The 144,179-nt window shown below is 44.5% G+C and overlaps 3 protein-coding genes, 1 long non-coding RNA gene and 1 pseudogene across 5 annotated transcripts; 3 read left to right on the top strand and 2 right to left on the bottom strand.

Moving 5' to 3' along the window:
• Positions 1-47,193: 47,193 nt before the first annotated feature.
• LOC142912328 (uncharacterized) lies at positions 47,194-66,709 on the bottom strand. Its single transcript, XM_076060493.1, has 9 exons — positions 66,625-66,709; positions 65,803-65,868; positions 59,719-60,061; positions 57,030-57,080; positions 53,568-53,718; positions 53,273-53,394; positions 50,175-52,708; positions 49,561-49,674; positions 47,194-48,693 (listed from the first exon to the last, which is right to left on the bottom strand). The coding sequence occupies exons 2-7, from the start codon at positions 65,824-65,826 to the stop codon at positions 52,611-52,613; spliced, it is 789 nt and encodes a 262-aa protein (XP_075916608.1). The 5' UTR covers positions 65,827-65,868; positions 66,625-66,709; the 3' UTR covers positions 47,194-48,693; positions 49,561-49,674; positions 50,175-52,610.
• Positions 66,710-70,464: 3,755 nt separating this feature from the next.
• LOC142912327 (protein cordon-bleu-like) lies at positions 70,465-89,912 on the bottom strand. 2 transcript variants are annotated; one of them, XM_076060490.1, is made up of 5 exons: positions 89,524-89,912; positions 87,203-87,243; positions 81,316-81,490; positions 76,426-76,642; positions 70,465-71,342 (listed from the first exon to the last, which is right to left on the bottom strand). In XM_076060490.1, exons 3-5 carry the CDS (start codon positions 81,477-81,479, stop codon positions 71,082-71,084), a joined length of 642 nt encoding a protein of 213 aa, XP_075916605.1. In that variant the 5' UTR covers positions 81,480-81,490; positions 87,203-87,243; positions 89,524-89,912; the 3' UTR covers positions 70,465-71,081. The 2 variants fall into 2 exon arrangements, with proteins under 2 accessions (XP_075916605.1, XP_075916606.1); XM_076060491.1 differs by lacking the exon at positions 87,203-87,243.
• An 11,240-nt stretch (positions 89,913-101,152) lies between these two features.
• Positions 101,153-105,032, top strand: LOC142912326 (uncharacterized). Its single transcript, XR_012934044.1, has 4 exons — positions 101,153-101,221; positions 101,527-101,592; positions 102,206-102,305; positions 102,668-105,032. It is a non-coding gene; the product is annotated as an uncharacterized LOC142912326 (long non-coding RNA).
• A 4,155-nt stretch (positions 105,033-109,187) lies between these two features.
• Positions 109,188-114,119, top strand: LOC142912350 (uncharacterized; annotated as a pseudogene).
• Positions 114,120-122,341: 8,222 nt separating this feature from the next.
• LOC142912349 (uncharacterized) lies at positions 122,342-124,499 on the top strand. The gene is made up of 2 exons (XM_076060519.1): positions 122,342-122,661; positions 122,830-124,499. The coding sequence occupies exons 1-2, from the start codon at positions 122,342-122,344 to the stop codon at positions 123,968-123,970; spliced, it is 1,461 nt and encodes a 486-aa protein (XP_075916634.1). The 3' UTR covers positions 123,971-124,499.
• Positions 124,500-144,179: the final 19,680 nt, after the last annotated feature.

Here is a 144,179-nt window from a genome sequence, read left to right as displayed (position 1 = left end):
ATTGAATTACTGCAGCGAAATTGACTGCATCACGTTACATCGTATTAACAAGAAGTTATTTTACAAATACGCACCGTCTACTTAACAGTGTATGTACAACGTACTATTGTTGCGTCATTCAAAACGAGTAGGCCGTTGCATGCTGGCGTCTGGGTCAAAATGTAGCAAATTTAAACCATTACGCTACAAATAGATCACGGCGTTTCTATGGCAACACAAGCAATCGTCATCAGGTGGGACAAGCACAGCAGCAATAAGAGGAAACTGCTGGAGTAGGCGCCTACTACTTCAGCAGTTCCTCTTGCTGTGGTTGTCCCACCTGATGACGATTGCTTGTGTTGTGATCTAAACGCCGTGACCTGTTATGTTTCTACCCACGTGGTGACTTTACCGAAAGAACTCAAGAGTGTGGATTCCTGCAGTCACGAAAGCTTCGAATCAAGATTGCCTACAAACTACACAATTGAGATGACGCATCAATCATGGCCCCCTACTGACAGGCTCTTGTCCACATGCAGGCCGGTGCAGGGCCACCACCCTGTGCCACACAGGGGCAGCTGCTACTTGGGGATGCTCTTCGAGTGTTTCAAGCGAGATACGACACGAAACTCCGAGTTGCTGAGGCGGTTAAGCAAGCACCGTGTAAATGCAATTATTATAACATAGTGAATGCTTGGGGGCTTATTGTCTCTCACTCCTGGTTAAAGATCTACTCAACCCACGGGCCCACAAAGACTGGCCGCCCTTACTCTGCAGGTTGAACCTAGGAATTGAGTGTCCAACTTCACATTCTTGTCATTAAAGGCCTGTGACAAAGGTGCATCTATTGTAGCGACATCGTCTCAAGCTTACACATCTACCGGGTCTCCACTTGACTTTGTATTCTCTCGGAGGAAGTCCACCCACACCTCCACTTCCACAAACTGCTGGGAGTTGCCTCGCTCTGCCTCACAGTCAGAATTCTCCTCCTGCTTCACGTTGTCTCCATCAATGTGAAGGTCCCATTTTGGAGTTGAATCTTCATCTTCACATTTCACCTTCACTTCTTTGTTCTTCACCATCACTTCTTCCCTCTTTACCATCACCTCTTCACATTTCACCTCGATACCTTTAAAAGTGTCCAAGCTGGGATTTTCTTCCAGTTCGTGTTTCATGAGGGATGGGCTTATTGCGGCACTTTGACTTTCACAAGCTGATTTCAGACTCCACTCCTTGTGGATCTTCTGATGCTTTTGTGTTCTCTGGTGTACTTGAAGATGTTGTTGCTGTGAAAACGCCTTACCGCACGGAGTGCACCTGAAGGGTTTCTCTCCCGTGTGTGTTCTCTGGTGTACTTGAAGATTTGATGAATTTGCAAATGCCTTCCCGCACACACTGCACTTGAAGGGTTTCTCTCCCATGTGTGTTCTCTGGTGTGTTTTAAGAGCAGATGACTTTGAAAATGCCTTCCCACACACACTGCACTTGAAGGGTTTCTCTCCCGTGTGTGTTCTCTGGTGTTTTTTAAGAGCAGATGACCGTGAAAATGCCTTCCCACACACAGTGCACTTGAAGGGTTTCTCTCCCGTGTGTGTTCTCTGGTGTGTTTTAAGAGCAGATGACTGTGAAAATGCCTTCCCACACACACTGCACTTGAAGGGTTTCTCTCCCGTATGTGTTCTCTGGTGTTTTTTAAGAGCAGATGACTGTGAAAATGCCTTCCTACAAACACTGCACTTGAAGGGTTTCTCTCCCGTGTGTGTTCTCTGGTGTCTTTGAAGATTGAATGAATCTGGAAATGCCTTCCCACACACAGTGCACTTGAAGGGTTTGTCTCTAGTGTGTGTTCTCTGGTGTTGTTTAAGAGCAGATGAATCTGAAAACGTCTTCCCACACACACTGCACCTGAAGGGTTTCTCTCCCGTGTGTGTTCTCTGGTGTGTTTTAAGACGAGATGACCGTGAAAATTCATTCCCACACACACTGCACTTGAAGGGTTTCTCTCCCGTGTGTGTTCTCTGGTGTTTTTTAAGAGCAGATGACCGTGAAAATGCCTTCCCACACACAGTGCACTTGAAGGGTTTCTCTCCCGTCTGTGTTCTCTGGTGTGTTTTAAGAGCAAATGAACCTGAAAATGTCTTCCCACACACACTGCACTTGAAGGGTTTCTCTCCCGTGTGTGTTCTCTGGTGTTTTTTAAGAGTAGATAAATCTGAAAATGTCTTCCCACACACACTGCACCTGAAGGGTTTCTCACCCGTATGTGTTCTCTGGTGTGTTTTAAGAGCAGATGACCATGAAAATGTCTTCCCACACACACTGCACCTGAAGGGTTTCTCTCCCGTGTGTGTTCTCTGGTGTATTTTAAGAGGACATGACCATGAAAATGCCTTCCCACAAACACTGCACTTGAAGGGTTTCTCTCCCGTGTGTGTTCTCTGGTGTTTTTTAAGAGTAGATGAATCTGAAAATGTCTTCCCACACACAGTGCACTTGAAGGGTTTCTCTCCCGTGTGTGTTCTCTGGTGTGTTTTAAGAGCAGATGACTGTGAAAATGCCTTCACACACACACTGCATCTGAAGGGTTTCTCTCCCGTGTGTGTTCTCTGGTGTGTTTTAAGAGCAGATGACCGTGAAAATGCCTTCACACACACACTGCACTTGAAGGGCTTCTCTCCCGTATGTGTTCTCTGGTGTGTTTTAAGAGCTGATGACCATGAAAATGCCGTCCCACCCACACTGCACTTGAAGGGTTTCTCTTCCGTGTGTGTTCTCTGGTGTGTTTTAAGAGCAAATGAATCTGAAAATGTCTTCCCACACACACTGCACTTGAAAGGTTTCTCTCCCGTGTGTTTTCTCTGGTGAATTTTAAGAGCAGATGACTGTGAAAATGACTTCCCACACACAGTGCACTTGAAGGGTTTCTCTCCTGTGTGTGTTGTCTGGTGGGTCTCAAGAACTGATGGCCATGTAAATGCCTTGTCACACACAGTGCACTTGAAGGGTTTCTCTCCTGTGCGAGTTCTCTGGTGCTGTGTCAAATTTCCAGTCCGATCCGTGCTGTATGCACGCTGGTCGCATTGTTGACTTGTCGTACCGAGCTGGTGTGCTGAGGGCCTTTGCTCCATCAGACCAGCATCAGCTGCAGACAGAAAATAAGAATATCCACACCATCTACACGTCAGTATCGAGCCATGGAGGAATTAATATATAGTCACACGTGACTTACACGTCTATATTCATTCATGTATTCATGACTACCTGTACTACCCGGCTTCGCCCGGGACTTTGATCCACCACGTCCGGCCGCCTTTGTCTCCCCAGTGGTGATGTTCACACCACAACAGTTACTCGTTTTAGGCTGAGTCGACCTAGGGAGGCCCAGAAGCGGTTCAAACAATCGTCACCGGTGGTGGCTGTGACCGGGAATCGAACTCGGGTCGCTGGGTTTGTAGCGTAGCGTAGCGCTAACCGCTACACTACAATGCGTTACGCTTACACACACAGACACACACAGACACACACACACAACGCTAACCACTACACTACAATGCATTACTCTTCCACATGCGAGGGTCACGTGACAGATTTGACGTCACAGCTCACTTGCCGTGCAAAAAATCTATACATTATTGAGCTCCCCTCCCCCCCCCAATAAAACACAAAAGTGTATTTGTATATTGTTTGCACGGTGTACAGTCTGGAAAGTACCCACATGGCAAGTTTCCAGTTTGTTGCATGTCGGGAAGTATGCTAAACATTTTGAACAGACACACACAATCACAACTTTGCCTTTTTTATATATATTTGGAGATGCAGTGAAAAACTTTCCCAAATTCATCACGCGGTTTCAGTTTTTTGATTTTCAGTTTGATTTATTTTGGTTATAGTCCCGTGAGCCATTCGGCTCTTGAATCGGGTGCAACCACAGCAAGCAAAAAAACAAAAACACGACCAAGAAAAACATCTTACAGTGACTGTGTGACTGTGCAAACAGCACTGTCATGGCACGCAATGAGAGGGCAAATGTCATAAATATTCCTGTAAGCACTCACATCTTCAACATTAATGTTGAACAGACCTGTCGAGACGACAGAGCTACAATGAACACTGCTAAGATTCGCAGCGTCTTTTAAGCTGGTTGAGAGAAGTGAGGCACCTTGACAAAGGGGTTTACATATCAAACAGGATAATTTAGCATAGACTTTACTGCAAACACAAACTTGACACTCTCACACACTGGCACGGGTCAAGAGGCGGTGGCATGTCCAGAATCATGCCTGGCCACCTTCATCTGCTCAGCATTAATGCTTCCTCACTCCACCAAGTAATTAATTGAGGATCAACGAACATAGCCGAGGCTAACTGGAGTTTGCGTGTCTCTCTCCGTGGTGAGATGTTAACTACCTCACCTGGTACACAGGAAGTCATGGGTTCGATCCCGACCCAGACGCCTGCTGTATATTTGGAGTTTGCGAGTCTCTCCGTTTATCGTCTTTGACCGATAGACATTGATACACGTACTTGATGAGACCTCCTTTGCCAGTAAAAAAATATAGTAATAGGTTTTACCCTTTTAACTGGCACAAAAACTGACACCTTTATTCAAGGCATCATGTTTGCAATAACCACAACACAAGCAGTCAAAATGCAAACAAAAGGGTAAAACCTATTTCTATATCTTGTTACTGGTAAAGGAGGTCTCATAATGTAAATGCTCACCCAGAGCCCTCAATACTCTGATAGTGCGCTGTTTTTGAGTTGTACGCCTTTTGGCGTCTTCTGGTTCAACACCAGTGGAGACTAGGCTCTAAGAAAAGCCGTCTCGGGTGTGGACCAATCAAATTCAAGGACAGTGCATATTATTATCAGAGTTGTCTCTTTTGTTTGCATTTTGACTGCTTGTGTTGTGGTTATTGCAAACATGATGCCTTGAATAAAGGTGTCGGTTTTTGTGCCAGTTAAAAGGGTAAAACCTATTTCTATTGACACGCATTCTTGGTTCTTTCGGTAAAGTTACGTAGATAGGAAATAACAATAACAGATAATACAATCAAATTAAATAAAGACCACTTGTGTTGCAATCAAAACGTGCGGTTTTTTGGTTTATTTACTATTTTTTATTTTTATTTTCTATCTACGTGACTTTACCGATAGAACCAAGAATATTAATTCCTGCAGTCACCAAAGTTTTAAGTCAAAACATTCACACACGTTGACAAAGCCTCACCTTGTGTTGTTGTGGGCAGGTCGCTTCTGATAAGAGCGGTATAGCAGCTCAAGCGGGCTTGGCCTGATGAAAAAGAAAATAAAAACTGCGTGAATATTGACAATAAAACAAAGTTACAAAGTGGCGAGCCGGGTGAAGACAAATTAAACTTAAGCGAGATAATTAAAGTGAATGCAATCAGGCGAGGTCAGGAGGCAAGGCCCCGCGTGGCTAGGCCCCGCGTTGTAAAGTTCCAACCTGGACATCGATTCCAATGCTCGCTGCTACTCAACTGACATCCCTACGAGAGAGAGGCTCTACCTTGGTAAACAACAACAACCACCACCACAACCACCACCACAACGATGAGAATTTCTCACCTCGGATTTCAGTGCAAGCGCGCACACGGCAGCTTCCTGTTACCTAGCGACAGCAGGAAGTAGTATGACGTCACTTCCCTCCCACCAACGGCTCTCCAACTGAATAAATTATGTTAATGACGCCGGCCCATATGTCGAGGGATGGGGGCGTGGGCGCTGAACCCGTCGAAATAAACTCGCGACGGCTTTAACGGACACATTATGTTAATGAGCCACCAGTCACTGGGCGTAGCTTTGCCCAAATAAGGATTGCCACTGGACCGATATCGGCAGACCCAAGCGGAGGTGACGTCACGCTCAAGAGCGCGGGGGACGGCGGAGGGGTGAATACCTTGGTGACATTACGTCAGTAGCGAGGTACACCTCCCCCTGGCGTTTCACGCCGATGAGGTAATGCAGAGTGGTGACGTCACAGAGTTGGAGTTTAAGTTGATTTAGATTCATTTTCCATTGCTCCTTCCCTTGGGTGTGTGAGCTCAGCTACAACAACGTGGACATTATTGAGTATACACTGTGTGTGTGTACACTGTGTGTATGTACACTATGTCACTGTGTGTCGCTGTGTGTCACTGTGTGTGTCACTGTGTGTGTGTACACTGTATATATACACTGTGTTCCCTGTGTGTGTACACTGTGTATACTGTATGTATAGTGTGTGTGTACACTGTGTGTGTACAATGTGTACATTGTGTGTGTACACTGTATGTACACTGTGTGTACAGTGTGTATACACTGTGTGTACAGTGTGTGTACATTGTGTGTGTACACTGTGTGTGCACACTGTGTGTGTACACTGTATGTGTCCGCATTGAACCGAACCCCCGGCAAGGCCATCTACTTAATGACGAGAGAAAATTCACGCGAAATGTCCTTTTCAATGAAGTCTTCCAGATGAAAATTGATACAAGCTTTTAATGAAGAAATAAAATCATCTAATTCAAAACACAACACAATTCAAAGATGTTTCATTTTAAAACTTCAAAACGGAGCAAGGGGTGCTTGTGTGAATTCGTCCTTTGTGTGCAAATGTTGTGACTTTCCTGGCATGAAGGCCGTCAATGTGTTGGACCCTTATTGGTGCACAGCGTCTCAACAACAGCAGTGGGGTTTGCTTCAACCGATAGGTAACGAACATCCAGACGTCAATCAGCAGGGTGCATTTATAGTCCCAGTTAGACAAAATCTACATCAACACGTAAGACAAAACTACAATTCGTGTTGTAGAGAATGTACCTCCTCCTATACGTGTAACTTTCAAGTGGTATGCCTTGTAACTGATGAATGATCCGAGCGTGCTACCTATTTCAAAGACAATGAGTTGCTCCAGATGCTTCGTGGAACACAAAAACACCGTTTGACCTGTATCACAAGAACAACGGGTCCCACCTGAGTTCTCTGTACAGGTTACTTTCAAATACACACACACACTTTGTCCTAACATCACTTATTCAATGTTTGACCCTTACAGATCAAATGTTACAAGTATGCACAAAACCAGACAAGTATACATTCTAAATTATTGACAGGCATATTAACAAAATTGGATTACTGCAGTGAAATATACTGCATCACGTTACATCGTATTAACAAACTTTTAAAAAAATGCACAGTCTGCTTCACAGTGTATGTAAAACATACTATTGTGTCATTCAAAACGAGTAGGCCATTGCATGCTGGCGTCTGAGTGAAAATGTAGCAAATTCTAAACATTACCTACAAAGTACACAACTGAGATGACACATCAATCATCACCCCTTACTGACAGGCTCCTGTCCACATGCAGGCCGGTGCAGGGCCACCACCCTGTGCCACACAGGGGCAGCTGCTACTTGGGGATGCTCTTCGAGTGTTTCAGACGAGGTACAACACAAAACTCCGAGTTGCTGAGGTGGTTAAGCAAGCACCATGAATGCTTGGGAGCTTATTGGCTCTTGCTCCTGGTTAGAGATCTACCCAACCCACGGGCCCACAAAGACTGGCCGCCCTTACTCTGCAGGATGAACCTAAGAAATGAGTGTTCAACTTCACGTTCTAATCATTAAAGGCCTGTGACAAAGGTGCATCTATTGTAGCGACATCGTCTTTGGCTTACACATCTACCGGGTCTCCACTTGACTTTGTATTGTCTAGGAGCAAGTCCACCCACACCTCCACTTCCACAAACTGCTGGGAGTTGCCTCGCTCTGCCTCAGTCAGAATTCTCCTCCTGCTTCACGATGTGAAGGTCCCATTTTGGAGTTGAATCTTCATCTTCACATTTTACCTTCACTTCTTCGCTCATCACTTCTTCACATTTCACCATCACCTCTTCATATTTCACCTTCACCTCTTCATATTTCACCTTTATACCTTAAAAGTGTCTAAGCTGGGATTTTCGTCCGGTTCTTGTTTCATGAGGGATGGGCTCATTGCGGCACTTTGACTTTCACAAGCTGATTTCAGACTCAACTCCTTGTGGATCTTCTGATGCTTCTGTGTTCTCTGGTGTACTTGAAGATTTGATGAATGTGCAAATGCCTTCCCGCACACACTGCACTTGAAGGGTTTCTCTCCCGTGTGTGTTCTCTGGTGTACTTTAAGATGTGGTGACTGTGCAAACGCTTTCCCGCACAGAGTGCACTTGAAGGGTTTCTCTCCCGTGTGTGTTCTCTGGTGTATTACAAGATTACATGAATCTGAAAATGTCTTCCCACACACACTGCACTTGAAGGGTTTCTCTCCCGTGTGTGTTCTCTGGTGTTTTTTAAGAGATGACCGTGAAAATGCCTTCCCACACACACTGCACTGGAAGGGTTTCTCTCCCGTGTGCGTTCTCTGGTGTAATACGAGATTATATGACTGTGTAAACGCCATCCCACACACACTGCACCTGAAGGGTTTCTCTCCCGTGTGTGTTCTCTGGTGTGTTTTAAGAGCAGATGAATCTGAAAATGTCCTCCCACACACATTGCACTTGAAGGGTTTCTCTCCCGTGTGTGTTCTCTGGTGTACTTTAAGATGTGGTGACTGTGCAAACGCCTTCCCGCACAGAGTGCACCGGAAGGGTTTCTCTCCCGTGTGTGTTCTCTGGTGGGTCTGAAGAACTGATGGCCATGCAAATGCCTTGTTACACACAGTACATTTGAAGGGTTTCTCTCCTGTGCGAGTTCTCTGGTGCCGTGTCAAATTTCCAGTCCGGTCCGTGCTGTATGCACGCTGGTCGCATTGCTGACTTGTCGTACCGAGCTGCGCTGACTGCCTTTGCTCCATCAGAACAATTCTGCAGAGGAAGCGTCAGCTGCAGACAGAAAAAAATAATATCCACACCATCTACACGTCAGGTACAGAGGAATGCACACGTGACTTACACGTCTATACTTATTAATATATGCATGATGTAGTGAAAAAGTTTCCCAAATTAATCAGATTTGATGAATCTGCAAACGCCTTCCCGCACAGAGTGCACCTGAAGGGTTTCTCTCCACGGGCTGCTATGGCACACAATGATAGGGCAAATGTCATTAATATGCCTGGAAGCCCTCGTATCTTCAAAATGAATATTAACCCAAAACTCTAAGCACACAATTTCGGCTGACTATAAAAGGAATATTTACGAAAGCTAAATTCAGCTGACATAGCAAAGGGTGTTGAAAACAATACTATTTCTATTCTTAGTTTTTTCGGTAACCATAACTCAAACGGTCGTTTGAGTTATGGTCTCAAACGGTCGTTTGAGTTATGGTCGAAACGTCGTGAGAATTTTTTGTTTTATATATATTTTATTATTTTGTTGTTTCCCTTCAACGTGACTTTACCGAAAAAACTAAGAATATGAATTACTGCAGTCACGAAAGCTTTAAATCAAAATTTAATACTATTTCTGTTATGCAGAAATGCATTAATAAATTTTCGATTTAAAGCTTTCGTGACTGCAATGATTCATCTTCTTTGGTTCTTTCGGTAAAGTCACGTAGAATGATAATAAAATAATAAATTGATAAAATAAAATAACACAATAATATTCTCACGACGTTTCGGCCACAACACAAGCGGCCTTCATCAGGTGAAGGGGGCGAGACTGTCTGGTAGGACAGCGCTGGAGTGAAAGAGCCACGTTCAGATACGGCCTTTAAGCTGTGTGAGAGGAACAAAGCTGAAATTTGAGGGCGCTTTGTTCCTCTCACACAGCTTAAAGGCCGTATCTGAACGTGGCTCTTTCACTCCAGCGCTGTCCTACCAGACAGTCTCGCCCCCTTCACCTGATGAAGGCCGCTTGTGTTGTGGCCGAAACGTCGTGAGAATATTATTGTGTTATTTTATTTTATCAATTTATTATTTTATTATCATTCTACGTGACTTTACCGAAAGAACCAAAGAAGCATTAATTAATGTTCAATCGCAACTTAGAGGTGTGAATCCAGGCTCAGATGTCCTTGAATGCTGGGTTGAACAGTTCTGACTTCAGCTGAATGTGTGTGCTGTGTTCACCTCCTGTTTCCATTCTTATAAATAGTTCCAGAGGAAAACTAAATAAACTATTGCTTTGATATAACCTCCGTGTGCAATAGAGTTAATAGACTTTACTGCAAACACAAACTTGACACTGTCACACACTGCCATGAGTAAACAGGTGGTGGTGTGACCAGCACCATGCCTGGCCACCTTCATCTGCTCAGCATTAATTCTTCCTCACTCCACCAAGTAATGAATCGAGGATCAATCAACATAGCCGAGGCTATCCGTGTCTCTGTCTCTCTCTCCCCGTGGTGAAGGTGTTCCCCTCCACACATTCAGAGTCAACAGCGGCACGCGCTTAGCGTCTTTGACCGATAGATACATTGACACACGTATTGTTGGTTCTTTCAGTAAAGTCACGTAGATAGAAAATAAAAATAACAGACTAAATTTAATAAGATAAAGACCACTTGTGTTGCGATCGAAACCTCGTGGGTTTTTTGCTTTATTTTCAATTTTTAATTTAATTTTATTGTTATTTTTATTTTATTTTCTATCTACGTGACTTTACGGAAAGAACCAAGAATATTAATTCCTGCAGTCACCAAAGTTTTAAGTCAAAACATTCACACACGTTGACAAAGCCTCACCTTGTGTTGTTGTGGGCAGGTCGCTTCTGATAACAAGAGCGGTATAGCAGCTCAAGCGGGCTTGGCCTGCTAACAAAAGAAAATAAAAACTGCGTGAATATTTACAATAAAACAAAGTTACAAAGTGGCGAGCCGGGTGAAGACAAATTAAACTTAAGCGAGATAATTAAAGTGAATGCAATCAGGCGAGGGCAGGAGGCAAGGCCCCGCGTGGCTAGGCCCCGCGTTGTAAAGTTCCAACCTGGACATCGATTCCCATGCTCGCTGCTACTCAACTGACATCCCTACGAGAGAGAGGCTCTACCTTGGTAAACAACCAGAACCACCACCACAACAACCACAATCGCAATGAGAATTTCTCACCTCGGATTCCGGTGCAGGAAGCTATCGCTTCCTGTTACCTCGTGACGTCACGCGGCAACAGGTGACGTGACGTCACTTCCGGGGAACGAGACACGCTCCTCCCACAATGAGCGGCTCCGTAAATAAATAAATTAGAGAATGAATAAATTATGTTAATGTGCCTCCCATATGTGGTGGGCAATGAACCCGTCGCAATAAACTCTCGACGGCTTTAACGAAGACATTATGTTAATGAGGCACTGGACCGCAATCGGCAGTGACCCAAGCGGAGGTGACGTCACGCTCAAGAGCGCGGTGGAATACCTTGGTGACATGACGTCACTAGCGAGGTACACCTCCCCTTGGCGTTTCACGCCGATGAAGTAATGTTGAGTGGTGACGTCACAGAGCGGGATTGGAGTTTAAGTTGATTTAGATTAATTTTACATTGCTCCATCTCTTGGGTGCGTGGGCTCAGCTACAACAACGTGGACATTATTGTGTATACACTGTATGTATACACTGTGTGTGTACACTGTGTGTACACACTGTGTGTGTGTATACACTGTGTGTGTATACACTGTGTGTGTATACACTGTGTGTACACTATGTGTGTGTGTATATACTGTGTATGTACACTGTGTGTGTGTACACTGTGTGTGTACACTGTGTGTGTATGTGTACACTGTGTGTGTGTGTACACTGTGTATACACTGTGTGTGTATATACTGTGTGTGTGTACACTGTGTGTATGTGTGTGTACACTGTGTGTGTGTACACTGTGTGTGTGTACACTGTGTGTATGTGTGTGTACACTGTGTGTGTGTACACACTGTGTCTGTGTGTACACTGTGTGTGTGTGTACTCTGTGTGTATACACTGTTTGTGTGTACACTGTGTGTGTACACAATGTGTGTACACTGTGTGTGTGTACAATGTGTGTGTACACTGTGTGTGTACACTGTGTGTGTGTATACACTGTGGGGGGTACAGTCATCTCAGTCGACCAATGGGCATCTTTTCATCAATGTATTATTTCTCCAATTTTCTTGTTTTTGTTATTTTCTATCTACGTGACTTTACCGAAAGAAGCAAGACCATAAATGTTAACGAGCTGCACCACGCTGTGTGGGAGCTGCCTGGCCTGTCGCTCCGCACGAAGCTGCGTGGAGCCTCTGCGTGGAAGTTCTGCGCCGGTGAGAAACTCTCTCAGGCTGACCCCCACCCCCACGCCTCCATGCAGATTGAGGCGAGCCGAGTGGTGGCACATTCTATTTTGACTCAAAACGTTCGCGACCGCAGGAATTAACGTTCTTGTTTTTTTTCGTCAAGTCACGTAAATTAAAATGTTACATTAAAGAAAAAAAAAAATTGACGATTTAAATAATAAAAATAAACGCTTTATTTTTATTTTCTATTTATGTGACTTTACCGAAAGAACCAAGAATGTTGTAGCACATTCTCTATTTATTGCAGAGGTTCAAGGTTAAAATCCGACAGGCACACCTGGCTACCCCAGTATCATTCACCACAATATGCGCAGTCTGCTAAACGGCAGATGTAAAATATAACGTTGTGTCATTCACAACGCACAGGACATTGCATGTTGGTGTCACGGTCAAAATTGGGGCAATTCCAAACATTACACAGAAACTCCACAACGGAGAAACGCACCCCCTGTACCAACGACGGAGGCGCAGGGACAGACGCTCGATTACGTTGGAATCGATCTGCAGACGGCCAGCAGCTCCGTGTCGCCTTATCTCGATCCCGCGATCCCCTACCAGGTGAAAGTCCGCATTGAACCGAACCCCCGGCAAGGCCGTCTACTTAACGACGAGAGAAAATTCACACGAAATGTCCTTCTCAACGAAGCCTTCCGGATGTAAAATGAAATAAGCTTTTAATGAAGAAATAACAATCATCTAATTCAAAACACAACACGATTCAAAGATGTTTCATTTTAAAACTTCAAAACGGAGCACGGGGCGCTTGCGTGAATGCGTCCTTTGTGTGCAAATGTTGTGACTTTCCTGGCCGAAGGCCGTCAATGTGTTGCACCCTTATTGGTGCACAGCGTCTCAACAACAGCAGTGGGGTTTGCTTCAAGCGATAGGTACGAACATCCAAACGTGAATCAGCAAGGTGCATTTCTAGTCCTAGCTAGACAAAATCTACCTCAACACGTAAGACAAAACTACAATTCGTGTTGTAGAGAATGTACCTCCTCCTATACGTGTAAATTTCAAGTGGTATGCCTTGTAACTGATGAATGATCCAAGCGTGCTCCCTATTTCAAAGACAATGAGTTGCTTCAGAGGCCGACGCTTCGTGAAATACAAAAGTACCCTTTGACCCCGATCACAAGAACAATGGGTCTCACCCGAGTTCTCTGTACAGGTCACTTCCAAACAGACACACTTTGTTCTAACATCACTTATTCAATGTTTACCCTCAGACAAAATGTTACATGCACACGCACAATCAGACAAGTATTCATTCTAAATTATTGACAGGCATTTTAACAAAATTGAATTACCGCAGTGAAATAGACCGCATCAGGTTACATCGTATTAACAAAAAGCTATTTAAAAAAATATATGCACCGTCTACTTAACAGTGTATGTACAACGTACTATTGCATTTGCATGCTGGCATCTCGGTCAAAATTGATAAAATTCTAAACATTACCTACAAAGTAACGTAGAAGGGAAATAATAAACCAATAAAATAAAATTCTCACGACGTTCGCAAGCAGCCGAAACGTCGTGAGAATTTTATTTTATTATGTTTTATTTTTATTATCTTATTATTTCCCTTCTACGTGACTTTACCGAAAGAACCAAGAAGATGAATCCCTGCAGTCACGAAAGCTTTAAATCGAAAAATTACCTACAACCTCCACAACTAAGATGCCTCATCAACCAACGCCCCCTACTGACAGGCTCTTGTTCACATGCAGGCCGGTGCAGGGCCACCACCTTGTGCCACACAAGGGAAGCTGCTACTTGGGGATGCTCTTCGAGTGTCTGAAACGAGATACAAAACTTCGAGTTGCTGAGACAATCTTGATTTGAAGTTTGTGACTGCAGGGACCCATACTCCTTGGTTCTTTCGGTAAAGTCACGTAGAGGCGATTAAGCAGGCACCATATAAATGCAATTGATAAAATAGTGAATGCTTGGGACCTTATTGGCTCTCGCTCCTGGTTAGAGATCAACCCAACCCACAGGTCCACAAAGACTGGCCGCTCTAACTCTGCAGGTTGAACCTAGGAATTGAGTGTTTAACTTCACATTATTGTCATTAAAGGCCTGTGACAAAGGTGCATCTATTGTAGCGACATCGTCTCTGGCTTACACATCTACCGGGTCTCCACTTGACTTTGTATTGTCTAGGAGGAAGTCCACCAACACCTCCACTTCCACAAACTGCTGGGAGTTGCCTCGCTCTGCCTCACAGTCAGAATTCTCCTCCTGCTTCACGTTTCCTCCATCGATGTGAAGGTCCCATTTAGAAGTTGAATCTTCATCTTCACATTTCACCTTCACTTCTTCACTCTTCACCATCACTTCTTCACTCTTCACCATCACCTCTTCATATTTCACCTCGATAACTTTAAAAGTGTCCAAGCTGGGATTTTCTTCCGGTTCTTGTTTCATGAGGGATGGGCTCATTGTGGCACTTTGACCTTCACAAGCTGATTTCAGACTCCACTCCTTGCAGATCTTCTGATGCTTTTGTGTTCTCTGGTGTACTTGAAGATGTCGTTGCTGTGCAAACGCTATCCCGCACAGAGTGCACTTGAAGGGTTTCTCTCCCGTGTGTGTTCTCTGGTGTGCTACAAGAGTAGATGATTGTGTAAACGCCTTCCTACACACACTGCACATGAAGGGTTTCTCTCCCGTGTGTGTTCTCTGGTGCATTACAAGAGCAGATGACTGTGTAAACGCCTTCCTACACACACTGCACCTGAAGGGTTTCTCTCCGGTGTGTGTTCTCTGGTGTACTTGAAGATGTGATGACTGTGAAAATGCCTTCCCACACACACTGCACTTGAAGGGTTTCTCTGCTGTGTGAGTTATCTGGTGCCGTGTCAAATTTCCAGTACGATCCGTGCTGTATGCACACCGGTCGCATTGTTGACTTGGAGTACCGAGCTGCGCTGAGTGCCTTTGCTCCATCAGACCAATTCTGTGGAGGAAGCGTCAGAGGAAGCGTCAGCGGCAGACAGAAAAAAATTATATCCACACCATCTACACGTCAGTATCGAGACACAGAGGAATACATATATAGTCACATGTGACTTACACGTCTATACTTGGTTTAACATGTAGGCTTTCGCGACCAATATTATTCATAATAAAGGTTTTTGGGTTATATGCGTTATTTATAAATGTGTCTTAACCCTCCACCACCCGACATGGCCAATCAGCAAATAAAGTGTCACGTTGACAAAAGACAAATAGTTCACTACTTTAGCCCACCGGTGTGTTGAAGAGTGAATCTACAACATTTACAGTTTGAGTACGACGTTTCGCTGGTAATTACATCCAGCATCATGATGTAGTGAAAAAGTGTCCCAAATTCATCACAGGGCTGTGATGGCACACAATGAGAGGGCAAATGGTCATAAACATGCCTAGAAGCCCTCGTATCTTCAAAATGAATGTTCACCCAAAACTCCGAGCACACAATTTCAGCTGTCTGGCTACAAAAGGAATATTTATGAGAGCTAAATTCAGCTGACATAGCAAAGGGTGTTGAAAACAATACTATTTGTGTTAGGCAGAAATGCATAAATCAACGTTCAATCGCAACTTAGGGGTGTGAATCCAGGCTCAGATGTCCGTGAATGCTGGGATGAACAGTTCCGACTTCAGCTGAATGTGTGTGCTGTGTTAACTTCCTGTTTCCATTCTTATAAAGAGTTCCAGAGGAAAACAAAAGTAAACTATTGTTACGCTATAACCTCCGTGTTCAACAGAGTTAATAGACGTTACTGCAAACACAAACTGTACACTGTCACTGAGTAAACAGGCGGTGGCGTGTCTAGAATCACGCCTGGCCACCTTCATCTGCCTGGCATGAATGCTTCCTCACTCCACCAAGTAATTAATTGAGGATCAACGAACATATCCGAGGCTAACTGGAGTTTGCGTGTCTCTCTCCGTGGTGAGATGTTAACTACCTCACCTGGTATACAGGAAGTCGTGGGTTCGATCCCGAACCTGACACCTGCTGTATATTTGGAGTTTGCGCGTCTCGCCGCTGAGCGTCTTTGACCGATAGACATTGACACACGTATTCTTGTTGATTTCGGTAAAGTTACGTAGATAGAAAATAACAATAACAGATAATACAATTACATTATATAAAGACCACTTGTGTTGCGATCAAAACGACTTGAGTTTTTTTGCTTTATTTACAATTTTTTTAATAGTTATTTTTATTTAATTTTCTATCTACGTGACTTTACCGAAAGAACCAAGAATATTAATTCCTGCAGTCACCAAAATTTTAAGTCAAAACATTCACACACGTTGACAAAGCCTCACCTTGTGTTGTTGTGGGCAGGTCGCTTCTGATAACAAGAGCGGTATAGCAGCTCAAGCGGGCTTGGCCTGCTAACAAAAGAAAATAAAAACTGCGTGAATATTTACAATAAAACAAAGTTACAAAGTGGCGAGCCGGGTGAAGACAAATCAAACTTAAGCGAGATAATTAAAGTGAACGCAATCAGACGAGGGCAGGAGGCAAGGCCCTGCGTGGCTAGGCCCTGCGTTGTAAAGTTCCAACCTGGACATCGATTCCCGTGCTCGCTGCTACTCAACTGACATCCCTACGAGAGAGAGAGGTTCTACCTTGGTAAACAACAACTACCACGACCACCACAACCACCACCACAACGATGAGAATTTCTCACCTCGGATTTCAGTGCAAGCGGGCACACGGCAGCTTCCTGTTGCCTCGCGACAGCAGGAAGTAGTATGACGTCACTTCCCTCCCTCAAGCGGCTCTCCAACTGAATAAATTATATTATATTCTTAGTTTTTTCGGTAAAGTCACGTTGAAGAGAAACAACAAAATAACAAAATATATATAAAACAATAAAAAATTCTCACGACGTTTCGACCATAACTCAAACGGTCATCATCAGGTGTGTCGGTTTGCATAAATTTATTCTGAAAACGGCATATTTATTTATTTATATAAAAAATAACGTTTGCGTCACGCGCAACGATTGGCAGTTTGCCCAGGACTAGTCCATCTATTTTTTGAAAAGAGGAGGGGGGAGACGAAATTTGTTTTTATGTATGCTGTCTGAAAGCCACTGTAAGCGTGAACAATCAATCAAGAACTGAAATGATTTATCAAATCTTTCCAATGATTGCTAAGATAGAATCCATCTTCTCGGTTGAAATTGTCTCTGTGCTTGTATATGTGGATAGCCTCATGAACGAATCTCTCATGGAAGCCAGATGGCTTACAAAGAACCTCCGTCTTGGAAAAGTCAATGGCATGTGAGCCTACTGAATTAGAACAATGATCTGCTACGGCCGAGGTGTTGGTCCTACCGTGTTTAAGGTCTGCTTTATGTTCACGAATGCGGTCCGAGATATGGCGTTTGGTTTCTCCAATGTAACTACTACCACAGAGGCAACTTAGTTTGTAGACACCAGGGTATTGTATGTCCGGAATCACATCTTTTACAGACGGAACCAGATCACGGATTTTATGTAATGTGTTGAAACGGACCTGGATCTTGTGTTTATTCAAGATTTTGGAGATCTTTTTTGTGATCCCAGCAATGTAGGGTAAAGTGATGGTTTTGAAAGGCTCCTCAAGAGGGTTCTTCTTCATGGTTTGAGTGATAGCTTTGCGGATTGTATAGTCAGAGTAACCATTAGCCCTAAGAGCTTGGTGTACGTGCTTGAGTTCACTGCTTATGTGTTCCTGGTCGGATATGCATTGGGCTCTATGATACAGAGTCTTGATGAGAGAATTCTTCTGTGATGGATGGTGGTGGGAATCCGGTTTCAGATAAGCATCCGTATGGGTAGCTTTCCTGCAGACAGAGTGGCTCATTGAACCATCAGGTCTCTTTTTAATTAGGACATCCAAAAAAGGTATCTTGCCATCTATTTCGACTTCCATGGTAAATCTGATGGCTGGGTGTATGGAATTGATGTGGTCGAAGAATTGGTCTAGAGCAGGCCGGCCATGTGGCCAGATGACAAAAGTGTCATCCACGTACCTCTTCCATAAGGTTGGGCGCAGAGTGGCAGTCTGGATGGCGTCAGTCTCAAATTTCTCCATGAAAATGTTAGCTATAACTGGAGAAAGGGGGGAGCCCATTGGGGTGCCCTCAGTTTGTTTGTAGAAAGTTCCATTCCAAGTGAAGTATGTATTGGTTAAACAGTGTCTCACCAGGGGGGGTACCTCAGTGTTTAGTCCTTGATGAACCAAGTCTTCAATGATTGCAATGGTGTCAGGTACAGGAACCTTGGTGAATAAGGAAACTACATCAAAACTGACAAGCAGGTCGTCTGGGGACAGGGAAATACCCTTGATTGTTGATACCAGGTGAGTAGAATTTTGTACCGCAGAGGTGGTCTTTCCAGTAAAAGGACGCAGGATTTCAGACAAAAAACGAGCTAGTTTGTAGGTGGGGGAGCTGATAGTAGAGACTATGGGACGAAGAGGTGTATCAACTTTATGTATTTTTGGTAAGCCGTATAATCTTGGTGGCCTGGCAGCAGAAGGTTTCAACGAAAACTGTTTAGATTGATCAATTAATGCGGTTGAATCAGAAATTATTTTGTTGGTTTGTGTGACGAGGCTGTTGGTGGGATCTCTTTTTATTTTTGTATAACTACCATCGTCGAGTAATTCTTTAATTTTGTTGTTGTATTCTATTTTATCCATGATGACAGTAGCATTGCCTTTGTCAGCTGAGAGAACTACAATATCATTCCTCTTTTTTAATTTATATAATTCAAAACGCTCATCTTTGCTGAGGTTGCTAGCTGGCATCTTAGCGTTTTTGAGGGTTGCAGCGATTTCAGATCTTGCTACGTCTGCAGCGATGTGACCCAGGCCCCTGAGAGCAACGTCTACTTGGGCAATTATATCATTAACTGGTATGTGTTTAGGTGTGACTGCAAAGTTTAGACCTTTAGCTAAAACGGATTTCAGACCATCGGAAATAGAACTGTTACTGCGATTAATTACGACTTTATTAACGTCTAACTTTTTGGTGTGTGGGTCCGGTCTTTTGTTGAAGAGGAGGTTAAATTTGGAAATCAGGTTTTCCTTACATTTGGTCGACATAGTAGCAGCTGAAGAGGCAGTCATATTGTCTACATGTTCCCAATCCGATGTGGACATTATTGGGCGCTGAACCCGTCGAAATAAACTCGCGACGGCTTTAACGGATACATTATGTTAATGAGCCACCAGTCACTGGGCGTAGCTTTGCCCAAATAAGGATTGCCACTGGACCGATATCGGCAGTGACCCAAGCGGAGGTGACGTCACGCTCAAGAGCACGGGGGACGGGGGAGGGGTGAATACCTTGGGGACATGACGTCACTAGCGAGGTACACCTCCCCCTAGCGTTTCACGCTGAGGTAATGTAGAGTGGTGACGTCACAGAGTTGGAGTTTAAGTTGATTTAGATTCATTTTCCATTGCTCCTTCCCTTGGGTGTGTGAGCTCAGCAACAACAACGTGGACATTATTGTGTATACACTGTGTGTGTGTACACTGTGTGTGTGTACACTATGTGTATACACTGTGTGTCGCTGTGTGTCACTGTGTGTTCCCTGTGTGTGTACACTGTGTGTATACTGTATGTATAGTGTGTGTACACTGTGTGTGTACAATGTGTACATTGTGTGTGTACACTGTATGTACACTGTGTGTATACACTGTGTGTACACTGTGTGTGTACACTGTGTGTGTGTGTACACTGTGTGTGTGTACACTATGTGTGTACACTCTGTGTATACTGTGTGTGTACACTGTACACTGTGTGCACACTGTGTGTGTACACACGCACACAGTGTACACTGTGTGTGTGTGTACACTGTGTGTACACTGTGTGTACAGTGTGTGTGTACAGTTTGTGTCCGCATTGAACCGAACCCCAGGCAAGGCCATCTACTTAATGACGAGAGAAAATTCACATGAAATGTCCTTTTCAATGAGGTCTTCCAGATGAAAATTGATACAAGCTTTTAATGAAGAAATAAAATCATCTAATTCAAAACACAACACAATTCAAAGATGTTTCATTTTAAAACGGAGCACGGGGTACTTGCGTGAATGCGTCCTTCGTGTGCAAATGTTGTGACTTTCCTGGCCTGAAGGCCGTCAATGTGTTGGACCCTTATTGGTGCCCAGCATCTCAACAACAGCAGTGGGGTTTACTTCAACCGATGGTTACGAACATCCAGACGTCAATCAGCAAGGAGCATTTCTAGTCCTAGTTAGACAAAATCTACGTCAACACGTAAGACAAAACTACAATTCGTGTTGTAGAGAATGTACCTCCTCCTATACGTGTAACTTTCAAGTGGTATGCCTTGTAACTGATGAATGATCCGAGTGTGCTACCTATTTCAAAGACAATGAGTTGCTCCAGAGGCAGACGCTTCGTGGAACACAAAAACACCGTTTGACCTGTATCACAAGAACAACGGGTCTCACCTGAGTTCTCTGTACAGGTTACTTTCAAACACACACACACTTTGTCCTAACATCACTTATTCAATGTTTGACCCTTACAGATCAAATGTTACAAGTATGCACAAAACCAGACAAGTATACATTCTAAATTATTGACAGGCATATTAACAAAATTGGATTAATGCAGTGAAATATACTGCATCACGTTACATCGTATTAACAAGAAGCTTTTACAAAAAAGTTGCAGTCTGCTTCACAGTGTATGTAAAACATACTATTGTGTCATTCAAAACGAGTAGGCCATTGCATGCTGGCGTCTGAGTGAAAATGTAGCAAATTCTAAACATTACCTACAAACTACACAACTGAGATGACGCATCAATCATCGCCCCCTACTAACAGGCTCTTGTCCACACGCAGGCCGATGCAGGGCCACCATCTTGTGCCACACAGGGGCAGCTGCTACTTGGGGATGCTCTTCGAGCGTTTGAGATGAGATACGAAACTCCGAGTTGCTGAGGCGATTAACCAAGCTCCATGTAAAATAAATTATTATAACATAGTGAATGCTTGGGAGCTTATTGGCTCTTGCTCCTGGTTAGAGATCTACCCAACCCACGGGCCCACACAGTGTTCAACTTCACATTCTAGTCATTAAAGGCCTGTGACAAAGGTGCATCTATTGTAGCGACATCGTCTCTGGCTTACACATCTACCGGGTCTCCACTTGACTTTGTGTTGTCTAGGAGCAAGTCCACCCACACCTCCACTTCCACAAACTGCTGGGAGTTGGCTCACTCTGACTCACAGTCAGAATTCTCCTCCTGCTTCACATTGCCTTCATCAATGTGAAGGTCCCATTCTGGAAATGAATCTTCATCTTCACATTTCACCATCACCTCTTCATATTTCACCTTCATACCTTTAAAAGTGTCCAAGCTGGGATTTTCTTCCGGTTCGTGTTTCATGAGGGATGGGCTCATTGTGGCACTTTGACTTTCACAAGCTGATTTCAGACTCCACTCCTTGTGGATCTTCTGATGCTTCTGTGTTCTCTGGTGTACTTGAAGATTTGATGAATGTGCAAATGCCTTCCCACACACACTGCACTTGAAGGGTTTCTCTCCCGTGTGTGTTCTCTGGTGTACTTTAAGATGTGGTGACTGTGCAAACGCTTTCCCGCACAGAGTGCACTTGAAGGGTTTCTCTCCCGTGTGTGTTCTCTGGTGTTTTACAAGAGCATATGACTGTGCAAACGCCTTCACGCACACACTGCACTTGAAGGGTTTCTCTCTCGTGTGTGTTCTCTGGTGTACTTCAAGAGTTGATGAACGTGCAAACGCCTTCCCGCACAGAGTGCACCTGAAAGGTTTCTCTCCCGTGTGTGTTCTCTGGTGTTTTTTAAGAGCAGATGACCGTGAAAATGCCTTTCCACAAACACTGCACTTGAAGGGTTTCTCTCCCGTGTGTGTTCTCTGGTGTTTTACAAGATCAGATGACTGTGCAAATGCCTTCACACACACACTGCACTTGTAGGGTTTCTCTCCCGTGTGTGTTCTCTGGTGTGTTACAAGATTACATGACTGTGTAAACGCAATCCCGCACATCGTGCACCTGAAGGGTTTCTCTCCCGTGTGTGTTCTCTGGTGGTTCTGAAAAACCGATGGCCATGCAAATGCCTTGTTACACACAGTACATTTGAAGGGTTTCTCTCCCGTGTGAGTTCTCTGGTGCCGTGTCAGATTTCCAGTCCGATCCGTGCTGTATGCACGCTGGTCGCATTGTTGACTTGTCGTACCGAGCTGCGCTGAGTGCCTTTGCTCCATCAGACCAATTTTGCAGAGGAAGCGTCAGCTGCAGACAGAAAAAAAGAATATCCACACCATCTACACGTCAGGCACAGAGGAATGCACACGTGACTTACACGTCTATACTTATGAATATATTCATGATGTAATGAAAAAGTTTCCCAAATTAATCAGATTTGATGAATCTGCAAACGCCTTCACGCACAGAGTGCACCTGAAGGGTTTCTCTCCACGGGCTGCTATGGCACACAATGAGAGGGGAAATGTCATTAATATGCCTGGAAGCCCTCGTATCTTCAAGATGAATGTTAACTCAAAACTCTAAGCACACAATTTCGGCTGTCTGACTAGAAAAGGAATATTTATGAAAGCTAAATTCAGCTGACGTAGCAAAGGGTGTTGAAAACAATACTATTTGTGTGATGTACTAATGCATAAATTAATGTTCAATCGCAACTTAGAGGTGTGAATCCAGGCTCAGATGTCCTTGAATGCTGGGATGAACAGTTCCGACATCAGCTGAATGTGTGTGCTGTGTTCACCTCCTGTTTCCATTCTTAGTAAGAGTTCCAGAGGAAAACAAAAATAAACTATTGTTTTGATATAACCTCCGTGTTCAACAGAGTCAACAGCGGCACGCGCTTAGCGTCTTTGACCGATAGATACATTGACGCACGTATTGTTGGTTCTTTCAGTAAAGTCACGTAGATAGAAAATAAAAATAACAGATTAAATTTAATAAGATAAAGACCACTTGTGTTGCAATCGAAACGTCGTGGGTTTTTTGCTTTATTTTCAATTTTTTATTTTTCATTTCATTTCATTTATAATCTGTTATTTTATTTTATTTTCTATCTACGTGACTTTACCGAAAGAACCAAGAATATTAATTCCTGCAGTCACCAAAGTTTTAAGTCAAAACATTCACACCCGTTGACAAAGCCTCACCTTGTGTTGTTGTGGGCAGGTCGCTTCTGATAACAAGAGCGGTATAGCAGCTCAAGCGGGCTTGGCCTGCTAACAAAAGAACGAAAATAAAAACTGCGTGAATATTTACAATAAAACTAAGTTACAAAGTGGCGAGCCGGGTGAAGACAAATTAAACTTAAGCGAGATAATTAAAGTGAATGCAATCAGGCGAGGGCAGGAGGCAAGGCCCCGCGTGGCTAGGCACCGCGCTGTAAAGTTCCAACCTGGACATCGATTCCCATGCTCGCTGCTACTCAACTGACATCCCTACGTGAGAGAGCGAGGCTCTACCTTGGTAAACAACAACAACCACCACCACCACCACAACGACCACCACAACGATGAGAATTTCTCACCTCGGATTTCAGTGCAAGCGCGCACACGGCAGCTTCCTGTTACCTCGCGACAGCAGGAAGTAGTATGACGTCACTTCCCCCCCACGAGCGGCTCTCTAACTGAATAAATTATATGCTTAGTTTTTTCGGTAAAGTCACGTTGAAGAGAAACAACAAAATAATAATAATATATATATTTTATATTTATATTATAAGAATATGAATTACTGCAGTCACGCAAGCTTTAAATCAAAATTTGGTTAAATTATGTTAATGAAGCCGGCCCAAATGTCGATGGATGGGGGCGTGGGCGCTGAACCCGTCGCAATAAACTCGCGACGGCTTTAACGGACACATTATGTTAATGAGCTACCAGTCACTGGGCGTAGCTTTGCCCAAATAAGGATTGCAACTGGAACGATATCGGCAGTGACCCAAGCGGAGGTGACGTCACGCTCAAGAGCGCGGTGGACGGGGGTGGGGTGAATACCTTGGTGACGTGAATTCACTAGCGAGGCTCACATGAAATTGACTTTTCCAAGACAGAGGTTCTTTGTAAGCCATCTGGCTACCATGAGAGATTCGTTCATGAGGCTATCCACATATACAAGCACAGAGACAATTTCAACCGAGAAGATGGATTCTGGCTTAGCAATCATTGGAACGATTTGATAAACCATTTCAGGTCTTAATTGATTATTCACGCTTACAGTGGCTTTCAGACAGCATACATTAATTTTTCGTCTCCCCCCTTCTCTTTTCAGAACATAGATGGACTAGTCCTTCTAAATAAACTGCCAAATCGCTGCGCGTGGCGCTAACGTTTTAAAAATAAATAAATAAATACACCGTTTAAAAATAAATACATTTATGCAAACCGACACACCTGATGACGACCGTTTGTGTTATGGTCAAAACGTCATGAGAATTTTTATTGTTTTATATATATTTTATTATTTTATTGTTTCCCTTCAACGTGACTTTACCGAAAGAGCTAAGATTACGGAATATCATTTGGGTCGTTTTTTTTGTTACTCAAGATGAGATTTCTGATATTACTGCGTTTTTTAAAATATTTACATAACCAATAAAAATTTGTGTTTTTTTTTATTCAGACCGCGCCAATGCCAACGCGAGTGTTTATTGTTGATGGTGAGTTTTGTAAATCCGTCGTACGGTTAAAAAGAATAAAGTTTTCCCGTAAAAAAAATAAAAATCTCTCCGCCTTGGAGCCAATCAGGTTTCAGTTTCTCCCCTCCCACGTGACGCGGAGTTTTCTGGCTCCTCCCCCTCCTCGCTCGCCGCCATTTTGAGAGTCGTGAGGGAGGTGAAGCCTGCGGCCTTGACAACGACGAAGATTCACCAGGGTCAGTGACAACCTCACACTCACACTGTGACAACCTCACACTCACACACTGTGACAACCTCACACTCACACACACTGTGACAACCTCACACTCACACACACTGTGACAACCTCACACACACACTGTGACAACCTCACACACACACACTGACAACCTCACACACACACTGACAACCTCACACTCACACACACACTGACAACCTCACACTCACACTGACAACCTCACACTCACACACACACTGACAACCTCACACTCACACACACACTGACAACCTCACACTCACACAAACACTGACAACCTCACACTCACACTGACAACCTCACACACACACACACTGACAACCTCACACTCTCACACACACTGACAACCTCACACTCACACACACTGACAACCTCACACTTACACACTGACAACCTCACACTCACACACTGACAACCTCACACTCACACACTGACAACCTCACACTCACACACACTGACAACCTCACACACACACACACTGACAACCAACAACAACAACAACAACCGCCATTCGCCACTAAGTGGCGGTGACGTCACCACGACGCTTGTGCCAGGCTATGTGCACCCTGAGGCCACGTGAAGTGTCGAACGCCCGCTGGCAGGAGGTCACGGGGCAGACCCAGGTGCCACGGGTCGACTGACTGAGATGACTGGCTGATACACCACCTGTGCCCCCTACTGTGCCAACCTGCTGTGCTTTAGCCACCCGGCGCTCCGCTCGCTGTTGTGAGCGTCGCTCCTCCGCCCTCCGTTGTTGTTGGAGGGCGACTGCCTCCAACTGCCCACTAGCATCCTTCACGAGCCTCCTCCACAGAGGCCGATCTTGACACCGCTGGTACCAGTCATCGGCAAGTCCACTCAGCTCCACGTCCTCCTGTACCACATCACTCCATCTCTTCTCTAGCCCGTGCCGCGCCCGCTTAGCCCCATCAATCCGGCCAAACAAAAGCTGTTTCGGCATGCGGTGGCTGGGCATGCGGGCTACATGACCCAGCCATCGCAGCCTTGCCTGCCGGAGGAGCTCACCGATGGGACCCTGCCCAGATCTTTCAAGGATTTGTGAGCTCCTCACACAATCCAGTCTGGTTAAACCCAGGATGGATCGTAGGCAGGCCAGCCTAAATGTTTCTAACCGGCGAAGATGTTCCATTAGGGGGGTCCACATTTCGCAAGCGTAGAGAAGGGAGGGAATGACCGTGGCCGAGAAGACCTTAAGCTTAGTGCGGAGCGACAGACCAGGTAGCTTCCACACAGCGTTACGCAACCGATGAAAATATATTGCCGCTCGACTGATTCGGAGTGAGACCTCTGCTGTTAAACTGGAGCCAGTCATAAGCACACTGCCCAGGTATGGGAAACTCTCCACTCTCTCCACAACTGCCCCATCACCGATTGGGAGTTGTGGGGGTGGAGTGTCCGATGGTACAAAATACCCAGGCAGGTGCTTAGTTTTGGTGGGGCTGATGGTAAGGCCCCACCTCTTAGTGGCACGCTCCAGTCTCAGCAGCAGCGTCTCCAACTCCTCCTCTGACTGAGCAGCTATTAGCAAATCATCAGCATACATAACGTGGTTGAGCAATAGGGAGCCATCCCTTGACCGCACCCGGGCATCGATTAGCCTCCCATTATATCTGTACCATATGGAGATTCCTCCGGTACAGCTATTGAAGGCTTCACGAACTACGTGGTCAAAATAGATGTTAAATAATGTGGGAGCCAGAGGACATCCCTGTCACACCCCAAGGTGTACAGGGAATGGCTCTGACTCCCGGCCACGTAGTTTTACCCGGGCCCGCTCACCATCATGAAGGTCCTTAATGATCGTGAGCAGAGGGTCAGGTACTCCAAAAGCACGAAGAACGACCCAGAGCCCAGGCCTACTGATGGTATCATAGGCCTTGACCAGGTCAATAAAGCAGAGATGTAGGTCTTGTTGGAATTCCCTACACCTCTGCTGTAGCAGACGGACAGAAAATATAGCATCCGTGCAGGACCGCCCTTTCCTGAAACCGCATTGTGGCTCCGCAAGTCTCTCCTCAGCGTGCCTGGCAAGACGATGCTGAATAATCCTTGCCAGGACCTTTCCCGGCACACTGAGGAGTGAGATGCCCCTGTAGTTGTTACAGTCTGTGCGGTCCCCCTTCTTAAAAAGGGGAACCACCAGGGCATCCTTCCAATCCTGCGAAACCCGTCCAGTGGTCCAGACTGTTGTTATGATGTCATATAGGGCAGTCTGTGCACAAACGCCACCCTCCCTCAGCATTTCGCTTGGGAGATCATCTCTGCCCGCTGCCTTTCCTGGTCTCAGACTCCGGATCGCCTTCAATACTTCCTCAGCAGATGGCACCTCAGCCAGCCACTCACAGGGGGTGATTTCATCCAATATTTGAGGCACCGCAGCCTCAGCAGGGTCATCCTCACTTTGTGCCACGATGTTTTCCTGGCTGAGGGATTTTCCCTCCCCCAGGACCTCACAGAAATGCTCAGCAAATCTGCGAACCTGTTCCTGGGGGTCGGAAATTGGATCACCGTTTTTTCCCCTAATGATGGTAATAGGTGTGGCGCTGCAGGTTATTTTTTTGATGGAGTTAAATAGAGATTTGTGATCACGGGCCACTGAGGCAGACTCCATCTCCTCAGCAACCCGCGACCACCACCCATCCTTGCAGCGCCTCACGGCTCTCCGAACCTCCGAGCGAAGGCTGCGGTAAGCCTCCTCATTCTCTGACGTGGGATTCTGTAGCCGATGACAGTGGGCCTGTCGCTTTTTCTCAACCATCCTGAACAACTCCTCTGTCATCCAGGGTGTCTGGGGAGGTCTGGACCGCGTACCCAAAGCAGCCATTGCAGCTGCATGAGTCACAGTCCTAAACCTCGCCCATTTACCCTCGACATCAGGAGGAGTCGGGGACGATGCCAATCCCAGCCGCAAGCGATGATGAAATTCTCGCTTGCAACTTTCATCAGATAACTGAGACCAGGCCACTTTAGGTTGGAATGGGGTCCTGGGTGTACACCCACCACCGGAGTGGAAGAATGGCAGGCGCATCTTACAGATGACTAGTCGATGGTCAGAGGGCAGATCAGCTCCACGGTAGGTCCTGGTGTCAAGGACATGGGCTCGCATTCGCTGGTCCGTCACTATGTAGTCCAGCAGATGTTCTTGCTTGGACCCGGCATGCATCCATGATGTTGTGTGGATGCGCCGATGCCGGAACAGCGTGTTGGTAATTACAAGCCCATGGGCGGCACAAAAATCTAGCAGCCTCCTACCGTTGTTATTGAGCTGATCTGGCCCATGCCCTCCAATCACTCTAGACCAGGTGCCAGTATCATGACCAACTCGGGCATTGAAGTCACCCAACATGATGACTCTATCCCGAGGGGCCACTTTAGCCAGCACCTGTGACAGGAGGTCATAGAAGGCATCTGACTCATCGGCTTTGCCTGCATCCCTCCACGGATGTTCGTCTTCGGTGGGGGCATAAGTAACCACGACCACCATTCCTCGCCTCCGGTTGATGGGAAGGCGAGCCCAAAGTAGCCTGGGGCTTACAGCTTCCCACACCTCACCGCCACGCTCCCACGCCCCCTTCATTCTTTTGTTCAAAAGAGCCACACCCTGTTGTTTGGCAGTCTGCTGCCCCGAGTAGAGGACTGTCCACCCCTCATGGTGGCAGGAGCCAGAGCCGGTCCACCGGACCTCCTGAATGCCGCATAGATCCAGGCGGTACCGGTCCAGCTCCCGACAGAGGAGTGGCAGCCTCTCCTCTGCAGTGAGCGTTCGAACATTCCACGTGGCCACCCGTATTAGCTTTTCGTTGTTTCTGGAGTAGCCCCGAGGGTAGGTATTCAATCTCCTGGCTCCGCCAATTGGGGTTTGGCCAGGAGACGTCATAGACGCCTGGCCCCCCGGGGCCTCCGGCACAAGCTTAGTTGTTACATATTTCAGTTTAATTCGTGGTTTCGTGGTAATTAATTGAAGGTGGAGGGGTTACCAGCCCCTCGCACCCGTCCAGAGCCCCCGTTTAGCCCCTGTGGTGGACACATATGCCATGAGGGGAGGAGCCAATCAAAATTGGATCTCCCCCCACAGCGCTGTCCACGACAGAGTTGCCCGTCCGGCACCGCGAGGAGGTAGGGGGTTGTTTTGCCGGACACTGACAACCTCACACTCACACACACACACTGACAACCTCACACTCACACACACTGACAACCTCACACTCACACACACTGACAACCTCACACTCACACACTGACAACCTCACACACACACTGACAACCTCACACACACACACACTGACAACCTCACACTCACACACACTGACAACCTCACACTCACACACTGACAACCTCACACACACACTGACAACCTCACACACACACACACTGACAACCTCACACTCACACACACTGACAACCTCACACACACTGACAACCTCACACTCACACACACTGACAACCTCACACACACTGTGACAACCTCACACACACACACTGACAACCTCACACACACACACACTGACAATCTCACACTCACACACACTGACAACCTCACACTCACACAGGCTGACAATCTCACACTCACACAGACTGACAATCTCACACTCACACAGGCTGACAATCTCACACTCACACAGGCTGACAATCTTACACACACACACTGACAATCTCACACTCACACAGGCTGACAATCTCACACACACACACTGACAATCTCACACTCACACAGGCTGACAATCTCACACACACACACTGACAATCTCACACACACAGGCTGACAATCTCACACTCACACAGGCTGACAATCTCACACTCACACAGGCTGACAATCTCACACTCACACACACAGGCTGACAACCTCACACTCACACACACACACTGAAAATCTCTCACACACACACACTGACAATCTCACACTCACACAGACTGACAATCTCACACACACACAGGCTGACAACCTCACACACACACTGACAACCTCACACTCACACACACTGACAACCTCACACTCACACACTGACAACCTCACACTCACACACACTGACAACCTCACACTCACACACTGACAACCTCACACTCACACACACTGACAACCTCACACTCACACACACTGACAACCTCACACTCACACACACTGTGACAACCTCACACACACACACTGACAACCTCACACACACACACACACTGACAATCTCACACTCACACACACTGACAACCTCACACTCACACAGGCTGACAATCTCACACTCACACACACAGGCTGACAACCTCACACTCACACACACTGAAAATCTCTCACACACACACTGACAATCTCACACTCACACAGACTGACAATCTCACACTCACACAGGCTGACAATCTCACACTCACACAGGCTGACAATCTTACACACACACACTGACAATCTCACACTCACACAGGCTGACAATCTCACACACACACACTGACAATCTCACACTCACACAGGCTGACAATCTCACACACACACACTGACAATCTCACACACACAGGCTGACAATCTCACACTCACACAGACTGACAATTTCACACTCACACAGGCTGACAATCTCACACTCACACACACAGGCTGACAACCTCACACTCACACACACACACTGAAAATCTCTCACACACTGACAATCTCACACTCACACAGACTGACAATCTCACACACACACAGGCTGACAACCTCACACACACACTGACAATCTCACACTCACACACACTGACATCTCTCAGGGACATGATCTAACCCACGACCTCCTGTAGACCAGGCGAGGTAGTTAACATCTCTCAGGGACATGATCTAACCCACGACCTCCTGTACACCAGGCGAGGTAGTTAACATCTCTCAGGGACATGATCTAACCCACGACCTCCTGAAGGCCACCGCGAGGTTGTTTTGTTAACAAAGTAAAACATTTCCTCATCGTGTAAATGTACACACGCGCGTGTGTGTAGAGAGTGAGTCACGAGTGATAGATAATTAATAATTAAGCTGAAGTTAGTCGTCCAAGTGGGAACGTGAAGAGTTTGCGGTGTTGGTTTTGGTGACGGTTTGTTTTTGGCGGGAAAAGTGGAAACGGCTGCGCTGAGGGCTCGCGTGAGGTAAACTTTTAATTAAACACAACTCTTAAATTACTCGCCTAATGTTTATTTTATCATCGTAATATACACGGCCTTTAATGTTTGCGCAGGTTGAGCACGTTTAGGGCGACGGGGGGAGCGGTGGCACAATGGTTAGCACGCATTGACCAGCGTGGTGAAGTATGGTCAGGTCACATTGACCAGAGTGGTGAAGTATGGTCAGTACACATTGACCAGGGTGGTGAAGTATGGTCAGGTCACATTGACCAGGGTGGTGAAGTATGGTCAGTACACATTGACCAGGGTGGTGAAGTATGGTCAGGTCACATTGACCAGGGTGATGAAGTATGGTCAGGTCACATTGACCAGAGTGGTGAAGTATGGTCAGGTCACATTGACCAGAGTGGTGCAGTATGGTCAGTCCACATTGACCAGCGTGGTGAAGTATGGTCAGTACACATTGACCAGGGTGGTGAAGTATGGTCAGGTCACATTGACCAGAGTGGTGAAGTATGGTCAGGTCACATTGACCAGAGTGGTGCAGTATGGTCAGTCCACATTGACCAGCGTGGTGAAGTATGGTCAGTACACATTGACCAGGGTGGTGAAGTATGGTCAGGTCACATTGACCAGCGTGGTGAAGTATGGTCAGTACACATTGACCAGGGTGGTGAAGTATGGTCAGGTCACATTGACCAGCGTGGTGAAGTATGGTCAGTACACATTGACCAGGGTGGTGAAGTATGGTCAGTACACATTGATCAGGGTGGTGAAGTATGGTCAGGTCACATTGACCAGCATGGTGAAGTATGGTCAGTCCACATTGACCAGAGTGGTGAAGTATGGTCAGTACACATTGACCAGGGTGGTGAAGTATGGTCAGGTCACATTGACCAGCGTGGTGAAGTATGGTCACTACACATTGACCAGCGTGGTGAAGTATGGTCAGTACACATTGACCAGGGTGGTGAAGTATGGTCAGGTCACATTGACCAGCGTGGTGAAGTATGGTCAGTACACATTGACCAGGGTGGTGAAGTATGGTCAGGTCACATTGACCAGCGTGGTGAAGTATGGTCAGTACACATTGACCAGGGTGGTGAAGTATGGTCAGTACACATTGACCAGGGTGGTGAAGTATGGTCAGGTCACATTGACCAGCGTGGTGAAGTATGGTCAGTACACATTGACCAGGGTGGTGAAGTATGGTCAGGTCACATTGACCAGGGTGGTGAAGTATGGTCAGTACACATTGACCAGCGTGGTGAAGTATGGTAAGGTCACATTGACCAGCGTGGTGAAGTATGGTCAGTACACATTGACCAGCGTGGTGAAGTATGGTCAGTCCACATTGACCAGCGTGGTGAAGTATGGTCAGTACACATTGACCAGGGTGGTGAAGTATGGTCAGTACACATTGACCAGCGTGGTGAAGTATGGTCAGTACACATTGACCAGCGTGGTGAAGTATGGTCAGTACACATTGACCAGCGTGGTGAAGTATGGTCAGTACACATTGACCAGCGTGGTGAAGTATGGTCAGTACACATTGACCAGGGTGGTGAAGTATGGTCAGGTCACATTGACCAGGGTGGTGAAGTATGGTCAGGTCACATTGACCAGCGTTGTGAAGTATGGTCAGTACACATTGACCAGCGTGGTGAAGTATGGTCAGTACACATTGACCAGGGTGGTGAAGTATGGTCAGGTCACATTGACCAGGGTGGTGAAGTATGGTCAGGTCACATTGACCAGAGTGGTGAAGTATGGTCAGTCCACATTGACCAGCGTGGTGAAGTATGGTCAGTACACATTGACCAGCGTGGTGAAGTATGGTCAGTACACATTGACCAGCGTGGTGAAGTATGGTCAGTACACATTGACCAGCGTGGTGAAGTATGGTCAGTACACATTGACCAGAGTGGTGAAGTATGGTCAGTACACATTGACCAGCGTGGTGAAGTATGGTCAGTTCACATTGACCAGTGTGGTGAAGTATGGTGAGTACACATTGACCAGGGTGGTGAAGTATGGTCAGGTCACATTGACCAGGGTGGTGAAGTATGGTCAGTACACATTGACCAGGGTGGTGAAGTATGGTCAGTACACATTGACCAGAGTGGTGAAGTATGGTCAGTACACATTGACCAGCGTGGTGAAGTATGGTCAGTACACATTGACCAGCGTGGTGAAGTATGGTCAGTACACATTGACCAGCGTGGTGAAGTATGGTCAGTACACATTGACCAGAGTGGTGAAGTATGGTCAGTACACATTGACCAGAGTGGTGAAGTATGGTCAGTACACATTGACCAGAGTGGTGAAGTATGGTCAAGCAAATCGCTCCTCAACCTCTCACCGGGAGACTAGCATGATGTTTTGTGTTTCTCACTCGTGATGGGACTTTGTAGTATCAACGCTGAGATGTATAAGGGGCACCGAGGGGTGATCAATAAGTTCTGAATTACTCATTGGTTTTGTCGGTAAAGTCACGTATGTAGAAATATAAAATTATATTAAAACAAAAAAACACAATCACGACGTTTCGATCACAACGCAAGCGATCTTCATCAGGTGTCAAGAACAAATCGCGGAGGTAAATACAGCAAAAAGATGAGAGACGAGAATTCAACAAACCTGAAAAACCATTATGTGAAGCACATCGAGTCAGGCCAACGACACAGTTAGACACTTCCTGGCGGACCACGAATTTCAGAAGAGTGTTACATTTCGTGTTCAACCTTTGGATTGCACATACCACCTGATGAAGATCGCTTGCGTTGTGATCGAAACGTCGTGATTGTTTTAATATATTTTTATTGTATTTCTACATACGTGACTTTACCGAAGAAACCAATGAGTAATTTCATGCAGTCACGAAAGCTTTAATACTTTATTAAGTTCTGAATTGGCCCGTAGTAAGGTAGGGGCAACTGATGAGCGGTTGACAGCTGCGCCATCGAGAGGGAATCTTGATGGTGACGGTGTTTGTCTTTGTGGGTGAAGGACGCCAGTGGGAGAGCCTCGCCATGGACACGTCAGGTGGCGAACTTGGCCGTGGTGGCAGCAGCAGCAGCAAGGCCGCTTCTGACAGCCGGTGATGGCTCTGTGGTGATCGTGATGGGGTTGGTGGTGGTGATTGTGAGGGTGGTAGTGATGGGTGGTGATCGTAATGATTGTGGTAATGGTGGTGATCGTGAGGGTGGTTATCGTGATGGGGTTGGTGGTGATCATGATGATGGTAGTGATGGTTGGGGATCGTTATGGTGAATGTGAGGATGGTAGTAATGTTCATAATAAAGGTTTTTGGGTTAGATCGCGTTTATTTATGAATGTGTCGTAACCCTCCACCACCCGACATGGCCAATCAGCAAAAAAAAAGTGTGACGTTGACAAAAGACAAATAGTTCACTACTTTAGCCCACCGGTGTGTTGAAGAGTGAATCCACATTTACAGTTTGAGTACGACGTTTCGCTGGTAAATACATCCAGCATCATCAGGCAATTCGCCAGAATGGTAAAGCCCTCGCTTGCTCACGGTTTTATATAGAGCAGCAGGGTGACGTCATCACTTAACTCATATCAGGTGCAGTGATTAGAGGCGGGGGGGGGGGTATTGTAATTATATAATCGATTAGTAATCAGTCATTGGTTATGATTAGTAATGAGTTGTAGATTAGTAATTCTTTAAATCAAAATGTAATGTGTATTATTTAATAATACGCTTCCAGGCCGCACTAAGCCGGTAGCTGTCAGAGCGATTAAAGTTATTCTTGTTCCTCTCAATTTCAATGGATTCTCTAATTAGTCTTTGCCAGTAATAATTAGTTTTACACACCACTGCAACATTGTCAAAATCAATTGAGTGTCCTTGTTGACAAGCATGTTCTGCCACTGCCGACAGTTGTGTTTGAGATAATTTAATATTTCTCTGATGTTCTTTTAGTCTTACGCTATGTTACGTCCCGTCTGCCCAATGTAGCAGCTGCCACATGAACAATTAATCCGATATACACCTTCTGTTGATAGTTTAGGTAATGCGTCTTTAGTGCAAGATACTAGTTTTTGAATTTTGTGTACTGTACCAAATCTTACTGTAATGTTTTGCTTTTGCAAAACACGGGCTAATTTGTCAGTTACTCCTGAGATGTATGGAATTTTTATTGTTTTAACAATCAGGTCGCTTTCAGCAGTATTGCTTTGCGATCGTGATTTGGCATTCAGTGCTCTGTTAATTTGAGCATTATTGTAGCCATTCTGTCGTAGTGCGTCTTTAACGTGTTTAATCTCTCTCACTAGACTCTCACCATCTGACACTGTTTTAGCCCGATGTCAGATGGTGAGAGTCTAGTGAGAGAGATTAAACACGTTAAAGACGCACTACGACAGAATGGCTACAATAATGCTCAAATTAACAGAGCACTGAATGCCAAATCACGATCGCAAAGCAATACTGCTGAAAGCGACCAGATTGTTAAAACAATAAAAATTCCATACATCTCAGGAGTAACTGACAAATTAGCCCGTGTTTTGCAAAAGCAAAACATTACAGTAAGATTTGGTACAGTACACAAAATTCAAAAAACTAGTATCTTGCACTAAAGACGCATTACCTAAACTATCAACAGAAGGTGTATATCGGATTAATTGTTCATGTGGCAGCTGCTACATTGGGCAGACGGGACGTAACATCAGCGTAAGACTAAAAGAACATCAGAGAAATATTAAATTATCTCAAACACAACTGTCGGCAGTGGCAGAACATGCTTGTCAACAAGGACACTCAATTGATTTTGACAATGTTGCAGTGGTGTGTAAAACTAATTATTACTGGCAAAGACTAATTAGAGAATCCATTGAAATTGAGAGGAACAAGAATAACTTTAATCGCTCTGACAGCTACCGGCTTAGTGCGGCCTGGAAGCGTATTATTAAATAATACACATTACATTTTGATTTAAAGAATTACTAATCTACAACTCATTACTAATCATAACCAATGACTGATTACTAATCGATTATATAATTACAATACCCCCCCCCCCGCCTCTAATCACTGCACCTGATATGAGTTAAGTGATGACGTCACCCTGCTGCTATATATAAAACCGTGAGCAAGCGAGGGCTTTACCATTCTGGCGAATTGCCCGATGATGCTGGATGTATTTACCAGCGAAACGTCGTACTCAAACTGTAAATGTGGATTCACTCTTCAACACACCGGTGGGCTAAAGTAGTGAATTATTTGTCTTTTATATTCTTAGTTTTTTCGGTAAAGTCACGTTGAAGAGAAACAAAAAATATATATAAAACAATAAAAAATTCTCACGACGTTTCGACCATAACTCAAACGGTCGTCTTCAGGTGTGTTGGTTCGCATAAATTTATTTTTAAACGGCGCATTTATTTATTTATAAAAAAACGTTAGCGCCACACGCAACGATTTGGCAGTTTACCCAGGACTAGTCCATCTATATTCTGAAAAGAGGAGGGGGGAGACGAAAATTTTTATAATGTATGCTGTCTGAAAGCCACTGTAAGCATGAACAATCAATTATAAATAAATAAATGCGCCGTTTAAAAATACATTTATGCGAACCAACACACCTGAAGACGACCGTTTGAGTTATGGTCGAAACGTCGTGAGAATTTTTTATTGTTTTATATATATATTTTTTGTTTCTCTTCAACGTGACTTTACCGAAAAAACTAAGAATATGAATTACTGCAGTCACGAAAGCTTTAAATCAAAATTTATTTGTCTTTTGTCAACGTGACACTTTTTTTTTGCTGATTGGCCATGTCGGGTGGTGGAGGGTTACGACACATTTATAAATAAACGCGATCTAACCCAAAAACCTTTATTATGAATAATATTGGTCGCGAAAGCCTACGTGTTAAACTGATGGTAGTAATGGTGGTGATCGTGAGGGTGGTTATTGTGAGGGTGGTTATCGTGATGGGGTTGGTGGTGATCATGATGATGGTAGTGATGGTTGGAGGTCTTTATGGTGATTGTGAGGGTGGTAGTGATGGTGGTGATCGTGAGGGTGGTTATTCTGAGGGTGGTTATTGTGAGGGTGGTTATCGTGATGGGGTTGGTGGTGATCATGATGATGGTAGTGATGGTTGGAGATCTTTATGGTGATTGTGAGGGTGGTAGTGATGGTGGTGATCGTGAGGGTCGTGGTGATGGTGGTGATTGTGAGGGTGATGGTGGTGATCGTGATGATGGTGGTGATCGTGATGGCGATGATGTTCATGACGATGGTGCACGTGATGGGGATGGTTATGATCCCGATCGTGGTCATCAGGGCCATAGAAAGTCATAGACGACAGTTAGGCAATACAAAAAAAGATGTATTCCTGACCAGGGAGTATACATTTTGTGAAGTATAATTACCTTCTCAGGGAGTATAATTTCCAACAGTTTTGCACTATTGGACATTGTGCTCCCTAGTTGGATCGTATTCTCCCCGTACAGAAATTCACGATCACATTGTGTCTCGTACATTTTCTCTCCCACCTGTCACAATCCCAACACCAGGTACGATTCCAACACCAACTATGACCCTTCCACCCAATTATCTTCAGCCGCCGAGGAAGCCTCGACCCTGCTCTCAACCCCCTTGGGCAGGCCCACCTCTGACGATCTGACAAACGAGCTGGAAGCACTGGTGCAGGAGATTAACGATAAACGCGCCAGGGACTTGGAGATGTTGAACGAGTTCCAGAATTCACTATTATTCGAGGTGAGAGGATGTTACTACGACCCAGGGTCGCCTTAATCTGGCTCTCTTGAGCCTCTGGGGCTTAACACCTGGGTCCTTAGGCGCCCTCATTCTGGCTTTGAAACTGTGCGAAGGATTTATGAAACAAGCCTCAGAGTTGTAACACTGAACCTGACGGGGAGCCTTCAGACCAAATTGAACGAGGGCCATTTTCAGGAAACGGTTGGCAAAAATCATCAATGATGATTGCATGTGAAAGAAATGCTGTATCTTTTAAAAAAACGGACTCAAATCTGATGACTTGATCTCCCTTTTGTACATTTGGGTAAGCAACTTCCGTTGAGATCTTAGAAGTCACCGTTCTTGAGGTGCGCTCTTCAGATACCCAGTGGTCGCTCATGGAACCCAAGTAGCAACAAACTCGTTTTTTTTTACCAGCTAGACCAGGGGTGGGCAAATTTGTTGACTCGCGGGCCACAGTGGGTTCTAAAATTTGACAGAGAGGCCGGGCCAGGAACAGATGGAGTGTTTGTGTGAACTAAATATAAATGACGTTAAAAATCATTACGTGAAAGGATTTGGCCTTTAACAGGTAGCAAAGCATTCGTTTGCAAGGCAATTTAACAAGTTGCACGAATATAAACAATACAAAAACATAAATTTTGATTTAAAGCTTTCGTGACTGCAGTAATTCATATTCTTAGCTCTTTCGGTAAAGTCACGTTGAAGGGAAACAATAAAATAATAAAATATATATAAAACAATAAAAATTCTCACGACGTTTCGACCATAACACAAACGGTCGTCATCAGGTGTGTCGGTTTGCAGTAATTTACTTATTTTGAAATATATTTCATTATTTTATTGTTTCCCTTCAACGTGACTTTACCGAAAGAGCTAAGATTATGAAATACAAAAACGTGTCGTAACTCGCGGTCAAAGTGCGCCATCTAGTGGGAAAATGGGGGCATTACAGGAGAAGGAAAATTTAATATAATAATATTTGGACAAGTTCGGCGGGCCGGATTAAAACGCCTGTTGGGCTGTACACGGCCCACGTCTGAGCTAGACACAACTCTTTCACCATACGGCAGGATTCCTCACGTTGGCTATTAGGCCACGTGACATCACGCACGTTATCTCTGTCTTGGGGGAGCTTGGCTGCAATCTCGCTTTATCTCTTATCCCCAGCTATTTAACAACAACAAAAACACTCAGTGGGACACTCCAAGAGCATTTGACTTACAGCCCACCGGTTGCGCATTTACTTACCGTAACAATGTGTGTTTCCCTCAAGTTTAGTTCAAATAAATGTTTAACGAGGTGAGAACTCAAGGGACCAGGATAGTCTCATTATTCAAAATCGATCCCCCGAGTCCAAGGTTGACAAAAGAGTAAGCAACAAAGAAAGTACAGAAATTATCAAATAAAAAATCGGAAGAAAAAATACAACAGCCGCCATTCACCGCTCCGCCACTAACTGGTGGTAATGTCACCAAATAGCTTGCGCCTTTGAATCCATGGTGCCCGTTTCGAAGGCAAGAGGTCATTGGACAGGCCCAGATCATTGTGGGTTAACTGACAGAGGTAAATGGCAGATGCACGGCCTGTGAGCCCCACTGTGCCAACTTGTGTGTTTTAGCCACCCACTGCTCCACTCTTGAGCGTCGCTCCTCCACCCTATGTTGATGCTTGCAGAGCGACTGCCTCCAACTGCCCAGTAGCATCCTTCATGAGCCTCCTCCACAGAGGCCGATCTTGACAACGCTGGTACCAATCCTTGGCAAGTCCAATCAGCTTTATATTCTCCTGTACCACAGCAGCCCCTGTGTTCTGTAGCTTGTACCATGACCATTCAGTCCCTTCTATCTGGCTAGACAGAAACTGATTGGGCATGCGGTGGCTGGGCATGTGGGCTATGTGACCCAGCTAACACACAGTCTAGCCTCATTGAGGAAGTCACTGGTGTGACTTTGTCCAGATCTTTCAAGAACATGTGAGTTCCTCACAACACAGCAGGGTGGATTGGAGGCAGGCCAGCCTGAATGTTTCAAACCGATGCAAAATGTTCCTTTAAATGTGTTCAGTTCCACGAAAACAAAACACGATCATATGAGGAATTGAAAACATTTCCCTCCATTATTGCTTGTAAAATTGCCCTTTCGCCCCCCCCTCCCCCCACTGTAGGTGTCTCAGGTGTGCGATGCTATCCGCTCCTCCATCATGTCACGTCACGAAGGCTACAATATCCGCTTGACCATGCAGTTTGGGGAAATGGTGACGGTGCTGCAACAAGCTCGACAACAAGAGGTAGCCCTCGCCACCTCGTGGCAAGCCCTGGACTCAATCATGCAGTTACAACAGAGGCCCTAGAGGGCATCAGTAATGGTCGTGTCAGACATGAGCCCTGGGGTGTTTATTTACAGAGAGAAAAAGCAACGTTGGAAGTTCACAACGCCCATGGCGGATTAACAACGGATTTGTTGGTTAAGTCACGTAAAATAGAAATAATAATAAAAGGAAATGAATAAAAATAAAACCTACGACGTTTCAATCGTAGCACAAGCGGCGATCGTCATCAGGGTTCATATTGGCCATGCCATGTTCTGACTGAGTTCGTACCAGATTGAGGCTTCACTTGAGCCTAATGAGGTGCAGAGTAATGGGAGAAAACTGGCAGAGGAAAAAAACCCTATAGAGGAATCGAGCCGGAGGACTCCACCATTTGTGGAGGTGCAGATGTGCGTGTTTGGCAGGGGGATTACACGAGGCCAGTACTTAAAAACATTCATATGCCAGGTTCCAAAACTTAAATACAAATTGTTGGCTAATCCTTCACGCACAACGCTCCTCCACACATGGAATTATATCACATTTGTATAACATCTAAACATGATCCTGGCCCACTTATTTTTTTAAATTATCAAGTCAAAGTTGATTTCCTGCTCAAATGTGCAATGGTGTTGTGTTTACAGCCCTTAGCCAGTGTTAGAAATGTCACATTTCAATGATGGGTGTGAGTCGACCCATAGGACAACCACTGTTTACTTCCGTACTTAGTGGTACTAATTGTATTGGCCCTTGAGGGCTCATAGGCTGAGTCAACCCCCAACCTTAGGATTTTATTGGTTTTTAATAAGCTATTAATTCCATAATTGGATGTTATAAATTTGAGCGCTTTTCAGATTTGTTGCATAGATAGTATGAGTTTTCAGATTTTAGTTAGACCTTTTCGGCAATGTTAATTGTAAAATGTTGTGAAATGTATTCTAATATATTCTTAGCTGTTACTGCAACCGCTTTTAAAATTGCTTTGTACTTGCTGTGCTTTCGTGATGTTTCATGAGTGTTGACCCAGGGCTCACTGAAATAAAATACATCGAGACTCTGGGCTTACACTTGGTTATAAAGTTAATACTGGTAGGAACCTCCTGGTTATTACACCACCAGCCCACAGGGGATTATTGTTGTGTCAGTCCGTCGTGCATCCAAAAATGGGAGGGGTGTGGCTGGGTGGAGATGGGAGGGTGGGGAGGGGCTGGGTGGGGAGGGGAGGGTGGGGAGGGGAGGGTGGGGCTGGGTGGGGTGGGTAGTGGAGGGGCTGAGTGGGGTGGGTGTGGCGGGGTGGGGAGGGGAGGGAGGGGAGGGTGGGGCTGAGTGGGGATGGGTGGGGCTGGGTGGGGAGGGGCTGGTCACCCCGTGGTGCCCTTATAAAACTCAACGTGTAACCTACTCACGCCGGCTCATGCCCGCCCTCACAGAATCAGGCCAGCAGCAGATGGGAAGAAACTGTTTTTATGGCGTGAGGTTTTGGTCCTGATGGACCGAAGCCTTCTGCCGGAGGGGAGTAGCTGAAACAGAGAGTGTCCAGGGTGGGAGGAATCGGCCATAATCTTCCTCGCTCGCCTCATGGTCCTTGTCGTGTGCAGGTCCTCGAGGGTTGGTAGATTGCAGGCAATTACCTTCTCAGCAGTGTGGATGATACGCTGCAGTCTGCTCTTGTCCTTGGCAGTGGCAGCAGCGTACCAGACGGTTATGGAGGAGGTGAGGATGGATTCAATGATCGCTGTATAGAATTGCACCATCATTGTCTTTGGCAGGTTGAATTTCTTCAGCTGCCGTAGAAAGTACATCCTCTGTTGAGCTCTCTTGGTGAGGGAGCTGATGTTCAGTTCCCACTTGAGGTCCCGGGAGAGAATAGTGCCCAGGAAGCGGAAGGACTCTACAATTTTGACTGGGGAGTCTAACTGGGTGATGGGGGGGGGGGGGCTGTATTCTTCCTGAAGTCCACAACCATCTCAACTGTCTTTAGAGCATTTAGCTCTAAGTTGTTCTGGCTACACCAGGTCACCAGGTTTTCAGCTTCCCACCTATAGTCAGACTCATCCCCACCAGAGATCAGCCCAATGAGGGTGGTGTCGTCCGCAAACTTCAAGAGTTTGACGGACAGATGATTGGAGGTGCAGCTGTTGGTATACAGGGAGAAAAGCAGTGGGGAAAGGACGCAGCCCTGAGGAGTTCCGGTGCTGATGGACCTGGAGTCAGAGATTTGTGTTCCCAGCTTAACGCACTGCTTCCTGTCAGACAGGAAGTCTGTGATCCATTTACAGGTGGTGTAGGGCAAGTTCAGCTGGAAGAGCTTGTCCTGAAGCAGGGCAGGGATGATGGTGTTGAAGGCAGAGCTGAAGTCCACAAACAGGATCCTGGCGTAGGATGCTGGGGCGTCCAGATGCTGTAGGGTGAAGTGGAGGGCCATGTTAACTGCGTCGTCCACAGACCTGTTGGCTCTGTAGGCGAACTGAAGGGGGTCCAAGAGAGGCTCTGTGATGGCTTTGAGGTGTGCCAGGACCAGGCGCTCAAAAGACTTCATTACCACAGATGTAAGGGCGACCGGTCTGTAATCATTTAGTCCTGTTGGCCTTAGCTTTTTGGGCACAGGGATGATGGTGGAGGACTTGAGACAGGCTGGTACATGGCATGTCTCCAGGGAGGTGTTAAAGATGTTGGTGAACACCGGAGACAGCTGGTCAGCGCAGTGTCTAAGGGTCGCTGGAGAGACAGAGTCCGACCCGGCTGCTTTGCGTGGATTCTGCCTCTTGAAAAGTCTATTAACTTCTCCCTCCTGAAAGGAGAGAATCGTCTCTGTAGTATGGGTGGGGGGTGGGGCCTCTCGGGTGGGAAGGGGTGGTTCAGGATAGTCCAATTGTCTTTCAAATCTACAGTAGAACTCGTTCAGGTCGTTGGCTAGGCGGGAGTCGTTAGTGGTGTGGGGGGCTCTGGGTTTGTAGTTGGTGATCTGCCTGAGCCCTCTCCAGACAGAAGCAGCGTCGTTAGTAGAGAACTGGTGTTTTAGTCTGAGTACAGTCGTTTAGCCTCTCTCACCGCTTTGCTAAACCTGTTCTTCGACTCCTTGAATCTGTCTCTATCCCCACTCCTAAACGCTTCCTCCTTCTCCAACCTCAACCTTCTGAGCTTTGCTGAGAACCAGGGCTTATTGTTGTTAAAGTTCACCCTGGTACGTGTTGGGATACAGCAGTCCTCACAGAAGCTGATGTCGAGCATATTTACGGAATACACCACGTGGTGGTGCCGCCGTTGACCCTGGCCATTGACCGAGCAGCCCAACGTTCCTACTACCAGCTCCCTCCGCAGGAGAATGTGTTATGTTATCTTATCTCACACCACGGTTAATGGTATGGTTTACAAAATGGAGTATAATAGCGCCTCGCAGCTGTCTCTCACCCCTCCTCTGTTCCGACCATGGATGAACTCGTCCGTCTGAACGGGGCCCGTAGCTATCCGTGGTGCTAAAGTTGAGGGTAAGAATCCACCCATTTTTTCGCCATATAGCATTGTGATATATAACGACTTATTGTTGGTAGCTTAGCTGATTGGAGAATATAGAGTTTATTGATAACATTAAGGTAATTTATATTTTAGTTTTTTATTGGTTCACTATATAGTACTGTGAATAGCTCGGATGTGTAGGCCTTGACTTCAACATAGTCATTTCTGTGACCAGTCACTAGCTAATCACTCAGTTATTTCAATGCTAAATTCGCCTAGTTATTTCAATGCTAAATTCTCCTGTTTGATTTGTACTAAGTGCCTCGGTGAATGTGTATGCTCTGACTTTAACGTAGCTATTTCTGTGACCAGTTACAAGCTAATCACTCAGCTATTTCAATGCTAAATTCTATGCTAATTCCTTTGTCAAGAGGTGCCTCTGCGGATGTGTATGCTTTAACTTAGATATTTCAATGCTAAATTCTATGCTAATTCCTTTATCAAGGGGTGCCTCTGCGGATGTGTATGCTTTAACTTTTAACATAGCTATTTCTGTGACCAGTCACAAGCTAATCATTCAGCCATTTCAATGCTAAATTCTATGCTAATTCCTTTGTCAAGGCGCTTTGTTTCCTCTCACACAGCTTAAAGGTCGTGATCTGAACGTGGCTCTTTCACTCCAGCGCTGTCCTACCAGACAGTCTCGTCCCTTCACCTGATGAAGGCCGCTTGTGTTGTGGCCGAAACGTCGTGAGAATATTATTGTTATTTTATTTTATCAATTTATTATTTTATTCTCATTCTACGTGACTTTACCGAAAGAACCAAAGAAGAAGTATGTGTTAGCTAGAGTAGGTCGGTGGTCACCACCTTATGTGCAGTGTTATATTACTTACCGTTCTAATAAATCAGCGTTGCCTCCCAAGGAGTCGTGTGTGCACCTAATTCGCACCCACTACAAATGCAATACTACTGTAGAATTCAGTGGTAAATGCAATACTACTGTAGAATTCAGTGGTAAATGCAATACTACTGTAGAATTCAGTGGTAAATGCAATACTACTGTAGAATTCAGTGGTAAATGCAATGCAACTGTAGAATTCAGTGGTAAATGCAATAATACTGTAGAATTCAGTGGTAAATGTAATACTATTGTAGAATTAAGTGGTAAATGCAATAATACTGTAGAATTCAGTGGTAAATGCAATAAAACTGTAGAATTCAGTGGTAAATGCAATACTACTGTAGAATTCAGTGGTAAATGCAATACTACTGTAGAATTCAGTGGTAAATGCAATACTACTGTAGAATTCAGTGGTAAATGCAATACTACTGTAGAATTCAGTGGTAAATGCAATACTAATGTAGATTTCAGTGGTAAATGCAATACAACTGTAGAATTCAGTGGTAAATACAATAAAACTGTAGAATTCAGTGGTAAATACAATACTACTGTAGAATTCAGTGGTAAATACAATAAAACTGTAGAATTCAGCGGTAAATGTAATAAAACTGTAGAATTCAGTGGTAAATGTAATACTACTGTAGAATTCAGTGGTAAATACAATAAAACTGTAGAATTCAGTTGTAAATACAATACTACTGTAGAATTCAGTGGTAAATACAATAAAACTGTAGAATTCAGTGGTAAATGCAATAAAACTGTAGAATTCAGTGGTAAATGTAATACTACTGTAGAATTCAGTGGTAAATGCAATACCACTGTAGAATTCAGTGGTAAATGTAATACTACTGTAGAATTCAGTGGTAAATGCAATAAAACTGTAGAATTCAGTGGTAAATGCAATACTATTGTAGATTTCAGTGGTAAATGCAATACTACTGTAGAATTCAGTGGTAAATGCAATACTATTGTAGAATTCAGTGGTAAATGCAATAAAACTGTAGAATTCAGTGGTAAATGCAATACTACTGTAGAATTCAGTGGTAAATACAATACTAATGTAGAATTCAGTGGTAAATACAATACTATTGTAGAATTCAGTGGTAAATGCAATACTACTGTAGAATTCAGTGGTAAATGCAATACTGTAGAATTCAGTGGTAAATGCAATACTATAGAATTCAGTGGTAAATGCAATACTACTGTAGAATTCAGTGGTAAATGCAATAATACTGTAGACTTCAGTGGTAAATGCAATACTATTGTAGAATTCAGTGGTAAATGCAATACTATTGTAGAATTCAGTGGTAAATGCAATACTGTAGAATTCAGTGGTAAATGCAATACTACTGTAGAATTCAGTGGTAAATGCAACACTACTGTAGAATTCAGTGGTAAATGCAATACTGTAGAATTCAGTGGTAAATGCAATACTACTGTAGAATTCAGTGGTAAATGCAATACTATTGTAGAATTCAGTGGTAAATGCAATAATACTGTAGAATTCAGTGGTAAATGCAATACTACTGTAGAATTCAGTGGTAAATGCAACACTACTGTAGAATTCAGTGGTAAATGCAATACTGTAGAATTCAGTGGTAAATGCAATACTACTGTAGAATTCAGTGGTAAATGTAATACTACTGTAGAATTCAGTGGTAAATGCAATACAACTGTAGAATTCAATGGTAAATACAATAAAACTGTAGAATTCAGTGGTAAATGCAATACTACTGTAGAATTCAGTGGTAAATGCAATGCTACTGTAGAATTCAGTGGTAAATGCAATAATACTGTATAATTCAGTGGTAAATGCAATAATACTGTATAATTCAGTGGTAAATGCAATAATACTGTAGAATTCAGTGGTAAATGCAATACTACTATAGAATTCAGTGGTAAATGCAATAATACTGTATCATTCAGTGGTAAATGCAATAATACTGTATAATTCAGTGGTAAATGCAATAATACTGTATAATTCAGTGGTAAATGCAATAATACTGTAGAATTCAGTGGTAAATGCAATACTACTGTAGAATTCAGTGGTAAATGCAATAATACTGTATAATTCAGTGGTAAATGCAATAATACTGTATAATTCAGTGGTAAATGCAATACTGTATAATTCAGTGGTAAATGCAATAATACTGTAGAATTCAGTGGTAAATGCAATACTACTGTAGAATTCAGTGGTAAATGCAATAAAACTGTATAATTCAGTGGTAAATACAATACTACTGTAGAATTCAGTGGTAAATACAATAAACCTGTAGAACTGCACACGCTCTTGTGTGCCGGTTACCTAACATTTACAAACGGAAGCACAGTTAAATAAACATCCCCAATATCTGCATTACCGTATATGTTCAACAGTATGAACATGCAACTCTTTGTCGCTTAATGCAGATACTCTGCAATGGGTATACGGCACAGCGCTCGTACGTGCTGGTTTCTGTATGCACCGACACACAGGGCATAAAACGAAACAGGCTGCATCAAGTGTTTATTCGTATATCAACACGAAACGCATCATTAAACCTCCAAAATGTAAAAAGGGACAAACGCTCCCAACATTTTCTATTGAACACATGAGTACAGTATAACGTAATGGACACATCTTCCATTTTCTTTGGTTCTTTCGGTAAAGTCACCACCACGTACAATGAGAATAATAAAATAATAAAATAACACGATAAAATTCTCACGACGTTTCAGCCACAACGCAAGCGGCCGTCTTCAGGTGAAAGGAACAGACCCGTCGGGACGACAGAGCTTCAATGAACGTTGTTAAGATTCGAAGCGACTTTTTAGCTGGTTGGGGGAAGTGAGGCACCTTGACAAAGGGGTTTACATATCAAACAGGAGAATTTAGCATTGATATGTAAACCCCTTTGTCAAGGTGCCTCTCTTCTCTAAACCAGCTTAAAAGACGCCTCGAATCTTAACAACGTTCGTTGAAGCTCTGTCGTCCCGACAGGTCTGTTCCTTTCACCTGAAGAAGGCCACTTGTGTTGTGGCCGAAACGTCGTGAGAATTTGTTATTTTATTTTGTTAATTTATTATTTTATTCTCATTCTACGTGGTGGTGACTTTACCGAAAGAACCAAAGAAGATGAATCCTTGCAGTCACGAAAGCTTTAAATAGAAACATCTTCCATTCTTTCTTAGCTTTCTTCTTTTATATACGCGAGGGATTTGCCTCTCGAACGGTGGGGTTCACGTCGAAAAATATTTGACGCCTGGCACGCCCTAAGCCCCGCGGTGGGAATAGGCTATTCCTTTTTCACGTCCGTCACATTAAACTTTGGTTTTTGCACCACAGGTTTTGACTTCAGCATCGGTCCAAACGGACAGCTGTCTTCACCTGATGGTTTCCTCTGCTCGTGAATGAGACTGGGACTTCCCGGTGCAGTTCCAGTGGTATTTGAAACTGTGGAAGGCTGATGGAAAGGACTTGCGACCGCGGATTTTGGAGAACTGAGAACGGACTGAATTTGAGACGAGTTAGACGCTGATTTTACATTAAAAGGGTTTCCACTACTTGGTTTAGGACTCCCCGGAGGTGGTGACTTGACAGGAAAAACGGCGTTCTTAGTCTCTGAATGACTCGACGCCACACTCACGCTAGATGGCTCGTCATCTTTGAACAAGACGCTTGGGAAACTGACTGGTCTGAATGGTTTCGGCTTCCACTGGTGAACTCGTGGTGGCTCAGTTACAATCACCTTCTTAGGCATGCCAGCACAACTGCCGGATCGGATGGCATCAAGCATGGCCAGACGTGCATCCTTGGGCCTACGCTCTGTACCTGTGGCCCCGTTACCCACGAGGATGACAGGAGGTGGTGGGGCTATGGGGACTGGAGGAGAATGCACAGGTGCAAGCCGTGGCCGCACTGTGGCTGAGTCGCCCGAGTCGGCTTCTCTCAACTGCTGAGACACCAGTTCTTCGTCTTCTGCTGCTGCCGCTGCTGCTGCAGATGGGGTCTATGGAAACCAGAAGACAGTAGAACACAGCAGTCAACGAGACACCAAGACTTGTGCTACCTGGGGTAACAACACTTCAAGTTCAGACAAATCACGCCATTGTTCGATGCCGTGCAAACGTACATCCTCAAGCTCAAAGAAAATTATGTTGAAGGACGTTTTTGTTAATGTATTAATGGGAGCAAGACAAATAGGCCCTAATATGCGTGATTCGTGTAATTTGCAACAGCTGTCAGGTTCACAAAAGTTCCATTATCCACGGCCCTATTCTTCCTATTATCCTCGATTATCCCCGACTTTCTCATTAGTCATTGCGGAATGGCTTCCTATGATCTGAGATTTTTGAAGGTAAGTGTCCCACGCGGGCACATACATCCCTATCGTACAGAAACTTTTAATTAAAAAAATCACTTTGGCCAAAGCAAATGAACGGATGGCACTTGCTTTGTTTATACACTGCATGGGAAATCAAAGACACAAAGACGAGACACACACACACACGAGACACAAATATCCCCACCCTCCCCCACCCTGTACAGCTGTCACTGACTCTTGGAGCAAGTGATGTTAGCACGTGCTAATGTTTACACACCGCACCGGGTACTCATTTGAGGCCGAGTCACGTAGAAGGGAAACAATAAAATAATAAAAAACAAAACAATAAAATTCTCACGACGTGAAAACCACACCTGATGATGATTGCTTGTGTTGCAGTCGAAACGTCGTGAGAATTTTATTGTTATTATTCATTGTTTCCCTTCTACGTGGTGGTGACTTTACCGAAAGAACCACGAATGTGAATCCCTGCAGTCACGAAAGCTTTAAATCAAAATTAAATACACAGCTGTCACTTGCATTCCCACTTACTTTTCTCAGTCGTTTCCCTCCTGCGCCTGATGGAACAGCGACAGAAATGCGAGCATCTCTCTCTGCCTCACTGTCTACAGCTGCCAGCATTGCCTGCAGATGTTCACCCGAAACCTAGAATATAACGGAACAGCGACCAGAACATTTACGGAAATGTTGTACAACGTTTCACGTTAGCAAGGTAAATGTTTAATATAATATTGTTAGCTCTTTCGGTAAAGTCACGTTGAAGGGAAACAATAAAATAATAAAAAAAATATATATAAAACAATAAAAATTCTCACGACGTTTCGACCATAACACGACCGTTTGTGTTATGGTCGAAACGTCGTGAGAATTTTTATTGTTTTATATATATTTTATTATTTTATTGTTTCCCTTCAACGTGACTTTACCGAAAGAGCTAAGAATATGAATTACTGCAGTCACGAAAGCTTTAAATCAAAATGTTTAAGATAACTTTAATTATACATGTGCAATCATGGTTAACAATGCAGGTTCTACAAATACTTTTTTTTTAAATAAACGAATCACATTTAATTTAGGCTATACACAACATTTTCCATATTTATTACAATATTTTAAATGTGACGATGTAGACAAAGCAGGCTGACCTTTCTCAATGTGCCCACGTTGTCTGTAGACTGAAGCGCTTCCATTAGGGAACCATGTGCATTGTTATCCTTCACAATTGGTGTTTGCACCACAGGTTTTAACTTCAGCATCGGTCCAAACGGACCGCTGTCTTCACCTGATGGTTTCCTCTGCCCGTGAATAAGACTGAAACTTTCCAGTGCAGTTCCAGTGGTATTTAAAACTGTGGGAGGCTGATGGAAAGGACTTGCGTCGGTGGATTTTGGAGAACTGAGAACGGACTGAATTTGAGATGAGTTAGTGGCTGATTTTACATTAAAAGGGTTTCCACTACTTGGTTTAGGACTCACCGGAGGTGGTGACTTGACAGGAAAAACGGCGTTCTTAGACTCTGAATGACTCGACGCTACACTCACGCTAGATGGTTTGTCATTTTTGAACATGACGCTTGGGAAACTGACTGGTCTGAATAGTTTTGGCTTCCATTGATGGACTCGTGGTGCCTCGGTTATAATAATCACCTTCCCCGGGTCACCTGGAGCATTTGGAATGTTGGCATTTTCTTCCGTAGAAAACTGTGGTGGTGGTGGAATCGTGAGCTCATCCTGTTCCCAATTTACCTGAATTGGTGGCAAAGCATGTACAGGTGTTGTATTTGTTGTGGTTGTGCCACTGTAAGTTTCATTCGGAGCATCAATGGCCTTGTAGGCTGTTCTCTTGGCAATGGCAGATGCCACGTAGATGCTGGAGGCCCTCCTGCCGGGACGGAAAAATGCATCTTGCTTTGAGCTCGATGGTGGTGGTGGTAGTGGTGGTGGAGATGTGGCAGTGCTGGCAAGTGGCTCGGTGGCAGAGTGTTGCTGAGATATTGCCTCCGTAGTACACTGGAGGGAATGGGACCTCTGGAATGGGCGAGCCACAATTGAGAGCCCTGATAAATGAGGAATCATTGGTGGAGGAATCACTGGTGGGGGAATTAATGGTGGAGGAATCACTGGTGGAGGACTTAATTGTGGAGGAATCACTGGTGGGGGAATCAATGGTGGAGGAATCACTGGTGGGGGAATTAATGGTCGAGGAATCACTGGTGGGGCAATTAATGGTGGAGGAATCACTGGTGGGGGAATCAATGGTGGAGGAATCACTGGTGGGGGAATTAATGGTAGAGGAATCACCGGTGACTGATGTGCTGTATGCTGTTGTGGATTGGTTGTAATGTCACCGATCTTCGCTGTTGAGTAGTATTTCAACGTTTCTTTGATTTCTTTTGTAGCATTGGTTGCAGTAGCATTTTCAGTCTTGCCGGGTTCTGTTTTATAAGCTGGTAGAAGGAATGGGACATCAGCTGTTCCAGGTTTTGGTCTTATGACTGGCTTGGAAGGAACAATTCTGTAAGTGGTCAATCCCACTTTAGGAAGGTAATCTCTGGTGATTTCATTTGTGGACCTCCACCGATCTGAAGGCTGCTTACAGACAGGAAAAACTGGAGAAGATGTTTCAGCAGAATGATTTTGACATTCAACTTCAGGTGCACGTCGCTCTTTTGAAATTGATCGAGTCTTGTGAAAAATTCTGTTTTGCATCGAAGCCCCAGGCTCATTTGACTGGTCCATTACTGGCTGTGAAGTTTCATTTATTTCGGATACTTTTTCACTTTTAGTTAGCCTTGCTTCTGCAATAACCTTGCAAACTTTGTCTGGCTCAACTATTTCTTCTCTAGCGCCGGCAATTTCTTGACGGATTTCCACTGGCTGGATCAATACAGACTCTTCCACGTGCGTCTTGTGTTGGCGTGTTACCAGTTGTTCCGTATGCTGTTCGGATGATGCATCCTGTCGCTCCACAGGTATACTCTTTACTTGCTTGTCCACAGATTTGGCATGCACTACGGGGATTTTCTCCACGTGCGCATTTAGACAGGTTTCGTTTTTAACGGGCATTTTATCCAGGCACTTTAGACTTCCTCCACCACGCCTTCCTGCCCTGCTTAACTCACTATTGGGTTTGGTGGACGTGTCAGGGAAAGCCACGGGTAACCTTTTACGTCCGGGGTCTTGTTCACCCACGACACAACCAGACGCTTCTGCGGTGGCCCCAGTAAAAGACCCACAAAGGGCAGGTTTGGATTTACGGTCAAGTTGCTGGGCCAAGGCAGATTCCCGAACCTTGGCAAGGAAGTCGACTTTCGCTTCATTACCATTCTTTGTCTGAGTAACGGGTGGCTCGGCAGAAACCTGCGGCGCGTTTCCAGCCTCGTTTCCATCGGCTGCTTCCATTCTTTGCACATCATCGCGAGCTTTGAGAAACTGCAAAGGTTTTTCTGAAGGTCCTCTGTTGACATCTGTTGCCACATTGGCATTTGTCTCATCGTTCACGTCGACTTTATCAGTTTTATCGGAGCTGCTGTCCGCAGTGGCTTTCATCACTGTTGAATCTGGAAGGGCTGGTTCTGGCTTTTAAACCGGCTCTACAGTAGAATCAACGTCAGCCTCTGTTTTATTTATTTTTACAGTTTCCACGTTGCGGGGACCACTCTTAGACCTCGAGTCATCATCTGCAAACAAGACAAAAGCATATTTTTTACATAATGTTTAAATCACAAATGCCACACCCCAATTATTCCACGTATTTTTTTTTTAATGGTGATATTATCACTCATTTGCTTTTCGCTCATTGCACGCTTTATGAAACAACACTGAATTTTATCACACGTTAAGTAGTCTTCTTTGGCTCTTTCGGTAAAGTCACCATGTAGAATGAGAATAAAATAATAAAATAAAATAACACAAAAAATTCTCACGACGTTTCGGCCACAACACAAGTGGCCTTCTTCAGGTGAAAGGAACAGGTTTGTTTTGTTCCTTTCACCTGAACAGGTCTGTTCCTTTCACCTGAAGAAGGCCACTTGTGTTGTGGCCGAAACGTCGTGAGATATTTTATTGTGTTATTTTATTTTATCATTTTATTATTTTATTCTCATTCTACGTGGTGACTTTACCGAAAGACCCAAAGAAGATGAATCCTTGCAGTCACGAAAGCTTTAAATCGAAATTGTTAAGTATTGTGCTACGTTATTCTTATTTCCGCGACTAACCGTTTTGTGTGTGAAAGCGCTCACCCGTCGTCAGCCCCATTTCAAGTTCATCAATTAACTCGTCCAATTCAGCCGTTGCTGCGGCACCGGCGTCAGCCTGCGCCAGGTCTGACGGGCCTCCTTGCACCGCGTTATCAGCTACGGCCCTGCGCCGACATTAACAGACGGCACAGACCGACGTGGGGAACGTGTTCTTTTAGCGTGACAGGACGCGTGACGTGGCAGCGTTTTCAACGCATCTAAATTAAAATGAAAGGAGTGTGTCGCGTGTAAAAAAAGAGCAAATCTGCCCGAAGAGGAATGGGTTGCGACGCCTTACCCAGCTTGTTGAGATGTGACGCAGAAAGTCTTCTGCGTCTCAGACTTGGCGGTGGGTCCTTGTTCGAGCGTACGGGGCGACGACGCTTCGGGCTGTTGCCTTGTGACATCGGGATCGCCGCCCATTCCAGCACCCTCGTTCAAAGATGTTTCTGCGGCGGTAATCAACGTCCAACGACGTAGATGAACGAGGTCCGTTAAACATTGCGGATATGAACACCGTGACGTACTTCAGAACGTTGAGCAATGTTTTTTATATTCTTGGTTCTTTCGGTAAAGTCACGTTGAAGGGAAACAATAAAATAATAATATATATATAAAAAATAAAAAAATGTTTTTATAAATACACCGTTTAAAAATAAATAAATTTATGCAAACCGACACACCTGATGACGACCGTTTGTGTTATGGTCGAAACGTCGTGAGAATTGTTTTTATTGTTTTATATATATTTTATTATTTTATTGTTTCACTTCAACGTGACTTTACCAAAAGAACTAAGAATATGAATTACTGCAGTCACGAAAGCTTTAAATCAAAATTTAATGTTTTTTTATTTTTTTCAACGAGTGACGTGAATCCATTTTCTCTGACAAAATCGTTAAAGTTCGCGCAAACTATCACGCTGTGTAAGAGCACTTGGGGGGTGAAAAAAAAATCGGGTTCTTTTCATTTACATCTTCAACACCACAAAGATGTCTTATTAAAATCCACAAAACGCAAAGCGTAGAGTAATTTTTGAACGCGGACGAATGGCACTCTTTCGCCGTGCTGTTCGGCATCTCCACGAGCAAGCAATTTGCAAACCAACGGATTTTCTCCGACGTGAACGTGTCATCAGTGCGCGGGTTGCTTCGAATAAAGGCAAACAGCGGGGCAGCGTTTACACTATGAGACCTCCTTTGCCAGGAACAAGATATAGCAATAGGTTTTACCCTTTTAACTGGCACAAAAAACTGACACCTGTATTCAAGGCATCGTGTCTGCAATAACCACAACACAAGCAGTCAAAATGCAAACAAAAAAGACAACTCTGAAAATAATATTGGCACTGTCCTTGAAGTTGATTGGTCCACACCCGAGACGGCTTTCTTTAGAGCCTAGTCTCCACTGGTATTGTACGCCTTTTGGCGTCTTCTGGTCCAACACCAGTGGAGACTAGGCTCTAAGAAAAGCCGTCTCAGGTGTGGACCAATCAAATTCAAGGACAGTGCCAATATTATTATCAGAGTTGTCTTTTTGTTTGCATTTTGACTGCTTGTGTTGTGGTTATTGTAAACATGATGCCTTGAATAAAGGTGTCAGTTTTTTGTGCCCGTTAAAAGGGTAAAACCTATTTCTATAGCGAGGCAGTATTTATACTGCGAGGCCGTGGGGCTCCATGAATGAGGAGGCATAAAAGGCGTTCCCATCGTGATCTCAGGGCATCTGCTCTGGGGGTTTCGTGTGAAGTTTTTGTTCAACAAAAAGAGCTTTTGGCCAAGTGTGCTGTACAACAACCAGAATAAACACCGTGGCCAATGATGACATCTGGTCACCGTTACATTGCATTTATGGCTTTTATTTTGGTGATTTCGAAAAGTTTTTTTTTGTTTTGGCCATGTTTTTGTTTATTGTAGTACGGAGTTAGACTGATGGCCTTAATCTAAGTTGTCTTGTGGTTGTTGTTGTTGTTTGACTTGCATCCCACTGGGATTTTTGCACACAGCGTTGGTGGTGTACGGTGCTATTTTAGGAATATTTTGATGTTTTTTTCCTGGATTTTCTGTTTGCAAAGTCACACACAAAGTCACTTTAAGATGTTTTCTTGTTCATGTTTTTGTTTGTTGCGGTTGCACCCGATTCAAGAGCCGGATGGCTCACAGGGCTATACCACATAAATGAAACTATGGAACTAAATGAACTATGGAGAACAGACTTGCTGAAATGTACAAATTGTGCATGAAAAGAGTCAACTTATACGAACGGTAAGCAAAAGTACGAGTCCAACATTGGCAGAAGAAATTGCTTGTGAGTTTTTTTGACGTAATAAACATCAACTTGTATGCGCATTTGAAATTTAAATTTGTGCAAGCTTTCAGAATTTACGTGTATTTTAAATCAATAATGCTTCCATCAAAAGCGCAATTGATTAGCACCTCACATTATCACGTCTGGCTACGTACGGTGCGAAATAATTGCAACATACATACATTAAATATTGTTTGGATTCAAACAGAACGTCACGTTAATGTCAATCACGTATGGCTACGTACGGGGTGAAATAATTTCAACATACATAGATTAAATATTGTTTGGATTCAAACAGAACGTCACGTTAATGTCAATCACGTCTGGCTACGTACGGTGTGAAATAATTGCAACATACATACATTAAATATTGTTTGGATTCAAACAGAACGTCACGTTAATGTCAATCACGTCTGGCTACGTACGGTGTGAAATAATTTCTACATACATACGTTAAATATTGTTTGGATTCAAACAGAACGTCACGTTAATGTCAAACATACAATGCTTGACCTGTTTGTCCATTGGAAATCCAAATTCCAGTTTTACAAAACATCATCAACAACCAAACAATAAGGTAATGGTGTCGTTTAGAACATAGGTAGCCAATGAAATAAAAAATAGAGCACTTGGTGGAGTATCCAAGAGCTTTCATTCCGAAATCTATAACGTACACTCACACTACCACTTTAAACGAGTTGAATATGTTACGTTACAAGCACCACAACTGCCCTTTAAACAAAGATTCACAGCTCAAACACAGGTTGAAAACATAACATACGTACGTGTTCAACATATGTATGAGCAGTTGTGTAAGATGATATATCTTATGAGATTCCACAAGAGATGTTTGACAGCCAGTTATATGTGCCAGCCAAATAAAAGATTTTAAAAAAATCCAATTGGTTGTCCTTGTTAAAGAGCCGCTGAGCTCAATTGGCTTTGCCAGCTGGAATAAAGTTAGTCTGAAATTGCATGGAACATATGTAAATTAACAATATGTAAATCACTAATTCGAATGTTTTTTTTGTTGGTATTTTGGCAGGCTGTTTGCTCCACAGCCTGTCAACATTTTCGTGGAAAAATGAGGACCGGGAAGGTTAAAGGACTTTCAAAAGATCCTTCAATTAATCCACACACTTTCAAAGGAAATGGTGCCCCTGCTGCAAGGTTATGCAGTTGTTTTACCTTGTAAGCATTATTCTGCAGTATGAAAGTCAATTTTATATCTGAATTAACATGCCCTAAAAAAACTCTTAATAAATTACATATTTTATCAAAGTAGCGTAATAATTAGCCAATTGTCGGAACACGATTACAATTTTGATCACAAGATATCTAAATGAACAACCATTTAAAGAAACAGTTTATTGGATTAAAATTACTTCTGGCCTCCATACTGCTTATACAGAGCCATCTATTCCAATGAAGCCGTGCATTTTACAATATTTACCTTCTTCATTTTCATCCTTTAACGGTAAGCGCCCAGAACTTTGAGCGGAGGCTGAGAAACACAAAACAACATTTCCATACATGTGAATGCCATTCATTAGCATCAGCACATTTGACTTACCCATAACCGGTCAAGTGAATTCTTTAAGGTTCAAACAGCAGCTGGCTGTTAATATAAAACATGTTCGTCACATGCATGCACGCACACACACATACACATAAGTACTCACATACACTCACTCACAATCAAATATATACATATACACACTATGTACATGCTCACTGGACCAACTTGCTCACTGATTGGATGACTGTTGGATTGTGATGCCACCTGACTAACAAGAACACAACTGACAGCATGCAACTCCCATCACAACACATTGCACGGTACGATGCCATAGTGCGGCACATTTCTGTGTAATCTATCACAAGACAAGATTTAATCCATATAGTAATAGGTTTTACACTTTTAACTGGCACAAAAAACTGACACCTTTATTCAAGGCATCATGTTTGCAATAACCACAACACAAGCAGTCAAAATGCAAACAAAAAGACAACTCTGATAATAATATCAGAGTTGTCTTTTTGTTTGTTGTGGTTATTGCAAACAAGATGCCTTGAATAAAGGTTTCAGTTTTTTGTGCCAGTTAAAAGGGTAAAACCTATTACTATATCTTGTTACTGGCAAAGGAGGTCTCATAATGTAAAATATTTCATCCCTTTTACTGGTCATCTGTGAAAATGAGCTTCACAGTTCATCAGATTTCTCCAGTCTAAATAAAGATTCTGATGGCACCCCAAAATTGCAAAATGTCTCTCTTCACAATAATAAAAAAAATAATTTCGTTTGGTCGATGAACAATTCATCCCGGCCAAATCTCTTAAACATAATTCACTATTGCTTCGCGAGGACATTAAACCCCGGAAACATTACTGGGTTAGGCACTTTAACATTCCACGACTTCAACCCTTCATTAAGCGTAACAATGATGATACATTCTGTGTTGATGTCCTCAAAAATAAGTCGCCAATTAAATATTTCACCTTGTCATCATATTACAAACGGTGCTTTGACTGACGACAGACATCGTGGGGCTCATAGACTCTTTGTGTTTCTTCGGTAAAGTCACGACGTAGGTAAAATAAAATAAATAAAACAACTACATTAAATCACGACGTTTCGGGGGCAACACCAAGCTTCCGTCTTCATGGGGAAACCGTCACGGCAAAATTGCTGCATCAACTCGATACATAAATTCAGGTGGAAACCGTCACGGCAACATTGCCGCATCAACTTGATACAGAAATTCAGGTGGAAACTATCACGGTAATATTGCTGCATCAACTTGATACAGAAATTCAGGTGGAAATCGTCACGGCAACATTGCTGCATCAACTTGATACAGAAATTCAGGTGGACACAGGTCACGGCAAAATTGCTGCATCAACTCGATACAGAAATTCAGGTGGAAATCGTCACGGCAACATTGCTGCATCAACTCGATACAGAAATTTAGGTGGAAACCGTCACGGTAAAATTGCTGCATCAACTTGATACAGAAATTCAGGTGGAAACCATCACGGTAAAATTTCTGCCTCAACTTCATACAGAAATTCAGGTGGAAATCGTCACGGTAAAATTGCTTGATACAGCTGTGACGGTTTCCACCTGAAGAAGGGAGCTTGGTGTTGCCTCCGAAACGTCGTGATTTAATTTAGTTGTTTTATCATTTATTTGTTTTTTAACTACGTCGTTACTTTGCTGAAAAAAAACACAGAGTGTGGTGAATCCTTGCAGTCACGAAAGCTTCAAATCTGGAAATAGTGGGGCTCACAAGGTAAATGTGTAGCAGCAGAGGTCTTGTTGAAAGAAGACAGTTGAAGCCAAACAAAACCGCATGCACGATTGGAACGTGTTCGCTTACCGTCTCCCCTGTGTAAACATGATGTTGACAAATCGGCTAGGTGATGATACTGTGTAGGAACCTCCTGGTTACTACACCACCAGCCCACAGGAGATTATTATTGTGTCAGTCTGTCGTGCATCCAAACATGGGAGGGGTGGGGCTGGGTGGGGAGGGGAGGGTGGGGAGGGGCTGGTGGGGAGGGGCTGGGTGGGGAGGGGAGGGTGGGGAGGGGCTGGGTGGGGAGGGGCTGCGTGGGGGGGTGGGGCTGGCTGGGGAGGGGCTGGTCACCCCGTGGTGCCCTTATAAAACTCAACGTTTAACCTACTCACGCTGGCTTGTGCCTGCCCTCACAGTCGGGCATATTTACGGAACACACCACGTGGTGGTGCCGCCGTTGACCCTGGCCATTGACCGAGCAACCCAACAACGTTCCTACCAGCTCCTCCCTCCGCAGGAGAATGTGTTTAAGTTTAGGTATTGTGCCTAAGCAGTTCACTGCACTAAAAGCAATGGAATTTCACTTTTTGCTCCCCGAGATGCTTGCAGGTTGTTACCAAGACGAAACGAACAGAAGCTTTTTTTAGACATACTTTTTCGCTTAAATCAAAACGTTTGCCCGATGGCACAGCTTAAATTCCCGCATTTTGAACAGGGCCAAAAAGCGCCGCTCCGTCGTAAAAAAAAAAAATCGGCCTTGAATCGATAGAACTATAAAGGGCACTTGATAAAAATAAAAAAAATGGAAAATGTGAGCACGTGAGAGCCCTCTCTCTCTCTCACGTGCGGAGCTGCTCCGCCTTCGACGCTCGTTCTCCACGCCGGGCTGCACAGGAGGAGTGGATCCAGGCTGCGACAACAACAACAACGCCGCCGGCCGCGCCTGTTCTGGGGCAGATCTCGGAAGCGGAGGCGGCGGCTCGGGGCCGGCAGCCTGCGTATCCCAGGCGGTGGTGCATGGGGGGGGAGGAGGAGGAGGAGGCGCACGGGGCTTGGTGCGACGCCGCAGCGTGCCGAGCGGCGACGTGGCTCCAGCGGCCCGGGTCGAAGGCGAGGCCAACGGTGCGGGAGGGGGTGACCGGCTTCTTCCGGTCTCCTGTGCGAGGCGCGGCTGGCCTGGAGGGCTCTGAGCAGGAGACACAAGGTTTACATCGTTAGACCTCCTTTGCCAGTAGCCAAAATGTAATAATAATAGGGGGTTTTTCAACCTTTTTTCTGGCAACAAAACTGAAACCTTTTACATTATGAGACCTCCTTTGCCAGAAACAAGATATAGGAATAGGTTTTACCCTTTTAGTACGCCTTTTGGCGTCTTCTGGTCCAACACCAGTGGAGACTAGGCTCTAAGAAAAGCCGTCTCGCGTGTGGACCAATCAAATTCAAGGACAGTGCATATTATTATCAGAGTTGTCTCTTTTGTTTGCATTTTGACTGCTTGTGTTGTGGTTATTGCAAACATGATGCCTTGAATAAAGGTGTCAGTTTTTGTGCCAGTCAAAAGGGTAAAACCTATTCCTAAAACTGAAACCTTTTTACGAGGATTCATGTCGCTGCATTAACCACAATGCACGCCTTTTGGCGTCATCTGGTCGAGCACCAATTTGGGTCGAGGCTCAAAAGAAAGCCGTCCCTTGGCGTGGACCAATCAGTTTCAAGGACAATGCTACATATTATCATAGTATTTTTTTCGTTTGCATTTTGACTGCAAGTATTGTGGTTAATGCAGTAGACATGAATCCTTGTTAAAAGGTTTCAGTTTTGTTGCCAGAAAAAAGGGGAAAAACCCCTATTAAAACACAAAGTTGTTAAGAGATATCCACCAAAGCCAAACCTATCTCCGGCACAATACTGTACAACTATTTAATACATTTTGATTTAAAGCTTTCGTGACTGCAGTAATTCATATTCTTAGCTTTCGGTAAAGTCACGTTGAAGGGAAACAATAAAATAATAATATATACAAAACAACGTGACTTTACCGAAAGAGCTAAGAATATAACTATTTACTAATGGTGGTGTGTTATGTAACAAAGAACTTTATTGAAATCCAAAAACTAATTCGTTGAATTTTTTTTTTTTACAGCTATTGGCCAAACATCCCTGTGCAGGACCCTCTTGAATAGGAGTCTTCAGACTCAGTGCAACTTTCCTGAACATGTAATTATTCTTACGGGTGTAACACATTGCCATGCTGGTCAGTGGGAGATTGTTGAAGTATGATTAACTTAAGTGCAATTTTAATTTTTGAATGACGTGAAATATTAGGTAAAGAGGTATATAAGAAATAATCGATTTCAAGGAGCATCTTCATGATACTCAGCTCGAGTATCATGCCAATAATGGAAACTATTTATATTCCAGATGCTACGTCATTGGTTGGCTGTGCACGATGTGAAAGACGTTCAACATACTGCCAATGCATTAAACATATGCAGTATCACAATAAAACAGCATGTAAATGCCACAAAAACTTTGAAGGAGCCTGAAAAGGCTTCATAATTTTGTTTTTGAAGTGTGGTTGCTATAACAATTTTGTTAACAAAGAGATTAAGTAACCAAAGCCTTAGGTTTATTTTATCTCCATATATATGTAAAAGACAAAAAGGTGTGAGTATGTGTCTGTTCAAAATGTTTAGCGAACTTCCCGACATGCAACAAACTTTAAATTTGCCATGTGGGTACTTTACAGACTGTACACCGTGCAAACCTTATACAAATACACTTTTGTTTTAGTTTTTTGGTGGGGGGGGGGGGGGAGCTCAATAATGTATTTGTTTTTGCACGGCAAAACATAAATGCTGTGACGTCAAATCTGTCACGTGACCCGCGCATGTGGAAGCCTAACGCATTGTAGTGTAGCATAGCCTGGCACAAGCGTCGTGGTGACGTCACCGCCACTTAGTGGCGAATGGCGGTTGTTGTTGTTGTGTATGTGTGTGTATGTGTCTGTGTCTATGTGGAAGCGTAAAGCATTGTTGTGTAGTGGTTAGCGCGCTGTGTATGTGTCTGTGTGTATCTGTGTATGTGTGTGTGTCTGTGTGTATGTATGTTTGTGTGTGTGACTGTGTGTCTGTGTGTGTATGTGTGTGTGTCTGTGTGTCTGTGTATGTGTGTGTGTATCTGTGTGTATGTGTGTGTATCTGTGTGTGTCTATGTGTGTGTGTGTAAGCCTAACGCATTGTAGTGTAGTGGTTAGCGCTACGCCGCGCTACGAACCCGGCGACCCCCAGTTCGATTCCCGCTCACTGCCACCGCCGGCGACGATTATTTCAACCGCTCCTGGGCCTCCCCTAGGTCGACTCAGCCTCAAACGAGTAACTGCCGTGTTGTGTGTGTGAACATCGCCACCGGGGAGACAAAGGCGGCCGGGCGTGGTGGACCCAAGTCCCGGGCGAAGCCGGCTAGTGACAGCTCAGCCCGTGACGTGTATATCCATGCCGTGACCGTACAGCTCATGCAGGCCAACGATGCCATTACCCTCTCATATCCCGACCTGCATCGCGTTGGCACAACGGTGCACAGTAAAGTTCACGCCAAAGGCCCCTCGTGACGCGGTGCTGCCCAACGGGCGTTTGCCGATGTGCTGCTCCACCCATTCAGTCGCCTGCACGTGTTCACCTACACGTGTTCACCTACACGTGTTCGCCTACACGTGTTCGCCTACACGTGTTCGCCTACACGTGTCCGCCTACACGTGTTCACCTACACGTGTTCTCCTACACGTGTTCACCTACACGTGTTCACCTACACGTGTCCGCCTACACGTGTTCACCTACACGTGTCCGCCTACACGTGTCCGCGCAGCGTCAGTAGGCTCCGAACGTTACTGAGCACGACATAGGTTGCAGTATTGAGAGGGGGGATATTGTTGAAACAGCACAATAAGTTGTGTCACGCTTTCTACAGGGTTGGGTGTGGGTGGGGTTGCACGTTCCTCCAGGGATTCAAGCGCTGTTCGTTCGGCCAATGCACACGGTGAAAGCAGACAAAGATACTGCTGCGCACTGCACTTCCATTTACTTCCTTTAGGTCACCGTCGAAAAAGTCTTGCTGGAGGGCAAATAAATAAAGAGGTTTCGATTTTAACCGAACATTAAACTAATTTTCAATGGTACAGTATCTTTTTTCCAAGTAGTGGTATCCCAAACTTTTCGCGGCTGCTTAAATTCTCTTTTCACACCATCGATATGTAAACTCCCCCTCGCCCCCTCGCCGGTCTGCACATGTTCACCCTCTCTACACCGTTCATCGTGCTAAGTCTGCCAATTAAATGCTAAATTCTATGCTAATTCCTTTGTCAAGGCGCTCTGTTTCTTCTCACACAGCTTAAAGGTCGCGGTCTGAGCTTGGCTTTTTCACTCCAGCGCTGTCCTCCAGACAGTCTTGTCCCTTCACCTGATGAAGGCCGCTTGCGTCGTGGCCGAAACGTCGTGAGAATTTTATCGTGTTATTTTAATTTATCAATTTATTATTTTATTCTCATTCTACGTGGTGGTGACTTTACCGAAAGAACCAAAGAAAATAAATGAGAGGCGTTTTTATTAACGGCTCGCAGCATTTAACAAAAGTCAGCTCACAACTCATCTATGGGATGTAGGGAAATAAAGATTCCTTTTCTGCTGGTGGACCCGTGCACGTTTTTTGTTTACAACCTTACTTTTAAGAGCAGCGCAACTGTAGCGTAAGGTTATTAATAATTTCTGGAAAAAAAAAACAGCAAAGGGCTATCACTTAAAACGGTTCACCACAATGGATGGTACAAAAAAAACCTTGATTGAAAGCTTTCGTGACTGCAGTAATTCATATTCTTAGCTCTTTCGGTAAAGTCACGTTGAAGGGAAACAATAAAAAAATAAAATATATATAAAACAATAAAAATTCTCACGACGTTTCGACCATAACACAAACGGTCGTCATTAGGTGTGAAAAAACCGTTTGTGTTATGGTCGAAACGTCGTGAGAATTTTTATTGTTTTATATATATTTTATTATTTTATTGTTTCCCTTCAACGTGACTTTACCGAAAGAGCTAAGAATATGAATAAAGAAAACCCTCATTAAACAAACACTTAACGTCATATAAATCGACAACAAAAAGCTTTAAGAACAGGATTTGCCAGTGGTCAGCGATAACATCGACAAAAATATTACTCACCAGCTCACTTTATTTTCCGATGGGTGTGGAGGGCAAGCGGCACCTGGCCACGTGGTCCCTACCCTACAACTCAAGTGCCAAGGCCTACGTGCTATGGTGTAGCGCGCAGGGAGACGTGCCGCTAACAAGTCTCCTGCTTTTGAACTAAATACGAGAGAGTAAGTTCTAAGAGGGGCAGAGTAACGGCAAATTCAAACGTGTGCTGAAATTTGGACCTAAAACCGCACCGGTCTCAGTCTGTGTCACGTCCTGTAAATCACAAACTGGAGAAGCCACGTTGATCTTGGCATTAAGCCTGCACACGCTTCGAATTGAAATGTACATTGCACTGTATGCACACAACATTACACCTGATGATGACCGTTTGTGTTATGGTCGAAACGTCGTGAGAATTTTTATTGTTTTATATATACATTATTATTTTATTGTTTCCCTTCAACGTGACTTTACCGAAAGAGCCAAGAATATGAATTACTGCAGTCACAAAAGCTTTAAATCAAAATTATTGGTGTTTTGTTGCTGCAAATATGGCGATGGGGTTCCTCCCCTTGCACATGATAAATGTATCACGCACGGTATTCATGCCACAGCCTGCACCCCGCTTGAAAGTTGTTTGTGCTTCCCATAGAGGGGCATACTTCCCACCCCCCGGGTTGAGAACCACTGTATTAACTTTTTAAATAGTACATTGTAATAACTGTTAACATATATACGCAAAAAACATGTCGCACCAACAATTTAAATGTGTATTGAGTGACACCTACAGCAACCACGATACATCTGCATTAAAATAAACTGATACATTTGAATTTAAATATTTCAAAAGTAAATCAAGGTATGTGATAAATATAAACTTAAAATCGGCTGTAATTTAATCATTCAACAATCCAGTTGTACAGTGATCACTGAATTAACAGTACTTACCCTGAATTTGATGATTCTCAACATCAATGGAATCAGCATGAATCATACTATACAGCTAAATAAATCGCTAATGCTTCCAAAAGGGTGCACTGTCAGCTAAATTGGTCTAAAACATGTTTTACCAGTGAATAATTTCTGGAAAGTTGTTGTTTTGCAGTTTACACCTACACCTGTACAACTTATTCCACCAAGATAACTTACACAAATTCTCAAAATGGCATTAACTGATTTAGTTGATAGCTAAAATTATTTTCCAATACGATTCTAACAATAAAGTGAACCAGAAAACAAAGATAACGAACTATAGGACTACACTGCATAACACATTGATATTTTTGTGGGGACCTTATAAGCTCCCCACAAAATATCAATGCCACATTTTAAAATGTAAAAAGGGTAATTACGAGTGTTGTATTATATTTAAAAAAATGTCTTTCACGTTGAATTATAAGGTCGGCATGACGGAAAATTATCTTTTTCAACAGTTTGATGTGCAAAAAAATGCGTAACATTTTAATGACACAGTCTGCTTTAGCTTTGAAGCTCTGAATCATGTTGACAGGTTTCAAGGTTTTTTTGCCAAAGGCAAGCTTTAATTTGAATCATAGCACCATAATTCAAGACAGTTCTTCAAGGGCAACTGAGTATTAAAAGGGAACGGGGTTAGCGCTAAAAAGTGATGGGCCTGTGCGACATTTACCGCTGTGAGCACAAGCATGAGGAATTATTTTCTGTTTAGCACTGCCGTTAGTATCGTTAGCGGGGCTGTAAACAGAGTTAGTACTTACGTCTCTGCTACTGTCACCATGCATTGAGCTGTTGGAACCACGCTCGGAAACATCATCATCATCACTCTGGGAAAGCCACAGCAGCAGAATGAGGACATGACACGCGGGTAAGCAAAGACAGCAAATACTCAACAATGCGCACGGGGGGAAGTTGTTAGAATAACCAAAACAGCTAGAAGTAGCTGGTTGCGTGTGTTAGTATCAACAGCAAGAACATGTCCCAACAGCGTTCAAAGCAAGCTTCTGCACGCAACGTGTCAGTATATTCAAATATAAGCGGAAATATAAAAATAAAAAGCAAATGCCTCCAGAATACATTTGAACTATAAACACACCGACTTGTTACAAATATATATTTTGTTACTGGCAAAGGAGATCTCATAATGTAAATGCTCACCCCGAGCCCTCAATACTCTGATGGTGCGCTGTTTTTGAGTTGTACGCCTTTTGGCGTCTTCTGGTCCAACACCAGTGGAGACTAGGCTCTAAGAAAAGCCGTCTCGGGTGTGGACCAATCAAATTCAAGGACAGTGCCAATATTATTATTATCAGAGTTGTCTTTTTTGTTTGCATTTTGACTGCTTGTGTTGTGGTTATTGCAAACATGATGCCTTGAATAAAGGTGGCAGTTTTTGTGCCAGTCAAAAGGGTAAAACCTATTACTATATCTTGTTACAAACATGTCTCCGTGTATCTACACATGACACTCCTCTCGACAAGAGAATAACACACCGTTTAATGAAGTCACAAGAGAACACCACGGCAAGAAAAAACACCGCTCAATTCCAAATACGCAGGGGTGCAAGTGTGTCACGTACTGACCTTCTTTATCTTTGGCCGCAAAAAGCTCCAAAGCCCTTTGTGTTTTTTCTCCGGGAGGTCTGCGTTGTCGTTCAGGCCATGGCCCAGCTCTGTAACGCAAAGAGAGCCACTCAATACATCCACAGGGTACTCTTTGGTTCTATTCGCTAAAGTCACGTAACAAGCAAAAAAATTAAAAATTCTCACAACGTTTCGGCCACAACGCAAGCGGCCTTCATCAGGTGAAGGGACCGTGCTGTCATGAGGACAGCGTTGGAGTGAAAACAGCCAAGCCCAGGTCGCGTACTTTAAGCTGTGTGGGAGGCTGTTTTCACTCCAACGCTGTCCTCATGACAGCACGTTCCCTTCACCTGATGAAGGCCACTTGTGTTGTGGCCGAAACGTCGTGAGAATTTTTAAATTTTTATTTTGTTGTTGTTTGTGACGTGACTTTACCGAATAGAACCAAAGAGTACGGATCCTTGCAGTCGCGAAAGCTTCAAATCTAGAACATCCACAGGTGAAGGTTTACATTACCTGAGCGTTAATGTGCATATAGCAACAGGGATGACACGCAGCGAATTCGCTTCACAGTGAACGGTCCGTAGTTTTTGCAGATGCAACACAAAGTTAAATTATCATTAGACCTCCTTTGCCAGTTCCAAAATGTAATAATAATAGGGTTTTTCCCCTTTTTGATGGCAACAAAACTGAAACCTTTTTACAAGGATTCATGTCTTCTGCATTAACCACAATACCTGTGCACCAATCAGTTTCAAGCACAATGCACCATATATTATCATAGTATGTTTTTTGTTTGCATTTTGACTGCAGGTATTGTGGTTAATGCAGTAGGCATGAATCCTTGTTAAAAAGGTTTCAGTTTTGTTGCCAGAAAAAAGGGGAAAACCCAACTATTATTAAAGTTAAATTAATTAAGCCTTTCAATACGTGGTCTATTTTTTTATTAATTGTACGACGCTTGAAACCCAAGAAACTTCAAATTGCAAAAGGTGTACTATTTTCACGCACGTACCAAAATTATCAAGGTGTTTATTAAATGTTGATATAAACATGCATATTACACCATACTTGTGTATATATATTTTTTTAGGTACACCTCTACGGAGCGTTCACATTGTTCATTGTAACAATACTTCTCCACTAGATGGCAGGATTGTAAAAAAATTAAAATATTTTACACTTAAATTTCGATTTAAAGCTTTCGTGACTGCAGTGATTCATATTCTTGGCTCTTTCGGTAAAGTCACGTTGAAGGGAAACAATAAAGTAATAAAAAAGATATATCAAACAATAAAAATTCTCACGTTTTCACAACTGATGATGACCGTTTGTGTTATGGTCGAAACGTTGTGAGAATTTTTATTGTTTTATATATTTTATTATTTTATTGTTTCCCTTCAACGTGACTTTACCGAAAGAGCTAAGCTTATATATTTTACACTTCTTCAATTTCCCACCGGGTGGCGCTGGTGGCACACAAAATGCAGCAAAGCGCGCAGCAGAGAACGGCGCTGGTTGTGCCAAGGGGTTGAAACTTGCAGCCCGTCACGGTAACCATGGAGCTGTCCAAGCACGGACATTCTAAGCCTCCCAAGCCATTATTAATGCGGCCAAGAAGTCAGTTCACCCACATGGTGGCCGCACACGGGACGTGTGAACATTCCGTGCTCGATTCCAGCAGCCAGCAAGCCCAAACATGCAGCTCATAAACTCGCACGCACGCACGCACAAACAAATAACACGAACAATCCTCTGCATTAGTAATAGGTTTTACCCTTTTGACTGGCACAAAAACTGACACCTTTATTCAAGGCATCGTGTTTGCAATAACCACAACACAAGCAGTCAAAATGCAAACAAAAAAGACAACTCTGATAATAATATTGGCACTGTCCTTGAATTTGATTGGTCCACACCCGAGACGGCTTTTCTTAGAGCCTAATCTCCACTGGCGTTGGACCAGAAGACGCCAAAAGGCGTACAACTCAAAAACAGCGCACCATCAGAGTATTGAGGGCTCGGGGTGAGCATTTATATTATGAGACCTCCTTTGCCAGTAACAAGATATAGTAATAGGTTTTACCTTTTTAACTGGCACAAAAACTGACACCTTTATTCAAGGCATCGTGTTTGCAATAACCACAACACAAGCAGTCAAAATGCAAACAAAAAGACAACTCTGATAATAATATTGGCACTGTCCTTGAATTTGATTGGTCCACACGCGAGACGGCTTTTCTTAGAGACTAGTCTCCATTGGTGTTGGACCAGAAGACGCCAAAAGGCGTGCAACTCAAAAACAGCGCACCATCAGAGTATCGAGGGCTCGGGGTGAGCATTTACATTATGAGACCTCCTTTGCTATGCATGGGTAGCCAAAGGAACGACAGAGAAATCCAATCACGGCGGCTTTAGGTTCGAAGCCAATTCATGCGCTTTGCCTACTGACACAAATTAGCACGAGGCAGAGGCGACTAAATTTCGATTTGAAGCCTTCGTGACTGCAAGGATTCATCTTCTTTGGTTCTTTCGGTAAAGTCACCATCAATAAAATTCTCACGACGTTTCGGCCATTCTACGTGGTGGTGGTGACTTTACCGAAGGAACCAAAGAAGATGAATCCTTGCAGTCACGAAAGCTTTAAATCGAAATTTAACCTCTACGGGGAGGGATTTCACACAACCTTAAGCACCTGAAGACGGCCTCTTGCGTTGTGGCCGAAACGTCGTGAGAATTTTATCGTGTTATTTTATTATCTTATTATTCTCATTCTACATGGTGGTGACTTTACCGAAAGAACCAGAGGCGACTAGACCGAGAGTGAGCAGACTGAGAGAGTTTGCCGGGCGGACTGATTTCAAGCAATGCTCACATCAGCATCTAACTAGAGATATTTGAGCAGGTGCCACGTGCACTATTTACTTTAAAAATGCTAGCAGTTATGAACACTGTCACAAAAGTAGGCACAGCAACTAGAATATACTTGTAAGAGACCTCTACGTGGATAGCAAGGCTATTTATTATAGTGGAGGGGGGGGGGGTATCAAAACTGAAAGTCAGATGACCAGGGCATATTTCCAGGACGCTGACAAGTAAAATACCTTGAAACCCAAAAGATATACCGATGTCTGAAAACTTTAGAGGTGAAAAAATGAGTAGAATATCAAAAAATTAAAACTTCAGAAGGTGCACACGGTTTGAACCATCACCACATGGGGGTCCGCGATTCCAAATGAACTGTAATAATGATAAAAGTACGTGAAAGGAAGACAAGTGTCATTGCATTTGGAATCTCAGAAAAAAACCATAAACAGACCATAGACTATTCTTAGCTCTTTCGGTAAAGTCACGTTGAAGGGAAACAATAAGATAATAAAATATATTTTGTTTAAAATATATTTTATTGTTTCCCTTCAACGTGACTTTACCGAAAGAGCTAAGAATATGAATTACTGCAGTCACGAAAGCTTTAAATCAAAATTTAGACAATAGACTGTACATCAGAACGATTGAAATGAGAACAGAATTATTTCCAGGTATATCAGGGTAGTGTGGAAGGCATCAAAATGAAATGTAAAAAAAAATGTATTGCATGATGATATAAGAAACATTTTACGCGTTATATATAGGCCTGTAATGTACAAAATATAGTCGCACATGAACACATACACACATATATACAGACGTCTAAAACAAATTGTTATCTTAAAAGTCATACCGATAAAATAAACAATTCTAGGTCAAATTTCGATTTAAAGCTTTCGTGACTGCAAGGATGCATCTTCTTTGGTTCTTTCGGTAAAGTCACCACGTAGAATGAGAATAAAATAATCAATTAATAAAACACAATAAAATTCTTACGACGTTTCGGCCACAACACAAGTGGCCCTCTTCAGGTGAAAGGAACAGACCTGTCGTCTGACCTTTATTGTGTTATTTTATTTTATTAATTTATTATTTTATTCTCATTCTACGTGGTGACTTTACCGAAAGAACCAAAGAAGATGAATTCTAGTCAATAACCAGGAGGTTCTATTGACAAGTCTAAAAGAAACTGCAGGGAAGGTAGGCTTTAAGCCAGCCTTATAAAGGACCGCCATGATAAAACGAATTTTTTATTCTTTGGTTCTTTCGGTAAAGTCACCACCACGTAGAATGAGAATAAAATAATAAATTGATCAAATAAAATAACAAAATAAAATTCTCACGACGTTTCGGCCACAACACAAGCGGCTCCAGCGCTGTCCTCCAGACAGTCTCGTCCCTTCACCTGATGAAGGCCGCTTGTGTTGTGGCCGAAACGTCGTGAGAATTTTATTGTGTTATTTAATTTTATTAATTTATTATTTTATTCTCATTCTACGTGGCGGTGACTTTACCAAAAGAACCAAAGAAGGATGAATCCTTGCAGTCACGAAAGCTTCAAATCGAAACGAATTTTTTGTTCTTTTCCATCAGCTCAAAAGTAACGTTAAAACAAAACCTCTGCTCCTGTCGACGGCGTACACCTCCTTGATGCCGAGCTCGGACAGCGAGCACGACGTATCGAGCAGCTCCGTCTCGCTGGCGTCCCCGAACAGCGCCGTGTGGTGGACGTCAAGCTCGCACTTGTTGCAGATGTCGGGCAGCAGCGCTTGCAGGGCCACGCGCGGGCTCGCCAGAACTACGGTCTTCTTACGTGCTCGCGAGTAGTTCACCGTCAGCCGCACCGTTTGCTGAAAAACAAATTAAGTGATGTAATACTCTTTGCTTCTATTCGGTAAAGTCACGTAGGTAAAAAAAATCACGACGTTTCAGCCACAACAACACAAGTGGCCTTCATCAGATGAAGGGACCGTGCTGTCACGAGGACAGCGTTGGAGTGAAAACAGCCAAGCCCAGGTCGCGTCCTTTAAGCTGTGTGGGAGGAAGCAAAACGCTTTGACAAAGGAATTAGTATAAACATGAGCACGATGTACGTAGGAGGTGCATGGGCCATGACCTGAGCTTGGCTGTTTTCACTCCAACGCTGTCCTCATGACAGCACGGTCCCTTCACCTGATGAAGGCCGCTTGTGTTGTGGCCGAAACGTCGTGATTTTTGTTATTTTATTTTTTACCTACGTGACTTTACCCAATAGAACCAAAGAGTATGGATCCTTGCAGTCACGAAAGCTTCAAATCTAGAATTAAGAGATTTAAGTAGAGGATCGACGAATTGAACGCTGTCGTTAACAAATCCCCTCTTCGTTTACCCTCTTAGGATCCAGCTGTCAACGTTCATCAAATTTCTCAATTTAAAAATGAAATACTGGGCTAGGCTGTGGATTAAGGGGGACTAAAACTGGGTTACACTTGGTCTGAATTACAGTATAAAACCTCACGATGTGCTGTAGTGGAGGTTCAATGGGACAGGAAGCCCACCTCTTCACACAAATAGCAATGTTATTGTATTTGTCTCTCAGCCAATGGGGCCTCTGCCTTTGCAGGAAAACTCTGCACCAGTTTCGACCTTGTGGATTGCCCTTTTAAACAAATGCTGTTTCCAGCTGTTGAGAACAGCAGCACCATTAAAGCTATGGTGGATTTAGCAGCAGAAAACAGAAAAACTATACACAAACTCAAGTTTGTGGTGGAGGATCATGGGTAATGAATACATAATACACAGACTGTAAAATTATGTTTTGTCTTTCTGTTCCCCCCCTTGTACTGTGACTCTGTACTGGGCTCATGCTCAGTCCCAACAAAAACCTTTTTGTAATGATGTTTCATCCATTCTGCCTATGGACCTTCCAGACCAATATTTTCCAGCAGTGCAGACAAAGCATGATTTCAGAAAGTAAGCTGGTTTCGAATTTCTGGATCACATCACCAGTATATAACCTGCTTAACAAATGATGCTGTGTAATATTCCATATATCCTGGATGACAGGATGCATGCATTTGTACCCCTGGGGAGAGCCTCTAACTAAGCAAATTCATCGTGTAACTTGTATGATTCACGATAAAGGTTTTTGGGTGAGATCGCGTTATTTATAAATGTGTCGTAAAACCCTCCACCACCCAACATGGCCAAAGCAGTAAACATGTGTCACGTTCACAAAAGACAAAATATTCTAGATTTGAAGCTTTCGTGACTGCAAGGATCCATACTCTTTGGTTCTATTCGGTAAAGTCACGTAGTAGGTAAAAAAATAAAACAAGAAAAATCACGACGTTTCGGCCACAACACAAGCAGCCTTCATCAGGTGAAGGGACCAGCCTGTCTAGAGGACAGCGCTGGAGTGAAACACAGCCAAACTTAAAGGTCGTAGTCTGAGCGTGGCTGTGTTTCACTCCAGCGCTGTCCTCGAGACAGGCTGGTCCCTTCACCTGATGAAGGCCGCTTGTGTTGTGGCCGAAACGTCGTGAGAATTTTATTGTTTTATTTTTTTACCTACGTGGTGACTTTACCGAATAGAACCAAAGAGTAAAAGACAATTAGTTCACTACTTTAGCCCATTTGCGCGTAGAAGAGTGAATCCACAACATAATTTACAACATTGTGAATACGACGTTTCGCTGGTGATTAGATCCAGCATCATCGGGCAATTCGCCAGAATGGTGAAGCCCTCTCCGCTTGCTCCCGGTCTTAAATAGAGCAGCAGTAGGGTGACGTCATCATTTAACTCATATCAGGCGCAGCGATTAGAGGTGGATAGGGGGAGGGTATTGTAATTATATAATAGATTGGTAATTATTCAATTGTTATTAATTACTAGTAGTTTCCCCTATAAGGAATTGTAGTTGCAATATATTTAATTTAACAATAAGGGTTACGACACGTTTATAAATAACGCGATCCAACCCAAAAGCCTTTATTATGAATGATATTGGTCGCGAAAGCCTACGTGTTAAACTTGTAAGATGAAAATAAATGCACCAAAGGTTATCGGTCTGTATCCAGCTATATGCCTCTGTGTCTAGTATACAATAAACAACCATCACAAGATAAAATCTAAGACGTTTTGTCATTTGGTAGAATATCAACTAATGTACCATGGCCTCTGGTACAATTGGGCTTTCACAACATTTACATACTCGCTAAACATTCTAAACTAGCCCCTGATCCTGGTGTACAATGCAAAGCCACCACAGGAGAGAAGATCAAGGCCTTGTTCACTGATCCCCAGGATTAAAGCACCTGCAGTTGCTAAGCATGCTTAAATTACATTTCAGACTAAACAATGCAGAGTAGAATTGGAAATACGTAATAGATTTGGATATCATGGAAAACACATGTCTCTAATTACCAATATCTATCCATATCTCTGTTTAAGAGCATTTCATTATTGTAATTTAATTGTACTTGTGTTGGTGTCAATAAAGTAGGAAATATGGAAACAGTTGCATAAAACTATGACAGTATAGGCTGACCTGGCTATAAATCAAAAGTAAACGCATCTATGCCTCTATGTAAGGAACGAGACAGGAAGACTTCTCCACAAATCTGGATGTCGCCTGATGAAGCTGGTTGTAATTACTGGCAAAACGTCGTACTCAGATTGTAAATGTTGTGGCTTGGCTCCCCAACACACCGGTGTGCTGTACTAGTACACTACACTATACACTACACTATACACTACACTACTATACACTACACTATACACTACTAGACACTACACTATACACTACTATACACTACACTATACACTACACACTACACTACACTATACACTACACTATACACTGCTATACACTACACTATACACTACTATACACTACACTATACACTACTATACACTACACTATACACTACACACGAGTGCTGTACTAGTGACGAATCGTCCACGTTCTGTTTACGCGACAGCCCTTACTAGTTGGCTGTGTCGGGTGGTGGCGGGTTTTCACGACACAACATTTATATATTTATACGCGGTCTAACCCAAAAACCTCTATGATGGATATTGGTCGCGAAAGCCTGCTACGTGTTAAACTGACCAACTCCAACTCTGCCTGACCACCACAGTCCTACTCAAATAGTCACACAAAGTGGCTGCATCTTAGCCCTTCGTATTATTCATAAGACTGCCGGTCTCCTTTTACCAATTGAAATCTTACTCCAACCATTCACATATTTCCAAGAGGAAATTTGACTTCCTCATTACTACCAAGTAACGAGGCAGTCAAATTTAAAAGATTTAACAACAAAAAGCATCGTACGCTTTTCGAAGCAGACTTCAACTTTGCACAGAAGAACGGAACGGTCCAACTCTATCTTCTCAATAAAGCCAAGTATGGCGCGTAAATACTTTGATCTAAAAGCAATCCATCCTTTTCACTGAATGCAAGTGATAAATATAATCACAGCCGGTGAAGTGACGAGAGGGAAATATTTTCCTTTAAAATTAATTAGGTTGCAATGTTTATACAAGATGCTTAAAAGTAAAACATTTTTAAAATAAGAATGTTTGCATAGCATATTCCACCCATGGATAAGTATTATCATCATCATCCGCATCATCATTCAGTATAAATTTTCTACTGGATGAATGCTAAGTATAGCCTGGTAAAAACATGATCTGCAGGCGAACTGAGCCAAAGCAAAATGTAGTTACTCTTTGTTTTTTTATCAGTAAAGTCACGTATAAATAATAAATAATAAAATAACATAATAGCGTACGACGTTTCGGTTGCAACACAAGCAGCCATCATCAGGTACAGAAGAGCTAAGTTTACGAGAGAGAGGGGAGACACAACCTCAGATGTATACACAGATACCCAAGTAGGGGGGAACTAACACAGATACAACAGGGGACACAGAGAGAGAAGCATACCAGACAAACAGGGTTTAGCAACATTTGGAAACCATATAAAGCAACACAGTCGGTCGGTCAAAACACAATCAACGCGTAGTCCGGTTGATCACGCTATTTCAAAGATTGATAAATTGCAAGTTGTAAACTGGCGGGTAACACCAACCGGTGCATCCAGTGAGGCATGATGTGATAATGGCATTTCATCATGTTTCATTAGTCAAGATACCAAAATCCAACCAAATCCAGTCTCACAAATATTTCCATTCATAAGTAGATTTGACCCGAAGGGGTCAAGGTTTCCCGATGATAACTCATCGCGTGACGGTGTAGTCGGCAGCATGCGTGCAAGGTTCAGAAATGAATCCGGCACATTATCACAAAGGTCAAATCGGAGAGCCATGTATATAACATGGTAATCCACAGATGGACCCTAATACAAAACTGTACAAAATCCTTTTACCTGTAACAACACGTGAGACTTTCTACAAAGTGTCAACAAGCACGACACGGCCGAGGAAATGTGTGAAAGACGCCTAATGCAGAAGCTAACCAATTGAGGCAATGACGTCTAAAATGTACTTAAGGAGAATTTAACTAAAATTGTGTACTGACAATGTACACACATGCTGTGTTAACACACACCCATAGCCACACCTAGCTCAAAGTGTAGTTTCAAACTCTTATAATTCATCTAATAATAGTTATTTGCATGTACGCATGAACCGGGCCACTTTGCTTACACGTCCATTTTTCTAATCAGCTTTGTCACTCCGAGATCTCTACGCAGGTTTCAGCGTGTTTCGACTGTACAAAGTCTTGTCTACGACGAGGCCGCGTCAGCGAATCAACGCTTTACCTCCGGGACAACGGGCTGCATCGGCTTCCTGAGTCGGTCATCAGTGGCGGGCCGAGGCTTTTTAGGAGGAAGGCCGTCACTCCAAGATCTCTACGCAGGTTCCAGCGTGTTTCGACTGTCAAAGTCTTACCTACGACGAGGCCGCGTCAGCGAATCAACGCTTTACCTCCGGGACAACGGGCTGCATCGGCTTCTCCAGTCGGTCATCGCCGGCGGGCCGAGGTTTGAGGAGGGCCGTCCCAGCACCGAGGGCCCCCAGCGGTGTGCTGGGCCCGTACTGTAGAGGCGATGCATCGTCCCTCGATAGCAGCTCCAGGGTGTGGCCGTCAGGGCTCAACCGGTAGGGACCGCAGAGTTCAACCAGGAGGTCCGTCACCGTCCTGCTGCTCACACAGCAACACGTGGGCAGCAGCAGCAGCTCCAAGTCAACGTCAAAGTGTGAGTCGTGCGTAAGGACATTTGTTGTTCCCGACTGAGGCCCGACTCGTAATTTAGAAACCAGAAAATTGTTCAAAAGATGCAGCGTGATATTCTTACAGCATGGCTATGAACGCTCGCGGATGCGTTTGTGTCATGTTTACATTCGATGTGTGGAGTGTAATTTAAATTACTGTTTACGGGGCCGTAGCAATGAGTATGGAATGTAAGTAAAAAATTGTACACAATGCATCTTCAAAACACTCACCATCCTAACGTATTACAAGGAGGGGGATCAATCATACGTCTTGTTCACACTCATGGATTTCAAACACGGCTTAACAAGTTAAAACGTGTTGCATGGATACAAAATATACTTTTAATGTTGTATTCAAAATGACCGTAAATGTTTTCCAAGAAATAAAATGGCGTGTTTATTATATCCATAGCGATTATTTGCGCATTTAACAAATCCCAAAAAAAATAACACACCGGCAGATGCAATCACCCAAAAGATGACCACATTACAGACAACTGGAAATAGCTCATTATAAAATTGCTTGCAAAGAGGGCAATTTGACCTCGCGGCCATGAAGATTTATGCTTCGTGAAAATAACACATTTATTTTAATGCATTTAAAACCACTCTCATTAAACTCCACTCACCACTCTTATTAAACTCCACTCACCACTCTTATTAAACTCCACTCACCACTCTTATTAAGCTCCACTCACCACTCTTATTAAACTCCACTCACCACTCTTATTAAACTACACTCACCACTCTTATTAAACTCCACTCACCACTCTCATTAAACTCTACACACCACTCTCATTAAACTCCACTCACCACTCTTATTAAACTCCACTCACCACTCTTATTAAACTCCACTCACCACTCTTATTAAACTCCACTCACCACTCTTATTAAACTCCACTCACCACTCTTATTAAACTCCACTCACCACTCTTATTAAACTCCACTCACCACTCTTATTAAACTCCACTCACCACTCTCATTAAACTCCACTCACCACTCTCATTAAACTCCACTCACCACTCTTATTAAACTCCACTCACCACTCTTATTAAACTACACTCACCACTCTTATTAAACTCCACTCACCACTCTTATTAAACTCCACTCACCACTCTTATTAAACTCCACTCACCACTCTTATTAAACTCCACTCACCACTCTCATTAAACTCCACACACCACTCTCATTAAACTCCACTCACCACTCTTATTAAACTCCACTCACCACTCTTATTAAACTCCACTCACCACTCTTATTAAACTCCACTCACCACTCTTATTAAACTCCACTCACCACTCTTATTAAACTCCACTCACCACTCTTATTAAACTCCACTCACCACTCTTATTAAACTCCACTCACCACTCTCATTAAACTCCACTCACCACTCTCATTAAACTCCACTCACCACTCTTATTAAACTCCACTCACCACTCTTATTAAACTACACTCACCACTCTTATTAAACTCCACTCACCACTCTTATTAAACTCCACTCACCACTCTTATTAAACTCCACTCACCACTCTTATTAAACTCCACTCACCACTCTCATTAAACTCCACACACCACTCTCATTAAACTCCACTCACCACTCTTATTAAACTCCACTCACCACTCTTATTAAACTCCACTCACCACTCTCATTAAACTCCACTCACCACTCTCATTAAACTCCACTCACTACTCTCATTAAACTCCACTCTCACGCCTTTCCAAATTGACATTTCAATGCTTGTGTAGCACCACAGATGGTACTACGGTACCACGTAGTGTAACACCACAGATGGTACTACGTAGTGTAACACCACATATGGTACTACGTAGTGTAACACCACAGATGGTACTACGTAGTGTAACACCACAGATGGTACTACTTGTGTAACACCACAGATGGTACTACGTAGTGTAACACCACAGATGGTACTACGTAGTGTAACACCACAGATGGTACTACTAGTGTAACACCACAGATAGTACTACTTGTGTAACACCACAGATGGTACTACGTAGTGTAACACCACAGATGGTACTACGTAGTGTAACACCACAGGTGGTACTACTAGTGTAACACCACAGATGGTACTACGTAGTGTAACACCACAGATAGTACTACTAGTGTAACACCACAGATAGTACTACTAGTGTAACACCACAGATAGTACTACTAGTGTAACACCACAGATAGTACTACTAGTGTAACACCACAGATGGTACTACGTAGTGTAATACCACAGATGGTACTACGTAGTGTAACACCACAGATGGTACTACGTAGTGTAACACCACAGATGGTACTACGTGGTGTAACACCACAGATGGTAATACGGTACCACGTAGTGTAACACCACAGATGGTACCTCGTAGTGTAACACCACAGATGGTACTACGGTACCTCGTAGTGTAACACCACAGATGGTACTACGGTACCACATAGTGTAACACCACAGATGGTACTAGGGTACCTCGTAGTGTAACATCACAGATGGTACTACGTAGTGTAACACCACAGATGGTACCTCGTAGTGTAACACCACAGATAGTACTACGGTACCACGTAGTGTAACACCACAGATGGTACTACGGTACCAAGTAGTGTAACACCACAGATGGTACTACGGTCCCACGCAGTGTAACACCACAGATGGTACTACGGTACCACGTAGTGTAACACCACAGATGGTACTACGGTACCACGTAGTGTAACACCACAGATGGTACTACGGTACCTCGTACCGTCGGGGTGAAGGGCTACGGGGCTTCTAGGATCCCAGACAGCTGAGCCCCTCACTGGGCAAGGGGCATCAAAGGGGACCTCCCCCAGCCGATCTGGGACCAGTTGAAGACCGAAGCCGAAGACCGGTAGCAGCCAGACAGGACCCTGGGGCCCCTTGCAAGGGCCCCGGGGACGCCGTGCGGGCCGGTGGTGAGACTCTGGGCCGGTGGTGGGACTCTGGGCCGGTGGTGGACTCTGGGCCGGTGGTGGGACTCTGGGCCGGTGGTGGGACTCTGGGCCGCTGGTGGGACTCTGGGGCCAGTGGTGGGACTCTGGGCCGGTGGTGGGACTCTGGGGCCAGTGGTGGGACTCTGGGCCAGTGGTGGGACTCTGGGCCAGTGGTGGGACTCTGGGCCAGTGGTGGGACTCTGGGCCGGTGGTGGGACTCTGGGGCCGGTGGTGGGACTTTGGGCCGGTGGTGGGACTCTGGGCCAGTGGTGGGACTTTGGGCCGGTGGTGGGACTCTGGGGCCGGTGGTGGGACTCTGGGCCAGTGGTGGTGGGACTCTGGGCCAGTGGTGGGACTCTGGGCCGGTGGTGGTGGGACTCTGGGGCACTGGTAGTGGGACTCTGGGCCAGTGGTGGGACTCTGGGGCCAGTGGTGGGACTCTGGGCCAGTGGTGGGACTCTGGGCCGGTGGTGGGACTCTGGGGCTAGTGGTGGGACTCTGGGCCAGTGGTGGACTCTGAGGCCAGTGGTGGGACTCTGGGCCAGTGGTGGGACTCTGGGGCCGCTGGTGGGACTCTGGGGCCAGTGGTTGGACTCTGGGGCCAGTGGTGGGACTCTGGGCCAGTGGTGGGACTCTGAGGTCAGTGGTGGGACTCTGGGGCCGCTGGTGGGACTCTGGGCCTGTGGTAGGACTCTGGGGCCAGTGGTGGGACTCTGGGACTCCCCGGCCCTACGCCCTTATAAGGGCGAGGTCAGAGGAAGCCAGAGTGTAGACCCTGGGTCGGGGTCAGGGGTCAGCCCCCCCTTAGGGTGATCACAGCGGAGGAGCCGAGAGCGTTGCCAGCGTCACGGCACGCCGGGAGTAGGCCGTGTCCCTAGGGCTGTAGCAGCCCATCAGGACTGTCGGGGAGCGCTGTGTTGTAATAAAGGAGTTGTCTATACGAAGGTGTGTCTACGGAACCCATTACGCCTGTGCCAAACTTGGGCGGCCATAAAATGCTTACCCATCCATCGCTTGATCCCCGCAGGAATGGAATGAGTGTGCGTGTGTGTGTAGCGGTTAGCGCTACGCTGCGCTATGAACCTGGCGACCCGGGTTTGATTCCCGCTCACGGCCAACACCGGTGACAATTATCTGAACGGGTCCCGGGCCTCCCCTAGGTCGACTCAGCCTCAAATGAGTACCTGGTGCGGTGGATAAAAACATTGCCACTGGGGAGACAAAGGCGGTCGGGCGTGGTGCTGGCCACCCACCCCCTCGTGTACCGTTCCGGCCTTCATAAGTGCTCACTAACAGCACTTGCCCAACAGTCTGTTAAGGCTACACGGGGGATCTTTGTCTTTGTGTGCTGCTCGCTAACAGCACTTGCCCCTACAGTCTGTTACAGGCTACACGGGGGATCTTTGTCTTTGTGTGCTGCTCGCTAACAGCACTTGCCCCTAAAGCCTGTCACAGGCTACACGGGGGATCTTTGTCTTTGTGTGTGCTCGCTAACAGCACTTGCCCCTACAGTCTGTTACAGGCTACACGGTGGGGGATCTTTGTCTTTGTGTGTGCTCGCTAACAGCACTTGCCCCTACAACTCTGTTACAGGCTACACGGGGGATCTTTGTCTGTTTATCTTTGTGTAAATAATCCAAGTGCACGACAGGCACCTCCCGTCGACTCGGGCCACGTGGTGCACCCCGCCCGGCAGGATGACGTTGAGCTCCACATTGTCCACTGGGGGGCCGTCGCCACCGTCCGGTGGGTCTAAGCTGGGGGTCCCAGTCTGGGACTGGGACCGCATCAGCGGTGGTACCGGCGCACGGGGCTTCATCTTCCGGGCTGCTGCGGAACGACAACAAAATAAAGAGCAGTGGGACGTTGCGCTGCTAGGCCGTTTTAAGGATTTATATTGTTACATCAACAAGGGGGGTTGGGTGTGCAGTCAGCGTTGATGCAGGTACATTCGTTAGGTCAAGGCGAAGCCACTCATTCTCCAACGTCGGTGGACTGGCGTTTTGTTAGGAACAACGAATGATCGGCCACTTAAGAGATCACAAGGCAATGGGGATCAATGCGTCAACATTCAACCCTGACTTAAAACTGCAATTAATCAAGTGATAGGCGTGTGACCGCCCTTACACACATCACTTTCAGATCTCGCATGGCCACGTGCACCTATATTCACAAATTGAAAGGAAATTAATGTATTCATTTAGTGGTTAGCAGCAGTAATGGATGATCATGATGCTTTAAATAAATAAAACATTTCATAAAAACGAAGCAGATGGAACCATTATATTACAAACACAGTAGCTCCATGTGATGCTTATGTAAAACGCAATATCTACGTAAATGCAATTGCCAGTTCAACGTAACACGTTTGCTACTTTGTTGCATGCAATTTCACGTTCACTTAAAATTGGGCAGTGCTCTTTGAATACATCTTGCACTGACTGTGCAAGCCCTGTACCGCCATGAAATTACTACACAGAGAAGTGATATTAAATCACTCTTGACAACAGGATGTTGATGAGTGATTAGCACGTGATGAGTCATTCATTGATCCGTTCATTTTTTTTTAAATCATCTATCAGTATGGTGGGGGGGGGGGGGGTGTGGTCACTCCGTCAAGTAACCAGTTAACATTATCAAGACACACCTTAGTACATGACTTAAGTGAGTTTAGGGGTGTGATCAGTACGTACGATATAATTTTTGTTTGGGTGAATAATTATCCCGAATGTTTACGATCTGACCACTTACTGCATTCTTGGCGTAATGCAGTAAGAGTGTGAGTGTGTGTATGTGTGTGTATGTATGTGTGTGTCCGGCAAAACAACCCCCTACCTCCTCGCGGTGCCGGACGGGCAACTCTGTCGTGGACAGCGCTGTGGGGGGAGATCCAATTTTGATTGGCTCCTCCCCTCATGGCATATGTGTCCACCACAGGGGCTAAACGGGGGCTCTGGACGGGTGCGAGGGGCTGGTAACCCCTCCACCTTCAATTAATTACCACGAAACCACGAATTAAACTGAAATATGTAACAACTAAGCTTGTGCCGGAGGCCCCGGGGGGCCAGGCGTCTATGACGTCTCCTGGCCAAACCCCAATTGGCGGAGCCAGGAGATTGAATACCTACCCTCGGGGCTACTCCAGAAACAACGAAAAGCCACTACGGGTGGCCACGTGGAATGTTCGAACGCTCACTGCAGAGGAGAGGCTGCCACTCCTCTGTCGGGAGCTGGACCGGTACCGCCTGGATCTATGCGGCATTCAGGAGGTCCGGTGGACCGGCTCTGGCTCCTGCCACCATGAGGGGTGGACAGTCCTCTACTCGGGGCAGCAGACTGCCAAACAACAGGGTGTGGGTCTTCTTTTGAACAAAAGAATGAAGGGGGCGTGGGAGCGTGGCGGTGAGGTGTGGGAAGCTGTAAGCCCCAGGCTACTTTGCGCTCGCCTTCCCATCAACTGGAGGCGAGGAATGGTGGTCGTGGTTACTTATGCCCCCAACGAAGATGAACATCCGTGGAGGGATGCAGGCAAAGCCGATGAGTCAGATGCCTTCTATGACCTCCTGTCACAGGTGCTGGCTAAAGTGGCCCCTCGGGATAGAGTCATCATGTTGGGTGACTTCAATGCCCGAGTTGGTCATGATACTGGCACCTGGTCTGGAGTGATTGGAGGGCATGGGCCAGATCAGCTCAATAACAACGGTAGGAGGCTGCTAGATTTTTGTGCAGCCCATGGGCTTGTAATTACCAACACGCTGTTCCGGCATCGGCGCATCCACACAACATCATGGATGCATGCCGGGTCCAAGCAAGAACATCTGCTGGACTACATAGTGACGGACCAGCGAATGCGAGCCCATGTTCTTGACACCAGGACCTACCGTGGAGCTGATCTGCCCTCTGACCATCGACTAGTCATCTGTAAGATGCGCCTGCCATTCTTCCACTCCGGTGGTGGGTGTACACCCAGGACCCCATTCCAACCTAAAGTGGCCTGGTCTCAGTTATCTGATGAAAGTTGCAAGCGAGAATTTCATCATCGCTTGCGGCTGGGATTGGCATCGTCCCCGACTCCTCCTGATGTCGAGGGTAAATGGGCGAGGTTTAGGACTGTGACTCATGCAGCTGCAATGGCTGCTCTGGGTACGTGGTCCAGACCTCCCCAGACACCCTGGATGACAGAGGAGTTGTTCAGGATGGTTGAGAAAAAGCGACAGGCCCACTGTCATCGGCTACAGAATCCCACGTCAGAGAATGAGGAGGCTTACCGCAGCCTTCGCTCGGAGGTTCGGAGAGCCGTGAGGCGCTGCAAGGATGGGTGGTGGTCGCGGGTTGCTGAGGAGATGGAGTCTGCCTCAGTGGCCCGTGATCACAAATCTCTATTTAACTCCATCAAAAAAGTAACCTGCAGCGCCACACCTATTACCATCATTAGGGGAAAAAACGGTGATCCAATTTCCGACCCCCAGGAACAGGTTCGCAGATTTGCTGAGAATTTCTGTGAGGTCCTGGGGGAGGGAAAATCCCTCAGCCAGGAAAACATCGTGGCACAAAGTGAGGATGACCCTGCTGAGGCTGCGGTGCCTCAAATATTGGATGAAGTCACCCCCTGTGAGTGGCTGGCTGAGGTGCCATCTGCTGAGGAAGTATTGAAGGCGATCCAGAGTCTGAGACCAGGAAAGGCAGCGGGCAGAGATGATCTCCCAAGCGAAATGCTGAGGGAGGGTGGCGTTTGTGCACAGACTGCCCTATATGACATCATAACAACAGTCTGGACCACTGGACGGGTTCCGCAGGATTGGAAGGATGCCCTGGTGGTCCCCCTTTTTAAGAAGAAGGGGGACCGCACAGACTGTAACAACTACAGGGGCATCTCACTCCTCAGTGTGCCGGGAAAGGTCCTGGCAAGGATTATTCAGCATCGCCTTGCCAGGCACGCTGAGGAGAGGCTTGCGGAGCCCCAATGCGGTTTCAGGAAAGGGCGGTCCTGCACAGATGCCATATTTTCTGTCTGTCTGCTACAGCAGAGGTGTAGGGAATTCCAACAAGACCTACATCTCTGCTTTATTGACCTGGTCAAGGCCTATGATACCATCAGTAGGCCTGGGCTCTGGGTCGTTCTTCGTGCTTTTGGAGTACCTGACCCTCTGCTCACGATCATTAAGGACCTTCATGATGGTGAGCGGGCCCGGGTAAAACTACGTGGCCGGGAGTCAGAGCCATTCCCTGTACATCTTGGGGTGCGACAGGGATGTCCTCTGGCTCCCACATTATTTAACATCTATTTTGACCACGTAGTTCGTGAAGCCTTCAATAGCTGTACCGGGGGAATCTCCATATGGTACAGATATAATGGGAGGCTAATCGATGCCCGGGTGCGGTCAAGGGATGGCTCCCTATTGCTCAACCACGTTATGTATGCTGATGATTTGGTAATAGCTGCTCAGTCAGAGGAGGAGTTGGAGACGCTGCTGCTGAGACTGGAGCGTGCCACTAAGAGGTGGGGCCTTACCATCAGCCCCACCAAAACTAAGCACCTGCCTGGGTATTTTGTACCATCGGACACTCCACCCCCACAACTCCCAATCGGTGATGGGGCAGTTGTGGAGAGAGTGGAGAGTTTCCCATACCTGGGCAGTGTGCTTATGACTGGCTCCAGTTTAACAGCAGAGGTCTCACTCCGAATCAGTCGAGCGGCAATATCTTTTCATCGGTTGCGTAACGCTGTGTGGAAGCTACCTGGTCTGTCGCTCCGCACTAAGCTTCAGGTCTTCTCGGCCACGGTCATTCCCTCCCTTCTCTACGCTTGCGAGACGTGGACCCCCCTGGTGTAACATCTTCGCCGGTTAGAAACATTTAGGCTGGCCTGCCTACGATCCATCCTGGGTTTAACCAGACTGGATTGTGTGAGGAGCTCACAAATCCTTGAAAGATCTGGGCAGGGTCCCATCGGTGAGCTCCTCCGGCAGGCAAGGCTGCGATGGCTGGGTCATGTAGCCCGCATGCCCAGCCACCGCATGCCGAAACAGCTTTTGTTTGGCCGGATTGAGGGGGCTGGGCGGGCGCGGCACGGGCTAGAGAAGAGATGGAGTGATGTGGTACAGGAGGACGTGGAGCTGAGTGGACTTGCCGATGACTGGTACCAGCGGTGTCAAGATCGGCCTCTGTGGAGGAGGCTCGTGAAGGATGCTACTGGGCAGTTGGAGGCAGTCGCCCTCCAACAACAACGGAGGGCGGAGGAGCGACGCTCACAACAGCGAGCGGAGCGCCGGGTGGCTAAAGCACAGCAGGTTGGCACAGTAGGGGGCACAGGTGGTGCATCAGCCAATCATCTCAGTCAGTCGACCCGTGGCACCTGGGTCTGCCCCGTGACCTCCTGCCAGCAGGCGTTCGACACTTCACGTGGCCTCAGGGTGCACATAGCCTGGCACAAGCGTCGTGGTGACGTCACCGCCACTTAGTGGCGAATGGCGGTTGTCGTTGTATGTGTGTATGTGAGTGTGTATGTGTGTATGTGAGTGTGTATATGAGTGTGTATGTGAGTGTGTATGTGAGCGTGTATGTGTATATGAGTGTGTATATGAGTGTGTATGTGAGTGTGTATGTGAGTGTGTATGTGAGTGTGTATGTGAGTGTGTGTATGTGTGTGAGTATGTATATGAGTGTGTATGTGAGTGTGTGTGTATGTGAGTGTGTATGTGAGTGTGTATGTGTGTATACAGTCTGTTAAGGTAATATGGGGGATCTTTGTCGTTGTTGTGTATATGAGTGTGTATGTGTATGTATGTGAGTGTGTATGTGAGTGTGTGTGTATGTATATGAGTGTGTATATGAGTGTGTATGTGAGTGTGTATGTGTGTATGTATGTGAGTGTGTATGTGAGCGTGTATGTGTATATGAGTGTGTATATGAGTGTGTATGTGAGTGTGTATGTGAGTGTGTATGTGAGTGTGTATGTGTGTATATGAGTGTGTATATTAGTGTGTATATGAGTGTGTATGTGTGTATGTATGTGAGTGTGTATGTGTGTATGTATATGTGTGTATGTGAGTGTGTATGTGAGTGTGTATATGAGTGTGTATATGAGTGTGAATGTGAGTGTGTATGTGAGTGTGTATGTGAGTGTGTGTGTATATGAGTGTGAATGTGAGTGTGTATGTAAGTGTGTATGTGAGTGTGTATGTGTGTGTGTATATGAGTGTGTATATGAGTGTGAATGTGAGTGTGTATGTGAGTGTGTATGTGAGTGTGTATGTGTGTGTATGAGTGTGAATGTGAGTGTGTATGTGAGTGTGTATGTGTGTGTGTATGTGAGTATGTATGTGAGTGTGTATGTGTATGTGAGTGTGTACATGAGTGTGTATGTGTGTGTGTATGTCAGTGTGTATGTGAGTGTGTATATGAGTGTATATGAGTGTGTATATGAGTGTGTATGAGTGTATGTGAGTGTGTATATAAGTGTGTGAGTGTGTGTGTGTTTGTACAAGGATGTTGCAACCTGCTGTGTACGGTGTACACTGAAGTTATTCTATGTGTAAGCACCTTGGCAGGAGTTTCAAAGGGGGAGGAACAACAACAACAACCTGCTTGCACACACACGGACACACACGGACACACACACGGATACACACACAGACATACACACACACACACGGACACACACACACGGACACACACACGGACACACACACGGACACACACACACAGACACAATACAACAATGAGTACACACGTGTCAGCCAGAGCGAGCGGACACTGCTCAGATGGATCAACGTTTTCCATCATTAGACCTCCTTTGCCAGTACCAAAATATAATAATAGTGTTTTTTCCCCTTTTTTCTGGCAACAAAACTGAAACCTTTTAACAAGGATTCATGTTACTGCATTAACCACAATACCTGCAGTCAAAATGCAAACAAAACACATACTATGATCATATATGATGCATTGTCCTTGAAACTGATTGGTCCACACCAAGAAAGCCATCCCTTGGTGTGGACCAATCAGTTTCAAGGACAATGCATCATATATTATCATAGTATGTTTTTTTTATTATCATAGTATGTGGTTAATGCAGTAACATGAATCCTTGTTAAAAGGTTTCAGTTTTGTTTTGCCGAATCGATTGTTAAAAAGCCACTCGCCATAACAATTACGTCATCCATTGTGATTCACAGCATCTCAATACTACATTGTTCAAGCGTTATGTAACATGCCCGTATTTGTATTCAGCAAGTTATTTAAACATGCGCTTGAGTGTCATAGATTTTACACGTATGTAGAAAATGCAAAGAAATGTGTCAGGCATATTATCACACGTCCTATTAAACCGCTCCCACCGTCTGTACACACACACGGTGGTGGTGGTACTTTATACTGTAAAACACAGCACTTATAATACACCTTTATAAATGACCGCAGTCGTAAATCGGCCACGTGTATTAACCACGTGGAGCTCATTAACACAGCCACGTTAGCCACGAAAAATCAGACACAGTCGTTCACTCGTAACTTAGAACTTGTAAAATCTATACACGTTACTTTTAAACTACGAATAAGAGTACTGTAATTACGGCAAAAATACATTAGAGGTGCTGTATATCAGAACAATAAATCAAACAATAACACAGCCACGTAAACCACAAACGCCAAAGGCCCCGTTCACCACCACAACTTGTGCTAAAATATTCTTGGTTCGTTCGGTAAAGTCACCACGTAGAAGGGAAACAATAAAACAATAAAAATATAAAACAATAAAATAATAAAAATATAAAACAATAAAATTATTATTCTTGGTTCTTTCGGTAAAGTCACATAGAAGGGAAACAATAAAATAATACAAATATAAAATAATACAATTCTCACGACATATCGACTGCAACACAAGCAATCATCATCAGGTGTGAAAACCACAACAAAATATTCTTGCTGTGGTTTTCACACCTGATGATGATTGCTTGTGTTGCAGTCGAAACGTCGTGAGAATTTTGTGTTATATTTTTATTATTTTATAGTTTCCCTTCTACGTGGTGACTTTACCAAAAAGAACCAAGAATAAGAATCCCTGCAGTCACGAAAGCATAAAAATCAAAATGTAACTTGTGCCAAGTTATCAGAGTTACTCATCAATCCGACTTGTTCAACGTATAGCTGCTACGGCTTCAAAGATTATCACAAACAACAATCATTAAACATAAATAAGGGAGCCCAGAACACCCCACCACCAACAACCACAACAACCACGCCATCATCAACGTATAGCTGCTACGGCTTCAAAGATTATCACCAACAACAATCATTAAACATAAATAAGGGAGCCCAGAACACCCCACCACCACCAACAACCACACCACCATCAACGTATAGCTGCTACGGCTTCAAAGATCGTCACAAACAACAATCATTAAACATAAATAAGGGAGCCCAGAACACCCCACCACCAACAACAACCACACCATCATCAACGTATAGCTGCTACGGCTTCAAAGATTGTCACAAACAACAATCATTAAACATAAATAAGGGAGCCCAGAACACCCCACCACCACCATCAACAACCACAACAACCACACCATCATCACGGACGACATAAACTTGTTTACTTCACACCACGCAACAACTTTACAAACTGTTGTTGTTGTTTACGAATGCGACCTCGCAGAACCGCAAGAGTTTGTGACGCTGTGCAAGCAAGCAGCAGCATCACCATCTATTTATAATTAATATCGTGAACAAAACAAGTACAAACTTCTCCGTCTCTCTCCACTTCCACACTTGCAACCAACCCCACTTCCTCCACGTGCTGCTGCTGCTCACACAGACAGCGACAACAGCAGCAGCGTGCGACAAAAGGTAGCCATTACCACGTGCTGGTGATCACGTGCTGGTGGTGGTGGTGCTGGTCACGTGGTTGTTTGTAGTCGTGGATTTTGTCTTAACGGGGTCTCCAGACAAAACCTTGTAACTCCACAGGCTGCTGGCTGCTGCTGCTGGCTGCTTGCCGTCTCTCACTCCTCCCTGGAAGCCGGGAGGCGGGCGGGCGGGGCGGGCGGGAGCGTGAACAGAACTCGACGGCAGTGTGGCCGGGACCTCGGTTACGGTCGGTCTCAGACGGGCCCCGTCACCGCTGCGTAGTCCCGTCGTCGTGTGCGCGAAGGGGCCCACGGAGCGGATGAGCGAGAGAAGGGGAGAGAGAAGGAGAGAGAGATTATGGGAGCTGTGAGAGAGAGAGCGAAGTGGAGTTGATGAGAGCGGCAGGAGGAGGGGGAGGGGAGGGACGAGGAGGGGGCGGTGCCGTAGTGGGCGGGGTCACACTACGGCACCGCCCCTCCTCGTCCCTAGTGTGACCCCGCCCACTACGGCACCGCCCCCTCCTCGTCCCTAGTGTGACCCTGCCCACTACGGCTGAGACTTGAAGCCAACTCGGTGTGTGGGGGTGGGTGGTTACTAAAACAAACATTCAGATTTATTAGTGCAGCAAAGCGCTTCATAAACTCAAGCCGTGTTTAATTTTACCAGGGTAAGGCTCACTGGGCTCTGTTAGATCTGCTTTAATTTATTTATCTTTCCAGAAGAGATCTGCATATCGTCGCAAATGATGGGTCAACCAAATTGGCTTATCGTGGGTAAATTTGTAAGACGCTAATGCAGGGTGGTTTAAAAAAATGTGGACCCAATTTCAAAGCGGTATATTTCACGATGGCAACAACACGTTACAATTACACAACAAGTTACAAACGTAACAGTAGGGGTCTTCCCCCTTTTTTCTGACAACAAAACTGAAACCTTTTTAACAAGGATTCATGTCTACTGCATTAACCACAATACCTGCGGTCAAAATGCAAACAAAAAACATACTATGATCATATATGATGCATTGTCATTGGTGTGGACCAATCAGTTTCAAGGACAATGCCACATATATTATCATAGTATGTTTTTTGTTTGCATTTTGACTGCAGGTATTGTGGTTATGCAGTAGACATGAATCCTTGTTAAAAAGGTTTCAGTTTTGTTGCCAGAAAAAAGGGGAAAACCCCTATTGTTACATTTTGGTACTGGCAAAGGAGGTCTAATGAAGTTACAAACGCTTTAATGAGTTATCAAGATTTACTAACCATTTTATAAATTCTCTATGTGCCCTCCACCAACATCGAGACGATAGTTGAATTCGTCCCAAACGCCTCTCAAAGCGAAGTCTTCTCTCTAGCGGTTATCATTTTAAACTCTATGCCCCGCCGTTTCAAGTGGTATTGCCCGATGACGCTGGATGTAATTACCAGCGTAATGTCACAGTACTAATCAAACTGTAAATGTTGTGGATTCACTCTTCAACCACCACCGGTGTGGGGCTAAAGTAGTGAACTAATTGTCTTTTTTCAACGTGACGCTTTTTTTTTGCTGATTGGCCGTGTCGGGTGGTGGAGGGTTACAACACAGTTATAAATAACACCATCTAACCCAGAAAACCTTTATTGTGGATTATTATGAAGAGTTCGTGGTTTGCAGAGATGTAGCGATTTCAAATCGGGTCAATGTATTTGAAACACCCTGCTCTAAAATCCTGACCCGAACCTTAATAACAATACGATTGTATTAAAACATTATAGCAATGCATTGATTAAAATTACATATTTACAGTGGTGGTAAATATTCAACATGCAAAAATAATGTGCGGTGCTTCGAAAAGTATTGCATTTATATCTTCCGGCATAATTATGAAGACAACCTAGACTGGATCAGCCCATCATCTGTTGGGGGTAGATACAATAGGTAACACACTGTGGAGGAGAAGTCAACAGTGGTTGCCTTTATGTGTTTACTTGCCCCCGCCATAGTAACGTCGAATTTCCACCACGTGGCTCAGAGCTCTTAAACGGGAGATGAGCACCGCCTAAATGCTCACTTTGTAAAAAAAATATTTTTGAGATCAGAACGCATCAGTACAAATACAATATTACAGTAGAGTTCACATTACAGCAGTACACAGACAAGTCACAATCATTCATTGTTATTATTTTATCCAGGCGAGATTGCAGGATTTAATCCATGCAACCTATCTTGGCCACGGATCAGTAACGAAGGGATGGGGAACCTTACGACTTCGGCTGATTGTTGATCCTTCAACAACAGCCTTGTGCCATTGTAATGTGTTTTATTTAACGTAAAGGCATTTATAATGTTTTTTAACTTTATATCTTGAAAAGTAATGTCCGTTTGTGTTGACCCTGCAACCACAGCCTTCCGATTAATTATTAGACGGTTGGATATTTTATCATTCGTTATTTTACGATAATTAACTTTACTTCTGAACAATCACTTCGCTGTCTCCTGTAAATCGTTCATTGAATGTTTTTGATCTTTTTATTCTGAATCTGCTCGTATAAAATCGATGTTTTCATTTTATTAAAAAATTTGAGCGATGCATCAATGCGTTTGTTTTTGTCAATTTCCCCGTGTCTAATCGGCACCAGTAATTCTGTCAAATTCGCTTCAGAACGATGGACCCACAAATCAACTTTGGTTACAGCCTGCTTTGTCGAGTCTTAGAAGATGTGCAGTTTGTGGATTAACGCTCCACGATTAATTGGTGATGTACAGTGGGATGATGTATGAAGAAATATTTCATACTGTGGGAATTGCAGGTTAAACTTCAGAGACTGTACCCAGTCTTTGGGGGGTAGGGGAGGGAAAATGTCCTTCCTTGTTATAGTAATAGGTTTTACCCTTTTAATTGGCACAAAAACTGACACCTTTATTCAAGGCATCATGTTTGCAATAACCACAACACAAGCAGTCAAAATGCAAACAAAAGCGACAACTCTGATAATAATATGCACTGTCCTTGAATTTGATTGGGTAAAACCTATTACTATATCTTGTTACTGGCAAAGGAGGTCTCATAATGTAAATCTTTCCTTGTTGTTAAACTCCAACCCTCGCTGCGACCCTGTTGAAGCAACGCTGGATGGCGCCCTATTCCCATTGTAGATCCTGAACTCGCGCTGTGCAGAGTGGTCCTGATGTCTTGTGACTCCCAAAATTAATTGACCCCTAACATATTTGTCATTTGCATGTTAAATGTTGGGTTTTAAATAAAGCCTCCCATTATAATATTAAGCTTTAGAGAATTCAATTGAGAACGCGAGACATTTGGACCACCCTGTATCTGTAGCCTGGAATTCCACGTTGCTGATGGTGGCCAGTTTACATTGGTTGGCTTCTCACAAAGTGATGCTCAATATACACAATAAATATGAAAATAATGGAAGATGAAAACATCTCGCATTCTGAAGGATTTCAGCTCAAAGTTCAGCTTTAAATGTGACCTGTTTTGCTGCCAGAAAAAAATGGGAAAACCTATTCTCATATAAATCAGCTAATGAACTGTCATTCCACTGAATTTGTATCTGAGATATAGACAGGGTTTTCATAATAAATTGATGGTGGATAAAACCAGCAAGTGGCAAATTCCGCAACAGGTTACTTTATAAATTTCTATAAATCTCGGAATGAAATGTGTGTGTGTTGCGTTTTTTTCTGTTTAATTTTTGTTTTAAAAAAATTGTTACTTATTAACTTTGTACCCAGTGGTGTTGACAAGAATCAATGATCAAAGTTAATGACACACCCACAAATGAAAAAAACGGCTGATAAGTTAAAGAGCCAAGCTCCATACTCTTTGGTTCTATTGGGTAAAGTCACGTAGGTAAAAAAATAAAATAACAAGCCAAGCTCCATTGGAAGTCGACAGTGACCAGTCATTTTATTGTCGAGATACGTTACGCAAGTGCGCTACTTGGCGGGCTGCAGGCCAACAGTAGCCGTTCAAGATGAGATCAGATTGCTTCATTGATGTTTTGTTTCATCATTAGACCTCCTTTGCCAGTACCAAAATATAATAATAGGGTTTTTCCTCTTTTTTTTCTGGCAACAAAACTGAAACCTTTTTAGCAAGGATTCATGTCTGCATTAACCACAATACCTGCAGTTAAAATGCAAAAAAAACATACTATGATCATATATGATGCATTGTCATTGGTGTGGACCAATCAATGTCTATGGGAACCTTTAACATTGAAGTCTATGGGAGCCTTTAACATTGAAGTCTGTGGGAGCCTTTAACATTGAAGTCTGTGGGAGCCTTTAACATTGAAGTCTATGGAAGCCTGTAACATTGAAGTCTATGGGAACCTTTAACATTGAAGTCTATGGGAGCCTTTAATATTGAAGTCTGTGGGAGCCTGTAACATTGAAGTCTGTGGGAGCCTTTAACATTGAAGTCTATGGGAGCCTTTAACATTGAAGTCTGTGGGAGCCTTTAACATTGAAGTCTATGGGAGCCTTTAACATTGAAGTCTATGGGAGCCTTTAACATTTAAGTCTATGGGAGCCTTTAACACTGAAGTCTATGGGAGCCTTTAACATTGAAGTCTATGGGAGCCTTTAGCATTGAAGTCTATGGGAGCCTTTAACATTGAAGTCTATGGGAGCCTTTAACATTGAATTCTATGGGAGCCTTTAACATTGAAGTCTATTGGAGTCTTTAACATTGAAGTCTATGGGAGCCTTTAACATTAATGTCTATGGGAACCTTGAACATTGAAGTCTATGGGAGCCTTTAACATTGAAGTCTATGGGAGTCTTTAACATTAATGTCTATGGGAACCTTTAACATTGAAGTCTATGGGAGTCTTTAACATTGACGTCTATGGGAGTCTTTAACATTGAAGTCTATGGGAGTCTTTAACATTGAAGTCTATGGGAGCCTTTAACATTGAAGTCTATGGGAGCCTTTAATATTGAAGTCTATGGGAGCCTTTAACATTGAAGTCTGTGGGAGCCTTTAACATTGAAGTCTATGGGAGCCTTTAACATTGAAGTCTATGGGAGCCTTTAATATTGAAGTCTATGGGAGCCTTTAACATTGAAGTCTGTGGGAGCCTTTAACATTGAAGTCTATGGGAGCCTTTAACATTGAAGTCTATGGGAGCCTTTAACATTGAAGCCTATGGGAGCCTTTAACATTGAAGTCTATGGGAGCCTTTAACATTGAAGTCTATGGGAGCCTTTAACATTGAAGTCTATGGGAGCCTTTAACATTGAAGTCTATGGGAGCCTTTAACATTGAAGTCTATGGGAGCCTTTAACATTGAAGTCTATTGGAGTCTTTAACATTAATGTATATGGGAACCTTTAACATTGGAGTCTTTAACATTGAAGTCTATGGGAGTCTTTAACATTGAAGTCTATGGGAGTCTTTAACATTGAAGTCTATGGGAGTCTTTAACATTGAAGTCTATGGGAGTCTTTAACATTAATGTCTATGGGAGCCTTTAACATTGAAGTATATGGGAGCCTTTAACATTGAAGTCTATGGGAGTGTTCTATGTTGAACTTCTTTCGCTCCGTACGTGGCCAGCCATGCAAACCCGCTGGCGGCATTCACAAAACAGACTCAACTCCCGTACCTCTGATTAGCACGGTTGGCCACGTAGGGTGCGAAAGAAGTTCAGGGCACGTACACATACAGAGAGTCCCACGGACACCCAGATCCACGGAGGCACAGATTAGCACGGTTGGCCACGTAGGGTGCGAAAGAAGTTCAGGGCACGTACAGCCCTCGCGACAGGGAGCTTCGAGGCGCGATGACGGAATGCCGAATGAACGAGGAGCCTCTTCGTCGTCAGGGCTGTCGTTTGCGACATGGCCGGGTAGCTTCTGAAAAACAGCTGCACGGCTCGGTGGGCATCAGGCGGTGAAATAAACAAAAAAAGTCTCCAGCGAGCGGAGAGCGAGAGGAGAGGCGGAGAGGGACGGACGCTCAGGCGCGGCGTTCGGTCTCACCACAGGATGGTGGCGGGCGGCCACACCGAGCACTCCATGTACACCGCCTCTCCCTCTCTCGCCCTGTACATCCTGTCTGGCTCCGACAGCATCGATGGGGGGCTGTGTTGTATATATAGGTGTTATGAAAATTGATGAAAATAATGAAAATTAAATGAAATTTGAGATTTGCATAATTTATCCGAAATTATGTTAATCAGTGTAATTATGCACATAAATTATGCTGCTTTGAGAGATAATCGTTTTAATTTTTGCGAGTGGGCGTGGTTATGATAATGCAGGTCGTTATGGATTATAAGGTCGAGCCTCGGTGACGTGGATTGTGTTTTGAATTGGAATAACGCAATTAATCGTATGCAGTGACGCAGGCGTTGTGAGCGTGAATGAGAGAGAGTCGATTCGACTCTGCTCTTTAATTCCATATTATCGATAAGGATACGATTACTCTCGATTGAACATCATGAATTATGTGTGTTATGGATTATGTGTGGTGATAGTGTGCTTATGATAGGTCCCCAGGATTCAGATCTCATACGCAGAGCAATATTATGCAGAATTTCAGGAAGAATCACACAAACCTTCTGCTTTGATCAATTTCATTTTCTAGCTAACTTTAATTTTTGGATAATATGAAAACTCAATCTCGGGATGTTGGAATTTCAACACAGCGTTAACATGATACCATCACGATTGCGTTGTTTCACCTCGATAGTGGCACCTGTGGTTAATTCCCGACGCGTAACGCAATCGATCGGTTGTTGAGAGAGAGATTAAAAACAAGCGAACTATTCTATCAAAACCTTAAACTTATAATATGCAAACTCGTATTCTTGAATGATTACACAACACGGCACTTGGTCTTTGATTCGTATCCAATCCTTAACACATTCTGATATGCGAAATGATTATGCTTGAAATCGTCAGCACAGTACCACGGCGATGTTCGTTCATTGATTTATCAACGATTATGCAATTAAAGCGTTCGACTGAAATAATTCTGATTGCCTCATCAACGTAACTCAATGGGTGGCGATGTTTTTCGTTATCAGCTAATAGTTGACGCAGTTATCATGAGTCTTGTATGTTTAATGGGAGGGTTGTTGATTTCTTGCGTTGAGCAAACGCCTAGGTTGATTTCCTTGTCAAAAATTTTTTTGTTCGTTGTGTAGCGGTGGGGGAGTGAGAAGGGAGTGTGGGGGAGGGGCATACAAACGACTGCCAGTTTCTGTTCACCGCTGGCTGGATGAGTCAGCACGACGCTCGCCGTCGTCGCGCCGATGGGTGTTGAGTGCGGGGCCGCTTCCCTCTCAGCCCTGGTGACGCGAAGTTGCGTGCTGTAGCACGCTGGTGGCGCACTGTTGGCACGCGCTGGTGCTGATGCTGGTGCTGATGGCACGCTGGTGGCGCGCGCTCCCTCTCCTTGAAGATGCGCGAACGCGCCCGTGCTGGTTCGCTGATAGCAGTTTCTCTCCACTGCTGGCTGAGCTGCTGCACGCTCTTGCTTGGCGTTGCTGGCCGCGCTCTTTCTCCTTGAAGATGCGCGAACGCGCCCGTGCTGATTCGCTGACAGCAGTTTCCTCCACTGCTGGATGAGCTGCGCCGGTGCGTGCTCTTTCCGCTGCTGTAGTATCTGACGCTGCGCTCGCGGGCGACAGGTCAAGTTTTTCTTCTGCTGAGTGAGCCGAGTCGCACGCGCTCTCTTTGTTGAGGTTGTTGGCGGCTCTCTGACAGCAGGTTTCCTCCACTGCTGTATGACTCAAGTCGCACGCGCTTGGTCACTGGTTTGCTGAAGTTGTTGGCGGCTGCTCGTGCTTTTCCGCTGCTGGTTGAGCCACGTTGCACGTGCTTTCTTTGTGGAGATGCTCGAGCGCTCTCAGCGCTGATTCGCTGATACTTTGTTGGCGGCTGGCCAAGCTTTTTCTTCAGTTGAGTGAGTTGAGTCGCACGTGCTCTCTCTGTTGAAGTGCGCGAACGCGCCCGTGCTGGTTCGCTGACAGCAGGTTTCCTCCACTGCTGTATGACTCACTTTTGTTGATACATCGCGACTCAGCGATCCTCGCTACTCAGCGAGGCTCGGAGCCAGCCGCTCCATGCGACTGCTCATCCTGTGGACGTCTTGACTCGCTGATCTGTCTTGACTCTTGACTTAACTTCACTGACTTTTGAAAATGCAGCTGACCTTATATTCAAAGACAATTCTCTCTTGCGCAGTGGAAAAGGGGGGGGGCGGGGTCTGTGTGTGTGAGTTCGTGTGTGTGTACAGATGGCTCCTGCGATAACGATCTGTTTGCCCTGGCGTGAAATTCCTCTCTCGCGCTCTTCGGGAGAGACAAAGGTGGTCGGGAGTACCTATCTCTTTATACTTTCGACTTTATATTTCTCAAATACCATTTGGTCCCATGTTCGCCAAGACTCGTGTTTGTAACTACGTCCTCCCGACACCCCTCTTGGGTTACCGAGGTTTGCATTGATATGATGGAGTTATTAGAAAGAAAAATAATTTTCATCCTGAGTTTAAGAGGTCCGTTTCCAGATTGTTGGAATCCATATCCCTTGGTTCTGTAAGGTTCTATAATGGAATATCGTTTAAGGTTAACACGTTGTTATTATTAATATTATATTGCAAATTTCTTTAAAACTTTGTTTGCCTGGTTGCCATGTGTGGGGTGGGGTGTGTCTCCTCATCAAACCCGGCTGGCTTTTCCAGATGGCCCCTTGTGACAAGGTGTAATTCCTGCTTCTCCGCGCTGTGAGAGAGACAAAGGTGGTCGGGGTTGCTTGGGATATTGTTTAAACTCTTTCGTAAGTTTGCCCGTTCGCCTCATTCCTTCTCGATAACCTTTGATGTGACTCGGTATTTTGTCTCCAAGCTTTGTTTTAACAGTAAAAGTATTAAAGGTGAAAATCATTTGATAGCGAATTAATTATTGGATAATAATTCACTAATGTATCTGGTGGCCTGGTCTTGATTGGAGTGAGCGCGAGGACCGCTAACTTTAGCTTATTCTTGATATTGCATTTTAAATTTGAACCGTTGTTTTAATGACAAAGGGAAAAAATATATATGGTTTAACCCGTGGGTGTCCTCGTTTCTGGCTTGCGGAGGGCTTCCCTCTGCGTGACCTCCCTTAGGGCACATCAAACTCTTGTTCATCTGGAGATCTTCGCAGATAGCTGCTAACATCCTCGCCTCGAGAGTTTTATTATTTCTTTATTTTTTAATGGTCTGTTTATGATCGACATCTGGTTTTTCGTGTGCCTGGCTTACGGGTTTTATTGATTATTATTTTTGTTTGTTAAAAAATATATATAACGCAAATATTATTGTTAATATCAATTTTGGAAAAGGCTCATATACTACAATAGAGCCCAATGCATATCCGACCTGGAACACATAGCCAGTGAACTCAAGCACGTACACCAAGCTCTTAAGGCTAATGGTTACTCCGACTACACAATCCGCAAAGCTATCACTCAAACCATGAAGAAGGACCCTCTTGAGGAGCTTTTCAAAACCATCACTTTACCCTACATTGCGGGGATCACAAAAAAATATCTCCAAAATCTTGAATAAACACAAGATCCAGGTCCGTTTCAACACATTACATAAAATCCGTGATCTGGTTCCGTCTGTAAAAGATGTGATTCCGGACATACAATACCCTGGTGTCTACAAACTAAGTTGCCTCTGTGGTAGTAGTTACATTGGAGAAACCAAACGCCATGTCTCGGACCTCATTCGTGAACAGAATGCAGACCTGAAACACGGTAGGACCAACACCTCGACCGTGGCAGATCACTGTTATAATTCAGTAGGCTCACATGGCATTGACTTCTCCAAGACGGAGGTTCTTTGCAATCCATCTGGCTACCATGAGAGATTCGTTCATGAGGCTATCCACATATACAAACACAGAGACAATTTCAACCGAGAGGAAAGAATTCTGGCTTAGCAATCATTGGAAGGATTTGATAAACCATTTCGGGTCTTAATTGATTGTTCACGCTTACGGTGGATTTCAGACAGCATACATTAATTTTTCGTCTCCCCCCTCCTCTTTTCCAAACATAGATGGAGTCGTCCTTCTAAATAAACTGCCAAATCGCTATCCGTGGTGCTGACGTTTAAAAATAAATAAATACAAACCGCCACTTCTTTAAAATGTTTCTTGCTGTTGGTTTTCACACCTGATGATGACTGCTTGTGTTACAGTCGAAACGTCGTGAGAATTTTATTATTTTATATATTTTTTATTGTTTCCCTTCAACGTGACTTTACCGAAAGAACCAAGAATATAATTCATTGTTTGTTATGTTCGTGTTACATTTTAAACAGAAAATGTTTACGTTTGCGGGACCTCTTTGGCCCAGAATTAAAATGGTGACAGAGAAAGGGACGTGGCGTGAACACCTACACACAGTCATTGTACACACACACACAGAGTGTACACACACAGAGAAAGGGACGTGGCGTGAACACCTACACACACTCAGTGTACACACACACAGAGTGTACACACACAGAGAAAGGGACGTGGCGTGAACACCTTCTGCCTATAAACAAACAGCAGCAGCAGCAGTGGCTGTGAAGGTGTTGATCTGACTGGTGTCAGAACATCACAACAACAACCACCACCACCAGGGTGATGGGGGGTGGTGGTGAAGGGTGGTGGTTAAGGGTGATGGGGGTTGTGGTGGGGGTTGTGGTGGGGGTGGTGGTGGGGGTTGTGGTGGAGGGTGGTGGGGTGGTGGTGGGGGGTGGTGAAGGGTGGTGGGGGGGGGGAGGACTCCCCGGGACTGCCAAGTGTACACACACACACAGTGTATACACACACAATGTACACACACAGTATACACACACACAGTGTACACACACACAGTGTACATACAGACACTATACACACACACAGTGTACACACAGACACTGTACACACACGGTGGACACACACACAGTGTACACGCACACAGTGTATACACAGTGTACACACACACAATATACACACACACAGTGTACACACAGTGTACACACACACACAGTGTATACACACAGTGTATACACACACACAGTGTACACACACACAGTATATACACACAGTGTACACACACACAGTGTATACACACACAGTGTACACACACAGTGTACACACACATAGTGTATACACACATAGTGTATACACAATAATGTCCACGTTGTTGTTGTAGCTGAGCCCACGCACCCAAGGGAGGGAGCAATGGAAAATGAATCTAAATCAACTTAAACTCCAATCCCGCTCTGTGACGTCACCACTCAGCATTACTTCATCGGCGTGAACCGCCAGGGGGAGGTGTACCTCGATAGTGACGTCATGTCACCAAGGTATTCACCCCTCCCCCGTCCACCGCGCTCCTGAGCATGACGTCATCTCCGCGTGGGTTACTGCCGATATCGTTCCAGTGCCAATCCTTATTTGGGCAAAGCTACGCCCAGTAACTGGCGGCTCATTAACATAATGTGTTCGTTAAAGCCGTCGCGAGTTTATTGCGACGGGTTCAGCACTCACGACGTAACGGACGGCCACATTAGCATAATTTATTCATTCTTTAATTTATTTATTTACGGAGCTGCTCATTGTGGGAGGAGCGTGTCTCGTACCCCGAAAGTGACGTCACGTCACCTGCTGCCGCGTGACCGCACGAGGTAACAGGAAGCTATCGCTTCCTGCACTGAAATCCGATGTGAGAAATTCTCATTGCGATTGTGGTTGTTGTGGTGGTTGTTGTGGTGGTGGTTGTTGTTGCTTACCAAGGTAGAGCCTCTCTCTCTCAGGGATGTCAGTTGAGTAGCAGCGAGCACAGGAATCGATGTCCAGGTTGGAACTTTACAACGCGGGGCCTAGCCACGCGGGGCCTTGCCTCTTGCCCTCGCCTGATTGCGTTTACTTTAATTATCTCGCTTAAGTTTAATTTGTCTTCACCCGGCTCGCCACTTTGTAACTTTGTTTTATTGTCAATATTCACGCAGTTTTTATTTTTTTCACCAGGCCAAGCCCGCTTGAGCTGCTATACCGCTCTTGTTATCAGAAGCAACCTGCCCACAACAATACAAGGTGAGGCTTTGTCAACGTGTGTGAATGTTTTGACTTAAAGCTTTGGTGACTGCAGGAATTATTATTCTTGGTTCTTTCGGTAAAGTCACGTAGATAGAAAATTAAATATAACAATAAAATAAATGAATAATTCCAAATAAAGAAAAGCAACTCACGTCGTTTTGATCGCAACACAAGTAGTCTTTATTTAATGTAATTGTATTATCAGTTATTGTTATTTTCTATCTACGTAACTTTACCGAAAGAAACAAGAATACGTGTGTCAATGTCTATCGGTCAAAGACGCTAAACGGAGTGACGCGCAAACTCCAAATATACAGCAGGCGTCAGGGTCGGGATCGAACCCACGACTTCCTGTTTACCCGGTGAGGTAGTTAACATCTCACCAGTTAGTCTCGGCTATGTTCATTGATCCTCGATTAATTACTTGGTGTAGTGAGGAAGCATTAATGCCGAGCAGATGAAGGTGGCCAGAAATGATTCTAGACACGCCACTGCCAGTGTGTGACAGTGTCAAGTTTGTGTTTGAAGTAAAGTCTATTAACTCTATTGAACACGGAAGTTATATCAAAACAATAGTTTATTTTTGTTTTCCTCTGGAACTCTTTGTAAGAATGGAAACAGGATGTGAACACAGAACACACATTCAGCTGAAGTCGGAACTGTTCATCCCCAGCATTCAAGGACATCTGAGCCTGGATTCACACCTCTAAGTTGCGATTGAACATTAATTTATGCATAACACAAATGGTATTGTTTTCAACACCCTTTGCTATGTCAGCTGAATTTAGCTCTTATAAATATTCCTTTTGTAGCCAGACAGCCAAAATTGTGTACTCGGAGTTTTGAGTTAACATTCATTTTGAAGATACGAAGACTTCCAGGCATGTTTATAACCATTTTCCCTCTCATTGTGTGCCATAACAGCCCTGTGATGAATTTGGGAAACTTTTTCACTACATGAATATATAAATAAGTATAGACGTTTAAGTCACATGTGACTGTATATATGCATTTCTCTGTGCCTTGATACTGACGTGAAGATGGTGTGGATATTCTTATTTTTTGTCTGCAGCTGACGCTGGTCTGATGGAGCAAAGGCCCTCAGCACAGCAGCTCGGTACGACAAGTCAACAATGCGACCAGCGTGCATACAGCACGGATCGGACTGGAAATTTGACACAGCACCAGAGAACTCACACAGGAGAGAAACCCTTCAAGTGCACTGTGTGTGACAAGGCATTTTCATGGCCATCAGTTCTTGAGACCCACCAGAGAACACACACAGGAGAGAAACCCTTCAAGTGCACTGTGTGGGAAGGCATTTTCACAGTCACCTACTCTTGTAAAACACCAGAGAACACACACGGGAGAGAAACCCTTCAAGTGCACTGTGTGTGGGGAGGCATTTTCACATTCATATAATCTTAAAGTACACCAGAGAACACACACAGGAGAGAAACCCTTCAAGTGCAGTGTGTGTGGGAAGGCGTTTGCACATTCATCTGCTCTTGTAGTACACCAGAGAACACACACGGGAGAGATACCCTTCAAGTGTACTCTGTGCAGGCAGATGTTTGCAAATTCATCAAATCTTCAAGTACACCAGAGAACACAAGCATCAGAAGATCCACAAGGAGTGGAGTCTGAAATCAGCTTGTGAAAGTCAAAGTGCTGCCATGAGCCCATCCCTCATGAAACAGTAACCGGAAATCCCAGCTTGGACACTTTTAAAGTTATCAAGGTGAAATATGAAGAGGTGAAGGTGAAGAGGGAAGAAGTGATGGTGAAGAGCAAAGAAGTGAAGGTAAAATGTGAAGATGAAGATTCAACTCCAAAATGGGACCTTCACATCGGAAAGCAGGAGGAGAATTCTGACTGAGGCAGAGCGAGGCAACTCCCAGCAGTTTGTGGAAGTGGAGGTGTGGGTGGACTTCCTCCGAGACAATCCAAAGTCAAGTGGAGACCCGGTAGATGTGTAAGCCAGAGACGATGTCGCTCCAATAGATGCACCTTTGTCAGAGGCCTTTAATGACAAGAATGTGAAGTTGAACACTCAGCTCCTAGGTTCAACTTGCAGAGTAAGAGTGGCCAGTCTTTGTGGACCTGTGGGTTGGGTCAATCTCTCACCAGGAGCGAGAACCAATAAGCTCCCAAGCATTCACGATGTTCTAATGATAATTGCTTTTACATGGTGCTTACTTAATCGCCTCGGCAACTCGGAGTTTTGTATCTCGTCTGAAACTCTCGAAGAGCATCCCCAAGTAGCAGCTGTCCCTGTGTGGCACAGGGTGGTGGCCCTGTACCGGCCTGCATGTGGACAAGAGCCTGTCAGTAGGGGGCGATGATTGATGCGTCATCTCAGTTGTGTAGTTTGTAGGCAATCTTTATTCGAAGCTTTCGTGACTGCAGGAATCCACACTCTTGAGTTATTTCGGTAAAGTCACCACGTGGGTAGAAACATAACGGATCACGGCGTTTAGATCACAACACGCATAATCGTCATCAGGTGGGACAACCACAGAAATAGAAACTGCTGAAGTAGTAGGTGCCTACTCCAGCAGTTTCTTCTCATTGCTGCTGTGCTTGTCCCACCTGATGACGATTGCTTGTGTTGCCATCGAAACGCCGTGATTTATTGTTTGTAGCGTAATGTTTAAAATTTGCTACATTTTGACTCAGACGCCAGCATGCAACGGCCTATTCGTTTTGAATGACGCAACAATAGTACTGTGTACATACACTGTTAAGCAGACGGTGCGTATTTGTAAAATAACTTCTTGTTAATACGATGTAACGTGATGCAGTCAATTTCGCTGCAGTAATCCAATGTTAATATGCCCGTCAATGATTTAGAATGAATACCGTGTCTGATTGTGCGTGTACATGTAACATTTTGTATGAGGAACAAACATTGAATAAGTGATGTTAGGACAAAGTGTGTGTGTGTTTTGGAAGTAACCTGTACAGAGAACTCAGGTGAGACCCGTTGTTCTTGTGATACAGGTCAAAGGGTACTTTTGTGTTTCACGAAGCATCTGCCTCGGGAGCAACTCATCGTCTTTGAAATAGGGAGCACGCTCGGATCATTCATCAGTTACAAGGCATACCACTTGAAAGTTACACGTATAGGAGGAGGTACATTCTCTACAACACGAATTGTAGTTTTGTCTTACGTGTTATCGTAGATTTTGTCTAACTGGGACTAGAAATGCTCCTTGCTGATTCACGTCTGGATGTTCGTAACCATCGGTTGAAGCAAACCCCACTGCTGTTGAGACGCTGTGCATCATTTAATGGTCCAACACATTGACGGCCTTCAGGCCAGGAAAGTCACAACATTTGCACACGAAGGACGCATTCACATAAGCACCCCATGCTCCGTTTTGAAGTTTTAAAATGGAACATCTTTGAATTGTGTTGTGTTTTGAATTAGATGATTTTATTTCTTCATTAAAAGCTTGTATCAATTTACATCTGGAAGACTTCATTGAAAAGGACATTTCGTGTGAATTTTCTCTCGTCATTAAGTAGATGGCCTTGCCGGGGGTTCGGTTCAATGCGGACACAAAGTGTACACACAGTGTACACACACAGTATACACACACAGTGTACACACACACAGTGTACACGCACTGTACACACAGTGTACACACACAGTATACACACAGTATACACACAGTGTACACACAGTGTACACACACAGTGTACACAAACAGTGTACACACACAGTGTACACACAGTGTACACACACAGTGTACACACAGTGTACACACACAGTGTACACAAACAGTGTACACACACAGTGTACACACAGTGTGTGTACACACTGTATACACATAATGTATACACAGTGTACACACACAGCGTATACACAGTGTACACAAACAGTGTACACACAGTGTACACACACACAGTGTACACACAGTGTACACACAGTGCACACACTGTACACACAGTGAAACAGTGATACAGTGTACAGACAGTGTACACACACACAGTGTACACACACACACAGTGTACACACACGCACAGTGACACAGTGACACAACAACAATCGCCATTCGCCACTAAGTGGCGGTGACGTCACCACGAAGCTTGTGCCAGGCAGTGACACACACAGTGACAGTGACACACACAGTGACAGTGACACACAGTGACACACAGTGTATACACATAGTGTACATACACACAGTGTACACACACAGTTTATACACATAGTGTACACACACACAGTGTACACACACACAGTGTACACACACACACAGTGTATACACAATAATGTCCACGTTGTAGCTGAGCTCACACACCCAAGGGAGGGAGCAATGGAAAATGAATCTAAATAAACTTAAACTTCAACTCTGTGACGTCACCACTCTGCATTACCTCATTGGCGTGAAACGCCAGGGTAAGGTGTACCTCGCTAGTGACGTCATGTCACCAAGGTATTCATCCCTCCCCCGTCCACCGCGCTCTTGAGCGTGACGTCACCTCCGCTCGGGTCACTGCCGATATCGTTCCAGTGGCAATCCTTATTTGGGCAAAGCTACGCCCAGTGACTGGTGGCTCATTAACATAATATATTCGTTAAAGCCGTCGCGAGTTTATTGCGACGGGTTCAGCGCCCACGCCCCCATCGCTCGACATATGGGCCGGCCTCATTAACATAATTTATTCAATTTTGATTTAAAGCTTTCGTGACTGCAGTAATTCATATTCTTAGTTTTTTCGGTAAAGTCACGTTGAAGAGAAACAACAAAATAATAAAATATATAAAACAATAAAAAATTCTCACGATGTTTCGACCATAACTCAAACGGTCGTCTTCAGGTGTGTTGGTTCGCATAAATTTATTTTTAAATAAAATCCGTGATCTGGTTCCGTCTGTAAAAGACGTGATTCCGGACATACAATACCCTGGTGTCTACAAACTAAGTTGCCTCTGTGGTAGTAGTTACATTGGAGAAACCAAACGCCATGTCTCGGACCGCATTCGTGAACACAAAGCAGACCTTAAACACGGTAGGACCAACACCTCGGCCGTGGCAGATCATTGTTCTAATTCAGTAGGCTCACATGCCATTGACTTTTCCAAGACAGAGGTTCTTTGTAAGCCATCTGGCTTCCATGAGAGATTCGTTCATGAGGCTATCCACATATACAAGCACAGAGACAATTTCAAGATGGATTCTATCTTAGCAATCATTGGAAAGATTTGATAAACCATTTCAGGTCTTAATTGATTGTTCACGCTTACAGTGGCTTTCAGACAGCATACATTATAAAAAATTTCGTCTCCCCCCTCCTCTTTTCAGAATATAGATGGACTAGTCCTGGGTAAACTGCCAAATCGTTGCGCGTGGCGCTAACGTTTTTTTTTATAAATAAATAAATGCGCCGTTTAAAAATAAATTTATGCGAACCAACACACCTGAAGACGACCGTTTGAGTTATGGTCGAAACGTCGTGATAATTTTTTATTGTTTTATATATATTTTATTATTTTGTTGTTTCTCTTCAACGTGACTTTACCGAAAAAACTAAGATTATAATTTATTCAGTTACAGAGCCGCTCGTGGGAGGGAAGTGACGTCATGCTACTTCCTGCAGTCGCGAGGCAACAGGAAGCTGCCGTGCGCGCGCTTGCACTGAAATCCGAGGTGAGAAATTCTCATCGTTGTGGTGGTGGTGGTTGTGGTTGTGGTGGTTGTTGTTGTTGTTTACCAAGGTAGAGCCTCGCTCTCTCTCGTAGGGATGTCAGTTGAGTAGCAGCGAGCATGGGAATCGATGTCCAGGTTTGAACTTTACAACGCGGGGCCTAGCCACGCGGGGCCTTGCCTCCTTCCCTCGCCTGATTGCGTTTACTTTAATTATCTCGCTTAATCTTCTTTGGTTCTTTCGGTAAAGTCACGTAGAATGATAATAAAATAATAAAATTGATAAAATAAAATAACACAATAATATTCTCACGACGTTTCGGCCACAACACAAGCGGCCTTCATCAGGTGAAGGGGGGCGAGACTGTCTGGTAGGACAGCGCTGTCCTACCAGACAGTCTCGCCCCCCTTCAGGACAGCGCTGTCCTACCAGACAGTCTCGCCCCCCTTCACCTGATGAAGGCTGCTTGTGTTGTGGCCGAAACGTCGTGAGAATATTATTGTGTTATTTTATTTTATCAATTTTATTATTTTATTATCATTCTACGTGATTTTACCGAAAGAACCAAAGAAGATGAATCATTGCAGTCACGAAAGCTTTATCTCGCTTAAGTTTAATTTGTCTTCACCTGGCTCGCCACTTTGTAACTTTGTTTTATTGTAAATATTCACGCAGTTTTTATTTTCTTTTGTTACCAGGCCAAGCCCGCTTGAGCTGCTATACCGCTCTTGTTATCAGAAGCGACCTGCCCACAACAACAGAAGGTGAGGCTTTGTCAACGTGTGTGAATGTTTTGACTTTAAACTTTGGTGACTGCAGGAATTAATATTCTTGGTTCTTTCGGTAAAGTCACGTAGATAGAAAATAAAAGAAAAATAAAAAAAAAAATATTTTTTAACTGAAGCAAAAAACCCCACAACGTTTCTATGGCAACATTAATGTTGAAGATGCGAGGGCTTACAGGAATATTTATTACATTTGCCCTCTCATTGCGTGCCATGACAGTGCTGTTTGCACAGTCACACATAGTCACTGTAAGATGTTTCTCTTGGTCGTGTTTTTGTTTTGTCGCTTGTTGTGGTTGCACTCGATTCAAGAGCCGAATGGCTCACGGGACTATAACCAAAATAAATCAAACTGAAAATCAAAAACTGAAACTGCGTGATGAATTTGGGAAAGTTTTTCACTACATCTCCAAATATATATAAAAGGCAAAGTTGTGATTGTGTGTGTTGTCTGTTCAAAATGTTTAGCGTACTTCCCGACATGCAACAAACTGGAAATTTGCCATGTGGGTACTTTCCAGACTGTACACCATGCAAACATTATACAAATACACTTTTGTGTTTTTTTGGGGGGGGGAGGGGAGCTCAATAATGTATAGATTTTTTGGACGGCAAGTGAGCTGTGACGCCAAATCTGTCACGTGACCCTCGCATGTGGAAGAGTAACGCATTGTAGTGTAGCGGTTAGCGTTGTCTGTGTCTGTGTGTCTGTGTGTGTATCTGTGTGTGTCTGTGTGTGTGTCTGTGTGTGTGTATCTGTGTGTGTCTGTGTGTGTGTGTCTGTGTGTGGAAGCGTAACTCATTGTAGTGTAGCGGTTAGCGATACGCCGCGCTACGAACCCGGTGACCCTAGTTCGATTCCCGCTCACGGCCACCACCGGTGACGATTATTTGAACCGCTTCTGGGCCTCTCCTAGGTCGACTCAGCCTCAAACGAGTAACTGTTGTGGTGTGGACATCGCCACTGGGGAGACAAAGGCGGCCGGACGTGGTGGATCCAAGTCCCGGGCGAAGCCGGGTAGTACAGCTAGTCATGAATACATAAATGAATATAGACGTGTAAGTCACGTGTGACTGTTTATATTCATTCCTCCATGGCTCGTTACTGACGTGTAGATGGTGTGGATATTCTTATTTTCTGTCTGCAGCTGACGCTGGTCTGATGGAGCAAATGCACTCAGCACAGCAGCTCGGTACGACAAGTCAACAATGCGACCAGCGTGCATACGGCACGGATCGGACTGGAAATTTGACACAGCACCAGAGCACTCGCACAGGAGAGAAACCCTTCAAGTGCACTGTGTGTGACAAGGCATTTTCAGATTCATTGACTCTTAAAAAACACCAGAGAACACACACGGGAGAGAAACCCTTCAAGTGCAGTGTGTGTGTGAAGACATTTTCAGATTCATTTGCTCTTAAAACACACCAGAGAACACACACGGGAGAGAAACCCTTCAAGTGCAGTGTGTGTGGGAAGGCATTTCCAGATTCATCTAATATAAAAAAACACCAGAGAACACACACGGGAGAGAAACCCTTCAGGTGCAGTGTGTGTGGGAAGACATTTTCAGATTCATCTACTCTTAAAACACACCAGAGAACACACACAGGAGAGAAACCCTTCAAGTGCAGTGTGTGTGGAAAGGCATTTTCAGATTCATCTCATCTTAAAAGACACCAGAGAACACACACAGGAGAGAAACCCTTCAAATGCAGTGTGTGTGGGAAGACATTTTCAGATTCATCTACTCTTAAAACACACCAGAGAACACACACAGGAGAGAAACCCTTCAAGTGCAGTGTGTGTGGGAAGGCATTTTCAGATTCATCTACTCTTAAAAAACACCAGAGAACACACACGGGAGAGAAACCCTTCAGGTGCAGTGTGTGTGGGAAGGCATTTCCAGATTCATATAATATAAAAAAAACACCAGAGAACACACACGGGAGAGAAACCCTTCAAATGCACTGTGTGTGGGAAGACATTTTCAGATTCATCTACTCTTAAATCACACCAGAGAACACACACGGAAGAGAAACCCTTCAGGTGCAGTGTGTGTGGGAAGACATTTTCAGATTCATCTACTCTTAAAAAACACCAGAGAACACACACAGGAGAGAAACCCTTCAAGTGCAGTGTGTGTGGGAAGACATTTTCAGATTCATCTACTCTTAAAAAACACCAGAGAACACACACGGGAGAGAAACCCTTCAGGTGCAGTGTGTGTGGGAAGGCATTTTCACAGTCATCTGCTCTTAAAACACACCAGAGAACACACACGGGAGAGAAACCCTTCAAGTGCAGTGTGTGTGGGAAGACATTTTCAGATTCATCTGCTCTTAAAACACACCAGAGTACACACACGGGAGAGAAACCCTTCAAGTGCAGTGTGTGCGGGAAGGCATTTGCACATTCATCAAATCTTCAAGTACACCAGAGAACACAGAAGCATCAGAAGATCCACAAGGAGCGGAGTCTGAAATCAGCTTGTGAAAGTCAAAGTGCCGCAATGAGCCCATCCCTCATGAAACACGAACCGGAAGAAAATCCCAGCTTGGACACTTTTAAAGGTATCGAGGTGAAATTTGAAGAAGTGATGGTGAAGAGGGAAGATGTGAAGATGAAGAGGGAAGAAGTGACGGTGAAGAGTGAAGAAGTGAAGGTGAAATATGAAGAGGTGATGGTGATATGTGAAGAAGTGAAGGTGAAATGTGAAGAAGTGAAGGTGAAATGTGAAGAAGTGATGGTGAAGAGGGAAGAAGTGAAGGTGAAATGTGAAGATGAATATTCAACTCCAAAATGGGACCTTCACATCGATGGAGGCAACGTGAAGCAGGAGGAGAATTCTGACTGTGAGGCAGAGCGAGGCAACTCCCAGCAGTTTGTGGAAGTGGAGGTGTGGGTGGACTTCCTAGACAATACAAAGTCAAGTGGAGACCCGGTAGATGTGTAAGCTTGAGATGATGTCGCTACAATGGATGCACCTTTGTCACAGGCCTTTAATGACAAGAACGTGAAGTTGGACACTCAGTTGCTAGGTTCAACCTGCAGAGTAAGGGCGGCCAGTCTTTGTGGACCTGTGGGTTGGGTAGATCTTTAACCAGGAGCGAGAGACAATAAGCCCCCAAGCATTCACTATGTTATAATAATTGCATTTACACGGTACTTGCTTAACCCCCTCAGCAACTCGGAGTTTAGTGTCTCGTCTGAAACACTCGGAAGAGCAACCCCAAGTAGCAGCTGCCCCTGTGTGGCACAGGGTGGTGGCCCTGCACCAGCCTGCATGTGGACAAGAGCCTGTCAGTAGGGGGCGATGATGCGTTATCTCAGTTGTGTAGTTTGTAGGTAATGTTTAGAATTTGCTACATTTTCACTCAGACGCCAGCATGCAATGGCCTACTCGTTTTGAATGACACAATAATGGTTTACATACACTGAAGCAGACTGTGCAACTTTTTTTAAAAAGCTTGTTAATACGATGTATCGTGATGCAGTATATTTAACTGCAGTAATCAAATTTTGTTAATATGCCTGTCAATAATTTAGAATGAATACTTATTTGATTTTGTGCATACTTGTAACATTTGATCTGTAAGGGTCAAACATTGAATAAGTGATGTTAGGACAAAGTGTGTGTGTGTGTTTGAAAGTAACCTGTACAGAGAACTCAGGTGAGACCCGTTGTTCTTGTGATACAGGTCGAACGGTGTTTTTGTGTTCCACGAAGCATCTGGAGCAACGCATTGTCTTTGAAATAGGGAGCACGCTCGGATCATTAATCAGTTACAAGGCATACCACTTGAAAGTTACACGTATAGGAGGAGGTACATTCTCTACAACACGAATTATAGTATTGTCTTACGTGTTGAGGCCACGTGATATGTCGAAGGCTCTCTGCCAGCTGACAGGACAGACCCAAGTTGCCATGTGCTCAATAAGATGACTGACAGGCACCACTGCACCGACTTGGTGTGGTAGACGCTCCGCTCGTAGTCGTGAGCGTCGCTCATCCGCCCTCCGTTACTGGAGGGCGACTGCCTCCAACTGCCCAGCAGCGTGCTTCACGAGCCTCCTCCACAGAGGCAGATCTTGACACCGCTGGTACCGGTCATCGGCAAGTCCACTCAGCTCCACATCTTTATGTACAGCATCAGTCCATACATCTTTAAGAGGGTTATCGAAATGCCATGCAACAGACAGATGGGCAGATATGAACGAACAGAGCTAATGCATGAACATCTCAACCTTGGTTGGAAAGCGTTAAAAAGGAATGTCTTATTTGACCTGAACTGCATATTGTTTGATTTGAGTTAAGGACAATAAAAAAACTAATACAGAGATCGTGCACTCACATCAGTCTGGGTTAGCGCGTGAGAGGACCTCCTGTAATACTATGATCTTACCAGATACGGAGACAAATTGGCATTAATGCAGATTTGAGGCTATGCGGATGGTTTTGAACCCAATGCACCCTTCAATGGTAATGCACATAATAGAGACATGCTTTGTTCACTTTTCTAAACCCATGCTTTTAAAATAATCTCAAGCAATTTTCTCTGCCAGTCATGTTGCCTGATCTTTTTGCACTCACACAAAGACAAAGATCCCCCATATAGCCTTAACAGACTGTAGGAGCAAGTGCTGTTAGCGAGCACCTATGAAGGCCAGAACGGTACACGAGGTGGTGGGTGGCCAGCACCACGCCCGACCGCCTTTGTCTCCCTAGTGGCAATGTTTACACACTGTACCAGGTACTCACACACACACACATAAAGAGCCCCTGTACAGCCTTCAACAGACTGCTGGGGCAAGTGCTGTTGGTGAGCTCCTATAAACGCCGGCACGCACGGCACTCGAGGGGGAGGGTGGCCAACACCGCACCGGGCCGCCTTTGTCTCCCCTGATATTTGCACACCACACTAGGAAGTCATTCAAGACTACATCGATGTAGGGAAAACCCAGGACTGGTTTAAATATCTGCCACTGTTGTGTCTCATGAGCAGGAATCCAATTTGGGTCACCGAGTTTCGGAGTGCAGTGCGATAGCCACTAAATTACCGCTCCCCACTCGTACACAACGACAAGAACAAAGATCCCCGGTAGAGCATTAGCAGACTCTAGGGGCAAGTGCTGTTAGCGAGCACCTATGAAGGATGGCACGGCACACGTGGGGGGTGGGTAGCCAGCACCGCGCCCGGCCGCCTTTGTTTCCCGAGTGGCGATGCTCACATCACACGAAGTACTCATTTTTAGGCTGAGACGACCTAAGGAAGGCCCAGGACCGGTTCAGATAATCGTCACTGGCGATGTTGGCCGTGAGCAGGAAACGAACCCGGGTCTCCGGGTTCGTAGCGCAGCGTAGCGCTAACCGCTGCCCTACCGCTCGTACAAAGATACGTTTAAACACGCGCACGCAAATACACATTCTGTTTGACTAACACTTCTTTCAAACCTTACGTAGCCAAACATTTCCATTGTACAGTTTCTGGATAATGTCTGGAATTAACCACAATTTTGACTGTGACACCAGCATGCAATGACCTGTGCGTTGTGAGTGACACAATACTCTGTTTTACATCCGCCGTGAAGCAGAACAGCGCATGTTGTGGTGAATGTTACTGGGGTAGCCAGGTGTGCCTCTCGGATTTGAACTTTGAACCTCTGCAACAAATAGAGAATGCGCTACCATATTCCTGGTTCTTTCGGTAAAGTCACGTAGATAGAAAACAAAAAATAAACAATAAAAGATTAAAAAGATGCAAATAAATAAAAAATAATACATTTTTTAAAATAAATTGATGAGAAGATGCCATGGGTCGACTGACTGAGATGACTGGCCAATGCTCCGCCTTTGCCCTCCACTACACACACACAGTGTGTACGTACACACACACACTGTGTGTGTGTACGTACACACACACACATAGTGTGTGTGTGTACGTATACATAATAATGTCCACGTTGCTGAGTTCACACACCCAAGGGAGGGGGCAATGGAAAATTAATCTAAATCAACTTAAACTCCATCCCCGCTCTGTGACGTCACCACTCAGCATGACCTCATCGCCATGAAGTGTTAGTGGGAGGTGTACCTCGCTAGTGACGTCATGTCACCAAGGTATTCACGCTACCCCCAACCCCGTCCACAGCGCTCTTGAGCGTGACGTCACCTCCGCTTGGTCACTGCCGATATCAATCCAGTGGCAATCCTTATTTGGCCAAAGGTACGCCCAGTGACTGGCGGTCATTAACATAATGTATTTGTTGAAACCGTCGAGTGTTCATTGCGACGGGTTCAGCAGCCACGCCCCATCCCATGGACATATGGCCTGGACTCATTAACATAATTTATTCTGTTACAGAGCCGCTCCTTATGGGAGGGGCGTGTCTCTTACCCCGGAAGTGACGTCATGTTAGCTGATTTACGCGCGTGACGTCGCGAGGTAACAGGAGGCTGCCGATCCACGCTTGCACTGAAATCCGAGGTGAGAAATTCTCATGGCGGTGGTGGTTGTTGTGGTGGTGGTGGTTGTTGTTTACCAAGGTAGAGCCTCTCTCTCTCGTAGGGATGTCAGTTGAGTAGCAGCGAGCATGGGAATCGATGTCCAGGTTGGAACTTTACAACGCGGGGCCTAGCCACGCGGGGCCTTGCCTCCTGCCCTCGCCTGATTGCATTCGCTTTAATTATCTCGCTTAAGTTTAATTTGTCTTCACCCGGCTCGCCACTTTGTAACTTTGTTTTATTGTAAATATTCACGCAGTTTTTATTTTCTTTTGTTAGCAGGCCAAGCCCGCTTGAGCTGCTATACCGCTCTTGTTATCAGAAGCGACCTGCCCACAACAACACAAGGTGAGGCTTTGTCAACGTGTGTGAATGTTTTGACTTAAAACTTTGGTGACTGCAGGAATTAATATTCTTGGTTCTTTTGGTAAAGTCACGTAGATAGAAAATTAAATGAAAATAACAATAAAATAAATGAATAATTCCAAATAAAGCAAAAAAACGTCGTTTTGATCGCAACACAAGTGGTCTTTATTTAATGTAATTGTATTATCAGTTATTGTTATTTTCTATCTACGTAACTTTACCGAAAGAAACAAGAATACGTGTGTCAATGTCTATCGGTCAAAGACGCTCAGCGTAGAGACGCGCAAACTCCAAATATACAGCAGGCGTCAGGGTCGGGATCGAACCCACGACTTCCTGTATACCAGGTGAGGTAGTTAACATCTCACCACGGAGAGAGACACGCAAACTCCAGTTAGCCTCGGCTATGTTCGTTGATCCTCAATTAATTACTTGGTGGAGTGAGGAAGCATTCATGCTGAGCAGATGAAGGTGGCCAGGCATGGTTCTGGACATGCCACCGCCTCTTGACCCGTGCCAGTGTGTGACAGTGTCAAGTTTGTGTTTGCAGTAAAGTCTATGCTAAATTAGCCTGTTATGTAAACCCCTTTGTCAAGGTGCCTCACTTCTCTCAACCAGCTTAAAAGACTCTGCGAATCTTAGCGTTCATTGTAGCTGTGTCATCCCGACAGGTCTGTTCCTTTCACCTGAAGAAGGCCACTTGTGTTGTGGCCGAAACGTCGTGAGAATTTTATTGTTTTACTTTATTATTTTCTCATTCTACGTGACTTTACCAAAAGAACCAAAGAAGATCTATTAACTCTGTTGAACACGGAAGTTATATCAAAACAATAGTTTATTTTTGTTTTCCTCTGGCACTCTTTGTAAGAATGGAAACAGGAGGTGAACACAGCACACACATTCAGCTGAAGTCGGAACTGTTCATCCCAGCATTTAAGGACATCTGAGCCTGGATTCACACCTCTAAGTTGCGATTGAACATTAATTTATGAATTTCTGCATAACACAAATAGTATTGTTTTCAACACCCTTTGCTAGGTCAGCTGAATTTAGCTTTCATAAATATTCCTTTTGTAGCCAGTCAGCCGAAATTGTGTGCTCGGAGTTTTGGGTGAACATTCATTTTGAAGATACGAGGGCTTCCAGGCATGTTTATAACCATTTGCCCTCTCATTGTGTGCCATAACAGCCTGTGTGATGAATTTGGGAAACGTTTTTACTACATCATGAATATATGAATAAGTATAGACGTGTAAGTCACATGTGACACTATATATGCATTCCTCTGTGCCTCGATACTGTCGTGTAGATGGTGTGGATTTTTTTTCTGTCAGCAGCTGACGCTTCCTCTGACGCTTCCTCTGCAGAATTGGTCTGATGGAGCAAATGCACTCAGCGCAGCTCGGTAGGACAAGGCAACAATGCGACCGGTGTGCATACAGCACGGATTGGACTGGAGATTTCACACGGCACAAGAGAACTCACACGGGAGAGAAACCCTTCAAGTGCACTGTGTGTGGGAAGGCGTTTTTACGGTCATCTGTTGTTAAAAAACACCAGAGAACACACACAGGAGAGAAACCCTTCAAGTGCACAATGTGCGGGAAGGCGTTTGCACAGCCATCACATCTTCAACTACACCAGAGAACACACACGGGAGAGAAACCCTTCAAGTGCAGTGTGTGTGTGAAGGCATTTGCACATTCATCAAATCTGCAAAGACACCAGAGTACACACACGGGAGAGAAACCCTTCAAGTGCACTGTGTGTGGGAAGGCGTTTTTACGGTCATCTGTTGTTAAAAAACACCAGAGAACACACACAGGAGAGAAACCCTTCAAGTGCATTTTGTGCGGGATGATGTTTGCACAGTCATCACATCTTCAAGTACACCAGAGGACACACACAGGAGAGAAACCCTTCAGGTGCACTCTGCAAGAAGGTGTTTGCACATTCATAAAATCTTCAAGTACACCAGAGAACACAGAAGTATCAGAAGATCCGCAAGGAGTGGAGTCTGAAATCGGCTTGTGAAAGTCAAAGTGCCGCAATGAGCCCATCCCTCATGAAACACAAACCGGAAGAAAATCCCAGCGTGGACACTTTTAAAGGTATCGAGGTGAAATATGAAGAGGTGATGGTGAAGAGGGAAGAAGTGATGGTGAAAAGCGAAGAAGTGAAGGTGAAATGTGAAGATGAAGATTCAACTCCAAAATGGGACCTTCACATCGATGGAGGCAACGTGAAGCAGGAAGGAGAATTCTGACTGTGAGGCAGAGTGAGGCAACTCCCAGCAGTTTGTGGAAGTGGAGGTGTGGGTGGACTTCCTCCGAGACAATCCAAAGTCAAGTGGAGACCCGGTAGATGTGTAAGCCAGAGACGATGTCGCTCCAATAGATGCACCTTTGTCAGAGGCCTTTAATGACAAGAATGTGAAGTTGAACACTCAGCTCCTAGGTTCAACTTGCAGAGTAAGAGTGGCCAGTCTTTGTGGACCTGTGGGTTGGGTCAATCTCTCACCAGGAGCGAGAACCAATAAGCTCCCAAGCATTCACGATGTTCTAATGATAATTGCTTTTACATGGTGCTTACTTAATCGCCTCGGCAACTCGGAGTTTTGTATCTCGTCTGAAACTCTCGAAGAGCATCCCCAAGTAGCAGCTGTCCCTGTGTGGCACAGGGTGGTGGCCCTGTACCGGCCTGCATGTGGACAAGAGCCTGTCAGTAGGGGGGGATGATTGATGCGTCATCTCAGTTGTGTAGTTTGTAGGCAATCTTGATTCGAAGCTTTCGTGACTGCAGGAATCCACACTCTTGAGTTCTTTCGGTAAAGTCACCACGTGGGTAGAAACATAACATCACGGCGTTTAGATCACAACACAAGCAATCGTCATCAGGTGGGACAACCACAGCAAGAGAAACTGCTGAAGTAGTAGGCGCCTACTCCAGCAGTTTCCTCTCATTGCTGCTGTGCTTGTCCCACCTGATGACGATTGCTTGTGTTGCCATCGAAACGCCGTGATCTATTATTTGTAGCGTAATGTTTAGAATTTGCTACATTTTGACCCAGACGCCAGCATGCAACGGCCTACTCGTTTTGAATGATGCAACAATAGTACGTTGTACATACACTGTTAAGCAGACGGTGCGTATTTTTAAAATAGCTTCTTGTTAATACGATGTAACGTGATGCAGTCAATTTTGCTGCAGTAATTCAATGTTAATATTCCCGTCAATGATTTAGAATGAATACTTGTCTGATTGTGCGCGTACATGTAACATTTTGTCTGTGAGGGTCAAACATTGAATAAGTGATGTTAGGACAAAGTGTGTGTGTGTGTGTGTTTGGAAGTAACCTGTACAGAGAACTCGGGTGAGACCCGTTGTTCTTGTGATACAGGTCAAAGGGTACTTTTGTGTTTCACGAAGCGTCTGCCTCTGGAGCAACTCATTGTCTTTGAAATAGGTAGCACGCTCGGATCATTAATCAGTTACAAGGCATACCACTTAAAAGTTACACGTATAGGAGGAGGTACATTCTCTACAACACGAATTGTAGTTTTGTCTTACGTGTTGACGTTGATTTTGCCTAACTGGGACTAGAAATGCACCTTGCTGATTCACGTCTGGATGTTCGTACCTATCGGTTGAAGCAAACCCCACTGCTGTTGTTGAGACGCTGTGCACCAATAAGGGTCCAACACATTGACGGCCTTCAGGCCAGGAAAGTCACAACATTTGCACACGAAGGACGCATTCACGCAAGTACCCCATGCTCCGTTTTGAAGTTTTAAAATGAAACATCTTTGAATTGTGTTGTGTTTTGAATTAGATTATTTTATTTCCTCATTAAAAGCTTGTATCAATTTACATCTGGAAGACTTCATTGAAAAGGACATTGCGTGTTAATTTTCTCTCGTCATTAAGTAGATGGCCTTGCCGGGGGTTCACACACACAGTGACACAGTGACACAACAACAACCGCCATTTGCTACTAAGTGGCGGTGACGTCACCACGACGCTTGTGCCAAGCACAGTGACACACACAGTGACACAGTGACACACACAGTGACACACAGTGACACACAGTGTATACACATAGTGTACACACAGTGTACACACACAGTGTACACACAGTGACACAGTGACATACACACAGTGACATAACAACCGCCATTCACCACTAAGTGGCGGTGACGTCACCACGCTTGTGCCAGGCACAGTGACACACACACAGTGACACAGTGACACACAGCGACACACAGTGACACAGTGACACACACAGTGTACACACACACAGTGTACACACAGTGTAAACACACGCAGTGTATACACAGTGACACACAGTGTACACACACAGTGTACACACAATGTATATACGTACACAGTGTATATACACACACTGTACACACACAGTGTACACACACAGTGACACACAGTGACACACACAGTGACACAGTGTACACACACATAGTGTACACACACAGTGTACACACACACACAGTGTACACACAGTGTATACACAATAATGTCCACGTTGCTGAACCCACGCACCCAAGGGAGGGAGCAATGGAAAATGAATCGAAATCAACTTAAACTCCAACTCTGTGACGTCACCACTCTGCATTACCTCATCGGTGTGAAACGCCAGGGGGAGGTGTACCTCGCTAGTGACGTCATGTCACCAAGGTGTTCACCCCAACCCCGTCCACAGCGCTCTTGAGCGTGACGTCACCTCCGCTTGGGTCACTGCCGATATCGTTCCAGTGGCAATCCTTATTTGGGCAAAGCTACGCCCAGTACTCTTTGGTTCTATTGGCTAAATTCTAGATTTAAAGCTTTCGTGACTGCTAGGATCCATACTCTTTGGTTCTATTGGGTAAAGTCACGTAGGTGAAAATAAAATAAAAAAATAACAAAAAATCACGACGTTTCGGCCACAACACAAGCGGCCTTCATCAGGTGAAGGGACGAGACTGTCTCTAGGACAGCGCTGGAGTGGAAGAAGCCACGCTTAGATCACGACCTTTAAGCTGTGTGAGAAGAAAAAGACCAAGCGCCTTGACAAAGGAATTAGCATATAATTTAGCATTGAAATGGCTCATTGAAATAGCTAAGTTAAAGTATACACATCCGCAGAGGTACCCCTTGACAAAGGAATTAGCATAAAATTTAGCATTGAAATAGCTGAGTGATTAGCTTGTTAAAGTCAGAGCATATACATTCACCGAGGCACCTAGTACTCATCACGTCCAGTGACTGGTGGCTCATTAACATAATGTATCCGTTAAAGCCGTCGAAACTTTATTGCGACTGGTTCAGCGCCCACGCCCCCATCCCTCCACATATGGGCCGGCGTCATTAACATAATTTATTCAGTTGGAGAGCAGCTCTTGGGAGGGAAGTGACGTCATACTACTTCCTGCTGTCGCGAGGTAACAGGAAGCTGCCGTGTGCGCGCTTGCACTGAAATCCGAGGTGAGAAATTCTCATCGTTGTTGTGGTGGTGGTTGTGGTGGTGGTTGTGGTGGTTGTTGTTGTTTACCAAGGTAGAGCCTCTCTCTCGTAGGGATGTCAGTTGAGTAGCAGCGAGCATGGGAATCGATGTCCAGGTTGGAACTTTACAGCGCGGGGCCTAGCCACGCGGGGCCTTGCCTCCTGCCCTCGCCTGATTGCGTTTACTTTAATTATCTCGCTTAAGTTTAATTTGTCTTCACCCGGCTCGCCACTTTGTAACTTTGTTTTATTGTAAATATTCACGCAGTTTTTATTTTCTTTTGTTTTCACCAGGCCAAGCCCGCTTGAGCTGCTATACCGCTCTTGTTATCAGAAGCGACCTGCCCACAACAACACAAGGTGAGGCTTTGTCAACGTGTGTGAATGTTTTGACTTAAAACTTTGGTGACTGCAGGAATTAATATTCTTGGTTCTTTCGGTAAAGTCACGTAGATAAAAAATAAAATAAGAAAAATAAAAAAAAAGTAATACACCCACGACGTTTCGATCGCAACACAAGTGGTCTTTATCTTATTGAATTTAATCTGTTATTTTTATTTTCTATCTACGTGACTTTACTGAAAGAACCAACAATACGTGCGTCAATGTATCTATCGGTCAAAGACGCTAAGCGCGTGCCGCTGTTGACTCTGAATGTGTGGAGGGGAACACCTTCACCACGGGGATAGAGAGACAGAGACACGGATAGCCTCGGCTATGTTGATTGATCCTCGATTCATTACTTGGTGGAGTGAGGAAGAATTAATGCTGAGCAGATGAAGGTGGCCAGGCATGGTTCTGGTCACACCACCACCTGTTTACCCATGGCAGTGTGTGACAGTGTCAAGTTTGTGTTTGCAGTAAAGTCTATTAACTCTATTGCACACGGAGGTTATATCAAAACAATAGTTTATTTTTGTTTTCCTCTGGAACGCTTTGTAAGAATGGAAACAGGAGGTGAACACAGCACACACATGCAGCTGAATTCGGAACTCTTCATCCCAGCATTCAAGGACATCTGAGCCTGGATTCACACCTCTAAGTTGCGATTGAACATTAATTTCTGCATAACACAAATAGTATTGCTATGTCAGCTGAATTTAGCTCTCATAAATATTCCTTTTGTAGTCAGACAGCCGAAATTGTGTGCTTAGAGTTTTGGATTATCATTCATCTTGAAGATATGAAGGCTTCCAGGCATATTAATGACATTTGCCCTATCATTGTGTGCCCTAACAGCCCGTGGAGAGAAACCCTTCAGGTGCACTCTGTGCGGGAAGGCGTTTGCACGTTCATCAAATCTGATGAATTTGGGAAACTTTTTCACTACATCATGAATATATTAATAAGTATAGACGTGTAAGTCACGTGTGCATTCCTCTGTGCCTGACGTGTAGATGGTGTGGATTTTCTTTTTTTTCTGTCTGCAGCTGACGCTTCCTCTGCAGAATTGGTCTGATGGAGCAAAGGCACTCAGCGCAGCTCGGTACGACAAGTCAACAATGCGACCAGCGTGCATACAGCACGGACCGGACTGGAAATCTGACACGGCACCAGAGAAGTCACAAAGGAGAGAGACCCTTCAAATGTACTGTGTGTGGGAAGGCGTTTGCATTGCCATCAGTTTTTCAGAACCACCAGAGAACACACACGGGAGAGAAACCCTTCAGGTGCACTGTGTGCGGGAAGGCGTTTACACAGTCATGTAATCTTGTAATACACCAGAGAACACACACGGGAGAGAAACCCTTCAAGTGCAGTGTGTGTGGGAAGACATTTTCAGATTTATCTACTCTTAAAAAACACCAGAGAACACACACAGGAGAGAAACCCTTCAAGTGCAGTGTGTGCGTGAAGGCATTTGCACAGTCATCTGATCTTGTAAAACACCAGAGAACACACACGGAAGAGAAACCCTTCAGGTGCACGATGTGCGGGATGGCGTTTGCACAGTCATGTAATCTTGTAACACACCAGAGAACACACACGGGAGAGAAACCCTTCAAGTGCAGTGTGTGTGGGAAGGCATTTTCACATTTATCTACTCTTAAAACACACCAGAGAACACACACGGGAGAGAAACCCTTCAAGTGCAGTGTGTGTGGGAAGACATTTTCAGATTTATCTACTCTTAAAAAACACCAGAGAACACACACAGGAGAGAAACCCTTCAAGTGCAGTGTGTGCGTGAAGGCATTTGCACAGTCATCTGATCTTGTAAAACACCAGAGAACACACACGGGAGAGAAACCCTTCAGGTGCACGATGTGCGGGATGGCGTTTGCACAGTCATGTAATCTTGTAACACACCAGAGAACACACACAGGAGAGAAACCCTTCAATTGCACTGTGTGTGGGAAGACATTTTCAGATTCATCTACTCTTAAAACACACCAGAGAACACACACGGGACAGAAACCCTTCAGGTGCAGTGTGTGTGGGAAGACATTTTCACATTTATCTACTCTTAAAAAACACCAGAGAACACACACAGGAGAGAAACCCTTCAAGTGCAGTGTGTGTGGAAAGGCATTTTCAGATTCATCTCATCTTCAAAGACACCAGAGAACACGCACGGGAGAGAAACCCTTCAAGTGCAGTGTGTGTGGGAAGACATTTTCAGATTCATTTGCTCTTAAAACACACCAGAGAACACACACAGGAGAGAAACCCTTCAAGTGCAGTGTGTGTGGAAAGGCATTTTCAGATTCATCTGCTCTTAATACACACCAGAGAAAACACACGGGAGAGAAACCCTTCAAGTGCAGTGTGTGTGGGAAGGCATTTGCACAGTCATCTGCTCTTAAAAAACACCAGAGAACACACATGGGAGAGAAACCCTTCAAGTGCACTGTGTGTGGGAAGACATTTTCAGATTCATCTGCTCTTAAAACACACCAGAGAACACACACGGGAGAGAAACCCTTCAAGTGCACTGTATGTGGGAAGGCATTTGTACAGTCATTTGCTCTTAAAACACACCAGAGAACACACACGGGAGAGAAACCCTTCAGGTGCAGTGTGTGTGGGAAGACATTTTCACAGTTATCTGCTCTTAAAACACACCAGAGTACACACACGGGAGAGAAACCCTTCAAGTGCAGTGTGTATGGGAAGGCATTTTCACAGTCATCTGCTCTTAAAACACACCAGAGAACACAGAAGCATCAGAAGATCCACAAGGAGTGCAGTCTGAAATCAGCTTGTGAAAGTCAAAGTGCCGCAATTATCCCACCCCTCATGAAACACGAACCGGAAGAAAATCCCAGCTTGGACACTTTTAAAGGTATCGAGGTGAAATGTGAAGAGGTGATGGTGAAATGTGAAGAAGTGATGGTGAAGAGGGAAGAAGTGATGGGGAAGAGCGAAGAAGTGAAGGTAAAATGTGAAGATGAAGATTCAACTCCAAAATGGGACCTTCACATCGATGGAGGCAACGTAAAGCAGGAGGTGAATTCTGACTGTGAGGCAGAGCGAGGCAACTCCCAGCAGTTTGTGGAAGTGGAGGTGTGGGTGGACTTCCTCCGAGACAATACAAAGTCAAGTGGAGACTCGGTAGATGTGTAAGCTTGAGATGATGTCGCTCCAATAGATGCACCTTTGTCACAGGCGTTTAATGACAAGAACGTGAAGTTGGACACTCAGTTGCTAGGTTCATCCTGCAGAGTAAGAGCGGCCAGTCTTTGTGGACCTGTCTGTTGGGTAGATCTTTAACCAGGAGCGAGAGACAATGAGCCCCCAAGCATTCACTATGTTATAATAATTGCATTTACACGGTGCTTGCTTTATCGCCTCGGCAACTCGGAGTTTTGTGTCGTACCTCGTCTGAAACACTCGAAGAGCATCCCCAAGTAGCAGCTGCCCCTGTGTGGCACAAGGTGGTGGCCCTGCACCGGCCTGCATGTGGATAAGAGCCTGTCAGTAGGGGGCGATGATTGATGCGTCATCTCAGTTGTGTAGTGTGTAGGCAATCTTGATTCGAAGCTTTCGTGCCTGCAGGAATCCACACTCTTGAGTTATTTCGGTAAAGTCACCACGTGGGTAGAAACATAACAGATCACGGCGTTTAGATCACAACACAAGCAATCGTCATCAGGTGGGACAACCACAGCAAGAGAAACTGCTGAAGTAGTAGGCGCCTACTCCAGCAGTTTCTACTTATTGCTGCTGTGCTTGTCCCACCTGATGACGATTGCTTGTGTTGCCATCGAAACGCCGTGATCTATTATTTGTAGCGTAATGTTTTAAATTTGCTACATTTTGACCCAGACGCCAGCATGTAATGGCCTACTCGTTTTGAATGACGCAACAATAGTACGTTGTACATACACTGTTAAGCAGACGGTGCGTATTTTTAAAATAACTTCTTGTTAATGCGATGTAACGTGATGCAGTCAATTTCGCTGCAGTAATTCAATGTTGGTAATATGCCCGTCAATGATTTATAATGAATACTTGTCTGATTGTGCATTTAACATTTTATCTGAGGGTCAAACATTGAATAAGTGATGTTACATTCTCTACAACACGAATTGTAGTTTTGTCTTACGTGTTAACGTAGATTTTGTCTAACTGGGACTAGAAATGCTCCTTGCTGATTCACGTCTGGATGTTCGTAACCATCGGTTGAAACAAACCCCACTGCTGTTGTTGAGACGCTGTGCACCAATAATGGTCCAATACATTGACGGCCTTCAGGCCAGGAAAGTCACAACATTGGCACACGAAGGACGAATTCACACAAGCACCCCATGCTCCGTTTTGAAGTTTTAAAATGGAACATCTTTGAATTGTGTTGTGTTTTGAATTAGATGATTTTATTTCTTCATTAAAAGCTTGTATCAATTTACATCTGGAAGACTTCATTGAAAAGGACATTTCGTGTGAATTTTCTCTCGTCATTAAGTAGATGGCCTTGCCGGGAGTTCGGTTCAATGCGGACACACACAGTGTACACACACAAAGTGTACACACACACAGTGTACACACAGTGTACACACACACAGTGTACACACAGTATACACACAGTGTACACAAACAGTGTACACACACAGTGTACACAGACAGTGTACACACACAGTGTACACACACACAGTGTACACAAACAGTGTATACACACAGTGTACACACACAGTGTACACACACAGTGTACACACACAGTGTACACACACAGTGTATACACAGTGTACACACACAGTGTACACAGTGTACACACTGTACACACTGTATACACATAGTGTACACACACAGTGTACACACACAGTGTATACACAGTGTACACAAACACAGTGTACACACACTGTACACACAGTGTACATACAGTGCACACACTGTACACACACAGTGACACAGTGATACAGTGTACACACAGTGTACACACACACTGTACACACACACACAGTGTACACACACGCACAGTGACACAGTGACACAACAACAATCACCATTCGCCACTAAGTGGCGGTGACGTCACCACGAAGCTTGTGCCAGGCAGTGACACACACAGTGACACACAGTGACACACACAGTGACAGTGACACACAGTGACACACACAGTGTATACACATAGTGTACATACACACAGTGTACACACACAGTTTATACACAGTGTACACACACACAGTGTACACACACACAGTGTATACACAATAATGTCCACGTTGTAGCTGAGCTCACACACCCAAGGGAGGGAGCAATGGAAAATGAATCTAAATAAACTTAAACTTCAACTCTGTGACGTCACCACTCTGCATTACCTCATTGGCGTGAAACGCCAGGGTAAGGTGTACCTCGTTAGTGACGTCATGTCACCAAGGTATTCATCCCTCCCCCGTCCACCGCGCTCTTGAGCGTGACGTCACCTCCGCTCGGGTCGCTGCCGATATCGTTCCAGTGGCAATCCTTATTTGGGCAAAGCTACGCCCAGTGACTGGTAGCTCATTAACATAATGTGTCCGTTAAAGCCGTCGCGAGTTTATTGCGACGGGTTCAGCGCCCACGCCCCCATCCCTCGACATTTGGGCCGGCCTCATTAACATAATTTAACCAAATTTTGATTTAAAGCTTGCGTGACTGCAGTCATTCATATTCTTATAATATAAATATGAAATATATATTATTATTATTTTGTTGTTTCTCTTCAACGTGACTTTACCGAAAAAACTAAGCATATAATTTATTCAGTTAGAGAGCCGCTCGTGGGAGGGAAGTGACGTCATACTACTTCCTGCTGTCGCGAGGTAACAGGAAGCTGCCGTGTGCGCGCTTGCACTGAAATCCGAGGTGAGAAATTCTCATCGTTGTGGTGGTGGTCGTTGTGGTGGTGGTGGTGGTTGTTGTTGTTTACCAAGGTAGAGCCTCTCTCTCTCAGGGATGTCAGTTGAGTAGCAGCGAGCATGGGAATCGATGTCCAGGTTGGAACTTTACAACGCGGGGCCTAGCCACCCGGGGCCTTGCCTCCTGCCCTCGCCTGATTGCATTCACTTTAATTATCTTGCTTAAGTTTAATTTGTCTTCACCCGGCTCGCCACTTTGTAACTTTGTTTTATTGTAATTATTCACGCAGTTTTTATTTTAATTTTTTTCACCAGGCCAAGTCCGCTTGAGCTGCTATACCGCTCTTGTTATCAGAAGCGACCTGCCCACAACAACACAAGGTGAGGCTTTGTCAACGTGTGTGAATGTTTTGACTTAAAACTTTGGTGACTGCAGGAATTAATATTCTTGGTTCTTTCGGTAAAGTCACGTAGATAGAAAATTAAATAAAAATAACGGATGCTAAATTAAATGAAAAAAATTTAAATGAAGCAAAAAACCCACGACGTTTTGATCGCAACACAAGTGGTCTTTATCTTATTGAATTTAATCTGTTATTTTTATTTTCTATCTACGTGACTTTACTGAAAAAACCAACAATACGTGCGTCAATGTATCTATCGGTCAAAGTCACTAAGCGCGTGCCGCTGTTGGCTCTGAATATGTGGAGGGGAACACCTTCACCATGGGGAGAGAGACACAGAGACACGGATAGCCTCGGCTATGTTGATTGATCCTCGATTCATTACTTGGTGGAGTGAGGAAGAATTAATGCTGAGCAGATGAAGGTGGCCAGGCATGGTTCTGGTCACACCACCACCTGTTTACTCATGGCAGTGTGTGACAGTGTCAAGTTTGTGTTTGCAGTAAAGTCTATTAACTCTACTGCACACGGAGGTTATATCAAAACAATAGTTTATTTTTGTTTTCCTAAGGAACTCTTTATAAGAATGGAAACAGGAGGTGAACACAGCATACACATGCAGCTGAAGTCGGAACTGTTCATCCACAGCATTCAAGGACATCTGAGCCTGGATTCACACCTCTAAGTTCCGATTGAACGTTAATTTATGCATTTCTGCATAACACAAATAGTATTGTTTTCAACACCCTTTGCTATGTCAGCTGAATTTAGCTTTCATAAATATTCCTTTTGTAGTCAGACAGCCGAAATTGTGTGCTTAGAGTTTTGAGTTAACATTCATCTTGAAGATATGAAGGCTTCAAGGCATATTAATGACATTTTCCCTCTCATTGTGTGCCATAACAGCCCGTGGAGAGAAACCCTTAAGGTGCACTCTGTGCGGGAAGGCGTTTGCACGTTCATCAAATCTGATGAATTTGGGAAACTTTTCATTACATCATGAATATATTAATAAGTATAGACGTGTAAGTCTCGTGTGCATTCCTCTGTGCCTGACGTGTAGATGGTGTGGATATTCTTTTTTTCTGTCTGCAGCTGACGCTTCCTCTGCAGAATTGGTCTGATGGAGCAAAGGCCCTCAGCGCAGCTCGGTACGACAACTCAATGCGACCAGCGTGCATACAGCACGGACCGGACTGGAAATTTGACACGGCACCAGAGAACTCACACAGGAGAGAAACCCTTCAAGTGCACTGTGTGTGACAAGGCATTTGCATGGCCATCAGTTCTTCAGACCCACCAGAGAACACACACGGGAGAGAAACCCTTCAGGTGCACTCTGTGCGGGAAGGCATTTGCACAGTCACCACATCTTAAAGTACACCAGATAACACACACGGGAGAGAAACCCTTCAAGTGCAGTGTGTGTGGGAAGCCATTTTCAGATTCATCTGCTCTTGTAAAACACCAGAGAACACACACGGGAGAGAAACCCTTCAGGTGCACAATGTGCTGGATTGCGTTTACACAGTCATGTAATCTTGTGACACACCAGAGAACACACACGGGAGAGAAACCCTTCAAGTGCAGTGTGTGTGGGAAGGCATTTTCAGATTCATCTCCTCTTAAAAAACACCAGAGAACACACACGGGAGAGAAACCCTTCAAGTGCAGTGTGTGTGGGAAGACATTTTCAGATTCATGTAATCTTGTAATACACCAGAGAACACACACGGGAGAGAAACCCTTCAAGTGCACTCTGTGCGGGAAAGCGTTTGCACAGTCACCACATCTTAAAGTACACCAGAGAACACACACGGGAGAGAAACCCTTCAAGTGCAGTGTGTGCGTGAAGGCATTTGCACATTCATCAAATCTTCAAGTACACCAGAGAACACAGAAGCATCAGAAGATCCACAAGGAGAGGAGTTTGAAATCAGCTTGTGAAAGTCAAAGTGCCACAATAAGCCCATCCCTCATGAAACACGAACCGGAAGAAAATCCCAGCTTGGACACTTTTAAAGGTATCGAGGTGAAATATGAAGAGGTGATGGTGAAGAGCGAAGACGTGATGGTGAAAAGGGAAGAGGTGATGGTGAAGAGGGAAGAAGTGAAGGTGAAATGTGAAGATGAAGATGAAACTCCAAAATGGGACCTTCACATCGATGGAGGCAACGTGAAGCAGGAGGAGAATTCTGACTGTGAGGCAGAGCGAGGCAACTCCCAGCAGTTTGTGGAAGTGGAGGTGTGGGTGGACTTCCTCCGAGACAATACAAAGTCAAGTGGAGACCCGGTAGATGTGTAAGCCAGAGACGATGTCGCTACAATAGATGCACCTTTGTCACAGGCCTTTAATGACAAGAATGTGAAGTTGAACACTCATTTCCTAGGTTCAACCTTCAGAGTAAGAGCGGCCAGTCTTTGTGGACCTGTGGGTTGGGTCAATCTCTCACCAGGAGCGAGAGCCAATAAGCTCCCAAGCATTCACGATGTTCTCATGATAATTGCTTTTACGATTTGCTCGCTTAATCGCCTCGGCAACTCGGAGTTTTGTGTCGTACCTCGTCTGAAACACTCAAAGAGCATCCCCAAGTAGCAGCTGCCCCTGTGTGGCACAAGGTGGTGGCCCTGCACTGGTCTGCATGTTGACAAGAGCCTGTCAGTAGGGGACGATGATTGATGTGTCATCTCAGTTGTGTAGTTTGTAGGCAATCTTGATTCGAAGCTTTCGTGACTGCAGGAATCCACACTCTTGAGTTCTTTCGGTAAAGTCACCACGTGGGTAGAAACATAACAGACCACGGCGTTTAGATCACAACACGAGCAATCGTCATCAGGTGGGACAACCACAGCAAGAGAAACTGCTGAAGTAGTAGGCGCCTACTCCAGCAGTTTCTTATTGCTGCTGTGCTTGTCCCACCTGATGACGATTGCTTGTGTTGCCATCGAAACGCCGTGATCTATTTGTAGCGTAATGTTTAGAATTTGCTACATTTTGACCCAGGCGCCAGCATGCAACGGCCTACTCGTTTTGAATGACGCAACAATAGTACGTTGTACATACACTGTTAAGCAGGCGGTGCGTATTTGTAAAATAACTTCTTGTTAATACGATGTAACGTGATGCAGTCAATTTTGCTGCAGTAATTGAATGTTGTTAATATGCCCGTCAATGATTTAGAATGAATACCGTGTCTGATTGTGCGCGTGCATGTAACATTTTGTCTGAGGGTCAAACATTGAATAAGTGATGTTAGGACAAAGTGTGTGTGTGTGTGTGTTTGGAAGTAACCTGTACAGAGAACTCGGGTGAGACCCGTTGTTCTTGTGATACAGGTCAAAGGGTACTTTTGTGTTTCACGAAGCGTCTGCCTCTGGAGCAACTCATTGTCTTTGAAATAGGGAGCACGCTCGGATCATTCATCAGTTACAAGGCATACCACTTGAAAGTTACACGTATAGGAGGAGGTACATTCTCTACAACACGAATTGTAGTTTTGTCTTACGTGTTGACGTAGATTTTCTCTAACTAGGACTAGAAATGCACCTTGCTGATTCACGTCTGGATGTTCGTTACCTATCGGTTGAAGCAAACCCCACTGCTGTTGTTGAGACGCTGTGCACCAATAAGGGTCCAACACGTTGACGGCCTTCAGGCCAGGAAAGTCACAACATTTGCACACGAAGGACGCATTCACGCAAGCACCCCATGCTCCGTTTTGAAGTTTTAAAATGAAACATCTTTGAAATGTGTTGTGTTTTGAATTAGATGATTTTATTTTTTCATTAAAAGCTTGTGTCAATTTACATCTGGAAGACTTCATTGCAAAGGACATTTCGAGAGAATTTTCTCTCAACGTTAAGTAGACGGCCTTGTCGGGGGTTCGGTTCGATGCGGACTTTCACCTGTTTGGGATTGCGGGATCGAGATAAGGCGACACGGAGCTGCTGGCCGTGCGAGAAGACCGCCGTCTGCAGATCGATTCCAACGTAATCGAACGTCTGTCCCTGCACCTCCGTTGTCCATGCAGGGGGTGCGTCGGTTTGCAGCGCCCCCTGCATGAAAACAACGGAAAGTGCAGCGCTCATCACAGATAGATAAAGTTGTGCGCTTTTATTTAAAATGTTATTCTTTTATAAGGTGATGTTGAAATCGAAAAGTGTTTAGCCAGTTGATGATTTCAATCAGATTTATTCATTTATTATGCACCACATATCTGAGCTTTTGTGGTCCTGTTGAGCTAAAGTTGGAAAATGTCCGTGACTATAACTTCGCTCAATATTGTAAACGTGTTTCTATTATTTAGTTATTGTTTAATACAAACTACTTCAGATAATGGGTTTCAAGATGTACTTGAATGGCACGTTCGTTGTTCCGGTGTTTAATGGCTTGGACGTCATGGCAAATGGCTTTCATCGATGTGGAAGTCAATGGTGGATGATAATTTGACATTTCGGTGTTGATTTGGAGTAGATTGTTTAACTGTTGCATACCGGGTGGTGAAATGCTTTGCCGAGTACCTGAACTGTTTGACCAAGTGAATTCATGAAGAGTTCGATACAAGTTTGAGCGTTAATATTCTTGCGGAACAACAAAGGTTGGATATTTTAAAGATTCCTGATCGTACGTTTATTGCGACAATGTTCATAGGGAACACGTGTGGAGGAGAGTTCCGGGTGAAGTCTCCCCTTACCTGGCAACCATGGTGGCTGTCCGCTGATCACTCTCGCTCCGTCACAGCTACGAGCTGTAGGGACGGGACGCTCCACCCTGGCGCTGTTTTAATTCACAGCACAAAGAGCGGAGAGCCTCATCCCTGCAGTTCCCTCCTGTTGTGCCGCAGCATTTACCACGTAACGAGGCAATGTTTTAATGAGCAGTGCGTTCCACTACACACCCACATGAGCGAACCATGTGCAACAGTGTGCGTACTACACTACTATACACTACACTATACACAACACTATATACTAAACTATACACTACACTATACACTACACTACTATACATTACACTATACACTACACTACTATACACTACGCTACTATACACTACACTATACACTACACTATACACTACACTAAACACTACACTAAACACTATTATACACTATACAATACACTACTATACACTACACTATACACTTATACACTACAATATACACAACTATACACTACTATACAATACACTATTATACACTACACTATTATACACTACACTATACACTTATACACTACAATATACACTACTATACACTACAATATACACTATTATACACTACACTATACACTTATACACTACAATATACACTACACTATACACTACTATACACTACACTACTATACACTACTATACAATACACTATTATACACTACACTATTATACACTACACTATACACTTATACACTACAATATACACTACTATACAATACACTATTATACACTACACTATTATACACTACACCAGGGGTTGGGAACCTTTTTGGCTGAGAGAGCCATGAAAGCCACATTTTAAAATAAATTTCCGTGAGAGCCATATACTTTTTTAACACTGAATACAACTAAATGCGTGTATTTTTAACTAAGACCACCAATTTTAGAATATAATAAGTCTCTGAATGTATCCTTTTTTATAACGTTATACCAACAACTAATAATAAATAAAATACTTCTTACCATTCATGCGACTTCTGGTGCTGCATTGTTTTGCTGATGGCTTTGTAGTCTGGTTGTTACGTGGTGAGGTTAAGCTTCATGCAGGCGTTGAGGCTTTCATCCGTTAAACGGGATCGTAGGTTGGTCTTGATGTTTTTTAGATGTGAGAACGACTGCTCACATGAATATGTAGAACCAAACATGGTCAATAAAGCAATACTCACGCTGCAGTGTGTGGTATGTGACAGGAAGCGCGTTCCATGTTTTGACAATCAGCTGGTCTGCAGGTTGAAGTTTTTTTCATTTCTGTCCACTTGTGTTTGCTCGCCAGCTCTGCTTGCTGTCGTTCAAGTCTTTCCAAAGCTTCATTCAGTGACTTGAACTTATTCACCCACATGTCTGAAGCCTTCAGGTCAGCAACTTCCAGCTCAAAATCTCTGATGGAGACACCAGGGATGTAACTCAGGTCGGCTTTGTCCACTGAACACTCGTGTGGATGAGTGATGAACTTGAAAAGACGAGTGTGCTCACGAAATTCTCCAAAGCGTGCTTTGAATGACTGCTGGAGATCAGATGTGAAGCCAGCTAGCTGCTGGAGAACAAAATGTTAAACGGGGTCACTTGCTGTGCACGCATCTTTAAATTCGCTCAGTTTTTCATGGTGCAGTAAACGACCTTTTTCAATATCCACGATGAAGAGTTCCAGCTTGTTTTCAAATGCAAACACTGCTTGTTGAAGGGATAAGACTGTATTTCCAATGCCTTGCATTTTCACATTGAGCTGGTTCAGATGTCCAGTCATGTCCACAAGATAGTACAACTTCAGGAGCCACTCAGTGTTTGCTAGCTCAGGATGCTCGACATCTTTCATTTCAAGAAAATAAATAAATACAAACCGCCACTTCTCTCAAATGTTTCTTGCCGTTGATTTTCACACCTGATGATGACTGCTTGCGTTGCAGTCGAAACGTCGTGAGAATCCTCTACACTTGTAAAATTAGCGCTCATTTACCATTGATTTACTTATTGTTACCGAGACTATCCTTGCCAAATTACATGTTTAAGAGATAGCAACTCGCCAGGTGTTTAAGAGGAGAAACCACAGAGGCAAATTGCTGGGAGATACGGCCACAGGCCGAAGAGTGACGCACCTTGAATGTCGTCATTCAAGGTGCGTCACTCTACGTGTGAATGTACTCGTCGTCGCTATTAAATCATTGTTTACTGTCGAGCAAGGGCGGGCACGTCCAAGTTGTTTCCCGCTGAAGCAAGTGAGTGGTGGGTGTTGATTGGTTACTCGCGATGAGCACCTGCCCCAAGTCTGTTACGGCTACACGGGGGGGGTTTCTGTCCTTGCCTTTGGTCAGAATCAGAATCTCAATCAATATTCACACTGGAGGAATACGATGAACTATAAAGCTCGTTCTCACAGATGTTCAGTACCCTTGGTTCGCCTCATAGACCGCGACCGCTTCGGCCCAAGCGGCTGTGGATGAGGACCTCGCAGGCTTCTCAGAATCCGGAGTCAAAAGGGAGGGAACCGGGGGCGGAGGAAAAAAAAATTGTGAAGCGTGCCATTAAGCACGCTCTTCACGTACAGCTGCAGAGACGAAGATCCCCCCCCTGGTAGCCTTGGGCCAGAGCTGTGCTGAAGACCAGCACGGCACACCGCGCCTGGCCACCTTTGTCTCCCCTACGCTGATGCCTTCAAGGGGAGGTCTCCACATTGGTAATGTTTTAACACGTTGAATCAGATGCTGCAATCGTTTTGAGTCTGAGTGGATGTAGAGGAGGCCCATGACCTTTTAAAAAAAGAACTCAACAACTGGAATATAAATTCGCGCTATTCCTCTAGCGACGCAACAGCCCTGCCTACTCCCCACACGGGAATCTACACACACACAGCGACACTCGCTCCACTCGCCATGTCTGTCTTTCTGTGCAATCTTCTCGTACGAGGTCATTCTTCGGGAATCCTGAGCGCCGCAAGAACGCGGCTATTTGACTGACGGCACGGCACGTCACGTGCTCCGTGGCGCACGAATCGGAGAGGAGCCCAGCACACGAAGCACTAGCACGCGCCTCGCGCACCCTTATGAACAGACTGTTGGTAGAAGGTGCGCACACACACACCCCAACAAATACACTTCATACATGACACGCATGAATATGCATGTAAATACACGTTCTGCCGTCCAAATATTGAATTCAGATACCAAGTTGCAAATTCATCAGAATATTGATTTATTCCAATCAATCACAAAACCACCTGCCCACCCTCTCAAGTTCTCACACACACAATAACTCATTCACCAAGCCGTGCTAACCTTCACAGGTGCTCGCTAACAGCACCTGCCCCAACAGTCTGTTAAAGTGCTCGGGGCAGGTGCCCGCTAACAGCACCTGCCCCAACAGTCTGTTAAGGTGCTCGGGGCAGGTGCTCGCTAACAGCACCTGCCCAAACAGTCTGTTAAGGTGCTCGGGGCAGGTGCCCGCTAACAGCACCTGCCCCAACAGTCTGTTAAGGTGCTCGGGGCAGGTGCTGCGGGATATTTGTCTTTGCGTGAGTGTGTAAATGTGGGAAGCGGTAGTGTCGTGATGAACACGCTTCGCCACGAAGTCGGCCAACCAGTTGGATTCCCCGCTCAAGGCCAAGACCGGTGACGATTGTCTGAATCGGTTATGGCCTAGCCTATGTCAATCACTGTTACATTGTGTTTTGTAGCTTTGTTTTGGTGATTTTGAACACATTTATTGTAGTACAGAGTTAGCCTGATAACTTTAATCTCAATTGTCTTATGGTTGTTATTGTTTGACTTGCATCCCACTGGGATTTCTGCACACAGCGTTGAAATACGGTTGTTTTTTTTGGAAGACTGCTGTTTTTTTCCTGGATTTTTCTGTTTGCGCGTAGTCACTTTAAGATGTTTCTTGTTCACGTTTTTGTTTTGTTGCGGTTGCACCCGAGTCAAGAGCCACACGGCTCACAGGGCTCCACACCTAACACATGAAACTTAAATTAAACTGAAGACGACATCTCGCCAGCATGCGTCTATCCTCTACGCGTGGCCTCTGTCACGCGACTTCCACGATTTCGCCTGAGAGTCTCCCGCCGCGTGCCCCCATAGGTCTTCTCCATCGGTCGCTCGACTTGCGTAGACCATTCATCCGCATGGTCCACGTGGTCAAAGAAGAAGTTGGTACCAGCCGAGGCAGCACAACGCCAGTAACACAGACTTATGTAAATGGTCGATAAGAGTGAAGTACAGTACGTCATAACCCACTCATTTCAAATGCTTGCCACATAATTCGTTGCTATTGGTCACATAAAGAACTTGGAATTGCTAATGCTGTGCCACCTCAGGTTCGATGGCAAAGTGAAATGTCTGCTCTGCGCCGGTCAAGGACATCATTTCTGGGATGAAACTATCACATTCACGACACATGATAAAGCATTTAAGCAGTATGCACTGCTGTAACCTTAGCAGGTACCACCACAGTCAGTATGCACTGTTGTAGTGAAAGCAGGTACCACCACAGTATGCACTGATGTAATTATAGCAGGTACCACTAGTCAGTATGCCTGCTGTTATCATAGCAGGTACCATTACGGTCAGTATGCCTGCTGTAATTATAGCATAAAAATATTACGATACTATCATAGAATGTTAACTAAACGAGCATAAATTTTTAACTAATTTAGGATAAACATTCAACTTAATGAGTATGGATAAATAAACTGTATTAGCATACAGATTAAAATTAATTAGCATACCAAAATTAGCATAGGACAACTGTTGACCAATCGCAGCGCACCATCGCCGGAGACGCGCCCAGATTTGCCTCTCGACCAATCGGATCGCTGGCCCTCCCCCCCTCCCCACTTTGGCACGCGGCGACCAATCAGATCGCGGGAGGACGCTATCATTTTTAATTCCCTACACGCCGAACGCCGCGCGCCCATGTGCGTGTGAGTGTTTAGTTTTGTTTTAATTATTTTAATCATTAAAGTTCGCGAGTGTCAAGGTAAGCTACGTTGACTTTATTTTTTAAAGCATTTTTTCAAGAGAACCGTTATTGTTGCTGCTGCTGTTGTGAAAGGCCCGGTACACCCTGAGGCCTTGCCTAGACTAGGACAGCCTTGATGTCACATGGGTCCACACTCTTTGATTCTTTCGGTAAAGTCACGGAGGTAGAAAATAAAATTTATTTAATTTATGATTTTATTTAATTTTATACCTACGTTTCATTTAAAAATTTAATTAATTTAATAAAAAATAATTTTATACCTACGTATTTTTTTTCTAAGTGAATGAGTATTTTTTTATTTAAATGTTATTTAAATTTATTTTATTTCATACCTACGTTAAATTAAACTGAATTTTTTAATAAATTTATTTAAATTACATTTATTTTATTTAATACCTACACATGTACAGTCATTTTAACTGCTCTGACTGCTACAAGCTAAGTGCGGCCTGGAAGCGTATTATTAAGTAATACATTTTACAATTACAATTCCTTATAGAGGAACCCCATACTAATGAACTGACTACGTATCTATATAATTAAAAGACCGCACGCAGATCCCGCAAAAGCGGACCCCGTTGTCAATGATAAAATTCGATGTACAGCAATTGCTGTACGTACATCATTAAAATTACACCGATTGTAAAATTCGATGTACGTACAGCAATTGCTGTACGTACAATTCGATGTACGTACAGCAATTGCTGTACGTACAGCAATTGCTGTACGTACATTAAAATTACACCGATTGTAATACGTCACCAAAGACAATTTTAATTTGACCCCCGGGTCTGATCGCGTTAACTGTGCAGGTGGCGGGTCGAGAGGTGACTTGCACGTGTGTGCAGCTTATTGAATATTGACGTGCGATGACTTGTGGAGAGGAAGAATGATGATGGCGATGCAACTTTTGAAGTCTGACGTTGTTCTCCGAGTCGTGTAGCCTACCGCGTGCAGCTTTGGGGATTGCGCAATGCCATTTTAGTTTCCTCTGTGGAACTTTTTATTTTGTTGATTCTGACGATGTAACTAACGTAGGGCGGGCTTGGGAGCGGCGTTGACGATGTGTTTTGGCGTTGCACCAACCAGCACCTTTGCATTCAGAAGTTGGAGGTGCTTTGATTGTTACAGCGAGAGGTGGAATCATCACCGCCATCGTCATGGGTTTAAGTGGGCACGGAGCCCGTCAAGGGAATGGGTAGGTAGAGGAATGGGGTTGGAGAGTATACACAACTTGCATTTCTAGTAATTTCAACAATTTATGGGCATGCGCATCATTAACAGTGTCCTGATTGATGAGCAAAACAAAATCGCAATTTAGTCATCAATCTATTGCAGGGGTCGGGAACCTATGGCTCGCGAGCCAGATGTGGCTCTTTTGATGATTGCATATGGCTCGCAGATAAAACAAAATATTCTCACTTGTTTTAATCCATCCATCGATTTTTCACTGCGCATGTCCTGTTCAGGGCTGCAGGAGCAATTGTCCATTATTTTAATTGGATGATACTGGCCTACGTTTGCCGTTGCTGGGTAAAACAGGTAAATGCCCCCTTTTGAATCAGTCTGAGACTGCGTCTGCTCGGTCATTAGCTCAAAGCTAACCCTTCGACGAAGAAGATGGCGAAAAGAAAAAAAGACGACGAGTATCGTACATTTCAGGACGAATGGACCGAAGAATTCGCCTTTGTGGAGAGAGCGGGTTCTGCGGTGTGTCTAATTTGCAATGACAAAATTACATCGTTGAAACGGTCGAATGTAAAGCGGCACTTCGACACGCGCCATGCTACCTTTGCATCAAAATACCCTGCGGGAGACAGCAGAAAGAAAGCGTGCCAAGAGCTGAGCAGGGTGCAAGCTAGCCAGCAGCAACTCCGCGTATGGACCCGGCAAGGTGACTATAATTCGGCTAGCTTTGCTGGTTCTTTAGCAATAGTGAGGAACGGAAAACCATTCACAGATGGCGAGTATGCTAAAACGTTCATGCTGGATGTAGCCAATGAACTTTTTGATGATCTTCCGAACAAAGACAAGATAATCAAACGGATACAAGACATGCCTCTGTCGGCAAGAACTGTTCATGATCGTACCATCGTGATGGCAAACAAAGTGGAGGAAACGCAAGTGAAGGACATAAATGCAGCGCCGTTCTTTTCTCTGGCTTTGGATGAGTCAACAGACGTGAGCCATTTGTCGCAGTTCAGCGTGATTGCAAGATATGCTGTTGGTGACACACTGCGCGAAGAAAGTCTTGCTGTTCTGCCATTAAAAGGGTCCACAAGAGGTGAGGATTTATTCAAGTCTTTCATGGAGTTTGCTCAAGAAAAAAGTCTACCTATGGATAAACTTCTCTCAGTGTGTACTGATGGTGCTCCGTGTATGGTGGGGAAAAACAAAGCATTTGTGGCGCTTCTCCGTGAACATGAAAATAGACCCATCCTAAGTTTCCATTGCATTATACACCAGGAGGCACTTTGTGCTCAGATGTGTGACAGGCAGTTTGGCGAAGTGATGTCGCTGGTCATTCGTGTGATCAACTTTATTGTTGCCCGAGCCTTAAATGATCGCCAGTTTAAAACACTGCTGGATGAAGTTGTAAATAACTATCCTGGTCTGCTTTTGCACAGCAATGTGCGTTGGTTGTCAAGAGGGAAGGTGCTTAGCCGTTTTGCGGCTTGCCTGAACGAAATCCGGACTTTCCTTGAAATGAAAGGCGTCGGGCATCCTGAGCTAGCCGACACCGAGTGGCTCCTCAAGTTTTACTATCTCGTAGATCTGACTGAACATCTGAACCAGCTCAACGTGAAAATGCAAGGCATTGGAAATACAGTGTTATCCCTTCAACAAGCTGTATTTGCTTTTGAAAACAAGCTGGAGCTTTTCATCACGGATCTTGAAACAGGTCGTTTACTACATTTTGAAAAACTGAGCCAATTTAAAGATGCATGCACAGCAAGTGAGCCCATTCAAAACCTTGATCTCCACCAGCTAGCTGGCTGCACATCCAGTCTCCTACAGTCCTTCAAAGCACGCTTTGGAGAATTTCGTGAGCACACTCGTCTTTTTAAGTTCATCACCCATCCAAACGAGTGTTCACTGAACACAGCCGACCTGAATTACATCCCTGGTGTCTCCGTCAGAGATTTTGAAGCAGAAGTGGCTGACCTGAAGGCCTCAGACATGTGGGTGAATAAGTTCAAGTCACTGAATGAAGATTTGGAAAGAATCACACGACAGAAAGCGGAGTTGGCGAGCAAGCACATGTGGACAGAAATGAAAAAACTCCAACCCGAAGACCAGCTGATTCTCAAAACTTGGAACGCGCTTCCTGTCACATACCACACACTGCAGCGTGTGAGTATTGCTGTATTGACCATGTTTGGATCTACGTATGCATGTGAGCAGTCATTCTCACATCTTAAAAACATCAAGTCCAACCTACGATCACGTTTAACGGATGAAAGCCTCAACGCTTGCATGAAGCTTAACCTCACCAAGTACCAACCCGACTACAAAGACATCAGCAAATCCATGCAGCGCCAGAAGTCGCATTAATGGTGAGTGTTATAACAACATTATTTAAAAGAATAAATTCAGAGGCTTATTATACTGACATTTAGTTGAATTCACTTTTAAAATATATTATATGGCTCTCACTGAAATAAATTTCCAATTTTTTTGCTTTCATGGCTCTCTTAGTCAAAAAGGTTCCCGACCCCTGATCTATTGTCATAAATGAGTCCGAAATATCAATAGTCATGCTCAAAACCGCATTCCTATTATAAAAATCATTGTACCCCCATTCATGATGACAATTCCAATATGGTCATTATGATGCTCAGAATTACACTTATATTCTCAGAATCATGAACATTTATTAAAACAGCAGTGTGCTCAAAATGTTCATTTAACAATTGCAAGATGTACACAATCAATTCCAAGATTCTAATCAAAGTAAGTCCTATGTATCGTGGTGTTTTCATGCTTATACATTATTGCGCGCCCCCCCCATAAAAATATACAAAATTATATTTTTAGAATGTTTGCATGGTGTACAGTCTGGAAATTACCCACATGGCAAATTTCAAGCTTGGTGCGTGTCGGGAAGTACGCTAAACATTTTGAACAGACACACATTCACAACTTTGCCATTGATATATATGGAGATTAGTAATAAATTGTTAATTTAACTACTTTCATGTTGACGGATTGGAACTACGAATAGCACTGGCTCACCACGGGGCTTATCGCGTGGTATCTGGGCACTTTATTTGAAACGTAAACCCCACAGTGTGTGAGTACAATTCCTCGCAAGTTGCGTCCACAGACACAGACAGATAATGACGTTTCTATGTAAGAGTAAGAAATGAATCTACGTGTCGAGGAGAGACGAGAGAGCCAAGAGGTCACCTCGGGAGACGGGGCGGCACGTCAACCTTAGTCACGTGACTGAAGGAGTGAGGGCGTGCCGTGCGTGTGTGTGTGTGTACCGTGTGTGTGTGTACTGTGCGTGTGTGTGTACTGTGCGTGTGTGTGTACCATGTGTGTGTACCGTGTGTGTGTACTGTGCATGTGTGTGTACCGTGTGTGTGTGTACCGTGCGTGTGTGTGTGTACCGTGCGTGTGTGTACTGTGTGTGTACTGTGCGTGCGTGTGTACTGTGTGTGTGTACTGTGCGTGTGTGTGTATTGTGTGTGTGTGTGTACCATGTATGTGTACACTGTGTGTGTGTGTGTGTACTGTGTGTGTGTACTGTGTGTGTGTACACTGTGTGTGTGTGTACCGTGTGTGTGTGTAACGTGTGTGGCAGTAGTCTAGCGGTTAGTGCGCTGCTCTACAAACATGACGACTCGAGTTTGATTCCCGCTCACAGCCAACACCCAGTGACGATTCTTTAGGATATGTTTTTCAAATGAACGGTTGTTTGGGTTGCGTTGTGTTCATTAAAGTTACTTGCAATTCAAATACAGGTGTGTTGTTGGTGGTTGTGATGCCAGACGATAACATTGTGAGGAGCAATGCCTGAATCCTTACCCTTGGGGTTCCTCTAGAAATGGCAAAAAGTCACTGAGAGTGGCCACGTGGAGGAGAGGCTGCTACTCTGCACAGAGCTGGACTGGTACCGCCTGGATCTCTGTGGCATTCAGGAGATCCAGTGGACCGGCTCTGACTCCAATCATCATGAGGGGTGCAGAGTCATCCACTCGGGGCAGGAGACTGACAAACAAAAAGGAGTGGCTCTTATTCTGAAAAAAAGAATGAAGGCGGCGTGGGAAGGTGGCGGCGAGGTGTGGGAAGTTGTAAGCCCCAGGCTACTTTGGGCTCGCCTCCCCATCCACAGGAGGCAGAGAATGGTGGTGGTGGTGGCTGCTTACACCCCCACCGAAGATGAACATCAGTGGAGGGATGCAGGCAAGCCCGTGGATTCAGATTCCTTCTATGACCTCCTGTGACAGGTGTTAGCTAAAAGTGGCCCCTCGGGATAGAGTCATCCTGTTGGGTGACTTCAATGCCCGAGTTGGTGATGTTGCTGGCACCTGGTCTGGAGCGATTGAAGGCATGGGCCAGATCAACTCAATAACAACGGTAGGAGGCTGTTAGACTTCTGTGGAGCCTGTGGGCTTGTCATGGCCAACACGCTGTTCTGGCATCTGTGCATCCAGACAACATCTTGAATTCACGCCAGGTCCAAGCAAGAACATCCGCTGGACTATATAGAAGTGGACCAGCGAATGCAGGCCCATGTCCTTGACACCAGAACCTACAGTGCTGCTGACCTCACTGACCGTTAGCTTTTCATATGTAAGATCTGTGGGCTGGGTAAATCTGTGAGCAGGAGCGAGAGATAATTAAGCTCACAAGCATTCACTACGTTATAAACAACATATTTTCATTCATAAGTCGCTTGCCTAATTGCCTCAGCAACTCGGTGTTTCGTATCGAATCTCATCTCAAACAATCGAAGGCCGCCCCCTAGTGGCAGCTGCCCCTGTGTGGCACAAGGTGGCCCTGCACCGGCCTGCACGTGGCATGAGTCTGTGGGTAGGGGGCGATCATTGACGCGTCATCTACATTGTGGAGTTTCCGGATAATGTCTGGAATTAACCACAATTTTGACCGTGACACCAACATGCAATGACCTGTGCGTTGTGAGTGACACAATACTCTGTTTGACATCCGCCGTGAAGCAGAACAGCGCATATTGTGGTGAATGTTACTGGGGTAGGCAGGTGTGCCTTTCGGATTTGAACTTTGAACCTCTGCAACAAATAGAGAATACGCTACCATATTCCTGGTTCTTTTGGTAAAGTCACGTAGATAGGAAACAAAATAAAAGATTTTAAAAATAAAATAAAATAATACAAATAACAAAAATAAATTTAAAAAAATAAGTTGATAAGATGCCATGGGTCGACTGACTCAGATGACTGGCCAATCCACCGCCTTTGCCCCCCACTACACACACTGTGTGTAAGTACACACACTGTACACACAATAATGTCCACGTTGTTGCTGAGTTCACGCACCCAAGGGAGGGGGCAATGAAAAATGAAGCTAAATCAACTTAAACTCCATCCCCGCTCTGTGACGTCACTACTCAGCATGACCTCATCGGCATGAAGTGCCAGCGGGAGGTGTACCTCGCTAGTGACGTCATGTCACCAAGGTATTCACACTCCCCCAACCTGCTTACGCGTGACGTCGCGAGTAACAGGGGGCTGCCGATCCGCGCTTGCACTGAAATCCGAGGTGAGAAATTATCATGCTGGTGGTAGTGGTGGTTGTTGTTTACCAAGGTAGAGCCTCTCTCGTAGGGATGTCAGTTGAGTAGCAGCGAGCATGGGAATCGATGTCCAGGTTGGAACTGTTGTATATATAGGTGTTATGAAAATTGATGAAAATAATGAAAATTAAATGAAATTTGAAATTTGCATAATTTATCCGAAATTATGTTAATTTGTGTAATTATGCGCATAAATTATGCTGATTCGAAAGATGATTGTATATATTTATGCGAGTGGGCGTGGTTATGATAATGCAGGTTGTTATGGATTATCAGGTCGAGCCTCGGTGACGAGGATTGTGTTATGAATTTGAACAATGCGATTAATCGTATGCAGTTCTGTAGGTGTTGTGAGCGTGAATGAGAGAGAGTCGATTCGACTCTGCTCTTTAATTCCGTATTATCGATAAGGATAACCTTTACTCTCGATTGAACATTATGAATTATGTGTGTTATGGATTATGTGTGGTGATAGTGTGCTTATGATAGGTCCCCAGGATTCAGATCTCATACGCAGAACAATATGCAGAATTTCAGGAAGAATCACACAAACCTGCTTGAATCAATTTTATTTTCTAGCTAACTTGAATTTTGGATAATATGAAAACTCAATCTCGGGATTTTGGAA

This window comes from Petromyzon marinus, unplaced genomic scaffold, assembly GCF_048934315.1.
Source record: "Petromyzon marinus isolate PM22_M1 ecotype Great Lakes invasive population unplaced genomic scaffold, UKy_Petmar_22M1.pri1.0 PM_G_Scaffold_2, whole genome shotgun sequence".
Lineage (NCBI taxonomy): Eukaryota > Metazoa > Chordata > Hyperoartia > Petromyzontiformes > Petromyzontidae > Petromyzon > Petromyzon marinus.
Note: the sequence above shows the minus strand (reverse complement) of the source record. Positions and strands in the feature narration are given on the sequence as shown.

Excerpts from the sequence above, each read along its gene's own strand:
- LOC142912328 (XM_076060493.1), bottom strand. The coding sequence starts at position 65,826 with ATGCATGGTGACAGTAGCAGAGAC. Across the intron at positions 53,395-53,567 it reads GTCACATCTCAACAAGCTGG|GGCCGTAGCTGATAACGCGG; the intron begins GTAAGGCGTCGC and ends ATGTCGGCGCAG. Across the intron at positions 52,709-53,272 it reads TGAAATGGGGCTGACGACGG|ATGATGACTCGAGGTCTAAG; the intron begins GTGAGCGCTTTC and ends TCTTGTTTGCAG.
- LOC142912327 (XM_076060490.1), bottom strand. The coding sequence starts at position 81,479 with ATGAAGCCCCGTGCGCCGGTACCACCGCTGATGCGGTCCCAGTCCCAG. Across the intron at positions 76,643-81,315 it reads GTGGCCCGAGTCGACGGGAG|CAGGACGGTGACGGACCTCC; the intron begins GTGCCTGTCGTG and ends CTGTGTGAGCAG. Across the intron at positions 71,343-76,425 it reads TGCAGCCCGTTGTCCCGGAG|CAAACGGTGCGGCTGACGGT; the intron begins GTAAAGCGTTGA and ends TTTGTTTTTCAG.
- LOC142912349 (XM_076060519.1), top strand. The coding sequence starts at position 122,342 with ATGGCGTTTGCACAGTCATGTAATCTTGTAACACACCAGAGAACACAC. Across the intron at positions 122,662-122,829 it reads ACGGGAGAGAAACCCTTCAG|GTGCAGTGTGTGTGGGAAGA; the intron begins GTGCACGATGTG and ends GAAACCCTTCAG.